At 35.2% G+C, this 125,777-nt stretch overlaps 7 protein-coding genes and 1 long non-coding RNA gene across 10 annotated transcripts in view; 6 read left to right on the forward strand and 2 right to left on the reverse strand.

Moving 5' to 3' along the window:
- LOC138309627 (uncharacterized) overlaps positions 1 to 4,675 on the forward strand; it is a 23,664-nt gene extending 18,989 nt beyond the window's left edge. For all 3 annotated transcript variants that reach the window (XM_069250850.1, XM_069250849.1, XM_069250851.1), the window contains one exon: positions 1 to 4,675. This exon is cut by the window's left edge and continues 52 nt beyond it. In XM_069250850.1, coding sequence (XP_069106951.1) covers positions 1 to 379 — 379 coding nt within the window. In that variant the 3' untranslated portion in view covers positions 380 to 4,675.
- A 9,065-nt stretch (positions 4,676 to 13,740) lies between these two features.
- On the forward strand, positions 13,741 to 47,359 carry LOC138308738 (protein mesh-like). The gene is made up of 19 exons (XM_069249763.1): positions 13,741 to 14,035; positions 17,854 to 18,182; positions 19,751 to 19,818; positions 23,123 to 23,191; positions 23,875 to 24,171; positions 24,452 to 24,594; positions 25,129 to 25,277; positions 26,243 to 26,521; positions 29,329 to 29,606; positions 30,822 to 30,962; positions 32,407 to 32,559; positions 33,499 to 33,654; positions 33,940 to 34,065; positions 34,457 to 34,705; positions 35,124 to 35,303; positions 35,793 to 38,421; positions 38,797 to 38,948; positions 39,893 to 40,114; positions 43,592 to 47,359. The coding sequence occupies exons 1-16, from the start codon at positions 13,844 to 13,846 to the stop codon at positions 35,870 to 35,872; spliced, it is 2,889 nt and encodes a 962-aa protein (XP_069105864.1). The 5' UTR covers positions 13,741 to 13,843; the 3' UTR covers positions 35,873 to 38,421; positions 38,797 to 38,948; positions 39,893 to 40,114; positions 43,592 to 47,359.
- Positions 47,360 to 59,694: 12,335 nt separating this feature from the next.
- LOC138309489 (uncharacterized) lies at positions 59,695 to 67,002 on the forward strand. Its single transcript, XM_069250698.1, has 5 exons — positions 59,695 to 59,840; positions 62,991 to 63,085; positions 63,629 to 63,716; positions 64,423 to 64,675; positions 65,837 to 67,002. Exons 1-5 carry the CDS (start codon positions 59,789 to 59,791, stop codon positions 65,856 to 65,858), a joined length of 510 nt encoding a protein of 169 aa, XP_069106799.1. The 5' UTR covers positions 59,695 to 59,788; the 3' UTR covers positions 65,859 to 67,002.
- A 1,171-nt stretch (positions 67,003 to 68,173) lies between these two features.
- On the forward strand, positions 68,174 to 76,729 carry LOC138308739 (sialin-like). Its single transcript, XM_069249764.1, has 9 exons — positions 68,174 to 68,272; positions 68,649 to 68,787; positions 72,729 to 72,922; positions 74,590 to 74,823; positions 75,264 to 75,351; positions 75,561 to 75,656; positions 75,957 to 76,083; positions 76,356 to 76,408; positions 76,590 to 76,729. Exons 1-9 carry the CDS (start codon positions 68,174 to 68,176, stop codon positions 76,727 to 76,729), a joined length of 1,170 nt encoding a protein of 389 aa, XP_069105865.1.
- A 1,206-nt stretch (positions 76,730 to 77,935) lies between these two features.
- LOC138309152 (uncharacterized) lies at positions 77,936 to 80,256 on the forward strand. Its single transcript, XR_011206204.1, has 3 exons — positions 77,936 to 78,090; positions 78,227 to 78,312; positions 78,825 to 80,256. It is a non-coding gene; the product is annotated as an uncharacterized lncRNA (long non-coding RNA).
- Positions 80,257 to 82,452: 2,196 nt separating this feature from the next.
- Positions 82,453 to 95,441, forward strand: LOC138308424 (sialin-like). Its single transcript, XM_069249400.1, has 11 exons — positions 82,453 to 82,718; positions 84,372 to 84,565; positions 85,279 to 85,512; positions 86,628 to 86,715; positions 87,002 to 87,097; positions 87,562 to 87,689; positions 87,818 to 87,967; positions 88,687 to 88,819; positions 92,139 to 92,294; positions 94,323 to 94,408; positions 94,926 to 95,441. The coding sequence occupies exons 1-11, from the start codon at positions 82,637 to 82,639 to the stop codon at positions 95,136 to 95,138; spliced, it is 1,560 nt and encodes a 519-aa protein (XP_069105501.1). The 5' UTR covers positions 82,453 to 82,636; the 3' UTR covers positions 95,139 to 95,441.
- Positions 95,440 to 101,141, reverse strand: LOC138308422 (uncharacterized). Its single transcript, XM_069249399.1, has 5 exons — positions 100,075 to 101,141; positions 99,109 to 99,708; positions 97,890 to 98,039; positions 97,278 to 97,418; positions 95,440 to 96,654 (listed from the first exon to the last, which is right to left on the reverse strand). Exons 1-5 carry the CDS (start codon positions 100,826 to 100,828, stop codon positions 96,203 to 96,205), a joined length of 2,097 nt encoding a protein of 698 aa, XP_069105500.1. The 5' UTR covers positions 100,829 to 101,141; the 3' UTR covers positions 95,440 to 96,202.
- A 4,559-nt stretch (positions 101,142 to 105,700) lies between these two features.
- Positions 105,701 to 119,904, reverse strand: LOC138308936 (uncharacterized). Its single transcript, XM_069249992.1, has 9 exons — positions 118,991 to 119,904; positions 117,994 to 118,312; positions 117,451 to 117,552; positions 115,206 to 115,403; positions 111,999 to 112,289; positions 111,228 to 111,469; positions 107,733 to 107,878; positions 107,201 to 107,261; positions 105,701 to 106,851 (listed from the first exon to the last, which is right to left on the reverse strand). Exons 1-9 carry the CDS (start codon positions 119,816 to 119,818, stop codon positions 106,750 to 106,752), a joined length of 2,289 nt encoding a protein of 762 aa, XP_069106093.1. The 5' UTR covers positions 119,819 to 119,904; the 3' UTR covers positions 105,701 to 106,749.
- Positions 119,905 to 125,777: the final 5,873 nt, after the last annotated feature.

The raw sequence follows: 125,777 nt of genomic DNA on the forward strand, positions 1-125,777 counted from the left end.
ACGATGTATTAACAAATGGGGATATCTAGAAGTGTATAAATTCGGGAGTACCACTGACGTCACAAAAGGGACGCTAGCTAAAACTGGCATTAGTGTAAGAACACCTCGCAAATTACAATTACCTAACAATGGAAAAAAGATAATAGTTCAAAATCAGTTTCAAGTGATTGGTTCCGATCCGACGTGGAAGTTTTTGGACTTAGGTGACTCTGGTTCGCCAGTATTTATGAAGTCGGACACCGGGGAGTTGATACTGATCGGAATGGGTATTGGAACTGCGTTTTTGGGTGCAGGTGTATATCCTGTGGCAGTTGTAACACCGATTGGTGATATAATGGATACACTTGGTGACGAGTACTCAATTGCTTCATTTCCATAGTAACTATGAAATGTGTTCGCCGAACAAATTGATATGCACTTTAAATCACTTATTATACGATAAAGATGTACATTTACAAACAATAGTAAGACTCATTAAAGTGTTCGGCGCCTTATATAATTATTACTCGACGGCATTTGCATATTACAAAGATATCTGCCCCTTAGGTACATGTAGGTATCAATTGTGACGTAGTTACAAGCGTAACGTCATACTTTTCAGAGAAAACGACGTGAAATTCTCTCACAAAATAATGAAGTCATAACGAATACCTATCTACAAGGGAAAACGATGGTCATTGCACATAATATGCACATACAGATAATTTTATAATATATCTTCAGGCAGTTGATTCAGGAACATCGTCTTAGAAGTCCATATAGGAAGTTATTTCAGATTTAGGAAGTTGTTTCTCAATCATTGCCCGATAAAAATGTATTTTTGTAGACGGAGAGGTTTGGTTTGGTTTGTTTATTTTTACATCCTCGAGGTATTAGTGTAATTCCCGTCAAGATATTTTGGGCTGAACAGTCCAACATACTAAGGATGCATATCTTAATTTATCCTGCAACTGTCCCACATACTGACAGATAACTACTGCCGGATAAACTTGTGCTTTATCCGTCAATACAAAATGCTTTGTCCGTCAATACGATCACGTGAATTTGTTCCATATCTGACAGAACCTTTACTAACTTGACCCAGAACTTGAACCTTCCGGTTAATAGAACGTCATTCAATCCCGCTAGAAAGTGACGTCACATTCACCGGAATGACGTCATTTTAACGATATCGAGACTTTCGTATAGCGGTGTCGTCGTTTTCTTGGCTCATGGCAAAGGTATGTATTGTAAAGTAATTCTTTAATGGGTATTTATTGTGTTTTGAGTATTTTCATTTTGTTTGAGTGATATATCACGCTGAAATGAATTACGGATACTGTTTGTAAATGCGCTTATTTATTTCCCACGGCAGTAAAAAGGAGTACACTCTCATTCGGTTTAGTGAATGAATCTTTACCTCCGCATCAAAGAAGCGTCTCGCTTCGAGCGAAACCAAGTAAATAACTGTCAATTTGCTCTCGGTTTGAATGACATAATGGTTGCAGGATAAACAGAATACACGGTTAGTATCTTACAATACAAGTTTTATTTTGGTGCTCGACACGGAAAGCCGAGATGACTCGCCAAAGCCTCGTCATCTCGGCTTTCCTAAGTCTCGCACCAAAATGAACCTTGTATTGTAAGATACTAACCATGTATTCTCTATTAAATAAAAACCATGAAATGAATACAACGCCTTCACCATCATTCAACGCACATCGACCCTCTCACTCAATACTTAACAACAAATAACCAACAATGAAACTTCAAAAGATCAACGAAACCTTAACTTTATTATAATATGCACAGGCCTAAAAGTAGCTAAAAGCAATAAATATTTCTGAACATGATACCTGTATTGATTGAAATTGAAACCATAGAACATATTATTTGTTGTTGTTAAAAATCGTTTCAAATATGGCAGAGTATGAAAAGAAAACTATTGTGGGAATTAAATGAGAAACAACACTTTTTGGTAATACTGATTTTGTTTCGATACCGCTCAATTATAACATGATTTATATGAAGTTATACCTATTTTTTGCATCGAGGAAAACGCAAATCATCAATATGGAAAGTTTGATTCCTTGTTTTGTCTACAAAATATTATGTTGAAAAAAGCTGTGAATTAACACTGTTGGTATTTCTGAGAAGTTATTGAAATAGGTCAACTGTAGGTATGTTGTGAATATTGAAATACGTAATATGTATGATTAGAGTCCTTTTGGTTAAGTTGATGTTTATGTCTACATTTTTTATGTGTGATTGTAAGTGTCTTTTTTGTGGTAGGTTTTGTTTGTTTACACGCACATTTCAAAAATATAATCCTGCAGTAAAATTGGCTTTATCTGTATTTTTTCGTTGCTTTTGTATGCAGAGCGAGAGCCCTCTTGTGTGAGTATAATATTATTTGGGGAGTTGACCCCAGGGCGCCCCAACCCTGACAGCTCCTAGTATAACACAGATGTGCATATGTAATAATGACCATGTTATTATCAATTATCTTTATGATAGTAATACTTAACGTCGTTATTAAAGATTAATTTTTACAAAATTATGATATAGACTGACTTTCAATCAGTTATTCACTTTATTCACTTTCATTATATTGATATCAGTGTAACAAACCATTCGACTATATATTGGATGAACAGAAGAGATGCCATGAATCAAGGGAGACTATAGGGACTAATCTATATTGTCATTCAGGTGTATCGTTCGAGTCAGCAACATTGCATACCGAAGCAAAATAAAATGTGTCATGCCCCTGTGTGACGTGTGGCGAAACTACGTTAGAACGTCGCAGTTACAAACAAATGACGAAGCCTAAACGGCGATAAGAAATACTATATGAAAGTGAATGAGTGTTGATTTACCTTTAATCAGTTGTTTATCTTGTATCAAGGCTTAGGACTGTATAAACCACTAGAACCCTTCCCTTCCCGTCACGTTACGGTGACTCCATTTTGAATCGAAGCGGGAGACAACCGTATCACACAGTGTAGACATTATCCTTCCGCATCTTCGACGGACGATTTGTGCAATCACTTCTAAATCTATTGTAAATGTTTTATGTTTCATCTGGAGTACATTGATAATAAAATTGCCCAGAAACTCGCAATTTTTTAACAAAAATCAACAAAAATATAATACGATGGAATTGAAATATAAGAATTGAATCTTGCTTTGGTCGATTTCATGGGGTGATGAATTCAGTTGTTCTTGAAACAAATTCAACATGAACTGCTTCGCAGTTCATTCAATTCTCCATAGGAAAACATTATAGACGAATGTAATTGAGGAATTTGAATTAAGGAACTCCTAGCCATAAAGAGATGCTCGTAAAGCTCGGCCCAGGAGATCTACAAATTGTTTGTTATATGTGTGCGATGTGATTTTCACAAATTCGTGATTTTTTTTTCACTGCATATGTATTGTGGTTTTGTTTTATCAATATTTCGTATTTTTGCCAAATAATTTTATTTTGGTACATTTTTCTGATATGAATAATAATGCAATAGTATATACCACTATCTTAAAAAATCATCCAACATAAAACGAAACTGAGAAAAATCAGTATAAAACTCATTTTCTAGAAATACTAAATGACTCGAAAAGGTACAAAGTCATGAATGGAGGCTTTCCCTTCATTATCGTTGGAATACTGACCAATATGTCCAAAAATGAAATCTGTCTTGATGTCAAACAAGAAATTTATTTCACTTTTATAGTATTTCGGACGTAGTTTTTTAAACACGTATTGACTTTATTGTTATGTTTATTGATGTTTTTGTTTAGATAATTAATTATGTAATTGCTGGTAAAATAAAAATGCTATTATTATTCATTAGTCATTATTTTAACCATTTTACTCATTATATATGTAGACTCCAGGATTATGAAACAAACAAGAATTTAATTTAAAATTCCTCAAAAAAAAAATTACGTTTATGTGACGCCATTTTTGATTGGATAAATTTCAGACTAGTTTGGACTTAAGTTTGTGTTATGATCCCCAGGTCAGGTCTCTACTTTATTACCGTATAACTACTAGTAATATCAAATGTATACTAAAGTATTCATAGACAGCAAATATAGATGAATGGGTATCGATATTCCGTCTTTGCATATTACAGAGTTACCTCCCTTACGGTTAGGTTGCCTCTGTGATGTCATTATTTTGTGTGCGGAATTCACGTCATTTTCTCCGAAATGTATGACATTACGCTTCCAAACACATGACGTCGCAATAAATACCTACCTGTAAGGACAGATAACTCTGTAATATGAAAATACAGAATACCATTTATACTATCAACACGCACCGCATGAGATAGGACAAATATATTATAAACTGTCGTGAACAGTTTTTCTTGTTTAAAAACGTTATCTGATTGACAGAGAGTTATTTTCTACTTGATTCTTCCTTCCTGCTATTATTTCTTTACATAAGTAACGGCTTTTTTAAAATGTAATAAATAAATGTCATAATGTAATAAATACTAATAATGCATTGATTTTAATTTGCATGTTATATGTGCCTGACTATTGTTCCCTATGAAGACACGGAAACAACGATCATGTAACCCATGCTCACATTCTGAAACATTGAGTGTTTCTTTTTCCTTTCAATGATGAAAAGTTCGCCTTAAAAAAGGTTCTTTTTGTAATATATATTAACATTATAATAATATTTTTGGTTTGTTTTGTTTGTTTGATATTTTAATTTTGATGATTTTAACAGTAGAATAGAAATATTTATTTCAGAAATAACATTAGGTCGGCTATAGTAGTGTTAATAGTTAGATACATGACGCAGATATATACATGTACGTTTACATTAAATACACTTATCCACGGATTCAGACAATCACAATCGATATATAATCTAATAATAATAGAAAATCTAACTTAGTGTTTGCTGACATTCTTTATGGAGAGACTATTCCGCTTTGCATACGTCTCCTTCGAATAGATATTGATTGTTACATCATTATCTTGTGAGCGCAATTAACGTCGTTTTCTCCGAAACGTATGACGTTACGCTCGCAAACATATGACGTTACAATCAAAACCTACCCACAATGGCAGAAAATTCTGTAATATACTGAACAATGTTTTATGTATCTGTTATTCTATCAAGTAACTTGGTTGCTATTGATCAGCGATTTTTGGACACGAATGGACGTGAATCGGTCGGGACATTTTTGACAAATTTGGTGATCAAATATGGCCATGTTTCCTATAAAAAACGACCCGTTGTTTTTGATATTGTCACTGTTTTTGCACGATAAAATATAAAATGAAATATTTCACTTTATGAAAAAATAACAGTTCATATCGATAGCAGATTTACACATTGGAAATATAAGTCGTATACCACAGGCTTTATAGGATAAGTGTGAATCATTTAAACGTCACATATCTGTCACCGTTATCTACTTAATGGCCAGGTTATCTGGCTAACCTTTATACGAGGAGTGTCTAGTGTAATACTGTGTAGCTGATTTACATATACTAAATTGTGGAGAGAGGTAATTAAGACTAAAATAATAATTATGTAAAATTTGTTGAAACCTAGGTATTAGTCACTAGATATTATATTTTACAGTAAAACATAAAAGTGCTCGATTACACTAAAATGTTAAAAAAAATACGACAAAGGTCTAGCATTAACCACGTCAATACTTAATACATCAGTAACTTTTTCAAATGGACCTAGTTAAGATTCAAAGCATAATTCAAGCACAGAATGGTGGAAATTCGAAGAAAGACATATTTTTGAATTAGGTAAAATGGGTCATTTCTTGAAATTCGTATATTAAACATTCTACAATATAAGTCTCAACGAGGAAAACATCTGCAAATGGCAACTACATATATTGATCAGTTTTAAAGGGACAATTCGGTCTAAGAGTACATTAAAAAACTTCCACATATTTCGGAAACCAAACCAGTTTCTAATGGAAATTAGATTAGTTGGTTTTACTGTGATATGCCAGAAAAGCCCACTGTAGTCAATTGTATGTGAAATGTTCAATCGCGATATTACAATAGTCTTGTATGCCGAACCCTGACCCTTGCCTGTGTAATACAGATTTTTTTGTCTAGAAGCTACTCAAATTGCTCTTACCGTTGTGTTTGACATTATATGATGCACGGCTCTTGTCTAAAAATAATTTTATCAACTCCTCAGTGCTTATGTATTGCATTTGTTATAACGTGCGTGACTTTGGCTCTGGTAAGGGTACAGCGTACATGTTGTACCTGCTTAATCGTATTGATCAACGATTTGGAATTTCAATGGTATTAATCAAAATACTTAACAATGTTGTGGAATTTGTCACTATTTCTTGTCATAAGTTTCATAAGGAACGTAGAACAATACATTTATGTCACATTTTGCTTCATGGTTATGTAACGAATTAGCCTCACTGAATTGTCCCTTTAAATGAAAATGCAAAACTTGTTTTTATTTAGTTCTACACGAGACGTGAACGAGATGTGCAAACTTAATATTCATTGCAAATAAAAATATTGTATTAAATAGATAAATTTAACAAAAAACAGTTTTGCCCCATCTTCCTATTGACTTACATGTGAACTTGAATCCTTAAAAAACAGTGCATACCATCTGAACCGAAACGTATTAAGCGGATAGAAAAAAAAAGCAAAAATGCATGAACCATTAATGAACAAAAGGAGAGTAAATATTTAAGTTTATATTCCTTACATAGAAAGTTTAAGTGAAAGAACATTTAAAACGTAGTAAAAAGTCTTTTTGCACTCATAGTGGTACATTGTACATTAATTGTTGTAGCGTTAGAGAATTGTGTCGGTTCTCGTATTTCTCCATTATTTTTAAATGTGAATGTCTCGTACGTTATTTTCCACGCAATCACTTTCACGTGTACCTATTGTTTCCAGTTCACCTCAAATCTGCGTGACTTTAATTTGACCGGTACAAAGAAGTGATTCGCAGGTGCAAATGTTCACGTGATATTCACATGAAGCAGTTCTACTGCGTAATAACAACGATTGGATAAGCAGTCTGTAAAATAGGCTTCACAATTTTGTTTTACTTAATTCGAATAGAAGAAATGTGCAAAACACTTTTATAATAAATTAATAGACAACATTTTTATTTTAATGGGACAACACATAAACAACTTGTATGAAATTACCCATATTGGTAAATCAAGGTCAAACAAGCAAAGGATTGGAAAACGTTGATAAGCGTGAATATTAAGTCACCCCCCTTGTACACCAGGGATCACGTATCGATCAGCTGTAATCACACCGCCCTAACCTCTGTCTACGGTACAAACAGATAAGGCTATAGAGTGATTTAGGTCTGATAGATCCCCCACATTATAGAATAGTCTAATTGACAGGTACTCTATACATTACCAATCCTCTGACGTCACAGATAAGATCACGGAGACTTCCCAGTTTGGTTGTAAATAAATTCAGTGTATTAGTCATAATAAACATCTTCTAATATTTCAAAGGAGATTCATTTGCAAGCGTATGTAAAAAACTGTAAAACAATTAAAAGTTATCAATTTAGTCATGTGATGTTTGTTGGATCAGTTTGGATTAGAATTAATTTTCACCACCATCGTATAGTCGGTTGTTTTATGCTAGGTTTACACTATGTTCCCGGCGGCCACGGCAGCCCCGTTTCAGACCACCGTGGGCAAAACGTGGTGACCGCGAGACAACGTGAGACAGCGCAGAAGGACGTGATAGACAAACGTGAGCGGTCGTGAATATCGTGGATGCCGTGCCAGATTTTTAAACTGTCAAAAAATTTGCCACGGCAGTCACGGTACAGATGGTGAACGCAACAGGACGTAATAAAACGGGATTGACGTAACAAAACGTAACAGTGCGTACGAGGCCGTAACAAAACTTCCAGACGGTCCGTGGTGGAACGGGCAGCAAGCACGTTCCCCGGAATCTCACGGTGATTTCAAGTTTTGTGACGTTCTGTTGAGTTTTTTCCACGTTTTCCCACGGTTGATGCAGATTGGCTGCACGTTTTGTCCAGGTTTGTCAAGGTTTTGGCGGCAAACCAAGGTGGATGATAGCCGTTTCGATGCGTACTGTCAAGGCACATCACGGTTAGTAGCGGTTGAAAGTCCGACGTGATACGGCGTGTTGCGTCTTATTACGGTCTTACGTTGCAAGCAATATATGATGGAGTATCATTGCCTGGCCTGGTACATATTTGCTACTTCATGGAGTTATTTGTATTAATAAATAGAAAAAGTCATTATCAAACACATTTAAACCATCAAATTACACCAAAGATATTATTGCAAAAGGCAGATTAAGTGAGAACCATTACAGAAAAAAAATATTTGCGAAGAAACACTTGGCTATAATAATTATAATTTTGTAATTAAAACGTGTTTGAAATGACATTTTCGGCAATAAATATTGTTTCATTTGCTCCAAAAAAGCCCGGCATCAGACTTTCATCCCTAGTAAGCCTTGGCGGACCGTGAAAAACGTATCGGAGCTTGATCAAAACGTGTAAAACGCAGCAAACCTCATCAGATCGTAACAGGCCTAGAGAGAACGTAGTGGTATCCTTGATAGACCGTGCTAAAGCCGGGAACAACACTTTCCCCTATATCCACGGTCCACCACGTAATCCGTAAAAGACCGTGGCAAAACTTCACAAGACCTAGCTCAACTTGAATACAGAGACAAAAATAGCCAAAATTCCACGGCGCACCACGTTTCGGGCAAACGGGGCTGTCGTGGTCGCCGGGAACATAGTGTAAACCTAGCATTAGCGGGACACCAAAGTCGTGATAATTAGTAAATTATAGTTATGCAAATCAATTTCTTAATTTTACTTGAATGGTATATATAAATCATCCGATTTTCAAGAATAAAACTTTCGCGATCACGTCGATGACACGCTAAATCACGAACAAAATCATCCCCGAGAAAATACCCAGCTATACGGTATTATAATGATGATATCGCTATATCACTTTATGGATTAAAATAAAGAGCTTGGACATTTAAATTTACAAATTTATAAATATCACAGGTGACATTAATGTATTCAACCTTTTGTAGCCGTTTTTTTTCTTCTAATTTCATTTAATTTCATTATCGACACGTATTCTTATTTGTATTTTATAGTAAATAAATGAGAATGCCACATTATTATAGATCGCGGTTATTGCTATTGCCACAGGGGATAAATGGTTGCTATCGCCGATATTTATGAACGTGTGTCTTGGCCGAAACAGACAAATTTATATCAAAACGTAGGAGAGAGACACTTATATGTAATTATTGAACAAGGACACAAAAACTATGTGGGAGTTGAGTAATTTTTGTTGACAATCATAAAGGAAAATACAAAGCAACAGTCAACTGTTTTACAGACGGTCCAAACAGCCGGTGTTTATTCTTCAGAATATAAAGTAGAACTTATATCAGTTGGGTCAACTGTTAAATGTTCAGTACACTTTAGTGAATTTATCATCCTTAGGTTTACAGATGTTAACAAGCCCAAAAACAGAATCTGACCTGGAAACACTCAAATAATGCACCTGATATCAAGTAACTATGCCCGTTTTGTTACATAAATCAGTAGCGTGTTATACCCTTGAGTGCTTTTGTTGGCTGTGTCATGGCAGAAAGAATGAAGTCATGTTAGAATAAAAAATTGGGATGTTTGCCACACAACGGTTAAATTCTTCTAAGTGTAAGATCATGCAGTTATTGTTTGAAAATAAACTAAAACTGGTTTTTATTCTATATAGAATGTTGTGACATTTTTTGTGATTTTTTTTTATTCAAAAATAACAGGGTTGAGAACGGCTGGACAAAGTCGCTAACGTATTCTTGTGTAATTTAAATAGAACGCTTTCTACTTGTAAATCATTGTTACGCCATAAAATGAAATATGTCTCAAAGTTTTTGTTACATAAAATCCAATACGATATGACCACTTATTGATTAAGGCGTAAGAGGATACATATCTGTATATATCATCATTTCTATACAATACTTACATCCCAATAAATCATTTTCATACAAATAACATTATAATCATGGTATAAAGCACCTATATAAAGTGTACCCCACAAATACAAATAAAATAATGTAATTCAGAATTATATAAATATCCGGCAAGAATAGGAGAGCATTGATCAATCTCTCCTGATATTTCACTTTACACATCTCTGGTGTCTGTAGATTGCAAAATATGGTTTTTTATGTTTGGAGATTTTAAGACACAATAATACATTTCTGACACATTTTCTACAAATGTATCTATTGCCCGGTATAAGGTACGTATTGGCACAACAAAAACAGTTCTAAAGGATTGGAGGATTGATAGTTAGCACTCCTCGGACGTGTAATGGCGATCACGAGTGTTATGTGTAATGTTTACCAGGAAGTGTCTCCTAAGTAACATGTAACAATCATCGATAAGTTAGAGACAAAAATATTAACGAAGCTACTTGACTTATTTAATACGACATTTGTTTTCAGATACCTCGTGCAATCAAAGATTAATGTACATTCTTAACACTAAGATTATGTGTCATTAGAGCAAACTTCATTCTTTTTAAAAGTCTTTTTTTTTCAAATACATTTCAAAATGGCGAAAAGTCGAAGTAGTATAATTTAACGTCGAAGTATAAGAGAAAAATATCATACGTGGATATGAAAGATAGGGATATTCTACCCTCGGGATCACAAAATGTTGAATATTCCTATCCTTCATATCCACATATTATTATCTAGGATAAGGGAAGAGTATTTGTGGCAGTTTGGGGATCTATATACAACTGACTATATAATAAATGTTGTAAAATGTAAATTACGTGATATTTTCAATGTAAAGAAAAAAAACCATTCATCTTCAAAGTGTTCATTGTACAAGTTTGCTGATCAAAATCTCTGCTTACAACCTTATTTAACAAAACTAATTGGTGTCATGAATTTAAAAGAAATAACAAAAATGCGATCGTCGTCTCACAAATTAAGTATTGAAACAGGGAGGTATAACAATTTAGAAAAAAAAATGAAAGAACTTGCATGTTCTGTAACAGTGAGGGCATTGAAGATGAATTTCATTTTATTTTAAATTGTGAATGTAACTTTAAGAAAGCGTTTTGTTAGAAAATATTACTTCATTAGACCGAGTATGTATAAATTAATTTAATTTTTAACATGTTATAAGCTGAAATTAACATTTATATTATATTGGAAACAAATCAGTTCTAATGGACATTCTATTAGTTGGTTTTACTGTGATATGTCAGAAAAGCCAACTGTAGTGAAATGTATGTGAAATGTTCGAACTCGCTTGCTGTCCGCCATTACACATTGTGGTCGGAAGTCTTGTATGCCGAACCCTGGCCATTGCCAGTGTAGTAAAGAATTGTTTATGTAGAACTACTTAAATCGCCCTTACGGTAGTGTGTTAACGTTATTAGGTGCAATTTTTTGTCTGAATATAACTTTACAAACTCCTCAGTGGTTATGTATTGCATTTGTTTACCATACGTGACTTTAGTTCGAGTATGGGTACAGCATACATGTTATACCTGCTTAATCGTATTGATCAACAATTTGAAATTTCAACGGTTTCAATCCAAATACTTAACAATTTCGTGGAATTTATCAATATTTCTTGTTAAATATTTGATAAGGAATGTAGAACAATACCTTTATGTCATATTTTGCTTCGTGGTTATGTAGCAGAATTAATATCATTGAATTGTCCCTTTAAAACTATTGAATTGAATTGACATATGAAAGAGTCTTATCATAATGCATCTACTAGATTTCTGATGTACAGTACATAAGTCGATCCGATTTGGTTTTGTATTTGTTTACCTTAATAAGCTAATTAAGAAGGACTCGCTTACCTTGCATTATTTCTATAACACATTTGTTCGAAAATAGTTTCATGTTTAACATAAATTCTATACCTATGTAAGTAAACAGAATTCATAGTATAATCGACTGAAATAAAATGGAAAACGTACTTTATTTATAAGTGTTTAGTTAAACGAAATGAAATGAAACATGCAGCACGATACAACATTTTTATCATTTTAATAAAAGATTAAACAAGATAAGTATAGTGTACTTAGCATATTGCATTAAATATTAAGTGCTGTGTTAATTAATAAAAAAACTGATAAGTTTCAAATGTGGGCTTTGGTTTTTGGTTTCACAATAAGTGGCGTAGGAGAAATCGAATTGATTCCTTCAAGCAGTTATGTCACCAAAAAAGCTATTTTGTCATTATAGGCATAGGGTAACTGATTTAAAACTAGTATGAATAACATACAGACAAATCCATATATTATCGAGTTAACGGAAAATGTAAAAACAAGAGATTATCGGTAATCGGTTAAGTACACATGCACCCGGTATGACGCGTGGTGAGGATTTTCAGAAAAAAAACCCACTCACAGACATACGCAATTTATAATGTAATTTTGAAGGTGACATTTCAAACATACATTGTTAAAGCATTTATATAGCAATAAATACCTTTGCATCTATATACAACTGCTGCCTTTATGAAGTGCTGTGACGTCTAAATGTAACTGTAACTTTATCAAATGATTCGAAATGACCACTCTTTTATTAAATCTTATCCACATTTTTATTTGTTTTTCAATATACCTAGATATACTTCTAGGAGTGTATATTGGCAATGGCAATGCTTTAAGACTTAAAATTTAATGATACAGTTATATTTTAAAATAATAGTATATTAGAAGGTGATATTAACACTTTGATGAGCATACTGGTTATAAAAATAGCCCCTCTCCTCTCTCTCTCTCTCTCTTTGTGTGTCTCAAATGCAACTTTATATATTATGTATTGCTTATATTGTAAATGCTATCATTTATAGGTTTTATTTTTTTTTGGAAACGGGCTTTATATAAGTTGTACAACTTGTACCCAATCCCATTGCACATTTGGTAATAAAATATGTTTAAATCAAAATTAAAATTTAAAGTTGAAATTAAACAAAAGATTTTCTAATCGTTAGCTTATCTTATCAAAACATTATTTCATGTTTGTGATTACACACTAATTTTGTTAAAACATTTCAGCACAAAGATAACGGTCGTTATGTACATGACTGACACCATGTATTATTCTATCGCTCAATGCGAAGATAAACACATTTGAAATGGCCGACATTTTATTTTAACATCTCCATGTAATAAAATTCTACAACTTATAGAAGTTATCAAGTTTTGTCAAAATTGGTCAACTTGCTACAGATATTTATCATTCTAATTTAAAAAATCTCAAAACTTCCTTGATCTCCATGCACGTTAAAACAAGATTTCTATCTGAAACCTAAGGAAAGTAATCTTGAGTGGGAAAATTAGAAACTTTTAAAGTGGTCATCAGCAGAAGTTCTACGTAAGTTATAGTATGTGCGATATGTTATCTTAAACTCTTAACAACTTCCGTAATCTACGTTAAAACAAGGTTTCAGCGAGACGGAAACCTCATAGGAAAGCATCCTTAGGTGTGAAAATAGATACTATTAAAGTGATCATAATACCTACTTAAGTTATATACTTAAGTAAGTGTTGTATTTTACCCCGAAGCAGCCAGTCGTATTATCGTTAAAGCAGCAGCTGATTGGTCTGAACAACTTGGAAAAAATCAAATAACCAGGAAGGAGGCCTTGTATTTGACCAATGTCTTAAATCATAGGTATATGCGCAACACCACACGGTGTACATTTGTACTCTCAGGGAATTCCTAACATCCCGGATATATAAACTGCATTGTGGGAGTAGCTTCACATTCAGGACTCCACTCCTGAGCAGCCAAGATGATTACACTACCCATCATTTTGATTTTTTCTCTGACCAAGTTGTCTGCCTCAATCCCTTTGGAAGATTTCTACCCGTACGGAGCTGCACAAGGAGACACAGACTTCCCTAAGAATGACGACGGCAGTTCACCTGTAGTAACTATCAGTACTAAATTTCCATTCTTCAACAGCCAACACGACAGTTTATATGTAAGTATTTTCCTCTTCTTTTCTCTTTGATTTTCTTTTATAATTACTTTTCCCTATTTTTCTATATGTTATTTTTTGTAAATTTCCTAATATGTCAATTGGTCTGGTTTTATTCATATTTGCAATTTAGTTCATATTTTTTTTTCTTTTGTTGAATTTTGTTCTATTATTTTACCACTGCTGTTGATATAACACTTGTATATATTGATAGATGAGTTTTTAACATTTTTAACATTATCTTCCTTTTATCTATACGAAAAGATATGGCTAATATTTTGTTACTTTGTATCTTGATCATCTGTGTATTATTCTCGCGACAACTTATGTTTTTATTTCTCATAAAGTTTTCCCGACGATTTATTTTCAAGATATTGGTTTACTGTGTTATGTTTTGTGGTGATTAATGCTCAAGAATTTTAGCCATCCTAATATCGGACAATTTTTGATACTGCTATCTTTCTTCTTTAATTTATTATAGCTAGCTACATTTATTTATATGTCTGGCTACTTTTGTCGATAATGTCTGGCTACTTTTGTCGATAATATCTGGCTACTTTTGTTGATAATATCTGGCTACTTTTGTCGATAATGTCTGGCTACTTTTGTCGATAATATCTGGCTACTTTTGTCGATAATGTCTGGCTACTTTTGTCGATAATATCTGGCTACTTTTGTCGATAATATCTGGCTACTTTTGTCGACAATATCTGGCTACTTTTGTCGATAATGTCTGGCTACTTTTTGTCGATAATATCTGGCTACTTTTTGTATTGGTATATAATGTCTGGCTTTTTTGTCGATAATGTCTGGCTACTTTTGTCAATAATATCTGGCTACTTTTGTCGATAATGTCTGGCTACTTTTGTCGATAATGTCTGGCTACTTTTGTCGATAATGTCTGGCTACTTTTGTCGATAATATCTGGCTACTTTTGTTGATAATATCTGGCTACTTTTGTCGATAATATCTGGCTACTTTTGTTGATAATATCTGGCTACTTTTGTTGATAATATCTGGTACTTTTGGATAATTCTGGCTACTTTTGTCGATAATTCTGGTACTTTGTGATAATATCTGGCTACTTTTGTTGATAATATCTGGCTTTTTACTAATTGTCTGATACTTTTGTATAATGTCTGGCTACTTTTGTCGATAATATCTGGCTACTTTTGTTGATAATATTGGCTACTTTTGTTATGTCTGGTACTTTTGTGATAATATCTGGCTACTTTTTGTGATAATATCTGGCTACTTTTGTCGATAATGTCTGGCTACTTTTGTCGATAATGTCTGGCTACTTTTGTCGATAATATCTGGCTACTTTTGTTGATATAATGTCTGGTTACTTTTTGTCATATATCTGGTACTTTTGTCGATAATATCTGGCTACTTTTGTCGATAATGTCTGGCTACTTTTGTCGATAATATCTGGCTACTTTTGTCGATAATATCTGGCTACTTTTGTCGATAATATCTGGCTACTTTTGTCGACAATATCTGGCTACTTTTGTCGATAATGTCTGGCTACTTTTGTCGATAATATCTGGCTACTTTTGTCGATAATATCTGGCTACTTTTGTCGATAATGTCTGGCTACTTTTGTTGATAAAATCTGGCTACTTTTGTTGATAATATCTGGCTACTTTTGTCGATAATGTCTGGCTACTTTTGTTGATAATGTCTGGCTACTTTTGTCGATAATATCTGGCTACTTTTGTCGATAATATCTGGCTACTTTTGTCGATAATGTCTGGCTACTTTTGTCGATAATGTCTGGCTACTTTTGTCGATAATGTCTGGCTACTTTTGTCGATAATGTCTGGCTACTTTTGTCAATAATATCTGGCTATTTTTGTTGATAATGTCTGGCTACTTTTGTTGATAATGTCTGGCTACTTTTGTCGATAATATCTGGCTATTTTTGTCGATAATGTCTGGCTACTTTTGTTGATAATACTGGCTCTTTGGATAATATCTGGTTTTTTGATCTGAATAATGTCTGGCTACTTTTGTCGATAATGTCTGGCTACTTTTGTCGATAATATCTGGCTACTTTTGTCGATAATATCTGGCTACTTTTGTCGATAATGTCTGGCTACTTTTGTCGATAATATCTGGCTACTTTTGTCGATAATGTCTGGCTACTTTTGTCGATAATATCTGGCTACTTTTGTCGATAATATCTGGCTACTTTTGTCGATAATATCTGGCTACTTTTGTCGATAATGTCTGGCTACTTTTGTCGATAATATCTGGCTACTTTTGTCGATAATGTCTGGCTACTTTTGTCGATAATGTCTGGCTACTTTTGTCGATAATATCTGGCTACTTTTGTCGATAATGTCTGGCTACTTTTGTCGATAATATCTGGCTACTTTTGTCGATAATGTCTGGCTACTTTTGTCGATAATGTCTTGCTACTTTTGTTGATCATATAAAACTACGTTTTTGATATTATTTAGTTTTTTTTTGATAATATTTGTCAATTGGCATCAATTTTCAATCCTTATACTATATTGACAATATCTGATGACCCTATTGATGTTTTTTTGTACTGATATCATGTTTTCTTTTATTTCATGTATATGGATACTATCATTGTCTTTTCCGTTTTTGGATATATTCCTCTATTTTCTTGACATCTCTCTTTGTTGATAACTCCTTACATTTTGTTTTACATGCATCAAACTTTGTTATGAGAGTCATTGGAGTCGTAAATATCCCACCTCTTTTGATTGATCAATATTCATTTGTTACTCTTTTATTTATTTACCGTATATTCTAAGTTCTACATGATGGAGCTTTTAAACATAACTATATTCTAAATTAAATGTATTATCTTTAAAGATTCCAAAGTGTTGCAGACAATCTTCACAATACGTGTTAGCGCAATATGAATTGATGATGTTTACCTTTTTTTACATTTACATTATTAACTCATTTCGGCGATCTCCATATTAAAATGAAATATATTATTCTTTTTTGTGGCCATACCTTATAACATGTTAACAGTAAACGACCAATATGATATCTACGTCCCTCTGTATCATCAACAAATATCTGATTATTTAAATTAATTAATTGCTTTTATCTTTGTTGAATGACTTCCTTATTTTATGCATATCTTATGTGTACATAGGCTTTCGTTCCATTTAGACATTTAAATATCAGATCCCAGTGTTGCCTTTATGTTAGGGACACATGTTTTAAATAGTATGATCTTTTCAAGCTTTTGCATGTTAAACTTCAATATAAGTTAAGTGAAAAGAAATTGTCTGACTAATATTGTTTTCATAAATAATTATCTCCCCTGTTATTTCTTTATTTCTTTATTTGCTTGTAAATAATGCGCCTGTTAGTTACATCAGGTAAGTTGGTTGTATGATTATTTATTTTGATTGTTTATATTAAGTAAATGTGGTTGTATGGTTTGTAATAAAAGAGAGAGAGAGAGAGAGAGAGAGAGAGAGAGAGATAGAGAGAGAGAGAAATAGTGCAGTTTTGAATTACAAAATGATGTTTTTAGTTACTTTGTTGTGGTCATACTTTTTATCTCTTTGCTAATGTTAAGCTGTACATATTTGGATTTGGGAAGGGGCGATGACCTAGTGGTTAAGATGTCTCGACATGTACCTTCTACCTCTGGGTCACGAGATCGATTCCATGTGAGATATTTACCAGGTAGTGATCGCTAATTGGTGGCTGTTTGTCTTCTACCACCTAAATTTGTCACGCCCTTAAATGATCCTGGATGTTATCACAAATAGTTATATAGCATAGTTAGAATATAAAAAGATCAGTGTTTCCTCCCCTTCTAGGTCAACACGAACGGCGCTATCAGTTTTCTTGGGACCTTGTCACAGTACACACCGGAATCGTTTCCACTCAGCAATTCACGGCGGATCATAGCTCCTTTCTGGGCGGACGTCGACATCAGAAATGGCGGAACTGTTTGGTATCGCGAAACAACGGACAGTTCCATCCTTCAGAGAGCTACAGACGAAGTCAGACTGTATTACCCGAGTCAGACCAGCTTTAGGGCGGACTGGGTATTTGTAGCCACATGGGACAACGTGGCTTTCTATGGAAGTGGAGGGACCTCGTTAAGTGTAAGTATTTTTGCGAAGTATCAAAGACTAATTAGTGGGTGACAGTAAACATGTGAATAGTTCATGTTCGGACACATATACAATATTGACATGATTCTTGCAAAATGTTACAAACTAATTTCTGAGTTGTGTGTTTGTTATTTATACACAACCCTTTTCCTGATTGATATAGTTGAACTTGTTCTAAACAAACCATCGTGTATATTGATATGGTGTTCAAGTTTAAAGAGCTTGGTTTCAAACTTTGTAAACAGACTGTAACAAAAGAAATGCAAATCATCGCCGCAGATCTAACAGTTTTATTAATATTAAACACTACATAAAAAAAACAATAATGTTTAACTATCTATAGGTTCAATCATGTGGTGTGAACTTCTCCTCTAATAGTCCGCTAAACCTGCCTATATTATTAGGCTTTTTTTAATTTTTTTTTGTTTGCCTAATATATATTAGGCAAAAAAAAAAAAATTTAAAAAAGCCTAATAATATAGGCAGGTTTAGCGGACTACTCCTCTAAGTGCGATATTAGGGCTAAGTAGCAAACATTGGAGCGTTATGGGAAGGAACATCTTCCCACAAAGGTCGATATATTGCTTGATAAAAATACATAAAGGTGTTCTGTAATTTACTTGTTTTGGGTGTTTTTGTTCCATTATTTTCATGTTAAGTGCTAATAAGTTATATAGAATAAGGAAAAATCAGCTTAGAGATTGATTTCGTCATCTCAAAGACAACAAGTCTTTTTTAAGTTCATCTTATTTTGTGTATTGCTTTGGATTTCAATGTCAGTTTTTTTGTGATTGCTTTGGATATTATATACTGAATAGACATTCTTCACTATTTTTCATTAGACACCGAGACTATTGAACAGGGAGGCTTGTAAACACGGGTAGTTAGTATTAGACACCGAGACTATTGAAACAGGGAGGCTGTAACACGGGAAGTTAGTATTACCGTATTTGACAGGGAGACTGTAACGGTTTTTTAGAACGAGACTATTGAACAGGGAGACTGTAACACGGGAAGTTTAGTATTAGACACCGAGACTATTGAACAGGGAGGCTGTAACACGAGGAGGTTAGTATTAGACACCGAGACTATTGAACAGGGAGGCTGTAACACGGAAAGTTAGTATTAGACACCGAGACTATTGAACAGGGAGGCTGTAACACGGGAGTTTAGTATTAGACACGAGACTATTGAACAGGGAGGCTGTAACACGGGAGTTAGTATTAGACACCGAGACTATTGAACAGGGAGGCTGTAACACGGGAATTAGTATTAGACACCGAGACTATTGAACAGGGAGACTGTAACACGGGAAGTTATTATTAGACACAGAGACTATTGAACAGGGAGGCTGTAACACGGAGGTTTATTAATCAGACACCGAGTATTTACAGGGAGGCTGTAACACGGGAAGTTAGTATTAGACACCGAGACTATTGAACAGGGAGGCTGTAACACGGGAGGTTAGTATTAGACACTGAGACTATTGAACAGGGAGGCTGTAACACGGGAGGTTAGTATTAGACACACCGAGACTTATTGAACAGGGAGGCTGTAACATTGAAAGTTAGTATTAGACACCGAGACTATTGAACAGGGAGGCTGTAACACGGGAGTTAGTATTAGACACCGAGACTATTGAACAGGGAGGCTGTAACACGGGAGGTTAGTATTAGACACCGAGACTATTGAACAGGGACAGCTGTAACACGGAGAAGTTTTAGTTTTTATTAGACACCGAGACTATTGAACAGGGAGGCTGTAACACGGGAGGTTAGTATTAGACACCGAGACTATTGAACAGGGAGGCTGTAACACGGGAAGTTATTATTAGACACCGAGACTATTGTACAGGGAGGCTGTAACACGGGAGTTAGTATTAGACACCGAGACTATTGAACAGGGAGGCTGTAACACGGGAAGTTAGTATTAGACACCGAGACTATTGAACAGGGAGGCTGTAACACGGGAAGTTAGTATTAGACACCGAGACTATTGAACAGGGAGGCTGTAACACGGGAGGTTAGTATTAGACACCGAGACTATTGAACAGGGAGGCTGTAACACGGGAGGTTAGTATTAGACACCGAGACTATTGAACAGGGAGGCTGTAACACGGGAAGTTAGTATTAGACACCGAGACTATTGAACAGGGAGGCTGTAACACGGGAAGTTAGTATTAGACACCGAAACTATTGAACAGGGAGGCTGTAACACGGGAGGTTAGTATTAGACACCGAGACTATTGAACAGGGAGGCTGTAACACGGAAAGTTAGTATAAGACACCGAGACTATTGAACAGGGAGGCTGTAACACGGGAGGTTAGTATTAGACACCGAGACTATAGAACAGGGAGGCTGTAACACGAGAGGTTAGTATTAGACACCGAGACTATAGAACAGGGAGGCTGTAACACGGGAGGTTAGTATTAGACACCGAGACTATTGAACAGGGAGGCTGTAACACGGGAAGTTAGTATTAGACACCGAGACTATTGAACAGGGAGGCTGTAACACGGGAGGTTAGTATTAGACACCGAGACTATTGAACAGGGAGGCTGTAACACGGGAGGTTAGTATTAGACACCGAGACTATTGAACAGGGAGGCTGTAACACGGGAGGTTAGTATTAGACACCGAGACTATTGAACAGGGAGGCTGTAACACGGGAGGTTAGTATTAGACACCGAGACTATTGAACAGGGAGGCTGTAACACGGGAGGTTAGTATTAGACACCGAGACTATTGAACAGGGAGGCTGTAACACGGGAGGTTAGTATTAGACACCGAGACTATTGAACAGGGAGGCTGTAACACGGGAAGTTAGTATTAGACACCGAAACTATTGAACAGGGAGGCTGTAACACGGGAAGTTATTATTAGACACCGAGACTATTGTACAGGGAGGCTGTAACAAGAGAGTTTAGTATTAGACACTGAAACTATTCAACAGGGAGTCTGTAACACGGGAGGTTAGTATTAGACACCGAGACTATTGAACAGGGAGGCTGTAACACGGAAAGTTAGTATTAGACACCGAGACTATTGAACAGGGAGACTGTAACACGGGAAGTTAGTATTAGACACCGAAACTATTGAACAGGGAGGCTGTAACACGGGAAGTTAGTATTAGACACCGAGACTATTGAACAGGGAGGCTGTAACACGAGAAGTTAGTATTAGACACCGAGACTATTGAACAGGGAGGCTGTAACACGGGAAGTTAGTATTAGACACCGAGACTATTGAACAGGGAGGCTGTAACACGGGAGGTTAGTATTAGACACCGAGACTATTGAACAGGGAGGCTGTAACACGGGAAGTTAGTATTAGACACTGAAACTATTCAACAGGGAGTCTGTAACACGGGAGGTTAGTATTAGACACCGAGACTATTGAACAGGGAGGCTGTAACACGGAAAGTTAGTATTAGACACCGAGACTATTGAACAGGGAGGCTGTAACACGGGAAGTTAGTATTAGACACCGAAACTATTGAACAGGGAGGCTGTAACACGGGAAGTTAGTATTAGACACCGGACTAGTAGTTAGTATTAGACACCGAGACTATTGAACAGGGAGGCTGTAACACGGGAGGTTAGTATTAGACACCGAGACTATTGAACAGGGAGGCTGTAACACGGGAGGTTAGTATTAGACACCGAGACTATTGAACAGGGAGGCTGTAACACGGGAAGTTATTATTAGACACCGAGACTATTGAACAGGGAGGCTGTAACACGGGAGGTTAGTATTAGACACCGAGACTATTGAACAGGGAGGCTGTAACACGGGAGGTTAGTATTAGACACCGAGACTATTGAACAGGGAGGCTGTAACACGGGAGGTTAGTATTAGACACCGAGACTATTGAACAGGGAGGCTGTAACACGGGAAGTTAGTATTAGACACCGAGACTATTGAACAGGGAGGCTGTAACACCGAGTACTATTGGGGAGTTAGTATTAGACACAGAGACTATTGAACAGGGAGGCTGTAACACGGGAGGTTAGTATTAGACACCGAGACTATTGAACAGGGAGGCTGTAACACGGGAAGTTAGTATTAGACACCGAGACTATTTGAACAGGGAGGCTGTAACACGGGCAGAGTTAGTATTAGTTACACGAGACTATTGAACAGGGAGGCTGTAACACAGGAGGTTAGTATTAGACACCGAGACTATTGAACAGGGAGGCTGTAACACGGGAAGTTATTATTAGACACCGAGACTATTGAACAGGGAGGCTGTAACACGGGAAGTTAGTATTAGACACTGAGACTATTGAACAGTTGGCTGTAACACGGGAAGTTAGTATTAGACACCGAGACTATTGAACAGGAGGCTGTAACACGGGAAGTTAGTATTAGACACAGAGACTATTGAACAGGGAGGCTGTAACACGGGAAGTTATTATTAGACACCGAGACTATTGTACAGGGAGGCTGTAACAAGAGAGTTTAGTATTAGACACTGAAACTATTGAACAGGGAGTCTGTAACACGGGAGGTTATTATTAGACACCGAGACTATTGAACAGTTAGTATTAGACACCGAGACTATTGAACAGGGAGGCTGTAACACGGGAGGTTAGTATTAGACACCGAGACTATTGAACAGGGAGGCTGTAACACGGGAAGTTAGTATTAGACACCGAGACTATTGAACAGGGAGGCTGTAACACGGGAGGTTAGTATTAGACACCGAGTATTACACGAGACACGAGACTATAGAACAGGGAGGCTGTTACACGGGAGGTTAGTATTAGACACCGAGACTATAGAAAAGGGAGGTTGTAACACGAGAGGTTAGTATTAGACACCAAGACTATAGAACAGGGAGGTTGTAACACGGGAGGTTAGTATTAGACACCGAGACTATAGAACAGGGTGGCTGTAACACGGGAGGTTAGTATTAGACACCGAGATTATTGAACAAGGAGTCTGTTACACGGGAGGTTATTATTAGACACCGAGACTATTGAACAGTTAGTATTAGACACCGAGACTATTGAACAGGGAGGCTGTAACACGGGAGGTTAGTATTAGACACCGAGACTATTGAACAGGGAGGCTGTAACACGGGAAGTTAGTATTAGACACCGAGACTATTGAACAGGGAGGCTGTAACACGGGAAGTTAGTATTAGACACCGAGACTATTGAACAGGGAGGCTGTAACACGGGAAGTTAGTATTAGACACCGAGACTATTGAACAGGGAGGCTGTAACACGGGAAGTTAGTATTAGACACAGAGACTATTGAACAGGGAGGCTGTAACACGGGAAGTTAGTATTAGACACAGAGACTATTGAACAGGGAGGCTGTAACACGGTAAGTTAGTATTAGACACTGAGACTATTGAACAGGGAGGCTATAACACGGGAATTTAGTATTAGACACCAAGACTATTGAACAGGGAGGCTATAATTCGGTAAGTTAGTATTAGACACACAGACTATTGAACAGTGAGGCTGTAACATTGGAAGTTAGTATCAAATACTGAGACAATGGCACACAAAAACTGGAACAGGGGAAGTATTTTGGAATATTCCATAAATCAATGTGTCGATAGCGTGGACAATACAAAAACGTGTTGTTGTTTTGTTTTATAATAGAAAACCATTTTGGAGAGCTGCCAGGGTTGAGATCTATTGCGTTAACCCTATCATAACATGTAACTTAAAACAGGAAGTCACTTCAAATATTGTTCTATTCCAGGAGCGTTGACTATATCACCACAGTATTCCAACATGTTTGGTGGAGAAAAGAAGGTGTTTTCTGGTCCGTGCATACAATCTGATGACGTCATTACTGCCAGATTTGGTTCGGGAGACGCCGTGGTACATTGTACCAGGGAGTCCATGTACAAAGTCGCCTGTGTGACGCCGTCGTTTTCCACCACTGGTGACGTCAGCGTTACGCTGAATGTGACGACGTTAGATCAGCGATGTAATGTGCATTCCAGCCGGCAGTTCTGTCCTCAAAATACCGAATATCTAGGCAAAATAACAATACGTAAGTAACAATGATAATAAACGTGTAAACCGTTAAAACAAAATAAGATCTAACTAGTTTCGTGAACAATAGTTGGTTTACGACAGAATACTACAAATTAATTTGAAATATTTAAATGTATTGGAATATGTGTTTGTACTTTGGTAGAGAAATTATACTTAAACCAATTTCTTTGTTTTTTATCCGTGTTTCACAGGGCTGTATTAATGTTGGACAGTGGGTATAAAGTAAAGATATGATAATTCCCATGAAATAATTTGATTATTACTGGTTGATACAGAGAATCCCCTGGATACGAAGCCTGTCCTCCAGCGGATGAACCCATCTACCTGGATACAGGGTGAATACGTTACAATGAGGTGGCAGACCGGAGAGATCCCCTTTGATATTGGAGGGTCAAGCTTAGAGATTTTCACCGTCAAGGTAACTATAGATATAGACATGTTGCCTCCATTGTAGGATATCTGAGATATTCCTTAGAAGTCAATATGATTTGATTAACCCCATAACAAAGTCTAATCTTCACTTTTCTTTCTTGCAATTTCGTGTGTTAGGCCTACAACATATTTTGCAATTAGAAGCAATGGGATAAAACACAAACCAAAATGAAAGAGGAACATAGAGATAAAGAAGCTAGCACAAATCGCCAATGAAAAAATCACTGTCCATTACAAAGTCGGTATTATGATAATGCTATTTCGTCTTTGCATATCTCAGAGTTACCTCCCTTGCGAGTAGGTGTCAATTGTGATGGCATTGTTTTGTGAGCGAACCTCGCGTCGTTTTATGAAAACCATTAGGTTACGCTCGCACACACATGACGTCACAATCAATACCTACCCGAGTGGACAGAGAGCTCTGTAACATGTTAAGACGGAATAATACCAACCCCTTGAGCTAAAACGTCCATTTATGAGTAAATACCACAAATATCGTCATTTGTTGGTGTTGTTTTAGCCTGATGTTGACCACAAACCAAAGATCCGTCACCAATCAACAGCTGTACAGCACATCAGTCCCAACCAATCACAAGTGTCGTTTCTACTTCAAACAACCGATGACGTCATCATTCTTAGCTTGGTGGAGGCAACAAACACAAGCAATGTGTACGTATATACGTCATCAGACGGACGTTAAGTAGATTAAATCCTCACCAACCAATCGTACTTGTTCTTAATAGATTGATTTGTATATAACTGTAAATAATTACACTAATTTCCATTTTGCTCTGCCTAAAAGAACCTGGTAAAGCATGATCAATTAATTTCTCATGCCCTATACACAAGGACTCTGTGTCATCATATGCTTACAATGTAGTTATCGATATTTAAATATCAGCTTCATACAATTACGTGACGAAAATACAACACTCAGTTACATTCTTAATCATTGAAATTAAGTCTTGAAAGGCTTAATTTTGTATATATAACCCAACTGTTTATCATGTTCATCAATCACCATTGTCTTCAAATCTGGACCTCTGCTAAACCACTTCCAGTACTGCACAGTTAAACATGTCATATTTGAAGCAAATCAAGATACTTTTTAAGCTATTACTTCCCGAAAATGTTACAATCGTAGCAACGTCCAAAGAATTAGGCTCTTTTCGGAATTATGTTTTATGTTGCCTTGGTGACGAGAAGAACTGACCGACGACTGTTTCGCTGTCGTATAACATGTGCGATAACTGGTGTTATGTTGCAAATATATATGATAATATTACACTGAAGACATTACGTTTTGTCAACTGCGTGAGTTTTAAATTGATTGACGTAAATATGAGGATTGACTGTTCATTTTATAGCTTGCATTGGTTGATAAAGAAAATGAATAACATTTTTTTCCATCAGCCAATGGAAGCAACAGAATTGACAATCAATCCTTAAATGACGAGAAAATGTTTGTATTTGTAAGATAAATAGCTGGTCATTTTAAGTTCAGCGTTGTTAGCGAAGGTAAGGTCATGCATCAACGTTACTATTCAGGTATTATCCTAAATGGTTACGAAGAGCTCCTGACACAAACTTAGTCGGGATGTAATTTATTTAATCATGCTTCTTCGTTTTCTCAGACATCCACAGCAAAGAGTATGGTCGGAGGCTATTGTAGTCACACCAAGAAATACCAATGAATCAAGGATGTCCTGTGGTCAATGGCAGACAATAGATGACGAATTGCCATCTTTGTCCGAAATACCCAGACAGGTTTGCCCTTGCCGTTTTGATCAAGCTAGCATTGACGCCATCCGATTCCGCCCGGATCCTCTTTGTCAGCAAGGCTCTACCAGACAGCAATCCAACTGTCTGTACCATCCTCTGGCCAAACAGTGCTTCAGACTCAACACGCCAGGGTAAGCATGGCAATAGTTTCTTTTGGTACCCTTTAAGGATGTCAATATACCGTATTTTTTATGTAAACGTGTTACTGATTTATATTGTAACGTCATTATTTTGTGAGCGAAACTCACGTCGTTTTATCTGAAAAAGTATTATGTTACACTCCGCATCACGTGACATCAAAATCAATACCTTCCTACAACGACAGATGACTTATACCCAAATTAAGAATAACAATGTGCTGCTATCTTTAGGATGGTGTAACGATCTTGATTTACATGTCATAAACAGGCAGGGATCAAGCTAATTCAGGCACATTAGGTGAGGAGATCAAATAGTGACATGCCTTTGCTGAATTTCATCGCCTGTATCGATGATGTGTTATTTACGTGGGCACGTCCAATTGATTATTTCACATATGTTATGTCCAATTAATTAGCCCACATAGGTTATGTCAAATTAGTAAGTTCACAGATAGCATGGTCGCAGTTGTGACCTGGGTCAGACTGACGCCATCATGACGTCACATATGACAGTCCGCTGTGTGGTATGTACCGGTCAAAACCATGCTTCCTCTTCTGTTATTGGTGGGAATACGTCAGAAATGTAACATGGTATAGTCAATGTAAGGTACGGTGTCAGTTTAAAAGGAAGTCTAATTTACCCAAATATGAGCTTAAACAAACCTTCATATCACACTGCCACCTGAGACATAAATTGTTTATTAAACTAAAGACAGAGAGCGGTTCACTGTGTTTTGGTTAATGTTTCTTAAAGTTGTCACTAGCAAAAATGCCGGTCGTCATCATTGTACTATTGAGAGGGGGATAATTCCCTGTGAAAAATGGGCGGTCACCATGCCTCAAGGAAAGGCAATGCATTATTTCCCCGAGGGAAATTCAATTTGTTATTTCCTTGCCATGCGATTTGCATAAACTAATTACAAACACTGTTGTAACCCGGAGGTATGATAATAGATTTATCTGTAAAATATTAGCCAATTAACAACTTTACCATCATTTCTTTTGGTTTTTCTTACTTTGATGTAAGGAAAGGTAAAAAAGGGCAAATAATATAAATTAAAATGATGAGAAAATAAGATTGTTTAGGATATAAGTTGAATATGAAATGCGACTGACAAAAATGGGTAACACCGTATATCACCCATTTTATGGCTGGAGTATTTAAAACAGAGAAAAAATACATAATTATTTTTTTTGTTTTTACTATATTTATTTTCAAATTCTGACTTATTATTTCCTTCTATCAATTACCATTTGGAAATCAAATTGGCCCTACAGGTAGGGCGTTAGAATTGAAACAGTTGCCACCCTTCTTGATCGTAAAAGGCGACTAGATTTAGGATCGTATCTTGTCTTTCTTCCTAATTCACTTTCTTCTTTCTAACGTCTCACTTAACACCGCCTCACTTTTGGTCTTTGGTTGACCGCTCGCCGCTGTGAGGTAGGCTCTGTCTCCTAGCCGAGACACACCAAAGTCTAAAAAATTAGAAAATTCTGCTCCTACTTAACGCTCAGCATACAGGGAGTGGGACGACTGGTTGGCCCGTTGTCAGTATAATGTGACCGGGTGGGGTGTGTTGCTTGGTGTCTTCGGTGGCACGCTTCAGTGATATAGCACTATAAAAAGGGCAACAGTTCCACTATACAAGAAAACACAACATAAATATACCGCAGTCTCCCACGCACCTCACACCACATACACAATGGATTTTATTTCAAGTCTGCATTATAACAAGAATGGACTCATCACTTAATGTTGTTGGACTAAGACTGGAATACCATAAACAACCAGGACACCAGACAGGACAGTCAAAATCGCATTATAAAAAAATATATATTTTTTCAAAGTAAACTATCCTGTCAAGGTAAAATTACTGGTACATTTGCTACAAGAATTTTGGTCATATTATTACTACAAATTGCAATGAATATGTTATCATTATGAATAATAAACAAATATTTAGCAAAATGTGCAGCAAGAATAGAACCAGACTGCGGGTCGCAAATTCACTTAGTAATTTTACTTTGCCATGATCATTTACATGCTTATAAAATTGTCGGTATTATCATCGGGTACAAAGCTATGGATTTACATTTAAATATTTACATTTCCGTTTTCTCTTTGCTATATAACCTTACCAACTGCGAAATCGTTTACACTTGCGTAAACGCAGTGGTTGCCGCGCAAGAATACACACACCGGAACACTGACTTCCGCAAGTAGTGTGAATGCGCATCCGGTTAGGCCTATTGTTTCTGTATGAAACATCTTCAATAGATTGCATGTATGAATGTTATGTAAATCTTAAATTATATGTCAGCAAATAAAAAAATAACAAATATTGTGTAAATGGGATGAAAAAAGATAAAGTCAATGTGGAACTATATTTTGTGTACTCTCTAAATTTGACAACATTTCCCGCCAAATTGAAGCCAGCTGTTCCGGGATTCCATCAATGGACCGGCTGTTCCAACGATCGTACAACATTGGAAAAACAGAGTTTTATTTTATTTAAACACTTGATTTGAATGAAATGATCAATCGAAATGTAAATATAAGAAATAATTTTTATTGTTTGTTGTTTACTGGTGTGTAAACTGCATTTTTTGTACATATATTTAACATGACGCGCTGACGCGCGTCATTTAAAATATCTGTACAAAAAATGCAGTTTACACACCAGTAAACAACAAACAATAAAAATCATTCCTTAAATGAATCGGTTAATTTTATATAGATAATGCTTTGCGTGTTTCTTGCTCTATTATCAAACAGACATTTTGGTTGTTTTAACCAGACCACTAGGAACAGGACAACTGTGTTGCTATGACAACAACGGAAACATCATGGATATGCTGACGTCATCAGGTGGTGGATCACTACAGCGCTTTCACTACTTTGGGGACGGCGAAGCCGTAGTTCCGTATTTGTCCAATATTGTTTTTGATACAGCCCCCTACTACCATTGTTGTATGTATCCTAACTCCTTTCAATCGGAGGTGGCCAGTGAATGTTACGAGTTTTATCAGAGACGAACACCTGGAAACTGTCACGAATACGTCTCAAACACCCCAGGTCAGTGTCTGTCAATGTCACATATCTAGGGTACCTTTCAATATAATTAAGATACAGATCATTAGAGGATTTGACAACATCCAATAAGAATCATGTTCAGATGACCGTTATACAAGCTGTATTTCAGATCAAATGCATTTTTCTACATCAATTAAAACACCATTTTGTCTCATACATACATATTGAGCTTTGTTGTGCTCTTTGGACAATATGACTACGTACACAAAAATAATTCTAAATAACCCTAATGAGATGTTGTCAGACCCAATTATCAAACGTAGACAATCTAAGTTTAGGCAAAGCAGAAATTAATCCATTTTTCTGTTTGTTGTTTTTGAACTGTTACCAAATAAAAATAAGTAATTGTGAATGCAGTTAAGATGCCAGGTAACTAAAGGATTTCTAACGGCTAAAGCATTATCTCCCCTGACCCATCAGGCGATTGAACTCTTATTGATTTCATGTGTTTTGTTTTTATTGCTTATTGTGTGCAATGACTAACTATAGTGCTAGAAACGATTTCCATATTGGAATCTTAGCCTTGGTGAATTACTGGCATCAAGTTTAAAGCAAGAAAATAATATTTAGCGGCAGCAAAATATATCTCAACGTCCTTCACCGTTGCAAAGCGGAAATTTTCGAAGCAAATAGCCATGTAAAACGGCTTTTAAATTATGATTCAGGACAAAATCTGAATCAAATTGGAAAATTCATCTTTCGCTGATGTTTATTTTGATTTTGTAAAAAAAATATATTGTTTGATATCACGCGGGAGTGTGACTTTGGATACTGTCACAACACTGGATCTTGTTTTGACTTTCCTTTTCATGAGAACGTTTTCAAACTCTACATATATGGATGAGTTACCGAGACACCTTTATCACAAGAGTTCGCTTCGCGAACCCGTTCGAGCTGCGCGCTCTGTAGTAAAGGATCAGTATTTCAATTAAACGTTATGCTTTTCGATTTTACAATTTTGTTTAAAATTTACACAATTGCTTTGTGACATATCTCTAATTTGAATCATAATATTTACAAAGTCTGTTATTTTGTACCATTGACATTAGTTTTGCAGTGTTCGTTTATTAAATACATTGAATTTTTCAGTTTTCAGTTTTATTCAGATGATAAATATGTAAGCATTGCTATGGAACCATTTTTACGACAATTTTCTGATTTCAGAGTTCATCAAAATATAATTCTTTCATTTTTTAGCTCAGAGCACTGGTGTGTCTCATTTTGTGACCCCAGATGGTTTGCCATATACCTTTAATGGAGTGGGCGAATTTACCCTGTTTCGAACCATAATGAACAGCTTCATAGCTCAAGTCAGGCTGGAGGCATTCACTAACAACGGTAAACGTATTATACATCAATATATATTATATGATACATCACATTATATGTTATGTAATGATATTGTTATACAAACTGTGAAACTTCTATGTTAAACATTCATTACAAATAGAAGGAGATTCCCCAACAAGTGACTGTGTTTTATAATACTTATCAAAATAGAGTTCATTTTAAAATTTTGAAAAACTAGGATTTTAGGAAAGCTAACGATCACATATCTCTCCGTCATTAAATTATTTATTATAGATACGTGTACTTTAGATAAAGAACTACCTGTTTTAAATGCAATTTAAAACAAAATGAGTTTGTAAACAGTCGGTGAATATAGAATATGTCACGTTTCACTGGTTGTGTAACACCATTATATAAAGCATAATTTCCAACCCCAAGAAAATGTTGCATGCTATAGTTTATGATAGTCAGCTTTACGGTTTAATGTGCCCATTGTGGTTAATCTTGATGATTTTCAAATTAACACGTAGCCATGCTGTCTGCGTGAAATTAGATATCGGCAACTGCGCTGTTAGAGGCAGTTAATAACTAATAACTAATAAAACAAGCACAAACCTGTTTAAGAGGCCAACTTAGAACATAGACTACCTATTTATATACACTGCCCTCCAAAAGTTCTGTTACACATGCATTTTTTATCAATAGATTTAAAAATAATAAAAAAATATCAATATTCTTTTAGTTATCACGTGAATATTTTATTGTCCAAATACTTTTACAATTTTGCATGATAATGCAATGGCCCTGAGTTCATGTATTGTAATGAAATTGGAATATTTGTTAAAAATCAAAAATATTGTTATTCTGTTAATAAAATATTTGGTATATCCTCCACGTGCTCTAAGTACTGCCAAAGTAGTATTACCCCCCTTTACTTCATTTAAAACAAAAGACAAAAAAATTATATCCCCAATAATTTTGTCAAAAATAATTTTATACAGAATTAAGAGAGTTGTAACAGAACTTTTGGAGGGCAGTGTATATATACACTACGTAAAAACATCCCATGACTAAAAACACCATTTTGCTTTGTACATTGGGTATTTTTTTAAAGAAAGGTAAGAAAACAAAATTGTATGAACGAAATGAAACAAACAGTTGTAATCGAATATTTATCTAACACTGCCCACAGAACACGTCTACATCCTTTAAAAACATATTGAAATGAAAAAATACAGTGGACCCCGATGCTCTGGACGACGATATTCCGGAAAATTCGCAATCCGGTTGGAAATCTCAGGGTTACGGATTACCGTAAAGCAACACATTGACCAAATCCGGAAAATTCGTAATTCGGACGATTTAGGATAGAAATGAAGGTGCTCAGGTAACCGGGAGTTATAGTAATAAAGTTTTAATCCAAATATCCCGCTTCATTGATTATGTTCCATTCAATACTCACCTTACCAATTACTTGTATATTTTGATCAAGGTCGTCGAGGTGCTTTGATTACATCACTTGCTGTCTCAGCGGCAAATGCTTCGGATACCGTGGAAATCAGACTCAACTCCATCCGGGGATTTGACATTTTAATAAATGGAGTCGTACAGGATATCACAGGGATCTCTTTCCTTCGATACAAAGGTAAAATGTCAAATATGTATGTATGATGTATCATTGTTTACTGTGGCATATGTGTTGTTGTTTGTAGTTTCCTGCACAGAGACAATCGTTCGTTCCAATTAATTAGTAACAAATATATCTTATTTATATCTTGAAATGGTTCGATATATGTTCTTTCCAAAGAATTGTATTTGTATTTTGTAAATTCTCCTACGTATTAGCTTAATTGGCTGTAATAATTGACCAGCACCAATTATACATACCGTATTTTACAAGGACCACTACCCGTGCATTATGTAATGATTGTCTGCAAAGCTCTGGCATCTATTTAGATAATAAATTCCGTAAGAATATAGTTAAAAGCTATATTTAGTTCATTTACTTCTTTTGGTTAGATCAGGAAATAGCTTTATCAACAACGATATACTCCATTTGATGGAACGAACATTATAGCGGGTGATCAGTTTACGTTGATATGTCAACATGAGTGACGTCACAATGGTGACGTTTTGGTTGCCATTTATACTCACATAGCTTGGCAAAGTGATGTTGTTAAAATGACAGGGGGAGTCAAACAAGGTCAATGTGATACATTACACATCCTCGATACTCCAGGGGTTCAGATCACTTACTATCTCCACACCCTAAAGGAACATAATCAATGAAGCGTGATATTGAGTGAAATTGAAGGCAGCTCAGCAAAACAACATTTGACCAATCACAGGCAAGCAAAGATTTCCTTTGAAGACTAGAGAGAGCAACGCATCAAATGACTAAATTACCTATTCTATTACTATGAAATAGTTCTGGGGTGCAGAGATCGTAAGTGATCGGAACCCCTGGAATATTGAGGATCTACATTACATAGCAGAACATGAATCTGTAACAATCTTACTTTATTGAGATATCAATTACACATTTTAATTGTTGTTACTCTTAAATATTTTTTTTTCATTTTAGGAGCAACAGTAACTGTTGTCCATAACAATTCGACGAGTGATGGTCCTAAAAATGAGGTCAACCTTGCCTTTCCTGAGTTTGGTATCTCATTCCAGGCCCTGGTGTTCGATACACACATGAACTTAGGCATCAGCTTTGATCCTCACTTCCAGTTGGGTAAGCACAGCGTATGAGTGGAGTTATATTGGTGTTATCATAGCTTTAGACTTTTTCAGTGACTGCGCCTGAGATATTACATAGAACGAATCTAAAATCGTTCAAATGTTCTTTGCTGATGCTATTGATAGTTATCCAATCAGCGATAGTTATTTACTTTCTATATGTTTATAATAACCTTCTGGAAATCCCAACATTTAGTTAAAACCTTTGGTCTTAATAAAAACGATTATCGTGCTAGTGCCTACACGCCGAACACTAATCTATTGTATGTGGTGTTTACAGGAAGTATCGAAGGACTTCTGGGAAATTTTAACCATAACGCTAGTGACGACCTGACCCCTCAGCACGGTCAGACTTTACCGGCAAATTCCTCTACTGAAGACATACACCACAACATGGGTTTGTCATGTAAGTCAATATACGGCGATATGGTATCATAGTCATAAAAGCATTTAACTTGTATTTGTATAGACTACAATATAGACCATACATCCAGTATAGTCTTTCTTCTTTCAATACTGACTATACCTAAATTTCTCACTTTTTTTCTGTCAATATACACTATATCTGTATTATAAACTTTCTTCTTTCCATACAGACTATACCAATGTCATATATTTCATTCTTTAGAATTTAAAGCTAACATTGTTAAATAATTAAGTGAATCTTATAAAAAAAATAAAATATGAATTAATAATCATGAAGTGTTTTGATAATAATGTTTCCAGAAGTGTTTTGATAATAATGTTTCCATGATCTGTTTCTATTTTTATTTTTATTTTAATATTTATCAATACAGGGCGAGTGAAGGAAGAAGAGTCGCTATTTACATATGCAGTAGGAACATCCCACTCGTCTATACAGGATAGTACCTTTGTACCGACGTTCGAGGTTCCACCGTCGGCTGTTGACGGGAGTATGAGGGCGATTTGTGGAAATGACACGTTCTGTTACTATGACTACTACGTCACACATGACAAAACGTTGGCCCTCTCCACTCAAACCTCATCCGAAACATTATCAACTATTCAGCGGATTTCCCGACAAAGTAAGACACTAACAGCAGAAATGGGAGGTTTGCTTAGTAGTTACCGTCTGTCATTTTGCTTTTGAGAGCAACAAAAAATGATGTTGAAAAAAAATGAAATGTGTCTTCCTAAGTATATGATTGTATGTATATTGTAAACCGAATTTCCTTTGCGTACGATTTACTTTCGCAAAATTCGCGATCACAGGAAATTCCTGAGTGTTTATCTCCGCGAATGCATGTGAACCTCGCTTATATTGATATACATGTATTGATATATTTACATTTGATTTTCAAATTCACTAACATTAATCTTCGAAAACTAGTTTTAAAAAAGAAATTGTGAAATTTAGTTACTTCAATCGTTTTTCCAGGTATATATCTCTGCAACATTTATCTAGATTCCCTCATATAGAAACATGTTTTTTTAACTTTCTAGTTGTGACGTGTGGGATACCACCAGCAGTACAGTACGGACAGTGGAATACTAGTGGTATGGAGGTAGGAGACACGGGCGAACTTGTGTGTAACTCTGAAACAAATCTCCAGGGATCGGGATACATCACATGTAACGCGTCCGGTGATTGGACGGATAGCCAAAGCTCGTGTGTAATACCAGGTATTATTTTAATTCATGCTTACATGTTTCCATGACTTTAAAATTAATCTTATCATGTCATAACAGAAGGGAATGTAAGTATATAACGTCAACTTTCACTGGCGTATCCAACATGTTAACGATTACCAAAATAAGAGAATTCCTTCAATACGTAGCAATTTGATAGGGTTGGATGGAATCAAATGATTGATTTGAATGTAGATATGTATCGAATGTATATTATTCTATTGTCTACATAACATATTTAGCATGGTGTTTTAGTTAAACTTTCAAAACACAAAAATATGTATTCGAGAGTCTTCATTATTGATGTTGATATTTAGATTTCGGTTACAATTTGCATTGTTTATATACTCGTGTTTATGTTATTAATGCAAATCAATGATGATAATTATGATATTATGATGAATATCATACATCAAGTTAAATTTAATAATGTCACCGATGATTCTATATAACGCCTAAATATGTATATTTTCTACTTCCAAGTTGTCACTGAGCTTCCAACAGATGGGACTACTTTTTGTAAGTATATTTGTACTATCTTAATATCGTGTCTGTTTTTGTAGAATTTTACATAGTGTGAGATTGAATTTCAATTAAAGTTTAACCTCGTTTACCCGAAGTATGTTGGAGCACGATATTACTTTGAATTATTTAATATTTCGCTTTGCTGGGGAATGACGACCAGTGATCAAATAATCACATTCGTACCTTTCAAAGTTCCACCAATTCCTCCAACAATACTGAAGTCAATCGAGAATCTTCGGCACTTTCCGTAAACTGGAAAGTGCCGAAGGTTTCCGATTGTACTGAAGAACCTCGACGGAGTGACACGATGATGAATAACTCTGGTTTTACCGGAATGATCTAATCAGTGTACTCATGTTATGTTACTTTGAGTGATCGTGGTTACACTGTGTGTATTGATTATTCTAGATAGGAAAATCATGTATAACATTATTATATATAATATGTCTTGTAGTTCGTCCTGTTGAATATTTATTCCACGAATTTATAAATAAATCTAGAATATGATAAATTGATTTAAAATATCATAGTGATTGAAATAATCATACATTGTATTAATTATTAATTAACATTTTTTTATATTCCATATCATCATATTTCTAATGAATTCCATATGGATATTTTATATGAACTTTAAACATGTTTTATGTTAATATTACGTTACTACATTGCAGTATATTATTGTGTTTTGCCTGTAGTTGTATTATTATTCATGCATCTATTTGTAAGTTTTACCTTTTATGAACTTACATAATTAGTAAGTTTACATACGGCTTTTTGTACGCGTGTTCAAACCCCCTGCACGCAGAATCCAAAAACGAACTACATGGGTAAGTCAGTGCAAAGGTAAGTGTTTAAACTATAGGATTTAGTGACGATTCTATAATAGTTAGATTCACTCATTCCGCTAAATATTTTCTGTTGGTTTGTATCCCACATGTGTGATACAAGATTTTGCATCACCCTACTAGCCGGAACTACTTCCAAGGAAATTCCATTTTTACATAACATATGCATTTTAGGGAAATCCCCTCTGCAGTAGAAGCATGAAATAAAAAATCAAGAACACAACACATGTATTTAAATGCATTCCTAACATAGCATGCAAATATTTTACAAGTGGGTTGCATATGTATTTATCAATTTAGTCAATACAATTTAAGAAACAAACTGTAGATTTATCTAGTCTCCTTATAGGAAACGAATTTATCCAATTTCTTTAAACTGTTCCTATGCATGCGTCCAACTGAACAATAATCTAGACTAGGAACATTTAATGACGAAAACTACAACTAGCATGAACCGGCCACGATGACGAGGTTATCCTAGCGACTAAAATGATAGCCACTGAGATGTTTTAGTAGATATTGCAACGTTTCGTAGTCCCTTGTTATATACTTTCACATCTTACTTCTCATAGCACAAAAGAAACACAGTAAAATCCAATATGACACATGATTTTGTCAGAGTGACCTCCATCATTGTGTTTTCATTTGTTTGAATGAATTGTGAGGCGTTTTGACGAGAAATGACGTGGTGACTATGTTGGGAGATTTTTTTTATAAATGAGAAAACGTTTGTTTAAGGAATTTTTATGTATGCATTCCTTAGATTATAGTTTGACCAGCATCATGTTAACGTGAAATTGATGTTTAGTTACTCAGATTATATTTGCACAATATAGACTAAATGAATTTTTGCGTGAATGGCAAATAGTAAGGAGAATTAACGTTCTCGGAAAACTTTGTTACGATACTGACAAGTAAACCTAACCAAAGCGAATCGGTTATCACTGAAACTTACAAAAATCTAAAATTCATCAAAACATCATTATTATAACGGTACCCGGTATAGGATAAATGCAAAACCACCCATACACCTGTATGTGTTGATCTGACGAGTCGGATCGCATTTGTTTGTTGCACGGATGGAAAATATCACTCGTGTGTTACGCACACTCGTGATAAATTCCTCAACACAACAAACTCATGTGATCAGACTCGTCGGATCAACACATATGGGTGGTATTGCATATTTACTACTTACTTCCTTACTTACTCGTGAAACATTGAACGAGATAAAAGAGAGTATGCCTGTACAAAATAGTTGCATAATGATACAAAATTGAATTAATGGATGATACGTAAAAGTAAATATATCAAAATATATATATTAAGCTTCATTGATATTTTCCAAATTCCAATTAAAATATTTTTCCATTGCGTAAACATTTATTCATATCAAAAATCATTTTTTATATTACTCTGGTTCTTTGAGGAAATTGTTAAAATGAAAACATTCCCGTAAAATCGTAATATTTCAAATTACCGAATTAGAATAGCTCAAAAACGAGCATACGCACATAGCAATCCTGTCATATATTCTGCTTATTGTTCTTTTGCACAAATACATTGTTTGAAAAATAGGATTTACACCATGTTTTTTTTAATTTCCAAATAACTTTACAATGGCTTGACCCTCATATGCATTGTATCTGACAAAATTGACCACCTTCTCAATTCATGCATTTCAGATTGTGTGCCTTAGACATTTGATTCGGTGTAGTATCCACCAAGATCATACAAAAGTAAATTGCATTTTCTTCTTTTCTGTAAATATTTATGAAATAAAAAAGTAATTTTATATTTTTTATTATAGTTCACTAAATATTTTCGAAAATTTTAGACTACTATTTTTTTTTTTATTATCATTTTTTTTCGTCAGGGGTCTGGTAGATTAAATATGTATGGGAATCTGAAAATGATTAGCCGTAGCTTTTTAAGTATTATTTGAAATACAATTTTGCTTTAATTCATGTTTTTACTGAAAGGAAATTACATTGAACTTTTCGTTATACCAATTATCCTTATATGTCACCCGCAAATTATCTGCAATTACCATAATCCATGTAGAATATGGTCAGTACTTTAACCTAATACCAGTTTCTTTTCGGATTTTACAGATAGTACCAACGTACTTTATATATGAAGTTTTAACCACAACCCCAACTGGTGACCTACCAATACGCCAATGATGACCTTATGACCTAGTGACCTTGTTCTCCTTCACGGACATACATTACCGGCGAATTCATCCACGATATGGATTAACTTTGTGAGATGTTATGTGATTTTTACTTTAACTCCATGATGTGTTAAATATCATAAACATTTTATTTCTTTTGAAATGGTCTATCTAAATTATTTTGTTGTAAAATAGATCATTAATATATGAAACGTGAATATATTTACCGGAAATGGTATGGAGCATATCATTTTATAATGATAAAAATGAATTTATTATAGATAAACATGAATATCTAATAGCACGTTTAACATTGAATTAATTTTGACTAATTCCAGATTTTAAATTCATTACAAAGGAGCGTCAGTTTTAGCCGAGTTTACTAGTTTTTAAATCGCTGTCCGAAACGTCTTTCCATAACACCCAAAGTTCGTCAATTTATTTTGTACAAAACGGCGCTGATAAAAAGATTCAAATTTTACTTAAAAGGACTTTGAATGGTTTGAGCCCTTTTGGCCCCGAAGTCCATTTTCCAAAAGTGTTGTTTAGTATTTAAGTTGTTTTATTCAAACTATGAAGTTTATCCATGATTTAATTGTAATGACATTTTCTGACTGTTCGGCTTAAGTTGCTATGGTTATCACTCAAAATATATGTAAATTACGAGACAATCTGTATATTGATCCTCAATTGTTTAAATATATTTCAACATGATAAAATTTGCATGAATACTACTAGTAAACATTTTTTTCATTTGATTAAAATATTCTCAATATGCATATGATATAGACTGTTGATCTATTATATATAAGGTATGTTTATAAAGTAAATACATAAATAATAATTAATATTCGCTATCTAAATAACTAAGTGTAACGTTAGATATTCCTACCTAGGTTTTGATACCGTCGTGTTGTTGTTTAGGTTCCTCTCTGACTCATTAAACACCAGACAGGTTACTCTAATTAAATCCTCAGTTTAACATGACACTGGGATAGATTAAATATCATATGGATGTGTGTTATTGATTGTAGTACACCAGTTCTTGACGTTCCCATTGACGACTCGTCATGACAACATTCACAAGGGGGCTGCGATCTGCGTATGTTTATAATGAATATTACAAAATTGATGGTGAAGGTTAAGAAGTCCAATGCTTTCACGGAATGTAGCTATTCGAGACTCATTTATACAAATATACTGGTTTACATGAGCGGTTAAGAGGACGCTATTAGGAGTGAGGCGAACAATTCAAGGTAAGATAGTATTGTAAGATAGTATTGTAAGATAGTATTGTAAGATAGTATTGTAAGATAGTATTGTACAGGTAGATTAAAGTATAAAAGGGGGATCTAACAAATAGAAATCAACTACGTGTATTATCGTAAATGTTCAGAAGTTACGTTATCACAAAATGGATAAAAACTAATTAAGTATTTCAATTCATTAACGCAAACGTATGCGTAACAATGGAATTCTGATTGTACCAATTCATTGAATAACATTTTTTTTTTCATTTTGATAAGTAAATGACACATTTCATGTTTTTAACTCAATTCATCAAAATAGACACGGGTTCTAAACTAACGCAAGCTTGGTTAACATGGTCGAATAAACTGCTTTTTATGTTAAGAAAACTGCTTTTATTATTATAGCTATCACATCTAATACTCAAATCCCATTTTCAAAATTAACCTTCACTCACATTCAACAGGGGTATTCTGTGCTTGATCGTATTACTTATCAACGAGATACATATATACATAAGTGATTATCGATAGAGAGATTCAGGTATGATATTTAAAATAATAAGTTATATTACAATGACTATATGATGTAAATTGTTATTAATTTGTTATCATGAAAATAACCTTATCTCGATAATATATATGGATATTACATGACATTTTACAGGACTATATAAATGATTTTTTGCCGTTTCTGGGTTTTACATCAATGACAATATACAGCCAGTTATCTCGTTATTAAAATTTATATCTCTGATGCATTTGACAAAATTGCACGGTATCATTTTAACGGCAGTAATTATGATAACGCTTTGAAAGTGTAAAGTGCACATATGTGTTAAGGCAGGTCCATACTTTTGAAAACCGCACAATTCATATGACGCTATACCGAAGGCTGTGGAGGTTGTTTTGAATTCTAGAATGGTTTCCGATACGCTACGACATTCCACTTGGATATTTGTTCAATAGGTAAAAATTGTCTACATATAATATTGAATGTTTCAATTCATTAAATAAATCAAATAAAAACAATGAAGTGAAAATTTGATGATATCTCTGAGGTTTTCGCGGTCCCTGTCGTAATATGGGAATGAATTTTCAAACACCAGAAGTAAAGTTCGTCGCAATAAATGATAAGAGGGGACCCGTCCGGACCAAAATTCCGGAATTCTAAAAAAACATGGAATTAGCCTAATTGACCCCTTTTGACCCCAGTCCCATCCTTTGTACAATTTTGAACCCCTACCTTATAAGGATGCTACCATTGCTACCAAATGATTTTGAAAAGGGAGGATATTGAAGGGATTAAAATACCTATGTCTGGCAGAGAAGCTAAGGATTTTCAGCATGCGGATGACACAACGTTAACTCTATCAAATAAATCTTCTATTAATGGGGTATTTGATGTATTAGAAAAATATGGTAAAGTTTCCGGGGCCAAAGTTAATATTGAAAAGTCAGAGGTGATGTGTATTGGGTGTGGCATTTTATCAGCAGAAGAGGCAAAGAGTTTCCAAGTCAAAATCCTGAATAAAACAATACTTATACTTGGTGTATATCTGGGTCCAGATTGTAAAATTTGTGAATCACTGAACTGGGAAGGTAAAATTAATTCTATGCGTAGGATTTTGACGTCGTGGTCTCAGAGATATTTAACAATCCAGAGCCGGGCTACAGTTATTTCCTCCTTGTTACTTTCAAAATGTTGGCATGTATTGTCTGCTGCTACTATATCCGAATTACATAAAGTTCAGATAAAAGAAATGTGCTTGGAATTTCTCTGGAACAATGGTAAACATTTTGTTTCGTATAAAACGATCATAGGCCTGAAAGGTAAAGGTGGTTTGCAGTTTCCCGACATTGATTTGAAATTGAAATCTTTCAGAATTAAATTTGCATTTAGATTTTTGAACAATGACAATATATTATGGAAAAATACCGGAAAATATTTCCTATCTTTAGTTGGAAAATGAAATTAGGTTTATCTTGTTTTAACTGCAATTTCAAGCGTTCGCAGTTAAATAATATACCGATTTTTATCAAGAAATGATGCTTGCTTGAGTGGATATATTTAATTTTCTTAAATTTGAGGAGAAAAGTGATTATATGTATAGCCAGCCTGTTATTTTTAACCCGCTGTTTCAATATTGTGGAAAAGAACTGAACAGTAGTGTGTTTATTCAAGCGGGTCTTGTCTATGTGTACTTCCAAGTTTACTTCCAATAGAATCCATTGTTGAATTCGTCCATGAATATAATCCAGATATCCCAAGAAAGAATATAATCACTGAGTATGTAAAGGTAATCCATAGTTTTTCTGATAAAGTCCTCACAAGTATTCTCAATTACTGTTATGACAAAAACATGTGCCGTAGATCCCGTTGTTACGCTACAAAGGCCTGACGGCACGTGCGTGTCACCACGATCCACACGTGATATTTATGCGGTACTGTTGAGTGGGACATTCGTTGCACCTGTTGCCCTACAGTTTTGGGGAAGTAGGTTTCCGGATGATCAGGTCGAGCGCGTATTTAGTATAATCCATGCCCCAAATTATCCAGTCGAAGTAGCGGAAGTGCATTTTAAGGTTGCTCATAATTCTATATCCACGCACGACAAATTATTTAGATGTGGAATTTCGGATACGAATGTATGTCCTGTCTGTAAACAGGCAACGGAAACGTTATGGCACTTTTTATGTGTTTTTTAATGATTTTGTCAAAAAGTTTTTTTCTGGTACTAGTGATGAAAACAGAAATGGTATAGACTGGCATCGTTTGATATATGAGAAGTGGAAGAATGTAAATCATCATGTAGTTAACTTTACCTTAAGTGTTGCCCGATTTTGTGTTTTTAAAAGAAGGAATATTGTCATGTGCAATGAAGGAAATGTGGATATTATCATTTTTTTTTCAAATACACGTTCAAACGTTTTGTTCGATATATTTTTCATTATTTTATAAGTACGCATAAAAGAGCTTTTTTCATAAAGTATTTCATCTCTTCAAATGATATTATCGTACTAGACGACTGTGATATTCAAATTATTTTCTAAAACTATTTACGAAGTTGTGAGTCCTATGATTATGTATTGCCTGTATTTACAGTATTAAAGCAGATGTTTCTATGATTATTTCTATTTCTTTGTTTTGTGAGGAACCTCGGGGGACCCAACCCCCGGGGCCCTATTGACGGGAAAAATAAAATTATTTTTATCCTTGAAAAAAAAATCGTCAGACTAGTAATCCAGAGGTCCCGAGTTCGAATCCTGGCAAAGGCAGATATTTAATTTATTTTAAATCCTGCATCCTGTTAGATTTGCGCCCATGTAGGGACTCGGTAATGATATTTATTTTTCTAATTGTGTCATAAACTTTTTGAATCTCGCTTGTTTGTTTTACTGATAATCATTGAAATTGACTATTTATCGTGAACTTTAACATACATTACCACTTACACTTTATTGACTTCTCATCGTTCTTTACAGGTTTCTGTCTGTGTACACATGGCCAACAACACTACCATACCGCTCGTGGATGGCAACTCAAAATCACAAATCTTATTTGGGTCCTTTGTCACATTATGTATAATTTCCACGATTGCATTAGCTGAGCACATCGCCGTGATGTTCATTGTATTTTCCAACAAAACATTAAGAACGAAGCCGGTCACGATGTCGGTCCTCCTTCTCAGTTGCAATGACATCCTGCTGAGTCTCGCCTACTTTGTGATGTCGCTGAATGGCTTAGTGCCGATACGACAGACCTGGATCTGCGCTCTCACATATTATCTTATCCAAGTCGGATGCGTCACCTCACTTATCAGTACGTTCACTATCTGTATTGAGAGATACCTATGCTTAAGACCTACTCCGTTTCAACCATTCTCACTTCAGCAGCGTCTGAAAGTCACATTCATTAGTATGGGGATTTGTACTTGTATATTCGGAATACCTTATATATTTGCAGTTAAAACACCAACGATACACGTATGTGGCATGCGTCCCCTCTTTCAGGAAAATCTACCCTATGTTAGAGCTCCCATAAGATCCATTATGTTTCTGTTGTGGATATCTACGGTAGTTGTGTATGTCGTAACTACGAAGAATTTCCGAAATTTTATGAAAATGAAAAATAATATGAGATCTAGACAGTTAACGACATATAACGACATTCCAAAGCCTTCGAAAACCGGGCATATCGACAACACTGATTTACAAGCTGTTTCGCAGTCTTGCTCTCGTACAGAATTACTAGTGGTTAGAGAGACGGACATCCAATCTATGACTTTAAAGTCTGCAATACTAATAAGGGGCGGTAATCAGAATAAATCTGATACTGTGATTAATGGGGACCTACCGACTGAAACTAACCAAGAAATAACTACATTGGATAGGACAGTCGATGGAGGTTTCCATACTACAATAGAAGACGCCTCAGGCAAACAAAACGTTGATAGACCAATGACCAATAACAAATCATCCGGCCGCTCGGGTTCCACCAAATTAGAACGCCATACACAAACTAAGTCACATTCACAACTTAAGGCAGTAAAGGCTTTTCGGATTGTTTCTGTCGTGTTCGTAGTGTTCCTGCTATCGATGACCGGACAATGTTTTCTAGGACTTGTGATGGTGTTCTCGCCAATGCCTGTTGTCGTTGAGGCGGTTTGTGGGCTTTTAGCAACATCAACAGTTCTGTCACACCCAATTATATATGTGTTTCTATTGAAAGATTTTAGGAAAGGCATGGGCTTTACATGTAGATAAATCCAATAGAAATGTTAAAAATATTTTTTTTTCTGTTTTATATGTAATTTCTGATTGAATGTTATGAAACATTAATGATCCCGTACAGGGGTAACTATATTCTTTTTAAAGTTTGTCCTTTGTTTTGGATGTTGAATGGAAATATCATCGTTGTACAAGTTTCATTGTCTGTGTTAGTTGTTTTAATATCTTTAATTTATTTCTGAAATCGGAGGAACATAACTCACTGGTAAAAGTTGACATTCATTTTTATTACACATCCAGTGGTTTCGCCTGTGTCCTGTTCATATGCCGCTAGTGTAATATACCCTGGAGCAGTAATCATCATATCCATTGTTATAAACACAATAAAATTTCGAGGACTGCGGGACAAATGCCTGCCTCCACTTGATTCAGCCAGGACGAATTTTGAAATTGAATGTTTTGAAGGTTGTTGCGAAAAGTGATAACAATTATTGTAAATTGGACTAACTCATGTAGCACGTGGTATATACCTCATACCGGTTTTAATACGCTTTGTACTTTTCCCGCTGAAATGTCATTAACGCGGATAACATCTTTTAACTTCATTCCATCACTAATAGAAACAAAAGTCCCGCACTATCAGGTACACGCGTTACGTGAATTAGTCTCATTTGTATTAATTACATATGCGATTTTGTGAATGTCGTCTCGAAGTTTGAATTTGTGCTTCCCCAAGGCTCATAAAAATAGATCTTCTCGACAAGTTGCATCAAATACCATATGAAATGCATAATCATGTAGGATCCAATACAGATGTTGATTTCATCACACACTGTGTCCCTCATACGGGTTGATTTTATCAGCAAGATGACCTCAAACACTGGACAATGTGTATGAATTCTCTTTGAGCTATAAAGAACGGAAACACACCGTAATATTTCTGAATTATTTTTCATAAATGAGACTTACGGTCGCTGTAAATAAATGCTGTATGATGACTTACATATTATCTAATTATATATATCAGTAAGTTCTTCTGCTTGGCCTGGCCTATCTTGTCGATTGGTTATATAGAGAACAACCAACTAAATAATTTTACATAGACCGCAGTGTTAAAGTTTGTTAAAGTTTTGGAATGTATTATTAAAACAAAGGGATATGAGTTAGCTATTGTGTTCTATAATTTAAGTCTAAGTTCTCATATAGCACTAGATGGGAAAAAAAGGTTGGGTCTTTCAGCTCAAACTCCAAACACGGTAGCCATGTTGAAATCATGTACATTTTGCACTAAAAATCCTGAAATTCTAGTGTTTTGTGACCTATTCATTATCAAAATTGATATTTTGAATCTAAATCTCAATCTCGATTTCCAAATTCATATCATGGTTATCTAGGAATAATTATCTGTCAGGAAACATTTTTACTTTTTAAAATTCATAATTAGCCAGCCAATCAACGGACGGGTTAAAATTTTATCATGGGCTCAATCTTGTATACACAGGGACCATTTCGAAGGTCTTTTTTCATATAGTTGGTTAGTTGTTCCCTAAAGAGACTCCTCGTAAACACGACACTGTTACCATGGAAACAGACACTACATCGAATCTGAAGAAGGAAATAACCTGTATTAAATAAAGAATATCAATGTTATATATGCCGTAATATTCATTCCTACGAATCAAGAAGAGCTTTCAATATTTTATTCACCACCAAAAAATACCAACATTTTGATAATTTCAATACTTACAATACAAAGATTTTAATTTTACAAGTACATATAAAAGCTGAAAATGTCAAAAAATCCTTATATTTACATCTACAGTGAAATGAGTATAGATAGATCAGACTATGAAGCCTACTTGTATTATACAATTTCATTTCACATGTTTACTGCTTAGTGCTCAGCATACAGGGAGTGGGACGACTGGTTCGCCCGTTGTCAATATATTTTTGTTGTCCATTTGCTGCATATAACATGTTTACAAATTCATGATACATTGATAAATATAACAAGAGATGGAGATTGCATTGCTATCACGTATAATCACGTATTAAACATCAAATATATAACATAACATAGCTGAGTCAGTATGAAAAAAAAAACAATGAAAAATATTTTGATATTATAGTACGATAAATTGATATATTTGATGAATTTTTGGAAAATATTTTTGTTATTCTTATATACAGCATAATAATTCTGATCGGGAAGGCGTGTTTGCATGGCAGATTGAAGTTTAAGAATTAATTGGTGTAAATAGAGGCTAATAAGTAATGGACTATGTACAGTTTGAACCCTTTTTGGTTTTCAAATCCTTGAAATAGTGAAACCTACCATTTAGTGATTAAATCAATGGCTTTCAAATATTGAGTACATTCATGATTTAATAAGCATGATGGTTGTTTATCATTACAGCTACAGTTGCTATCGTAACCATACTTAAAATGCAAAGTTATGACAGAAACAGAGAGCATTTCCTAATTATGATGTATCAAAAGTGCCTACAAATTATCAATTAATATGAAAGTTGTTTACAATTGTGATTTTTGGTGTTTTTTTGGCTAGCTCGATGACATAGACACAAACTCTATGACATAGGCGCAACATCTATGACATAGACACAAACTCTATGACATAGGCGCAACATCTATGACATAGACACAAACTCTATGACATAGACACAACATCTATGACATAGATACAACCTTTATGACATAGGCGCAACATCTATGACATAGACACAAACCCTATGACATAGACACAACCTCTATGACATAGGCGCAAGCTCGATGACATAGACACAACCTCTATGACATAGGCACAACATCTATGACATAGACACAACATCTATGACATAGACACAACCTCTATGACATAGACACAACATCTATGACATAGACACAAACTATATGACATAGATACAACCTTTATGACATAGACACAACCTCTATGACATAGACACAACCTTTATGACATAGACACAACATCTATGACATAGACACAAACTATATGACATAGATACAACCTTTATGACATAGACACAACCTCTATGACATAGACACAACCTCTATGACATAGGCGCAAGCTCGATGACATAGACACAACCTCTATGACATAGACACAACCTCTATGACATAGGCGCAAGCTCGATGACATAGACACAACCTCTATGACATAGACACAACCTTTATGACATAGACACAACCTCTATGACATAGACACAAACTCTATGACATAGACACAATCTCTATGACATAGACACAACCTCTATGACATAGACACAAACTCTATGACATAGACACAAAATCTATGACATAGACACAACCTCTATGACATAGACACAACCTCTATGACATAGACACAAACTCTATGACATAGACACAAACTCTATGACATAGACACAACCTCTATGACATAGACACAACCTCTATGACATAGACACAAACTCTATGACATGGACACAAACTATATGACATAGACACAAACTATATGACATAGACACAACATCTATGACATAGACACAAACTCTATGACATAGACACAAACTCTATGACATAGACACAAACTATATGACATAGACACAACCTCTATGACATAGGCGCAACATCTATGACATAGACACAAACTCTATGAAATATACATAACTTCTATGACATAGGCGCAAATGACAATGTTTTCAAATTCGCTTATGTATGCATTATGCGGATAATGGAAACCTCCAAGATGGATTTGAGGGCCAAAAATGCCCTAACCATACAGAGTCAATTGAATATTAATGCAGTACTGATATTCTATGGGTACAAACCGGCGCTCCCTGCCGTGTCATTTTATTGAACACAGCCCAGACACACGTGTCGTTCCTTTGTCATGAGGTTGCTAGACATCGAACAGTGCTAAACCCTGGGAATCAACAACACTGACATGTTTTATTATGACACCATTGTCTGCCAGTGACACCATTTCACCATTATATGCTGTAAAATACACCAATATATACTGGTAATATGTTTATCAGGTCGTGTTAATGGATCTCGATTATGCGAAAAGTTATGTCAAATCCGAATCGTGACTTTCTTGAACGTAATAAAGAAATGTATACGATATATTTAAATACCAGATCACGTCTAATTATATCATATTGTTAAGATATAGGAAATTGTTATGCTTCATCCATAAATTGTAATTCCAAAGATGACCGACAATTTTTAATAAAGAGAATACCATTTGCTACTCAATATATAATAAGTAGATGCCATACATAGCGCTGTATTTGGCAACGGAAAGAAAGAGTTACTGTTTTTGTTTGTCCTTAGCCGAAAATATTTATTAACAATTAAAGGATTGTTAGATTGCATTTATTGGAGATATGAATGCAATTTTGGTGGCAAATAATTAGAATAGTATCCGTTAGGGCCCTACGAAATCACTGGCAGGCGGGTTATGTAAAAAAAATCTTTAATTATTTCTTGTCTGTTTCATCAGGAGAAAAAGATAAGGAGTGTAACTAATTTAGAAAAAAAAACTGATGATTAAATTGTTACGGAATTCAAATTCAGGTTCCTATCAAAACATTAAAATTAAACATAAAAATTCACTTGTGTATGAGATGATTTTCAATGGACCAGACATGAAAACTCCTGGACAGAGGCAATGTTATCATTATTATCTATCGAAATCTGTTGGGTTCTACGGTCTCTGTAACATTAATTACTTATATTTAGAAGACTATTTAGAATTATATATCTAGTAGTGATACAAAATACTGTTATTTTACAAATTCGTAAACTAAACAACATAACACTTACAAAATACCTTGATATATAACTTGTGTTTTGTTAAAATTACCAGTGCATGGAGATTTACTGGTCCTATTATCTGTGTCAAACTTTGTTATAAAACAGTAGGTAGTATCGGCTTATTTATTACGAACAATGGGACTAATTCACGTACCACGTGATACCCGATAACGTTTGTGCGGGACTATTATCTCCAGTGGTGATGGAATGTAACTCTTTGTAATCTTCCCGCTGAAATGATGTTATCCCGCGATAACGTCATTTGACGTCATTCCATCACCAATAGAAACAATAGTCCCGCACAAACGTTATCGGTTATCACGTGGTACGTGAATGAGTCCCATTTCGTGACGTTTAACATTATCAATGTTATTGAATAAGCAAAACGTTCTGAAGATTACAGCGAGAGATCGGTAAAGCACTCATACTCTCCCTTAGATATAATAACCTGTTCTGAAGATTACAGCGAGAGATCGGTAAAGCACTCATACTCTCCCTTAGATATAATAACCTGTTCTGAAGATTACAGCGAGAGATCGGTAAAGCACTCATACTCTCCCTTAGATATAATAACCTGTTCTGAAGATTACAGCGAGAGATCGGTAAAGCACTCATACTCTCCCTTAGATATAATAACCTGTTCTGAAGATTACAGCGAGAGATCGGTAAAGCACTCACACTCTCCCTTAGATATAATAACCTGTTCTGAAGATTACAGCGAGAGATCGGTAAAGCACTCACACTCTCCCTTAGATATAACAACCAAGTATTTCATTTTCCAAAATATACAACATATGAATCTTTTCTAGCATGATGTTTATATCAGATTCTGAGTAGCATCCTCTGACATCAATTTTGCATGCTGTTACTGGTTCATGTTGGAATCACGACTGCAGGATAAATGAAAGGTGTCTGTCATAATATCTGCAATACATGACTAATCTATGCTTGACTTTGACATATTCAGTTTTATTTTTACTGGAGCGTTTTAGCAAATAGAAATAGGTCATTAAATAATGATTTAACCCAAATAAGTCGACTTATGGCATTACAATTCACTCATTTTTTTCACACATAACCAAGAAGTAAAATATGGCATAAATGTATTGTTCTACATTTCTTATGAATTATATAACATAAAATATTGACATATTCCACGTCATTATTTAATATTTTCATTAATACCGTAGTAATTACAAATCGTTGATCAATACGATTAAGCAGGTACAATATGTACGCTGAGCCAAAGTCACACATGTTAAACAAATAAACAACATAACCACTGTGGAGGTGCTAAAATGATTTTTAGGCAGGACAATTCACCTAATAAGGTAACACACTACTGTCAGAGCGATTTGAGCAGTTCTAGACAAAAGTAGCATTACTCTACGAGCAAGGGACAGGGTTCGGCATACAAGATGTTCGACCACAATGTGTATGGCGGACAGCAAGCAAGTTTGAACATTTCACACGTATTTCACCACCATGGGCTTTTCTGGCATATCACAGTAAAACCGACTGATCTAATTTCCATTAGAACTGGGTTTTTTCTGTTATATGTACAAATTTTATTAATGTTCTCTTAGAACACAATCAAAAATAAAATCTGTCTTATTGTATGCCTCCGATTGTCTCGTACACGTGTTATTTGTAAACATTAACACGTGATTTTTTGGAATGTCAAAGGAAGTCCGCCAATGTTTACATGTATCTATAGGTACCGAATCGGGTCACGTTCTGCACTCAAGTTATTGGGAAATAAACGGATCTCCAACTTACTTTATCGATACAGAAACAGTGGCAATTGTAAACATAGATCAAGGAAGTAATATCAATAGTTATTTTCCATATAACACTGGATCCTTATAAACATACGTCTGTAGGATACAAATTACTTAAAGTAGTAAATATAGGGCAAAGAAGTAATTCTAACAGTGTGGACAAAAGAATGACGAATTTTCGAGGCGATCTGCCCCTTTGTCAAAAGTTTTAAAAGACGTTGTGCATTAGTAGATTTTTAAAATAAAAATATTCCAACGACATTCCTTTTTCCTTTCCGCTAACGTTTATATATATAGCTCATTTCTAAGTTTTCTATTTATCTATATTGTTTGAGTACCTTTAACTTATATTTTGAGGTCTGACCTTGTAAGTATCTGCATAATAAAGTGAACACGGATGATGGTACAAATTTATAAATATCTGAGAATGGTTATTTATAAATGTAGCTTCTCATTTGTTTTGTATTTCTGTATAAAGGTATGACTTATTGCTTAATTGACACTCTGGGGCCGCGGTGGCCGAGTGGTTAAGATGTCCCGACATATTACCACAAGCCCTCCACCTCTGGGATGCGGGTTCGAATCCCATGTGGGGCAGTTGCCAGGTACTGACCGCTGACCGGTGGTTTTTCTCCGGGTACTCCGGCTTTCCTCCACCAACAAACCTGGCACGTCCTTACATGACCCTGGCTGTTAATAGGACGTAAAACTAAACAAACAAACAAACAAATGAATCGACACTCGACACCTACATTTAGTCTTTTATCCACCAGAGTACAATAATGTCACACGGCGTTCTCTACTATAACAAAACAGTCGTTTTGTAATGTATATATCCTGATCAATCGACACTAATTGTCAGTGCGGCTATACGATCGGTATATTAACATAATGCATGTCCTCAAAACATCATAGATCATTCATTGTCTTCTGCACACCGGATAGAGAGCAATCGTTAACAAACTCAATAGTTACAGAGAATATATAGCAGAAAAGAATTTCTAGGATGTCATATATGATTTATAGATAAAACGCTTAGTAAACAAGTCAAAATTTACAAAATTTCCACATTTTTATAATCGATGCATGTTTGCGATGGTACCCATAGCAACTACACAATCATCATACCCATTGTGCCAATGATGTACTCGATATATGACCTATATGGCTAGCCAATCAGCGAGTAGCGTATGGACTCTTCAGTGTGGTTGATTCTCTAGGAAGTATAAACGACTACGAAATATAGTATATCCCGAGATGTTCCGCTTCCAGGTTAGGGGGTCATTATGAGGTGGCCCCAATTCTGTATTGGCGCATACCGTAGGGCGTCGTATTGGTGGTGCAGACCACAGGGATCTGAGAATTAGTTACAGAGATTATATAATCATGGACCCACCAGAGTGCCCTAAGACCATTTTAGACGTTAAAGAGGTCTAGATAAAAAGCGATAAAAATCATACTCTGCATGGTACTATATACGAGAAGGGTGGCAAGACCTAGGCTACCTTTAACGGCTATAAAAATACATTTTTAGTATATCGTCATTAAAACGGTTACTATCGTTGGAAAGAGCGATAATTTTCCTTTCAAAATCATCCTATACATCTATACAAAGTGCCGTCATTAAGACGATATAAGCCCCATTATGACAAACATCTTGAAGCCATCTAATTAAAAATGCATACTGGTTTTGTGGCTGATATGATATGCATGAGCGAGTGTAACTATATAACTATTTAATATTCCATGGTTCGTGTGTAACTATATAACTATGTAATATTCCATGGTTCGTATGTAACTATATAACTATGTAATATTCCATGGTTCGTGTGTAACTATATAACTATGTAATATTCCATGGTTCGTGTGTAACTATATAACTATGTAATATTCCATGGTTCGTGTGTAACTATATAACTATGTAATATTCCATGGTTCGTGTGTAACTATATAACTATGTAATATTCCATGGTTCGTATGTAACTATATAACTATGTAATATTCCATGGTTCGTATGTAACTTTATAACTATTTAATATTCCATGGTTAGTGTGTATCTATATTCAATTTTTAATATGACATGGTTCTTGTGTAACTATATAACTATTTAATATGCCAAGGTTCGTATGTAACTATATAACTATGTAATTTTCCACGGTTAGTGTGTAATTATATTATACAGGTATTTAATGGGTTTTAAGGGAAATAACACTTTATTGTCCCCGAGACATAAACTATTTTCCGAGAGGAAGCCGAAGTTCTATTTCCCGAATAAACCCATTAGTGATTTATTATACCATTGAGAAAAAAATGGAAGATATTGAAGGGGTTCTCGACGTATTTATAGAAGGTTTAACATAGCTTGGGCCCCAGGGGCTGTTGAATTAAACATTAGATAGTATTGACTTTTCTTCGCGGGTGTTTTTTACCGTTCACTATTAATAATACATCGTTTTATACGCCTTGTATTTACCAAAGCTATTAATAAAATGCTTTTTTTTCTAAAGTTCAACCAGTTCTGTGTTCAATCTATCTACCACAGGTGTTAAATCAGGCTCACGAGACACTTTTTAAATGACTTACCAAGTATAACAATGCGTACAGAACAGATATTGACCGGTACAACATCGTATATTTATGGACCACTATACACAGCCTAATGGATAATGTATACGATAATAGAATGTTAACGGATAGGTAAAAGCATGTAAAAAACACAAAAAGAAAAAATGACATCGTACAGACGAGAGACTTAATTACTTGTCACTGCCAACGTTTTTCTGACGTCGTTAAGCCAAGAGAGTTAAGTACTCGTCGCTGTCACCGTTTACCTGATATCTTAAAGTCAAGAGAGTTAAGTACTCGTCGCTGTCATCGTTAACCTGACATCGTAAAGTCAAAAGAGTTAATTTCTCGTCGCTGTCATAGTTATATAGTTACACACGAACCATGGAATATTACATAGTTATATAGTTACACACGAACCATGGAATATTAAATAGTTATATAGTTACACACGAACCATGGAATATTACATAGTATTAATAGTTACACACGAACCATGGCATATTACATAGTTATATAGTTACACACGAACCATGGAATATTAGATAGTTATATATTTACACTTGCTAGGCTTGGTCACTATACGCTAATACTAGCCGATTTTGTTTACCATAACTGCATGGTAACATTGAACTTTGAACTTGCGTAAGGAAATGTTCTGTGCAACGTAAAAGGACTACTTTTTTTTAAAAGAAACACATGGCTTTGTTTACATTTTGACGCAACATTACGTGTATATTGTTGTTTTTCATAGAATTTTGGAAAAATGTAAACAATATATACATGTTTTATATTTATATATGATTCAAACAATTTTTAAATTAACAATTGTATAAAGAAACGGAAAAATATCCCGACCGGGGCGACGTGCTTTCATTTTTGTTAAAAATGATGGGTGTCAAATGTAAACATTACCTCTGTGCCTATGTTCGTCCTACGATCGAGCCTTTGGGGTGGACGGGTGTGAGACCCTCTGATAGAGGTCAGTTATAAACATATCCTCTTGTCTTTGTTCTTTGAGTATTTAATCATGTGTATTATAAAACATGCACCGCTAATAATCCACGTGTTGACAGTTCCGCGTCACCACAAATACATTGTATCCATCGAACACAAGTGAATTTGTTTCATCTATCGATGGCGATATGGATCTAAGCGTAGATTATATAATCACATGGCTCCCAAGGATGTAATATCGTCAAGTCAGACGACATCTCAAACACATTGAGCTACTTGAAAATCGGTGTTTTCACAACTTCGGCAAACTAAAGTGTGTAAGCGTGCGTCAGCTTCGCCTCGCTGCACAATAACGGTCACCGAGTTCACACATGTGGCCGTGTACAAATTCTTTATGTTATTACGCTATATATTAACTTTTAGCAAAATTGAATATATATTTAAAGTTCTGATCTGATTAAATAAAATTATCTCTGAAATTTACTTTGTTTGTCATGTTTATTTTACACTAAAATATTGAACTTTTTTGTCGTCGCGGATGAATAATTCTACCTTACGTGAAGCGTCATCATTCGCTGTTCAATTGAGTAAGCTCCTCCCACTTTTGACCGACTTTTATTGAATAATTACGTCACTTTCAAATGACGATTTTATTGCATAAAATATAAATAAAAAAGTCGTGTGAGTGTAAATATAGGGATTGGATTTCGTTTTTATGTTAACCATGCTTGTATGGCGCCCCATAGAATATATTCTTAGAGGAATTGCTCCATACAAGCATGGTTAACATAAAAACGAAATCCAATCCCTATATAGTTACACACGAACCATGGAATATTAGAAAGTATTAATAGTTACACACGAACCATGGCATATTACATAGTTATAAAGTTACACACGAACCATGGAATATTAGAAAGTATTAATAGTTACACACGAACCATGGAATATTACATAGTTATATAGTTACACACGAACCATGAATATTAGAAAGTAATAATAGTTACACACGAACCATGGCAAATTACATAGTTATAAAGTTACACACGAACCGTGGAATATTACATAGTTATATAGTTACACACGAACCGTGGAACATTACATAGTTATATAGTTACACACGAACCATGGAATATTAAATAGTTATATAGTTACATACGAACCATGGAATATTACATAGTTATATAGTCACATACGAACCATGGAATATAACATAGTTATATAGTTACACACGAACCATGGAATATTACATAGTTATATAGTCACATAAGAACCATGGAATATTAAATAGTTATATAGTTACATACGAACCATGGAATATTACATAGTTATATAGTTACACACGAACCATGGAATATTACATAGTTATATAGTTACACACGAACCATGGAATATTACATAGTTATATAGTACATACGAACCATGGAATATTACATTGTTATATAGTTACACACGAACCATGGCATATTACATAGTTATATAGATACACACGAACCTTGGAATATTACATAGTTATATAGTTACACACGAACCATGGAATATTACATAGTTATATAGTTACACACGAACCATGGAATATTACATAGTTATATAGTTACACACGAACCATGGAATATTACATAGATATAAAGTTACATACGAACCATGGAATATTACATAGTTATATAATTACATACGAACCATGGAATATTACATAGTTATATAGTTACATACGAACCATGGAATATTACATAGTTATATAGTTACATACGAACCATGGAATATTACATAGTTATATAGTTACACACGAACCATGGAATATTACATATAAGTTATATAGTTACACACGAACCAAGGAATATTACATAGTTATATAGTTACACACGAACCATGGAATATTACATAGATATAAAGTTACACACGAACCATGGAATATTACATAGTTATATAGTTACACACGAACCATGGAATATTACATAGTTATATAGTTACATACGAACCATGGAATATTACATAGTTATATAGTTACACACGAACCATGGAATATTACATAGTTATATAGTTACACACGAACCATGGAATATTACATAGATATAAAGTTACACACGAACCTTGGCATATTACATAGTTATATAGTTACACACGAACCATGGAATATTACATAGTTATATAGATACACATTAACCGTGGAATATTAAATAGTTATATAGTTACACACGTACCTTGACATATTAAATTGTGATATAGTTACACACGAACTTTGGCATATCAAATAGTTATATAGTTACACACGAACCATGGAATATTACATAGTTATATCGTTACACACGAACCTTGGCATATTACATAGTTATATAGTTACACACTAACCGTGGCATATCCTCGGGTTTTACACATTTTCTGACCCCTCGGGTGGAATACCCCTATCCTACATGCATACATATGAAAGAGTCTTATAATATCAATAAATGCACTAATCACCACATCCCATCCGTTCACATTATACTGACAACGGAAGAACTAGTAATTTAACTTTCTTAATGCTCAGCGCTAAGCGGGAGCAGAAACCACTTTTATAGACTATGGAGTATTCCGGCATAAGGGACAGGACCTAGAGCCTTCCTCATAGGGACGCGCGCACATTAAAAGGCCTAACGTAAAGCGGTGTCAAGGGAGACGTTAGAAAGAACAGCGATAGAAAGATAACATCCTAAATTTAGTCGTCTTTTACGATCATGCAATAGGGGCAACAGATACAATTTTAACGCCCTACCTTTACCCAAAAACCACTTCCTGCTTCATTTTTTGCCGAACACAGAACCATTAGTATTTTCACTATTCTTTACCATGAAACTGATCCACTTTAACCATGAAATCTGAAAGAATTGATTATTAATATAATGTACGATCAGAGCGGGACGGCTTCATAACTGGTTTTACATTATAGTCTCAATAAATAAATAATGATAAAATTGACTACAGAGTCTATTTAAGTCGATAGGAGAGCACTCGATATATATATTGACAGTATGTATTTCTCACGGACATGCTGGTCAACTCGGCTTGTAGTTTTTGTAGCATTGATGCTATCATTGATAAATGTTGCTATGCAACAGCTGCTTCAGGAAGTGTCCCTTGATCTAAGGAATCCCCCTCCGTACAAAACCTTCCTAGGTTTGACAGGCGTCACAACGATCTACCAGTGTATGGAGGTCTGCTGGGCATACAAATTGTGCAAATCATTGTACTACAAGAAGCAGACGAGGGAGTGTAAACTGCTGACCGTTACTCAGTATGACCCGGGGGTGTACAGACAGCCCTCGAGTTCAGTTGTACTACTAAGGACAATGCTACCACAGGTAAAACCACATTTCAATGCTACCACAGGTAAAACCACATTTCAATCTTACCACAGGTAAAACCACATTTCAATCTTACATGTGTCTATCTGTTACATCAGTAAATCTTAATCTTTTATTAACATTCATATTGGCTTTAAATCATATTTATCATCAGTTGTAAACGTACTATGTTCTTGTTTGCTACGTCATATCTGATTGGCTAATTCAAAGGCTTAATGATTGCATTAAAAAAGTCCCACAAAACCTCAAACTTTACGTTTCAATTGAATTAGTAGAATTTATATATGGGATATTTGAAGGCGTTTTAAATGGTACCAATGTATATAGTGGGAATACTGTCTTTAAGAACCAATATTAAATTTAGGAGTTTTATGCAATTCACCAAATCATGTTTTGTCCCAAATTGAACCTTTTTTTCGCAAAACTGATCTTTGTTTCGTGGTAAGTGTTTCTAAAAGTATATGATATGAGTGTTTGTAATAATGCCACATTTTCAGGATTTAATTTACAATAGCCATCTGGATGACAAGGTAAAAAAAGGATTCGATGAATATGTTTTTATAAAGTGGAATCCCGCACAAACAAGTGTTCCGTGTATATGATATAGACAATAGTTAACAGGATGGCATGGTTATTTGGTGACAGAGATATAAACCGAACCTTGTTGACTTGCTAAAGAGAAATGTACAATATTTTGCATATTTCACCAAAAATAACAACACAACAATCTTAGAGTTAACAGTAATATTCAGGCCTGATGCATACACACTTTTTGTTTATCACCTTAATTGTGTCCAAGCACACTAAAGTTTTTAAAGTTGTACATTTCAGTTTAGCAAGTCAACATGGTTCGGTACACATTTCTGAATACATATCAAAGACTGAAACTGTTGTAATATATTTTGCATTAAGTTGTATTTCCACATAAGGATCTTTAAATAGATTGTCACATTTTTGAAATAGTTTTTCCTTAAAAAGTAAATTGTTCCAATTTTTGTTTTAGTTTGTCAACGATGACAAGAATACAAACTTTACAAACAGCACATATTCAAGATTAGTATACCTAAAAGTGATATACATCATCATATCTCACCTAGGGAGAGCCTATTTATCGACAAAAAATTTAGATCAAGATACTTACGATAATGCACTATTGAAATTTCTTAAGACGAACCTGTATGGTACGAAGTTCTGTTTATTATGAAGTAGATCCATATCCCTGGTTTTGCCTCCACTTTATGAATTATCGTTCGATACGAAGTGACTTCGTGAACCGCCAAGTCAATATGTGCTTTATAAAAAAAAATTCTGGTATTATTTTCTGAAAGTGCTAGGTGTTTTAAAATGAAAGATAAGGCCGAAAATGATAATCAAATGATAGAAAATGAAAACATATCAAAAAGTGTATCCAGGAGAGTGTTACCGACTTTATAATATCAGATTCTGAGTAGCATTCTCTGGCATCAATATTGCAGGCTGTTACTGGTTCATGTTGGAATCACGACTGCGGGATGAATGAAAGGTGTCTTTCGAGGGAGAATGGGTACACATGTGTCCAGCATGGTAAGTTTACTCAAATATATTTCTTTCCGAAATTATTTTTTTAACTATGTGAGTTTGACTTATTTAATAGTTATAATATGAGACAGGCTTCTGAACACAATTGTCTTTCACTTCACATGGATTGAAAATCCATTTTTTATTCTATTTGGTCATTTGAGTTTCATGTCTTAGCTGATCTACATACTTTTATCTTTTGATAGTTATTTTTTTAATAATGTACAGATGTAACATCATTCGTGTTTCAAAATGCATAACGAATGATTTTTTTTAAATCTATATTACAATTTTTGCGTCTTGAAAAGCTCAAGCAAAAATTTTTTTTGAAATACTCAATATCATAATTAGATAGTTGGGCTTAGTCGCGATCTAGATATTTGGTAACGATTTCTTTAACAAGCTTTTAATAAAAACAACATACTGCTAGGAAGTGAAGCTTAACCCTAAATCTAGCAGCCACTGACACTAAAGTATCAAACGGGGATATACGTGTCTGCTTCTATCTGGGGAGTAAGACAAAGGTTCTGTAAACCACCTTTCTTTCGTGTGTGATTTATTTTCGCGAGGTTCATGATCAAGGTAAATTCACGAAAGTCTTGACCATTAAATTCAATTGAATTATTAATTCGCGAAACTGAATAGCCGCGAAAATGTTTCAAATGGGAATCGCGAAATTAAGATGCCGCGAAAGAAAGTTGGTTTACAGTAATCTTAGATGGGTCTGTCATGTAGATAGAAATATCTCAACTCTCGTGTGAGATAATGTCTGACCACCAACGAATATATTCTCCCACAGTTAAAAGACAATTAACGAAATTCCATTTGAATTCACATGAAGCTAAACTTAAATTGAATTCACACAGAGCTGACTTTAAATTGTATTCACATGAAACTGACAGAAAATTAAATTCCAATGAAGCTGACCTAATTTTAATTCACATGAGGCTGACCTTAACTTGAATTCACACGAAACTGACCTTAACTTGAATTCACACGAAACTGACCTTAACTTGAATTCACATGAAACTGACAGAAAATTAAAATCCACATGAAACTGACAGAAAATTAAAATCCACATGAAACTGACAGAAAATTAAAATCCACATGAAACTGACAGAAAATTAAAATCCACATGAAACTGACAGAAAATTAAATTTACATTACGCTGACCTTAATTCACATGAAACCGATTAACCCACATAATGGTGACCTAAAATTGAGTTCACATGACTCTGAACTAATATTGAATTCGAATGAAGCTGTCTTAAATTGAATTCATATGAAGCTGACCTTATAGCAAATTCATACAAGGCTGACCTTTTATTGAATTCACACGAAGCAGATCTTAAATTGAATACATAATTATGAAGTTAACCTTAAATCGAATGTTTCAGCATATGTTTTTTGTGTGAAATATGCTGATATCTTGAGTTCGTAAAGGTTACGGCTGACCTTCTGCGTATGTGCATGATTAAGTGAACCCGGATGATGGTAGAAATAGACAGCCGTACAATTTTAATGAAGCACAAGATCATAATTTATAAATGAAGCGTCACTAATGCCTTTTATCACGGTCATTATAGTCTTGTTAATGTAGAGGAGTGTCCTTTTATTCTGTATTGCTTTATTGCACAGGGATCTGTCATTTTAAGACGTTGTATTGCTTTATTGCACAGGGATCTGTCATTTTAAGACGTTTCATGGGTCTAGATAAAAAATAGGTCAAAATTCTACTCTGCATTGTACTACTATACGCTTATAGGGTGGAGAGCTCCCCGAAACAAAACTTCTACCCACCTAGCTTCAGCGGCTAAAAGTCACGTTTCTACCAAGCCTTTACAAAAAACGGTTTTTGTTCCTGGTTAGTGGGGTAAAACTTCAATGGTAGCCGTAACAGATCGCTTAATTAAAGCTGACAATGCAAGTTAAAAACATGCATTTGAAATTTAAAGGAAAATATATTAGCGAAATATTTTTTAAAAATTGTTTCTGAGACATCCCCTAGTTATGACAGTGTGGTATCTAAGGAAGTGACAGCCATTTTTCTTTTGCTCTGCTTAGTAACCTTCACTGGCCAACCCCCTATATAAAGCACGGGACACTTGACACACGTGTGTCATTCTAAACATGTCTTGTCTCAGATACACATGCCCCGATATTGCAAATAACAATGTCAAATTGAAAATAAACACTGCACTCACCTGAAAATATTTCATTGATGTAATAGATGAATGTGTTGTCAGCTATATCCCAACATATGTCCAATACGAACTAATAAAACACTTCAATATACACCAAGTTTTACACGTACATGTACATCGACACGTGTGTGTCCTTGATAGTTGTCGCTCGTTCGGGTCAGGTACGTAGTCACGTGTACATGGTCAAGTTGAGTGCATCGAGTACGATGATATACGTGGAGATATGTGGACGGATTATTGTTTGGATTTCTATTTACTTGCGTTGGAATTTTATTTTGAGAAACATCTAAACGACAGCTTAGAGGGGTTGACATGTTTTCTTGCTTAAAAAAGTCCCATATAGTTTTACAGATGAGGGTTTTGTTTACCTATTTGTAGGTGACATATACTGTGGACTACTAGGTGTATGGGTACACGAATGAGCGCACGTGTTTCGATTCACGCGCTTTATATAGGGGTCGGTGAGTCGTCGGAATGTAAAACAAAAATGGCTGTCCTCAACCGGGGAATGTCTCATAAACGATTCTTGAACAACGAGTATACTTATTTTTAAAAAAAAATCATTTTAATAATTTTTGACTTGCATTGTCAGCTTTTTAATATTTACTGACCATAACACAATGCAATCCTTTATCCTGCAACCAGAATTCGCATAGTCGAAATACACCAACCTCGAACATTTTTGCTGTGTTCGGCACTGACGGAAAAAGGCTGTATTTTGCCTCGTGCTCCGATTCCATCGACCTCCTATTGGTTGATCAATTGTTTAAAAGTCGAACATTTTTGTTCATAAAAAGAATACATGACCATTATCTTAAAATATGTGCTGTTTTTTTACTCGGGACAGGAAAACAAAAGTTGCTCCGTGGAGGCATGGTGTCTATCTTAACTTTCGTCAAAATACAGGTTATATGTTACGACACTGACCATGTATTCTCTATTTATATCCCAGGGTTAAGTACGGTCCGGTGTCCACCTACGTCCGGACGAGAAGGCGACACGTGTGTCTGGCTAGTCTTCAGCAACACTACACGAAATCAAGCAAAGGTCTGTATGTAAGATTTTTTTTAATTTTCTCGTTCACAATAAGAAAAAACATAGTTCCTGTCGGTTTTCCATCTCTAGTACGCATACGTTGTTGCTGCGATAATGTTAATTCATCAATTAATTTACGATATACAATATTATGTGAGCGTCGTTGCTTACCTTCCACAATATAATATGTTTTCTTGTTGGTGTCTTACGAAAAAAATCGGTATGATATCGAAATGACAGTGAAAAATTACTATCGTAAATAACTCTTTCTGAAAGAAAATCTGAAATTTTCCAGTAACTTTGCATTATAGAAATCTAGTAGAAATGTATTTTTATTTAAATAAGGATTTTTGTGACAATGTAAACTTTTAATGTTGTAGAATGTGTTTGACAATATAAATCTTTAATGTTTCAAGATGTGTTTGATAATATAACTGTTTAATGTTTCATGATGTGTTTGATAATATAACTGTTTAATGTGACAGGATTTGTGTGACAATATAACTGTTTGATGTTTCAAGATGTGTTTGATAATATAACTGTTTAATGTGACAGGATGTGTGTGACCACGGAGGATCTCTACTAGAAATCAACAACCCAGACTTTGATGACTTTGTAAGAAGAGTTGTATATTTCTTATGTGGTAAGATATTTTCACGTTATTGTGACTCGGATACAATATTCCCCAAACTTTCTGTGCATTTAGGGACTATGGTAGAGTGGTTAATGTGTCTAGTATTCTACTGCTAAGTGAGCGTAATGATAGTCAACTACTGAGGCGTAATTAGAACGACACCGGGAAACATAAAACGACCCGCGTTATGAAAATTAACATCGCATTACTATATTCAAATTTTTCATGAAGTGTAGCATTATCTGTAAGCTATTCACTTTTGAAGCTCTGCTAAACAAATAAACCAGTTTCACAGTTTCATTAAAAAAATGAAAGCCGGTTCGGTAAAGGTATGCACTTTTGAATAAGGTTTTCATGCATTGTCGAAGTTATTACGTGTAATTACTTTTTTATCATTATGTATATATTATACCTTGATATTTTCTGAATATAACATTCTCATGAAAATATTTATGGAATAGTTTTATGTGTATAAATATTCCTTATTATACCTTAATATCGACCAATACATAGAAAATATTGATCAATATTGTCTCATAAATCAATTATATGTAAGAAACAATAAATGCATTATAAATGGAAAAGCAAAAACATTCAATTCAACAGCCAATGGTTGATTAGATGCCATCTCACGATTAAACTGAACCAGCACGAGACGATCGTAATAGTGTATTATGAATATTGATTTCAGATTATCCTTATTTGTAAATTACAGGTAGTTTAAGAGACATATGTTACCCTATCAAGTTCTGGTTTGGTCTGGAATACTCGGACGATATGGCCGCTTTAGTCTGGAGTTCGTCTGGAACCAAATTGTTGTCGACTGACTTCCACAAATTCCAGTCGTTCCCTTCAAGCATTGCCAATGGACAGTGTGTAGGGATGGAGAGGGTGGTCGAGGGAGGCTCACCTCTCCAGTGGACTCTGATGGACTGTGAGGATAAAAACCTGGTCCTCTGTTACTCTGTGTAAGTATATTGTGTCGTGTATTTACATGGTGTTAAAGGAAAGGGTCGTTGTTGTGGCTTGTAAATTGCGTGACAGGAGAGGGTCGTCGGTGTGATTTGTGCATAGTGTTCATTACGATTTATGGCATTTAGTTGAAGGAACATACTTCTGTGGTTAAGTTGATAAATCTAGAGCAGTAGATATCTACGACCGGGACCGGGGTACAAGGCTTTAGTTAATATGTCAAGAACACATGATATCCACGACCCTGGGTACACGGCTTTAGTTGATATATCTAGAACAGTGGATATCCACGACCGAGACCTGGGTACACGGCGGGAATGGTTGTTTACTCCGTTCGTGTCCATTGGCTATAACTCAGAAGGACAATTTACTTTAATTGCCAACAGGTCATTGACATGTTATTCAGTAGAAGCAGTAGATATTCAAATAAAAATCAACATAATTATCGCTGCACACTTGAAAGGATTGTTCATTAATGGATTTTTTTTTATTTTGTACACGCTTATTTTTTACAGTTAATTAATTACAAACAACTCAACTAACACAATCCAGATTTGTAGATTTTTAACCTCAATTTTATAACCATGGAGGTAGCCATTTTGTCCAAGCAACATCGAGTCTTCACGTCACGTCATTGTTTTATGACCTCACTCTGACCACTCCGTTCAATATAGGATCATTCATTTTCTACGCCTTACTATATCAATTGAAAACATTATTTCGTCTCAGGGTATATATATACTTAGCTTTGTTTTGCTCTTTGGGCTTTTTCATACTTCGTCCACAGTCAAGATTCTGGCAGCAGAAATATTTTTGCCCATTTCCAAAGATCACCAGAACGTGGCCCCTACTGGGATACTGTCGGACCCTCTTATCAGATTGGTGCTTATAATTATTTTTAAACTATTCGATAAACTACCTTTTAATCTAAGTTTTCGTCGGTTGTTCAAGATATTCTTTTCAAAATCAATACGCAACGTCAACAAAAATAATTGGCCAATCAGAAAGCCAGATTTAGTATGAAAACAAAGAAGACATGGTTATAATCATGTAACAAAAACTAATTTGACGTGCATTGCTGTGTGATATCCATTGGGCTACCCTTCACCATCACGTACTGTATTAATCATATTAATTCATTCTCTATTATTTTTCAGAAATGCTATACACTGGACATGAGCTTAGAAAGCTTAAGATAAAGACTCGGCGGCTGTCAAACCTCTGAACAGAAAAAACTAGCGTTACACTGAAACTAAACCTTCAACGGGTATAAAAGTGACAGAACAGTGAAACAAAATAAAGTTTCAATAATTCTAGAAGGATCTATGTTGATAGAATTCTCGTATGTTATGTGTTGTTAGCATAGTCCAATTTGATAAGTATCGTGTCTTGTGTATTTTTTGTATACCCCCAATATGATTAGACTCTTGGGATATTGGTAGGAACGTTTTGGTCTTTTAAAATGTGTGTAAACCTGATGTCAGCGAGACCAGACTATTTGGCCGATATTGGCAGGTTTCTTGATTATAAAGGTTTTAATAACAAAGCACCAAGAAGAAAATGCCCTACATTTAAAGTTATATGTGCCGTAACTGGCCGAAAATTTTGACATGTTATTTTTTCTTCAATTATCTATTTAAAACCATAAGTTTTAATGAATAAAGCTGTGAAAATCATTCAAATGGACAGACAAACATATATGATGTCTTATAAACATTAGTTAGAACACACAGGTTATGCACTGTGAAATTCTTGTTTTTAAGCCTTATACATGTTTTGATGAAAACATACCTTCTGAAATCACTTTTCAATTATTAAGAATACTGTACAAATGTGAAATGAAATTGTAGACAACAATATGGCTTCATGGTCTGACCGTATGTACTCATTTCACTACACTGAAGATGTTAATATAATGATTTTTGGCAGTACTGCCAAAAATCATTTTCAGCCCTTATTTGTACATGTAAATTAAAACCTCTGAATCGAAAGTATTGTAATTCTCAAAATGTTGGTAACTTCTGGTGTTGAATAACATATTTAAAGCTCGTCTTGATTCGTGAGTATGAAAAATACGGCACATATAACTTTAAGCCCAAATAAAGAGGGATGCAGATTAGACAAGGACCGGTTATGTCAGGTTACATTATAATATTATACAGTTGTTGACTTGGGTTGAGTGAGGACAACATATGATTTGATGGACCCGAAGACAAACTGTTGCCCTAGGCCGGAGGCCGAGGGCAACAGTTTATGTGGGGGTCCAACAAATCATTTATTGGCAGAAAACCCAGTCGACAACTGTTTTGTTATACCCATTGACTCCAAAACAAATCAAGAATGCATTGACGTCACGAAATTGCAGGTATGACGTCACTCAGGTCCAACATTTTAACAATCGATTTTAACAGTTCGTTGAACCGCTCGACGGAACAGTTCATTTATTGGCATTTTTGTCAATAGAGTTCATATAGAAACTATTTTATAGGGGTATAACAAATTATATATATATTATGCATGAGATAGTTGTATTAGATTTGTTTTAGGTTTTTGGTATTTTGACAAGAAGAAAACTATTAAAATGATTTCCATAGTATGGAATGCTAATCATCATTAGAAGTAATCATTGCATTCATTATTTTAATTCATCTTCATCATTTCTGGAATTCAAATTCGGCCATCATTTAGTATCTTATAACCTTTGTAATGTCTTCATCAGTCCTAAGTTACATCATATTGATCATGGAATTCCTCATTTATTTCAATCACTTTTTCATCAAATATTCATAAATTCATCAACGACTGCATTCATGATTAAATTAATCATTTCTGGATGCAAAATTGAGTCATCGTTTAGCATCTCATTAAACATTGCATCATTTTCATCAACATTTTTGCATCCATATATCTGATATTGCTAACCTGAAGAGGCAACAGTAAGAATTGCCACTCGCCGCTAAGAAGATGCAAAGTTAGAAACCACAAAAACCATGCCGATGCTAGAAACATGCATTTAAATGACAAGTGAAATTGTTGTGACCTGAAGAAGCAACAGCAAGTCATATCTTCTATAACACAATCATCTCTCCGTAGAGTTAAATAACTACGATAAGGAGGTTCCACTTCTTGATCCGACGTCATTTCACCTTAATCGAAAAAAATATTGGTTCTTGACATCAAAGTTCAAACATTATTTTTGATAGGAATACGACAAAGTCAACATATATCATGGCTGATAATAGACGCGACGACCTTAATGTCGACATTTGGATGGAGACGTCAGAGACATTAGCCTAAGTTACGGCTGGTTTTAGGGCAGTAAAACCTGTATTTCTCATAGAAAGGGAAACAACAGCCAAAACTCAAGTAACACTAGTGTCTCTCCATAGGTATTTATAAATCAATTACCAGCATTATAGAACCCCAAATGTCCCAAGGGCACACAAAGGACACAGTGAGGGATATGGCGGATATACGTCGACAATCACGAAGACATGTCAACTCTGCTTGTAACTGGCATAGACTTGAGAAAGCGGCACATATCACTGAAAAGTCCTAACCCACGAACTAGTTTTACGAGCGACACAGTTAGAGTACAAAATGACCCCCTTCCTGCCGACGATGTTCAGATCCATAGGGATCTTACGATTAGAGGATATAATATGATGAATCTATACAGATAAAGGCTTAGAGTGGACGGTCTCATCACCAACTGCCAGACGGGGATCGTCTTGTGATCGTTGACAAAAAGCCAGAACACATACCCAAATCAATCACAGTTGGTGAATACCGTGCTATCGTCACTTACATGTATAAAAGAGACATACACAGATAAAAACAAAATGCAAAACTGCACTAACTGCCTACGCGAGGAACATACTTTTCGTCAATGCCCTATTGGTTGGCTCTGTAGAGTTTGTGGAGTATCTGGGTATAAGATTTCTGACTGCCCAAAACCTATTCTATCAGACCCAGAAGATCGGGAAAAAAGCAGCGGTAGACATTGAAGATGATGACACACAGGAACTTAGCGACGACGACGACGTTGACGACGTAAAACAGCAGAGACGAGACGATACTGAACATGAGTCATACTCCAGTATGGAGAGTAGAACAGACCAGCCCAAACAGTCTAGACATACTGTGCCTACCCAAATGTTTATTTATGCTAAAAAAAATCGGTTTTAACAATTAGATGGGTTATAACTCTTTAAAATCATATCCGATTTGATTTAAAATAATGGGTTGTTATCAAATGGATTTGAAATTAGCCGAGGTATACGTCAAGGTTGCCCATTGTCTACTCTGATCTTTGTGATAGCGGTAGAAATAATGGCAGCTAGATTAAGATAAAAAAAAAGATTAAAGGAATGCCGATAAAATTTAAAAAGAATGTGAAAGCTCATATCCCAGTTCGCAGACCACAAAACAATATTTCTAAAATCAAATTTCGAGACAAAACTGGCCCTAAATTTCCATATCGGAATATGGAAAATATTCAGGACTAATGCAAAATGAAAAAAAAACCACTGAATGTCAATGGTTAGGTACATGTACTTGGAAAAATAGAGAGAAGATGTATGAGAAGACTAATTTTCAAGTGAACCCATAAAGTGCTTTGGCATATATTTTGGTCATAATGAAAAAGCTTTGTGAGGAATTAAAAATTGGGGAAAATGGTTTACAGGATAAAAGAAAGGCTGAAATAATGGAAGAAAAGGAAACTATTCATAGGTGGAAGAATAAAAATAATTTAAGCTCTAATCATTCCAATAATTTCATACAAACTAACAAACATATAATTAACCAAAAGGAATAGTAAAAAGTATTCAGTTACTTCTATATGATTCCATATGGGAAAAAGCCAATAAGCCAAGGACGTCTGAAAACGTGTGACATTGAGTCGCATAGTAATGTGTTGAGAATTTTGTGGTAAAACGGCTTATTGATGAGAGTAAGGCTAACTGGAAAATTATTCCAAAAAATATGTTCAGTATATATGGCAAAGACTTTTGGACTCAGAGAAATTATTTTTAGTAAAATAAAAGAAATAACATAATTCTACTGTGATTTTAAAAACATTTACCAACCAGAAGAAAACACAAGAAGTGTCAAAACCAAACTTTACGACATCAGAAACCTTATGCATATGTTATCAATAACAAAGACAAATATCAGCAACACGCTCATATTTATTCATTATAATCTCAATGACAACAGGCTAAAATAATTTAGATGGAAACTGTTACACCTTATAGTACCATGTAAACAAACTCTCCATAAATGGAAACCAACAGAGAATTCCCTTTATAATTACAGGAAAGTTAATGAAGATTTGCATCAAATGTTTATAAGAATCATCAAGCCCTTTTTGTTAAAAATCAACAGTCTGCTAAAACTGCTTTACATCACGAATGACACAATTTTTTCTTCGAAAAGCATGACACTGGGTTACAAATCCTCAAACCTTTCCACAATCAACATCCGTTTAACAATCATAGCTTACGTAATTTATAATAATATTATTTTGTTTAGATTATTGTTAAAGATCGCAATTGCTGTCATTATTGATAAAGATATATAATTGTACATCATTATATTTTTGGTATGTTTATTTTTTATCTAACGGTCAATCGACAGCCACAGTCATTAGGACAAAACTAACATTAGCAATGGTACAGCTGTTATGCGATGCTTTGAAGTCAGCTCATTATATAATCAAGCGATTAAAACGCTTTCATGATCTAACGAACGTAATCTTCATGCGGCTGAAGATCACTGCTGTTGCTCTCTATTTGCAAGCGTTCAAGTGATAGACCACCTTCTAATATAATCATCTGACCACAAACGGAATATCTGTTACGGAAATAAAAAAATATCCCTTCTGTTGTGTGGGTTTTCTTCTCAAATGGGAGGTTTGGGGACAAGGATAGATTGTGAATAAAAATAAACAGAAAATTCGGCTCCGTTATTTCCATAAATTGAACTTTTTAACATTGCATAGATAATTGTTACTGAAAAATAAGGCCTTGCCTTCAGTCATATTATTCTATAAACTGGTGGCCGGTCATGTGTTATCCCCTGTAGTAATATTGTGGCGGGAAACATTATGTACCTACATATTGTTGCTTATATGGCGGTAGGGAATATTGATAGGTAAAACTGGTGACTGGTCTAGATTCACGTTTGGTGGTTCAGACGCTGCTAGATAAGTTATCGCTATACACGTCAGATAACACATCGTATTTACATTGTCCTATAATAACTTAACAACAACACCAGTTTATATCAAAGATGTGAGTAAAATTACACACTATTTTTCTATGGAAGTTTAACTGCCTGCTATCGGGTGATATATATCACAATGTCGTCTATAAAAAGAAACGACGACGAGAAAAAAAGTTTAATACAGAAGGGAACACGAAACAGAACAGATACACTACACACAGGTAAATATTATACCAATATTGACTTTTAGAGAGGTTGAAATGAATTTTTAACAACCTGCGCTAATAAAGCGTTCTAAGGTTGACACACATTTTTAAACAATAACAATATTGATAGTCTAAGACGGATCATTATAATTATAAAGCCTTAAACATCTGACGTGATTTAGATATAGACTCTGATAACATATGGTACCAAGGACCTTTACCAACACAATGGTATTGATTTATGTATTGACATCTACTGTACTGCTCTGTAAATTATAGTTTAATATTAATTCCCTTACCTTTCTTTATTTAGCTGTTAATATTATCTTAATTTTGTCCAGTGTTTTAACAACGAGGATGGATAATGTTCAATGATTGAGAATAAAGAACATACAATGTATTCTTTATCAGCATGATATTTTGAGTCATACTTTTAACTTTCAAATTTTCTGCGGTTTGAATTTCCCACTTCTATAGACGACATTGATATTTTTATCATAACAGTTCAGTTTCAGTCACGTACGTATCAGTATGTATAGTGTTGTCTAAGTGTGTAGGACAGTGTGACGGTTTGTGCACACTAACTATCATATTGACCTAGTTTTAAGCGTTAACATGTCAATAGGACGAAAACAGTGACGATATTTCATCGATATTCGTTAAGCATTTGATTTATGCTTGTGATATTTCCTCATGGACATTACTATTTTATCAATTTACTAATTGATTTCTGAATAGAGGTAAAATATCAGTTATATTATTAAGAATCTTTCATATGTGAATATGACAAACAGAAATATTCTACCCGAGAATCACAACATGTTCTAAAACCTTGGGCTTGTGATGGTTTTTACAGCATTTTGTGATTCCAAGGCTGGAATATCCCTATCCTTAATATCTATATATGCATGAGCATTTTTCTCTCATACCACGACATTTTACTCATTCTATTACTATGATTATCAACCTCATCTGCAAGTCAATTCATTTTCAATACAAATCCCATTGTATCTTTCAAAGTAAACCCAGAATAGTTTTTTTTAATAAAAAGGTTAAAACTGTTCCTAGAAAATAGAAATTTTGCTGACGATGTGACGTCGTGAGGCTGTTTTGCATGGGTAGCCATGTTAACCTAAGGCAACAGGAGCGTATTGCTCGAGACCAGCCAGTATTACACTTATAGGTATGAGAGAAAAAAGAGCGGTCATGCAGTGTGAGGGTTCTATAGTTAGGATCTGGATACGTGTAGGCAGTACCGGTACTCCACGCTCCTGGAGTACCAGTGGCTGTGCATATTTCGTCAGGCTGAACTACTGACCGAACTATGATGCCAAAGTATTTCCTATTTTATTTGATTCACTACTGCTAGATTTCGATTATATGAAAAATCCGGTGGTACATTTACAGTGCCAGTGAATGTCGCTCTAATCGGCATTTGATAATATGGAAGTCGTGTTAACTTATGCCAACCTCGCCGTAAATCTTATGCAGATTAGCTCATGGAAAGAATTCGATCGTAGCAGACGTGGTGTCGAAATTATTTTAAAATAGTAATCTGATATAAGGAATACATTTTATTTGTGGTGTTTATCATTATTTTTGTGTTTGTTTACAGGCTATGGCACGCGCCATACGTTTACGATTCTGTCCTTCCTTGGGTACTTCAATCTCTACACCATGCGATTTAACATAAGTGTAGCCATAGTTTCCATGGCGAATCATACAGATCCCAAGTCCGACCTAAACACTACAGTAAACGATGTGTGTCCGGGACCGAATTTAAATAAAACGACATCGACAACGTACCAGGTAAAGTGTTAATAGATATTCTGTATTTGCATATTACAATTTGTACATAGTTATCTGCCCTTTTGGGTAACGTCAATTTTTTCTGAGAAAACGACGTAAATTGAGGTCACAAAATATTAAAGTAACAATCGATACCTACCAGCAAGGGAACTAACTCCGTAAAAGATGCAAAGACGGAATACAGTTACTGAGGTAAGGCTATACTACTGGACTTCCACTAAAACATGTATAATGTGTAACACGTTTTTACAACCGTTCATGGTTATAACATAGTAATAGCCATTGGCCGTCAAGGTTCCTATTCCGTCTTTGCATATTACAGAGTTAGCTCCCCTGCGGGTAGGTATCGATTGTTACGTCATTATTTTATGAGCGCTATTCACGCCGTTTTCTCCGAAAAATATGACGTTACGCTCGCAAACACATGACGTCACAATCAATACCTACCCACAAGGGCAGATAACTCTGCAATATGCAAATTCACAATAGGATGTCTGTAGTATTTGTGTAACAAACTCTGAACATAACGAAGTAATTTTATTTGTCCCCAGGGGTTTTTACAAGATGTGCGATGAAAAACACTGAAAGTAAGATATTGGCGAGTCCAAATTTGACCATTTCATTTCTAATTTTTGTGATTTCTGCCTTGATGTGTTAAAATTCCGATTATATTTATGATGACGTTTGGTAGTGCAAGACTAAAAATAACATAAATATCGCCATGACGTCACAATTATCGTGCTATCATTGGCCAGTTGGTTGATTAGGACGTTCGTCTTTTTCACATCCAAGGTCACGTAGTAACTGCCAAGGTCATGTAGTAACTGCCTCCTGTTGTATGTGTGAAGTACGTCATTCTAACAGCCAAGGTCATGTAGTAACTGCCTCCTGTTGTATGTGTGAAGTACGTCATTCTAACAGCCAAGGTCATGTAGTAACTGCCTCCTGTTGTATGTGTGAAGTACGTCATTCTAACAGCCAAGGTCACGTAGAAACTGCCTCCTGTAGAAACTGCCTCCTGTTGTATGTGTGAAGTACGTCATTCTAACAGCCAAGGTCACGTAGAAACTGCCTCCTGTTGTTTGTGTAATGCGTTTTTAGGAGCATGTGGAATATCTGTGTTGAAGCTCCTTGTTATAGTGAAACTCCCATTTATAGTGCTATTTCACATAAACATGCTACCAGAGACACAGACCAATGACATCCCACCTGGTCACATTTTACTGACGATTGGTAGGCGCCATACTGAACGCTAAGCAGGAGTTTGTTTCTTTTAATAGACTGTGGGGAAAACCTCAGGGTCTTCCTCGGTCGGATATAAGCGTTCATCATATACAGATAAGACGGATGACCATGGAAATGACTATTGTTGATGACATATGTTTATTCAATATACGAGCAAATCATCTTTATATATTCTTAAAAGACCATTGTGCAATATATAGTTAAACATTGAACTGCTCTCAGTTAGCAAGAACTGTACAGCTCTCCAGTTGGCATTCATCCTCGCAGTTATTGTATAATTATTTAACAAACAAAACATTTGAAACACGGAAATTATCGAACGAGAAGTCCAGGTGTCGGTTTTAATACTATAATTTTACTGACAAGTCTACACATTTATTTTCCGATTATAATTCTTCCGTACTTTATTTGATGATATCCAGGCTGCCGCGTTCGATTGGGATGAAAGTACACAAGGGCTGATACTTAGTTCGTTTTCGTACGGCTACGTCGCCACACAGATACTGGGAGGGTTCCTGGCCACAAAAATTGGAGGAAAGCATATATTCGGCTACGGTGTCCTGGTAACTGCCATTCTTTCCCTAGTTACGCCAGTGGTTGCCGGGGTCGGGACTTGGGCTCTGATTGCTCTTCGGGTGATTGAAGGCTTAGCTGAAGTAGGTATAATTACGTTCCATTTCATCGCATGGTTCTGCAAAACAGGATTGAAACTCATATGACACTTCTTTGACTTGTAGACATATATCTATATTTAATATGGGTAATTTTACGATTCGAGTAATCGTCAAGTTTTAACTCTATTATTACTTAAATGAGATCAAAGAACGTTTTCGGGAGCGCTGTTTGTGATCGTGTTGCTATTTAAAGAACTCCTGTCAAGAACACTAATCTAAAAAATAGAACATTACTATTGCCTATACCTATTGTCTGAAAGATCGGTCTTAGGAACATATCTAAGCTCAGTACCCTCGATATATCATTGATGTTTTTTGGTGATATTATAGAAAACTGATGATTATGTATCCGCACATATAGAAATACGCAATCCACAGATTGTTTGGGATTTGACGAAAACTAAAATGTTATTTGATTTTAGGGAATGACATTTCCGGCTATATTTGCAATGCAAGGCAAATGGACCCCTGAGATGGAACGCAGTTTTCTACCGATTATCTCAAGCTCTGGTTAGCGTCAGTGTACTTTTTAGGTTTATGTCCTTATTTTTATAGTATAAGTAACATATTTACTAATTCATGAGGTAATTAACCAATCGCAAGATAGTATATAGCCATGTCCATTAAACAATGTTTGTATTGTTTGTTGTTTTTGGTTATACGGGTGACTCATGGTGGATGAACAGAGACTTAAAAATGAAACAACCCCACTTTTCCAGGTGCTACAATTGGCAGTGTGGTTGTTTTACCGGTAACTGGTATCCTATGTGACAGCAGTTTCCTGGGAGGATGGCCCTCTGCTTTCTATGTCTTTGGTATTACTTAATTATTATGTATTGTATATCAAATAAAAATGTTGAGTATTCCCTCTGATTAAAAAAAAATGGAACAAAATATTTCCGTCATTTGATTTTTTTTAAACGCCAAGTAAAAATAATTATTATTTTACAAATGACATCGATATCGAGATACAAATTACCAATAACTCAAATTATAAAGAAACACATTGTCTTTTCTTTGTCTAATATATTGTATTTCCTTAACATTCAGTGAACTTTAACATGAGTAACATGACAAGTGACGATGTATTTATTACACAACCTATTTGTTATAAGGTGGCGTATCAGTTTTGTGGTTTATATTCTGGCACTTTTTGATTTATGAGACCCCTTCCGATCATCCGAGGATAACAGCAGCCGAGGAAATTTACATTGAAAGTACAGCGTCTGAAAAGAAAGCAAGGTAATTTCAAAATACAAAATTAAAAACATTCCTCGACAGTTTCTGAAAAAAATGAATACTAACAAACCTGAAACAACAAAAGTTAGTTTAATCAATAATAAGATGTAATCATAATCGGAGCTTTCTGCTACATCTATAAAAATCCTTCCGATATTTACTTGCTAATTTTGCTCACATTCAAACTACTTACCTTGGTGTACTTTCAATTAGAAAATTGATATAAAATGACCTAAATTGTAGTCTGTAGATTGGATGGATATTTCACATCATAGCTTCATAGAATCTTACTCTGAACTTGATCGTGTGCTCTTGTTGTTTTACATAGGTAAGTCTTGTTTTTTTTTTTTGTTTTTTTTTGTCCGTCAAATGCAAAACGCGCATATGAAGTATTTATTGAAATAAGTAAATAAAATGATATGATTTATTAACCTCTTTTCTCACTATTGTGTATGATTTCGTTGCCCTGTCAGTATTCGCCATGTTTCAATTTTTTTTTTACATTTAAGAAATACCCAACTCCCTGGAAAGCGATATTTACATCTTCTGCAATGTGGGCGATCCTTCTCCTGAACTTGCTACAGGGCTGGGGCAGATATATCACGAACATGTCGCTCCCGCTGTACATGAACAAAATACAGAAGTTTGATATTACACAGGTAAAATATTATACATGTTATATTCATATGTACATTAACAAAATACAGAAGTTTGATATATTACACAGGTAAAATATTATACATATTATATTCATATACATGAACAAAATACAGAAGTTTGATATATTACACAGGTAAAATATTATACATATCATATCTATATACATGAACAAAATGCAGAAGTTTGATATAACACAAGTAAATTATTATTTAATGATGCGATTAAATACCATCATCCAATTATATTTTGTACAATATCATAAAGCTTGCAATACCTTTAAAAGTCACCAGTATTAAAAGGACAACATTTACGTAATTAAGACAAGCACAGAAAACCGATGTATGCTCTTGTTACTCCTATATTTTGTTCCAATTTATATATTAATCCTAGCCTGACTATAATTACTCTATAAAATATCATTTGTCGTTAATATGTTCGTAGGACGGACTACTGATGGCTATCCCCAATGTCCTGGCGTGGATAACAAGTGTATTTGGGAGTCGCCTAGCAGACACTATCAGGAATAGACAGTATTTATCAACAACAGTCGTACGAAAGCTGTTCACCGCTTTAGGTAGTTCAATTCCTGTCAACCTTTCTTTAGAAATATAATGATATAATCTGGTTAATGTACGATGTACTGTCAACAGAACTTATACAGATAGAACAGAGAAAACCTTCGGTCATCAATATTTTACTCTATAGCATAACTAGGCCTCTTCATACCAGACAGGTGGTGTTAAGTAAATACATGGTATATTGACAAGGAAATGGTATATACGCAGATATTCTTTTACGTTTGTGTTTGAATTTTACGTGCGTTGGCCAGCAAGTGTCATTACACTTCTGTAATTACATTATTTATCCACATACTATATAAGAATCCTAAATTTACTGAACGATAATGAATCTGCATCCTAATGTAATTCATATAAATTGTCCTTTGGGTACATATACATTGTATACATAATGTATAACAGTTTTTTAACGGTGTCGTTATATATCAATAGTTTATTTATCACGATGACAATATCATTTAATTTTATAATAGTCCAGTGCTGCTGTCTGTAGAGTGTTTAAACGATACATGATCTACTAATAAGTGTATAGAAATTTTTATCCTTAAACAGAAATTTCGAAAGGGGCGGTAATACTTATAAGTACAGATTATTTTTATTTGCTCGTGATTTTTAGGAGTTGTACCCGCTGCGTTGTGTTTGTCATTGATACAACTAGCTGGATGTGAACATCTGTATGTGGTTGCGTTGATCGTCATCGGAAATGGGATGGCAGGATTCTATCAAGTGGGATTAGCCGTCAACATATTAGATATTGGTTTTAACTTCTCAGGTAGGGATTTCATCACCTAAAATAATATTACTGGTTTAATCGCAATTAACATGCGGTACGTGTTTAAAGTCATAGTATCATAAATTTATCTTATTTAGAAGGATAGTTAAATTAGTGTTATATTAAATATTTACAGGTATACTGATGGGCTTAGCTAACTTTGCAAGTAATGTCCCTGGAATTATCTCCCCTTACTTTGTTGGATTAATGACAAACAACAATGTAAGTAATGTTTTTCTCAGGTGATCACAACTGTATAACCATTTAATGTTAAACCCCTTTTTATATAAATGCCTACTTTCAAATACATGTATTTAGCTGTATCTATAATTTTAACTAATACGCCTAAAATCTTTTAGAAATGTATGTAATAATTCATATTAAGTCTTGGATATTCAATACTCACCAATGAAAATGTTGTATATCATAAGCCTCAAACTACGCTCAACAGAACAGGTTTATTGTTCTTTGTAATTTGTTTTGCAAATATTGTTTGCTTGTTATTCCACATTGTTGTTTTTTTTTCAAAAAGACGTTTAAATTTAGGTTATTGACGTTTTTAAAATATTTTTTTTTAAATAGTTAAAGTAATTTCTTATTTTTGTGTTCTCGGTCTTAAACAAACACATCATTTACAACTGTATTTCTGCAAAGAAAATTACATACAAAAAAGAATGATTCTACCATTAAACCATACAGTCAACACACCTTTAATAGTTTTGTTTTCTGACCAGGACACTATGTCGCAGTGGACGACGATATTCTATGTGTCTATGGCAGCCTATGCATTAGGTTTGGTGATATTCCTGTTGTTCGCCAAAGGGGAGGAGGAACCATGGAACAGACCGCCTGAAGACAACAGTGATAATTTTATAACTATACAAAAGTCACCTGTCACTGGTGATACATCGACGCAAGTAAAATACGCTGACTAGTACGGATTTTAACATAAACATCGTCTAAAGTAAAATACACGGACTCGTACAGATTTTAACGTAGACATCGACTAACTTAAAATACACGGACTCGTACGGATTTTAACATAAACATCGTCTAACTTAAAATTCACGGACTCGTGCGGATTTTAGCATTTACTAAAGTAAAATACGCTGACTCGTACGGATTTTAACATAAATATCGTCTAAAATAAAATACACGGACTCGTACAGATTTTAACATAAACATCGACTAACTTAAAATACACGGACTCGTACGGATTTTAACATAAACATCGACTAACTTAAAATACAGGGACTCGTGCGGATTTTAACATAGACATCGTCTAACTTGAAATACACGGACTCGTACGAATTTTAACATAGACATTTACTAAAGTAAAAAACGCTGACTCGTACAGATTTTTTACATAGACATCGTCTAAAATAAAATACACGGACTCAGACAGATTTTAACATAAAAATCGTCTAAAGTAACATATACGCACTCGTACGGATTTTAACATAGACATCGACTAACTTAAAATACACGGACTCGTACGGATTTTAACATAAACATCGTCTAACTTAAAATACACGGACTCGTACGGATTTTAACATAAACATCGACTAACTTAAAATACACGGACTCGTACGGATTTTAACATAAACATCGTCTAACTTAAAATACACGGACTCGTACGGATTTTAACATAAACATCGTCTAACTTGAAATACACGGACTCGTACGGATTTTAACATAAACATCGTCTAAAGTAAAATACACGGACTCGTACAGATTTTAACATAGACATCGACTAACTTAAAATACACGGACTTGTACGGATTTTAACATAAACATCGTCTGAAGTAAAATACACGGACTCATACGGATTTTAACATAGACATCGACTAAAGTGAAATACGCGGACTCGTACGGAATTAACATAGACATATATTAAAGTAAGCTACTGTTGACGAATGTGGCCAATGAGGGCAAAGCTTTAGATTTCAGCAATGGATGAGTAATCAACGTGTGTATTGATCCAGGCTTTTAAAGAGATTTTTTTTCAGGTTGATTGTTTATGGAATAGTCACTAACATGAAGATATTTTAGAACAACATTATCAAATACCACGTGTACGTCATTATTTCCATGACCAACGTTCGTTACTTAATTATAATAAAACAAACGCACAACTTTGACCTTTTAAAACTTCTTTGTAGTATTATTACCTAATAAACTTGGAATTTGTTTGATGCTATTGTTATGGGATTTATTCCTTATCCGTTTAGTCTAGTCCCAAGTACTGTCTTTTCAGTAACATTAATTATATTCTTAGCATTCTCGTATGAACTAATTGTTATTACACTTCGATGTATGACATCATTTCTCCTCATATTGACTTTTACCTCATTTCCTATGATATATTCCTGTATGGTCTTGTCAGATTATAAAATAACAATGGTTTAAACTTGAGACTTTACCTAAATAATGAAAATATTCAAGTTTTATAAGATGAAATGAGACATTATAACGTTTAGATACTGCAAATATCATGTTCTTGTTATGGTTGAAAAAATCCATTCAAAAAGTTATGTACCACATTACCAATTGCCATATAACTCAAACTCACGTTCCTGGGATACCTTCCCCTGCGAGATGTTGTTGAATAATTCATGAACATTCATGAATAAAATTCATGAATATTCCTCAATTATTCATAAATATTTTCATGCAATTCATGAACTTAAAAGTTCATGAATAATTTAGGGGAAAATATTCCATGAACATTCATTAATCCTTTCATTCATAAATTCATGAACGTTCATGAATAATATAACAACCCATTCATGAAAATTCATAAAAAGATCTAGAATATTTAAGGAATATTCATGAACTAAAAACCATCATGAATGATTATGAATGTTTATTCATGACAATTCATGAGTTATTCATGAACTACAACTCGCAGCAGTATGCACAAACAATTCCTGAATATTCATGAAACTTCATGAACTGAAAAAATTCATGAATATTCATGAACTTCAGTCGTGTTCATGAAGTTTATGAATGCAAGTTGAAGTAAGTGGAGTCTGAATTTCATGAACTCTATATTGGGGATCCAAAATTGAAATTTTCTATCAAGCCAATGACAATACTATTGGGATCAATTCAATATTGACGAAACAAATTCTTATGCTAATAGGTATAATATACATAATATATAACATCAGAAGAGTTTAACATGAAACCATCAACAGTTTACTGTGTTCATAAAATGTTCATACTCTCACAGATAAGTGCTATTAAAATTTGTTTTCAGTGATACGCAGCAATCAATTTCATAATACATTCGAAGTTATGACCAAAATAAACCTATAGTTGTAAAGCATGATAGTTAATATGGCCAATTTGATTAAATAGCAATTGACAAAATTCCAGAAACAAATATATATGCATATTTGCTATAGCAATATCAGTGTGTAACAATTTCATGTTAAAAAAGAACTGCAGATAAATCAAAACTTACTGAAAAGTGTTCATCTGTGCTTACAGAAATTCAGAAATGGAATAATTTGCTCACTAATGTGTCAAATCTTCCATTTTAAGATGAATAATGTTTCCCCTTCCACACGCCAGCAGATACAGCAGCCATTTTGGATTGCGACTGTTTTGGCGGGAAATGCATATATAAGTCGTGTGATTTTGAATGTGGTCATGTGACAGGTCATGTGACTTCAGTGGATATTCATTAAGTTTCATCAAAATGAATGTAATAGCAAGAATAATTCATGGAGTTTTATACATAACTGATATTCATTAAAATTCTCAAAAATGAATGAAACATTTTCTTTTATTTTCAGGAATTTTAATGAATATCAGTCAGGCATAAAAGTCATGCATAATTTTTGACACAATCATTATGAACAATCATGAATGTTTATGGATTCTAAAAACTTTAGAAGAGTTCATGAGAGTCATTTGATGAATATTCATGAACTTTTTTTTCATGAACCACAATCTGCTGATATTCTTAAAAGTAAAGTTCATGAATCATTCATGAATATTCATGATGTCATGAATACCATCTCGCAGGGGTGCTATTGTTCTAGTTCAAACAATGCTACTGTCGTTATGCTATAAAACATAACATCCTCTGGAATCGCAAACACAGCAAATACGAGGTACACAATATACATTTTGTTATTCTCCTAAATCCTAGGTTACTTTCCTTCCTACTTCTGTTCTTCCTGGCCTCAAACTGTCCATTATCATGACTTATCTACAGTTTTTGGTATTTCTCCTATAATAAAATATAACATTCTCTTAGATAGCAAACAGAGCAATTTCGAGATATACATTATATATATTGCTAATCTCCTATTCTCTAGGTTATTCCCCTTACTTCTTTTATCTGTATGCATATTCACACATTGAGATGTACATACCAGCTATGGATTATGTATATTAGATAACATTACGTGTTTGTATAAGATATACATAACACAACAGACAATTTTGTTGTCAAACATGTAACCTGTATTTGAGTGCGAGGAGTAAAGAGGATTGGTCTAAGGATGCAAAACGTTGTCAATTAATTATAACAATGTCATCCATAAATAGAAAGGACGAGAAAGAAAATCTAATACAGAGCAGAACAGCGCACAGAACAGATAAACAACATCAAGGTAAATATATATATATATATATTTATAGTATTTAGTGAATGTTTATACACATTGTTTATCTACTCGAGATAGGCGGTAAGATGAAGATCTATATATGTTCCTAAACGCAGTAAAATTTCATTGAATTCTTATATGAGTTGATGGGGTTGACAATTTGTTTTAAAAAGTAAGGATTGCAATTATAATTGTACGGTTTCATATTGTTACTAGGTAGTTTACTGTTGTGCTTATTGTGAGCCATTGAAGCATTCCTGTTTGTTCACAATATATTTATTCCATGGATGCATCTTCAACACAATACAAAGTAATATGAATATGATGATGAGGAAAGTAGTGTACTTATACAACGTTCTTTTCATCATCTAATCCAACTAGCTGATACTACATAGCCTATATATAGAGATATCAGAGATAAACTGGAGGTCAAAGTGTTAGGTCCCATGATTATAGACGTAACAGTGTATAAAAACGGAAGTGGAGAATGTAGAAGGTAGAGAGTGAAAAATAAACATAAACATACTTATGTTTTTAATACAGAATTTATATCATCGTTCAATATATACCCTGTGATTAATTGATATTAAAACAATGTCGAAATCATCATAAAGTACGAGTATACAGTCAATGAAACAGTCAAACACACCAGCAATTGAGTTTTATTTCTTAAAATGTGAGATTTATATATAAAGCAAACAAAATTTCAAATATTTTGCAATATTTGTATCACACGTTATTCTTTAAATTGCCTTTGGATCCTTAGCAAAATGCTATTGTAGAGAAAATATGAACAAATAAATTGGCTTTGATTATCTATAGTAATGACGAAAGCAATGATGTACCGAATAAACACAGTATAGTGGTGGAAATACGGAATCATTAATTATCATTTTTAACAATTATCAAGCTTATATAGAAATCAAAAAGAATATGAAAAAAATTATTGCTTAAAATTATCATTACATGTAATGAGAAAAAAATGATACGTTTAATATCCACAGTATACATGTAGTTGTATTGTTATGTGTATGAAATATAGAGTAATGTCATTATCTAGCCCCTGTAGTATTAGCTTAGTCCTTTAATCATAACAGTTCAATGTCGTCCCTATCTATTAATACTAGTTCATATTTGTATAATAGTCTTTATGATATGTAGGGCAATAAATATGACAGGTTATACTGATTGTATTCAGCTTTTGTTACAACTGTTCTTGTAAGATGTGGTTGAGTGGTTAAGATGGTCCGAAATATTACCGCGACCTCTCCACATCTGGGTCGCAAGTTCTAATCCAATGTGGGGCAGATGTCTGGTACTGACCGCTGGTCGGTAATTTTTCCCTGTGTACTCCGGTTTTCCTCTCTCATAGAACCTGGCACGTCCTTACATGACCCTTTCTGTTAATAGGACGTAAAAGTAAACTAAACAAACCAAACAAAGTTTTGGTACGAAGCGTCACACTTTCTAATCTAGATGATATATATACAATGGTCTATGAACTTCACTAAATAATAATGTATTTCATTGATGAATATATTGCAGGTCTTCATCTATAATCTGTGAATTCAGAATATATTTATTTATCTGAATGATAACCACCTTATCAAAACACTTACTTACGATCATTTGTTTATCCTTTAGTAATTGTATCTACAGGCTATGGTACACGTCATACGTTTACGATTCTGTCCTTCATTGGATACTTCAATCTCTACACCATGCGATTTAACATGAGTGTCGCCATAGTTTCCATGGCGAATCATACAGATCCCAAGTCCGATGATAACAGTACAGATAATGATGTATGCCCTGGGCCTAGTTTAAATAGCACAAAAACACCAACCAACAAGGTAATATGTATGTCAAGCTTTATAAAGTTAATCAAATGAGAAAAAATGATTTTAAAAGTCAAAACCTATCCATTCGATATACAGTAAATCATGGTTAAAGTTAACATGTGGGAACCGATGAAATCAATTTGTTATAAGCATAATTAGTTATATACAAATTATGTCGACATCATTTAGTCGTAAGTCGAGGGCGAACTCGATGGCAGTGCATGATACATTATAACCATGTATTCGTCGTAAGCGAGTTTTACTACAGACTATCGTGGTGTGATGTGTAGCATTTAAAACCTTGATTTTCTATATGAAAGTCCGGATTTCGTTCTGTTTTACGATGAAAACGGTATCAATGTTTTAGTGTTTTACTTGAACTAGTATATGCGAGTAGTTTTGTAAGGCAAATTATGAATATAAATCTATTAAGTTATCATTTATTTATTTCCTTTATCTTCTTGTATTTTTTAGTGTTAATTCCATATCATATGCTTACATTCTGTTTGTCAACAATTCTTGTGTTCACATCATTGCCTAATATCTATTATACACTGTAATCCATATTGTACGGACTTACGTTTGAAACGATCCAATCGTATCTGAAATAAAACAGTTGATATCAATTCTAAAAACCGTTATCATACATACAGGACATGTAGGATAACAGGGAAGTATGTCATGAATTGAAAATATAGTGATTTATTGAATTTGGTAATACACAGGCTGCCCCATTCGATTGGGATGAAAGTACACAGGGATTGGTCCTCAGTTCCTTTTTCTATGGTTACCTCGCCACACAGATACTGGGAGGGTTCTTGGCCACAAAGTTTGGAGGAAAACGTATATTCGGCTACGGTATACTAGTAACCGCCATTCTTTCCCTAGTTACACCAGAGGCTGCCAGGGTCGGGACTTGGGCGCTGATTGTCGTTCGGGTGATCGAAGGCTTAGCTGAAGTAGGTATGATTTTATTATTGCTTTTCTGCGAATAGTTAAACAAACTGTGTGTTATATGATTTCATGCAATCGAATATTTAATTTTGTGACTAATGTTTAAGATATTCGTATTCTAATATTATGTGGAAAATTAGTAGTAAATTAAATGTCAATAATAATAGTGTGAGAAACGTTTTATTGGATTAGTACTTCATTCAATGGAGAGATAAGTGTGAACAATGAGCTAAACTTTTACTTGGTTTTTTTCACAGTAGAAACAGTCAAATTCTTTCCTACATGTGTGTCAGGTGTACGGACTATGTTCACGGGATCATGTGTATCTCCTTAATTTATCATTTACTTGGGCAGACCGAGAAATATGTTTTACGTTATGCACAGAAAAATTCACATCGTGTCAAGCATTTTATTATTTTATAGCCTGTGTTCTTTCAAAGTATGGCATATTAACAGATATGATACTCAATAAATGTTCATTCATAATTTGCATTTTCTAACGTAAATAACACATATCAAGGTGTCTAATTGGGGCTCGCACCAATGAAACGAGTGTTAATGAGATAACCTGCCTTGTTCTGTGACAAAGAGCTTCAAATAACTTTTGACAGAAACGAATTGTGCTGTGATTAAAGTAGGGTAAACTATTCTGTGTATAGATTTATTGTTTTTCTAAGGGGAAATACATCTACACATCTACCTATATGACATCGTCGTCATCAAAAACATATGTTGATAGAGATTTATGTACTGGAAGACTGTCCATAAACACAATGAAATGACAGTATTTGTTATACAAACTAGGTGATTGCTTTTGAACTTTCAATATTTGTGTTTTGGTTATATTTATGTTTTACTCTATTTAACAACATTGTTTTTATATTGGAACATAGTTTTTGAGACTTCCCAAAATTATACACGCTCCATGGCCACTGCTTCAACGATATTTCAGAAAACTGTGTATGTGCTCATGCAATCATACATGACCATCGACACTTGTCGCAATTGAGAAAAAAATTCAGCTTTGATTAAACATTGTTCATCGATAGCTAAGTAATTATTAATCGGAATATGTGTATTTTCTCTTTTTTTTCAAAATTGTCATTTTATGGTGATGTAGGGGATGACGTTTCCCGCTATGTCCTCTATGCAAGGGAAGTGGACTCCCGAAATGGAGCGAAGTTTTCTTCCAGTTATTGCAAATTCTGGTAAATAGACATTGGCGAAGCAATATATTATAAATGATACAGATAACACCAAAGTAATTAAAGAATATCCTCCAAAGTTTCATATGATGTCGAGACATTTTATCTCCTTTCATAAAACAAATTTTGATATTTTTGTCAAATATTTCAAGGAGGAAACATTACTGGAGAGATATTTTTACATACATGATTTGTACTAATTTGTTATTATTTACTTCTCCCGGTGCTATTATATTTTTATATATTTATTTATGATTACGATGTATAATTTATATGAATGATGTTTCAGGGGCTACATTTGGTAGTGTGATAGTTTTACCAGTAACTGGTTTCCTTTGTGACAGTAATTTCCTGGGAGGATGGCCCTCTGCCTTCTATGTCTTTGGTAATAAAACAGTTTTATTATTATTATTTTTTTGCGATTTCATTACTGGCATGGACCAGAAATATAATTTGTATGCCAAATATCTGATGCATAATATCAAATATAGGATTTCTTACATATTATAATCCTGAGTTGGTATATATCAAGTATATTTTAGTTAAAGTTTCACATATATGTGCATTTATATCACGTAAGCTGTTAGTAACTAAACAAACTATTCAATTTATGTAAGCATGAAACTACGTTCTTTGGAGATTTATGGTCTTTTTATTCTCCAATGATTGCACATAAATTTGATGACGCGCGTTAGCACACAATGATTATTTAAAGATAATTTGATATATTTTATGATAATTAAGCGTTTAAATTTTCTTGTCAGAAATGTAGGACCATGTTTAATGCTTATATCTCTGTTTTCTCATATTTTGCTATCCAACTAGTAATATTCATTGTTTGTTGTCTAGGTGCTGTGAGCATAGTGTGGTTTATATTCTGGCACTTTTTGATTTATGAGACCCCTTCTGATCATCCGAGGATTACAGCAGCCGAGAAAATTTACATTGAAAGTACAGCGTCTGAAAAGAGAGCACAGGTAATTTGAAATACATTGAAAGGTCTTGTTTTGTTACACTATTTTTTCCATTGTATCATTTTTTTTATATTGTAATTTGTATCATAGTGTTTTATTATTCCATTTTTTATGATTCCTTTCTTTTTTAGAACTACCCAACTCCCTGGAGGGCGATACTTACATCCTCTGCCATGTGGGCGATCATACTACTGGGCATATTAAACTCCTGGGGAGGCTATATTACGAACACCTCACTGCCTATATACATGAACAAAATACAGAAGTTTGATATCACACAGGTAATATCTTTAATTTCATTATCTGAATTATTTCATATTGTCTATAATACCACTATAAATATCCCACATGTAAAAGTAATAGTTATTACCATGTTGTCCAGGTATCACCACATATATTGCGTAAAACTTTGCGTTGTAATGGCTCTTTGGTGGGGTTTAATATTATATAATATATAATTTTAAAATGGACCAAGACATAATGCTTCTATATGCATGACATAAATAAAACCTATAATATCAATTAGTAAATTAGTATACCGAACTGTTGAGGACACTGGCAGTACGTCAGATATTGTGAAAGTAGTAGAAAAATGCACATTACGTTTCAATCAGTTAAGTTGAATGTTTTTTCATAATATTATAAAAAAAATATAATTCTACTTCCAATATATATGTATGTAAGCATAAAAAAGGGAGATAAATAGTATGTGTAATATACCTTAAAAACACATTGTCGCAATAATAGCTCTACAAAGCTAATATTGTAATGTTATTCAATATGCGAGCGTATTTTAAAAATGCTGGGAGTATAATGTTTTCTAAATTATAACTTTTTTCTACCTCAATACGTCGTGTTATTCCACTGTCAGGCCATTGTTTAAATGTGCTGGGTGTTGGATAAATATATTGTGGAATTATTACACACTTTTAAGTTGAATTTAAAATAACTTACTCGTGTGAAATACATTCCATATTCAATCCCTATTTTATGCCATTAGGATGGCCTACTGATGGCCCTCCCCAATATCCTGGTATGGATCACCAGCGTCACTGGGAGTTACGTGGCCGATATCATCAGAAAGAAACGATGTCTGTCAACCACAGCTGTCAGGAAAATGTTCACCACTATAGGTAAAATATAGGGAAAATACACTGTAACACGTCAACCACAGCTGTCAGAGAGATGTTCACCACTATAGGTAAATACACTGTAACACGTCAACCACAGCTATCAGGAAGATGTTCACCACTATAGGTAAAATACACTGTAACACGTCAACCACAGGTGTCAGAGAGATGTTCACCACTATAGGTAAAATACACTGTAACACGTCAACAGCTGTCAGGAAGATGTTCACCACTATAGGTAAAATACACTGTAACACGTCAACCACAGCTGTCAGAGAGATGTTCACCACTATAGGTAAAATACATTGTAACACGTCAACCACAGCTATCAGGAAGATGTTCTATATGTAAAATACACTGTAACACGACAACCACAGCTATCACTATCAGGAAGATTCACCACTATAGGTAAAATACACTGTAACACGTCAACCACAGCTGTCAGGAAGATGTTCACCACTATAGGTAAAATACACTGTAACACGTCAACCACAGTTGTCAGAGAGATGTTCACCACTATAGGTAAAATACACTGTAACACGTCAACCACAGTTTTCAGAGAGATGTTCACCACTATAGTTAAAATACACTGTAACACGACAACCACAGCTATCACTATCAGGAAGATGTTCAACACTATATGTTAAATACACTGTAACACGACAACCACAGCTATCACTATCAGGAAGATGTTCACCACTATAGGTAAAATACACTGTAACACGTCAACCACAGTTGTCAGAGAGATGTTCACCACTATAGGTAAAATACACTGTAACACGTCAACCACAGCTATCACTATCAGGAAGATGTTCACCACTATATGTAAAATACACTGTAACACGACAACCACAGCTATCACTATCAGGAAGATGTTCAACACTATAGGTAAAATACACTGTAACACGTCAACCACAGCTATCAGGAAGATGTTCACCACTATAGGTAAAATACACTGTAACACGTCAACCACAGCTATCAGGAAGATGTTCACCACTATAGGTAAAATACACTGTAACACGTCAACCACAGTTGTCAGAGAGATGTTCACCACTATAGGTGAAATACACTGTAACACGTCAACCACATTTGTCAGAGAGATGTTCACCACTATAGGTAAATACAACACAGTCAAACACAGCTATCAGGAAGATGTTCACCACTATAGGTAAAATACACTGTAACACGTCAACCACAGTTGTCAGAGAGATGTTCACCACTATAGGTAAAATACACTGTAACACGTCAACCACATTTGTCAGAGAGATGTTCACCACTATAGGTAAAATACACTGTAACACGTCAACCACAGTCACCACTATAGGTAAAATACACTGTAACCGTCAACCACAGTAGAGATGTTCACCACTATAGGTAAAATACACTGTAACACGTCAACCACAATCAGAGAGATGTTCACCACTATAGGTAAAATACACTGTAACACGTCAACCACAGCTTCAGAAGATGTTCACCACTATAGGTAAAATACACTGTAACACGTCAACCACAGTTTCAGAGAGATGTTCACCACTATAGGTAAAAAAGTAACGTCAACACATTCAAGAGTGTTCAATGTAAATACACTGTCTCAACCACAGTTGTCGAGAGAGATGTTCACCACTATAGGTAAAACAACTGTACACGTAACCACATTGTCAGAGAGATGTTCACCATATAGGTAAATACACTGTAAACGTCAACCACATGTCAGATGATGTTCACCACTATAGGTAAAATACACTGTAACACGTCAACCACATTTGTCAGAGAGATGTTCACCACTATAGGTAAAATACACTGTAACACGTCAACCACAGTTGTCAGAGAGATGTTCACCCTATTCACATGAACGTATATGTAATTAATAGTAAAATACACTGTAACTCGTCAACCACAGTTGTCAGAGAGATGTTCACCACTATAGGTAAATACACTGTAACGCGTCAGCCACAGCTGTCAGAGAGATGTTCACTTATAGGTAAAATACACGTAACACGTCAACCACAGTATCAGAAGATGTTCACCACTATAGGTAAAATACACTGTAACACATCAACCACAGCTATCACTATCAGGAAGATGTTCAACACTATATGTAAAATACACTGTAACACGTCAACCACAGTTGTCAGAGATGTTCACCACTATAGGTAAAATACACTGTACCACGTCAACCACAGCTGTCAGAGGGATGTTCACCACTATAGGTGAAATACACTGTAACGCGTCAGCCACAGTTGTCAGAGGGATGTTCACCACTATAGGTAAAATACACTGTAACACATCAACCACAGTTGTCAGAGAGATATTCACCGCTATATGTAAAATACACTGTAACTCGTAAACCACAGTTGTCATAGAGATGTTCACTACTATAGGTAAAATACACTGTAACACGTCAACCACAGCTATCAGGAAGATGTTCACCACTATAGAAAAAATACTCTGTAACACGTCAACCACAGCTATCAGGAAGATGTTCACCACTATAGGTAAAATACACTGTAACACGTCAACCACAGCTATCAGAAAAATGTTCACCGCTATAGGTAAAATACACTATAACACGTCAACCACAGTTGTCAGAGAGATGTTCACCACTATAGGTGAAATACACTGTAACGCGTCAACCACATTTGTCAGAGAGATGTTCACCACTATAGGTAAAATACACTATAACACGTCAACCACAGTTGTCAGAGAGATGTTCAACACTATAGGTGAAATACACTGTAACACGTCAACCACAGCTATCAGGAAGATGTTCACCACTATAGATAAAATACACTGTAACACGTCAACCACAGCTATCAGGAAGATGTTCACCACTATAGGTAAAATACACTGTAACACGTCAACCACAGTTGTCAGAGAGATGTTCACCACTATAGGTAAAATACACTGTAACACGTCAACCACAGTTGTCAGAGAGATGTTCACCACTATAGGTAAAATACACTGTAACACGTCAACCACATTTGTCAGAGAGATGTTCACCACTATAGGTAAAATACACTGTAACACGTCAACCACAGTTGTCAGAGAGATGTTCACCACTATAGGTAAAATACACTGTAACACGTCAACCACAGTTGTCAGAGAGATGTTCACCACTATAGGTAAAATACACTGTAACACGTCAACCACAGTTGTCAGAGAGATGTTCACCACTATAGGTAAAATACACTGTAACACGTCAACCACAGCTATCAGAGAGATGTTCACCACTATAGGTAAAATACACTGTAACACGTCAACCACAGCTATCAGGAAGATGTTCACCACTATAAATTACTATATATCATGTTTTGGTGTTTAGCTTTGGTACCAACCGTGCTTTGCCTACCTCTGATCAAATTGGCCGGATGTGATCACTTCTACGTTGTGCTATTGATCGTATTAGGAAATGGAATGGGAGGATTCCTTATTGTCGGACTGACCGTTAATATACTGGACATAGGCTTTAACTATTCCGGTAAGTATCATTAATATACTGGACATAGGCTTTAACTATTCCGGTAAGTATCATTAATATACTGGACATAGGTAGGTATCATTAATATAGTGGACATAGGTAAGTATCATTAATATAGTGGACAAAGGTAAGTATCATTAATATAGTGGACATAGGTAAGTATCATTAATATACTGGACATAGGTAAGTATCATTAATATAGTGGACATAGGTAAGTATCATTAATATAGTGGACATAGGTAAGTATCATTAATATAGTGGACATAGGTAAGTATCATTTATATAGTGGACATAGGTAAGTATCATTAATATAGTGGACATAGGTAAGTATCATTAATATACTGGACATAGGTAAGTATCATTAATATACTGGACATAGGTAAGTATCATTAATATAGTGGACATAGGTAAGTATCATTAATATACTGGACATAGGTAAGTATCATTAATATACTGGACGTAGGTAAGTATCATTAATATAGTGGACAAAGGTGAGTATCATTAATATAGTGCACAAAGGTAAGTATCATTAATATACTGGACATAGGTAAGTATCATTAATATACTGGACATAGGTAAGTATCATTAATGTAGTGGACATAGGTAAGTATCATTAATATACTGGACATAGGTAAGTATCATTAATATAGTGGACATAGGTAAGTATCATTAATATACTGGACATAGGTAAGTATCATTAATATACTGGACATAGGTAAGTATCATTAATATACTGGACATAGGTAAGTATCATTAATATACTGGACATAGGCAAGTATCATTAATATATTGGACAAAGGTAAGTATCATTAATATACTGGACATAGGCAAGTATCATTGATATAGTGGACAAAGGTAAGTATCATTAATATAGTGGACATAGGTAAGTATCATTTATATAGTGGACATAGGTAAGTATCATTTATATAGTGGACATAGGTAAGTATCATTAATATAGTGGACATAGGTAAGTATCATTAATATAGTGGACGTAGGTAAGTATCATTGATATAGTGGACAAAGGTAAGTATCATTAATATACTGGACATAGGTAAGTATCATTAATATACTGGACGTAGGTAAGTATCATTGATATACTGGACGTAGGTAAGTATCATTTATATAGTGGACATAGGTAAGTATCATTTATATAGTGGACATAGGTAAGTATCATTAATATAGTGGACATAGGTAAGTATCATTAATATACTGGACATAGGTAAGTATCATTAATATACTGGACGTAGGTAAGTATCATTAATGTAGTGGACATAGGTAAGTATCATTAATATACTGGACATAGGCAAGTATCATTAATATATTGGACAAAGGCTTTAACTATTCCAGTAAGTATAATTAGTATGCTGAAAAAAGGTTTTTGCTATTCCGGTAAGTATCATTAATATTTAACCATTCCATTAAGTATAATTAGTATGCTGAAAAAAGGTTTTAGCTATTCCGGTAAGTATCATTAATATTTAAATTCATTAAGTATTAAGTATGCTGAACAAAGGTTTTAGCTATTCCGGTAAGTATCATTAATATTTAACTATTCCATTAAGCATCTTTACATCATTAGTAAACAATATACAGGATGAGGGTTTTGTAAAATTGTTGTACGAATGCTGTCTACTGTAAGTTGGTTGCCAGTGACATTTGATAAATACGGAACTGAACGTGTTTAAGTCAACGATTTTTTTATATTGCCTGGTTTTATTTTCAGATTACATTTCATTTAGTACAATTGTATGTTCTTATTTACATTGATATGCTTCATCTAGCACATTTGCAATATACGTGGTTATCTGCCACGAAGCAAACTCTCTGCCTTAATTTTCAATAGTAACAATAGCATTTTTTCTTTATTATAAGCACGCTTAGTTTACTTACATTTTCTTGATGGATCGACCTCCTCCGTTATATTGTTGCGTACGGTACTGCAGACGGGCGTTCCGAATTCAGTAAATGTTCTATCTATGGTTATCTTTATGTTAGCTTTTTTTCTGATATCGGTGACTTCTTTTACAGGCATATTAATGGGTTTAGCTAACTTTGGCAATAATATACCTGGAGTTATCTCCCCTTACTTTGTGGGATTAATGACAAACAACAACGTAAGTACTTAATTTTGTATCAGATTAAATACACTATATATTTTAAATTTAAGTCTTATTGTCAAATATTCGTACAACAAGGTCCATGAGAAATGGTTTTGTATTAAACCAGTTATCTAGATCCCTTAAATTCTCACTGATATCATTTAAATTGATAAGGTATTATGCTATTGTAAGAGTGATTCGAAAAGCTCTAGAGAAAAGGTAATTTGTTCCACTGGTGCGGGTTCGAATTCGGCCTACAAGACTTAGCTACTACAAATTTATAATGGCGGCGAGCGAGCTATCCATCACTATGTGGCTAGTAACCACAGTAGAAAAATATAGGCAGGTCATAGTGATACCAACTAGAACCAACTTTCATTTGAACCAGTGTATTGCCGATATAAACGCAACTTCCATTGCATTCTTAGACTAATTGTACAAACATTACAGTTAATTTTAACCTTACATCATTTCAGTTCATTTTTCAACAAACAGCGATTTTAAAGTCTCCTCTCGTATTCTTTCTGAGCAGGACACTATGTCGCAGTGGACGACGATATTTTATGTGTCCATGGGAGCCAATATAGCAGGACTGATGATATTTCTGTTGTTCGCTAAAGGGGAGGAAGAACCTTGGAATAGACCGCCTGAAGACAACAGCGATAATTACATAACTATACAACAGTCATCTGTCACTGGTGATACACCGACGCAAGTAAAATACGCAGATACGTTCGGATTTTAACAAAGACATTATGTGTATTAACACTCAACTAAAGTGAAATACACAGAATATATGAGAAATGGTTATCATCTAAACGAGAGTTTGGTTAAACACTGTTTATGTGATGCCAATAACGAGTATGGCATATTATGGGAGTAAAAAAACATCATGTGTGGTTGATTCAAAAATGTTTCTACGAAAGGAAGGGAAATGGATGAATTAATTAAGTAAGTAATGATTATGGACGAATATATATGAATGAATGAATTACAGTGTTTAAATATGTGTTGCATTTCGTCTTTGTGTGTGACAAACAATCGAATAAAGTACACATTTATTAACATTATATGGTTTTGTCACGACGTATATGCCAGTAGCAATACCCCTCTTAACGAATTGCAGTCATATTTTCATAACAATCTTATCACTTCAGTACCCAGAATGCTGACTGACGACCAATTACAATCGGCTGAAAAACTACTTCATTATGTCACCTCCTTTGTGAGACGAACCGGAACAATAACGTACGGTAATTAACAGGGTGTCGATGTCTCATGCACAATGTATGAGCGAGCATTTCGCAGCAAACCCATTGATTGAATGAAATGGTAATCGTTATACTCCTTTACAGACATCGTCGTTTTTCTTTGGTGTAACCCAAAACCCAGACACCTGGAAACAGTTCAAACATAATGTATGCGAAAGAGGCACCGAGAATTTTCAAACCTTAATGAGGACATTTTTGTGTCATTTTTGTTGAAACGAGACTGCTATCTTCTTAGTGACGGTACTTGGTAAAGGTATGTAGGATGATTTAGAAATAAAATTTTCTGCTCTTTCAAACGATTTTTAGCCGCTTTTAGCCGCTAAAGCTAGGCGGGGTATATCTTCTTGTACAATGTAGAATATGATGTTAACGATTTCTGATCTAGACTCCAAAAGCGTCTAAAATGGTCTTTGTGCACTTTTGTAGGTCCAAATTAATATACACTGTTAATTCTCAGATCCCTGTGGTATTAGTGTGAATAACTAGAGAAACGACTGAGTGTTAATATATTTTTGTACAGCAATTAATCTATAGTTTATTATAAAGCCGTCACATTAACATTGCCCATGCCCGCGCCATCCTCGTTGATATTTTCTTCCCTCACTTCCACACTTCCCTTCTCTTTGATATCAATTACAACATCGTTTTCGTTCGGTGGCTTCTCCTTGTTGTCGACGATTCGTTTCTTCGGCATGGCTAACGAAAGTTTTTTCCAGAAGCGATTTATGTTCTTGTTGCTGCCGCCTTTGCCGGGATACTCCAGGTAAGTGACGCACCTGAGGATCTGTTTAAGGTTGGGGTCCATGGTGTCGTTCACGGTTGATATGTCCTCTAGTAACACAGGGATGATCCGATGCTTCCGTTTTAACATCTCGTGCTGTGCTACCTGGTACTCCAGTCTAGTAAACTCACTGTTCACATACCGGGGCGTAAGTATCAGGATGGTTCTTCTGCTCTTGGCAATTGCGTTGATGATGTTATTGGCAATGGCTGCAATTATTAGAAAATGAAAATAAGATTTAAGAAATTACATAGCCATCCAGGATAACAATCAAATTTATTGTTATATCCTTAATTCGCAATTTACTTTCGTGTAAGCATTTGTTTAATATGTTTTAAGTGAAATTGCTATTATTTAAAATTTGATTTTGATGAGCCTACTACGCATGAAACACTATCTGAAAGCCGAACAACTTTGTATTGACTCGATTGAACTGAACAGCAAAAGATTATAGGTCACTTATTTTCAACATTTCAGATTTGAAAACTTTATTTGAGGCATGCACTTTAAAATGCAAATTAAAACAAAATTAAAAGATGTCAAGTTACCTATTTAAGATCCACAAAGAGTTAACTTTGTGATAATACTTAACATTAGTTTTAAAGTACAATTAACCATACATGATGTAGTATTATAAACAGTCTGAAGTTTTAAACAAGTTTAGATCTAGCCAATCACAAATGACGTCACAAAATATTACGCCATTATTGATTGGCTTAGTGTAAACTTTAGCCTAATTTTTTTTTCTGTGCTACTGAAGACAGTTTCGCATAAGATGATCATATACAAACATTTACATTAGAGCCCAACATCTCAATGTGGCAGTACTCACTCTCTCCTGGCACGAAATCCCGGCAATGTAAACAGACAGTGAAGCCGAGTTCCTCCAGTTTCGGTAACAATACATGTAACACGAAGTGCTGGTCCATGTCGGAAGACTTGTAGGATATGAACGAGTCCCATGTCTTCTCGTCTGTAAAACATGACGTAACGATATCTCATCAAACTTAAACTGCCTCATACTTCATAGAGGAAAACACAGCGCAAGTATTAGTGGATTATTATGAAATGAACTGCTTAATGATATAAAAATACAAATAAAACATTATGTGAACTGAATATTTATCATACAATTGCATAACATAAAGACTAAATGATATTAACGTCTGACACATTAAGGTTCGGGATACCATATTTATTTATTTTTCCGAGCAATTGCTTGACATTGTAATGTTGACTTCAAATAACTTAATTTCACCAAATATCAGTGCATTGCAACAGGGCGAGAGTAGTGTGTCGTCACCGGGACTAACCCGCGCCTCCAGACTTACTGGTCCGCGGCTCTACCGACTGATCTAAATTCTGCCTAGCACGATGCTTGAAGGCGAACTATCAGTATTTACAATTAAAACCTATTAGATATGTTAAACCTACTGATACCGACCGTCCTCCTCATACGCCTGGAAGTAGTGGACGATCTTCATCACTATGGTAACCCTGTTTCTCCACATCCAGAAGAATATGATAACTCCCGCCAGAATCAAACTTACTCCCACGATACCAACAGTGATCCACAGTTTCTGCTGGTCTGGTTCTAAAATCAGAATAATTCCTTAATTATAACTTAAAACAAAATCGCCACTCAGTACACGGATACATGGATATTTCGGTACATGACTACACGTATGTATCCCGTCTTTGCAATATTACAGAGTTATCTGCCTTACTATCAATACCTACTCACAAGGGCATATAACTCTAAATATGTACAGACGGAAGAGTACACAAAGCGTTTTGTAATGATAACAACAGTGATTAGGTTTGTGTTCTGTAGCGGGACTGGTCCTGATTTCTCGAAACTAACTTAAGTCAAAAACCGACTTCAGTCATAAATTGAAATATAAGTTACATAAGGAGAAAAATTTAAGTTTTGACTTAAGTCTACACTTTTGTTTCGAGAAATCGGGGCCTGGACTGGGGCGAACATCAGCGTCCAGGTAGCTCAATTGACAGGGCATTTGACTAGTTTTCGGCGGTCCCAGGTTCGAACAACAGTCTGATCGTGACGTTTCTCCTCTTCTGTTACAAACTTGGCGTCATACAAAAAACCCACGGAGGTGGTATCAAGATCTCGTGTGTCTTAAATGCAGATACTTTGAGAAACGAGGGAGACGTGTAGCACCAGGCTAGTGTTCGGAGGTCACGAGTTAGAATCCAAGTCTGAGCGCTACATTTCACCTCTCCTGTTAGAGCTTATCTACATATGATGGGTATGTTGGTACTTAAGTTAGCTTACGCTACAATGTATGTACACGTGGTTTGATATCATCCGCGGTCTAATTTAAAGGTAAATGTATCGCATTGTTATCACCGGAGGAAAACCCTCAAAAACTAGACATTTCACAACACAGAATTAGTATTGCATAGTATTGTGCATGGCCAGACCGGGCTTCCGAACGACTTATATCAGTTATGCATCCTAGTCAAAGACGATGGACCCGATCCAGAACCGTTACACTGCCGCCCCCAAACCCCCAAACCCCCCTGATATAATACATACAATGTAACCAAGGTCTGATTTCTCCTTCTCCTTAAGTTAGACGTACCACCAACGACAAAAATAAACATCCATGCAGATATTGACAGCTATTATTATACAATACCTGGTTCCTGGGTGGGAAAAGTCACCTTGCTCTCACAAAGGTCTCCTTCGTAGTTTGTGTCACAATGGCAGAATTCGATACCGTCGTCCAGCTCACATCGGCCATGTTCAGAACACTGAAGACAACATTTATAATTACAGAATGGACCACTGCCACCGGGATCACAATTACAACTATACAGCGAGTCTTCGACACTGCAGTAACCGTACTTACAAACGAAATAACTGCAGTTTCTCTCTTCCTGTGGACGCATGTGGTAATTCGTGGCACAAACGTCTGATACGGGAGGAGGAAGATGGTCTGTGGGCATCGTTCTGGTAGATACATTGGTTACCATCTGAGTTGTTATAGCTCGTTTGGTTGTTGAATTCACTGTTTCTCTCGTGGTAATAGAATAAGCAGTTGTTGATGTAAACCTTCCGATTGGTGTTTTGGAGTTAACGTCTGATGGAATATTACTTGGTGTCGTAAGATTGTCGTCTAACTCAGCTCCCAGAGTAGAACGAGTAAGGTTAACACTTGGAGTGACATAATTGTCAAGAGTTGATGTGATCATCTCATTTCGAAGTGTAGGCCCATTTCCTGCTGTCGTGGCCGTTTCTAAAAAAATGCGATCAGCCAACATGACATAACAAGAAATCTAAAATAAAAAATGGTTTCTAATATCGAATAGTTATAATTATATGTAGGAAAAGTTGGATGCGAAATTATAAGCTTTCTGTCTGATCAGAATTCTGATTGTTTTTTTAAAAAAAACTTCAATTTTTGCATGTACTGACATTCAGATGCTCTGATGATAAATACGTGGTAACTAATTGCCAAGAGTAATGTTGTTATTTATAGTTTTCTTTATCGGCTGGACCTGAAAGCTGAACCTAGTGTATACATTTTGTATATTGTTTTGTAATACGGCTCTTCAAGTTCTAGATATGTCAGTGGATAAAACGATTAAATATTTATGCGTACCCGTTGTTGTTGTCATGGAATCCATGTGAAATTCGCAGAGTGTTCCGCCGTAGTTAGTGTCGCAGTGACAGAGCTCCTTGCCCCCGTACACCTCACAGCGTCCGTGTTCTGAGCACTGTAGGCAGCACCTGTCCTTACATAATGGTCCATCTCCTCCCGGATCACACACACAGTCATAGGCATTGTCTTTGACATTACAATACCCATAGCCACACGTGAAAAATAGACACTCCCTTTCTTTTAATGAATGGTATGTGTAATTTGGCGAACACGCATGATCTTCATTGTATGTAAACGATACTGGTTTTTTGGACACATCTCTTTGTGATCGTCCAATCAGCGCTGTAGGTTTAGTTGGCGATGCATTACCATGTACGGATGAGGCCTTGGGAACAGTCCTGTCATAGTAACCATTGACGCGGAACGTTGCCTTAGTGATAGCCCTGTTGGAGTGACCAGTGACGCTGAACGTTGCCTGGGGGATAGTTCTGTTGGGGTGACCAGTGACATTGATCGTTGACTTGTCAGTCTGTATGACATCATTCCGTTGACTACATCTTGGACCGGTGAATAGTGTGGAACATTTACACTGGTAAAGACAGTTTGTCGAGTTTAAGAAGCATGTCCCTCCATTGTGACAGAAGTCTTCGTGACATGGACGTGACGAACTACACACTGATCCATAGGAACAGCCCCACCACAACACACTCGCGACACTGAGTAGCGACAGAACACGTGACATGATGACGAGCATACAAAACTACGTAGGAATTTCAGCTATTTTAAGATTTTTTGAGAAGAAATGGAAATCCGAAATTGTTATTTTTACATCATGATTACAATATTGGCAGTAATAAAACCCGTATCCAATACACAAATGTTGCCATATATACGAACGTGCAAATCCCGTCAAAATAAATACATCTAGTCCACTGTTCTTATAGCGTTACACCCCGACACACTGTCCTTTACAGCGCCGCCAGATACGAGTCCGGCATTAAACCCCGACACACACTGTCCTTTATCTCGCCACAAACGTTATATATCTAAGGAGTTGATACTAATTGTCACATGTATAATGACACATAAGCATATAAACGTGTTGTTTCTATGCACAGGGACACGACCTTTTATATAATAAACTTTATATGTTTTACATGCATGTAAAAAAGCGTATGATTATGGTTCCCTGTGGTTTTGTGGTTTAATTTCGCGACAGGAACCTGCGATTAAGTACTTTTCTATTTGTTGCCGGATGTATAGTACTCAAATAATTGTTTCCTGTTAAAAGTTAAATGTCATGTCGACGAGGTGGTTTCAACTCTTCAGGAAGAAGCACTAAGTGTAAATAAGAACAGCTCGTGCTATTTATCATGATGTTTAAGACGTATTGCACAAGTAACAGTAAAATTAGTCAGGAATGAAAAGACACAATTCTCTTTTATAATAACTTTAAATTCGTTGTGCTATCCTTAATTCACGCTTTCCATTCCTAAACAAATTCGCGAAGATAAACTTTTCCTACATTAAAAGTTGAAAATCCATATCAGTACAAGTTACGTATATTTAATAATTTATATCAAGACTTTCGGGAAATTAAATTGCCCGCAAAACTAATTTGGTTCACAGTATACTGTAGGTCAACATTTTTTCGCAGATACTTAATTTCGCGTTTTCCAGCCTGAAACATTCGTTGGTTTACACTGGGTTACACGTACTGTATAACTTCTCCAAATAAAGGCCTTCCATGCTAATCAGTTAGGAGGTTTCCGTTTCTTATAAGTTACACGGAAAACCGGTCATGCCGGGAACAAGACATACATATGTTAATTATACAGGAGTGTCCATTTCATATGAGATTTCATGTAATGAGCCTTAAACGCTTTTATGTTTGCGAGTAGTGGCGAAACCTCAAGTTTCATAAAACTTCATATGAAATTGATACAAATTTCAGATACATTTTATCACATTACCACATATACATTATTATTACTATGTAGAACAACCTGCATTTCCTAGAATTGCAAACTCCAAAATGTGCTGCAAGAATGCAAGAGGCAGCCATTTTTTCCCGCCGTCTTCGAAATCCTGACGTCACGTATTTTTTCCAACGTTACGTTATTGTTACTGTCCTGACCTCACAATAGAATTTCTCGGCATAACCAAATAAAATCGTTCTGGGTTATTTAAGCATTGTTCTCAATACGGACGGCATTCTTTTTCATAGACGCTTCGCGTTTATGAAGAATATCCTTCCGTTTTTGTCTATGACTTCATAACCCCAAAAGATATTGAGAATGCTTATAATTTAACTTAGATAACTCACTAATGTACTAATTAGGCATAAATTTCCGTGATTTTACGTATTTTTTAAAATATAACAAACCGAGTTGTGGCGCAGTGATATCTCATCCAATAGTTTAGTTTGGCCAACACTACACTACGTTATCTGTGTAGCGTCGTGTAGTGCAATCAACCGTAGGTCACCGAGGATGTTCTACCTACTTCATGAAATAAACAATCTACTAGAGCGAGGCTAGATGGTGACTGTATCATTATTTACAATTAAAATCGGCTACAAAACAATTCTCAACATAGTCTACTAATCAAAGTAAGTCCAAACTATTGAAGTATCCGTCATGTATGTTTATCATCCATACCTACATTGTAATACAAGGTTATATGGTTTATCGCACACACTGCAATCGTGTTGTCTATCCGTGCAATGTATCAACATGACGTCACAGCGTCACGTGAACATCATTTTCAGAAGCCAGACTGGTATTACACACTGCCAACAAGGACAAAAATACCAGACTTTCCAACAAAACTAATTTATTATCTATTCATATTTTATTTTCGGTCCCATTTTCTTTTTGCACTGCAGAATTTACAAAATTGTGTGATGTATCTAATGATAACGTCAGGGTATGTCAGAAAACATTATTTTATTTGTCCGTGTAGGGAGAATGTGGATATCCTACCCTCTTGATCACAAAACGTAGCAAACCCTTCAACAAGGATAGAATTTTACAATACTATATTCTGCAATGGCAGATTACTCATTCATATATGAAAGAGTCTTATAATAGAGAATCATGATAAAGAACACCGTGCCGAACAGCAATTGGTAAGATCAGGTCCTTGGATAATCTTCTCATGAACTAATAGAATCTTCCGTCCCCTTTGGGGTGTGACCAGAGAATCTCAACCCTTGGGATAAGATTCTTAAGTTGTCAAACACGAGGCTTACCGAGAAAAATCTCACACCGATAAATTGCGGATTTCTCTGTCCGGCGTAAGAGAAAACATTAATCATTGCAATGATATTAGCAACAGACTAATCCAAAACTTCCGATTTACTTGTCTAAAACTACGCTCTACAATTGTATATTCAAATGACGAAACCAATCGCTGGAAAAATGTTGATCATGTCATTACAATTTACTCGTTACATCGGATATATAACAAACATGATTTGATACAGTGGTAAAGCTTTTAATAAAACTATCATAATTAAAACAGAATCAAGAAATCAATTAACAGTGATAAATGTAATTTAAAACATTAGAAAGTATAGAAAATATTATTTAGTACAGATCTAATTGTCCAATTAATGCCACATGACGGTAGTAAATGATGATGAGATACGATCGTTGGGTTGGGAGACGATGTATAAAAATGTTAACGGGGCCTTCATATAATCAGTCAATGTATGTAAAATCACTAATGCCACAAGACGGTAGTAAATGATGTACTGGTTATTGGGTTGAGAGATGATGGTTTACAAATGTCAATTGGACTTTCATCTCGGTGAGGTTTAATTGACACTACGATTAATTATTACAATGGAGATCAATTAAAATGATATGAATAGTTCAACTTATAAAATAGGCTTATTACAGAATTTCAAGACAGGTGACAGTATAAAATACACAAAATAGAAAGGCTGCAAAAAAGATCAGCGAACATGATAAGAAAAGATCAACTAAAAATCACAAATATGTGAATTCATAGAAAATAGGAAAACTGTATCACAGGTAGAAAACAAGCATGTAAACATTTGTTATCTTTAAAATTGGATAAATAATTTTATAAAACTAAATAAGTTAAGCACCTTTTAATGTTATATAGCAGAATGGTCTCTGATGAATGGTATATAAATATGATGATTGTTAAGAAATGAGAGATAAAATTTAGAAACTTTTGAATTGATGGAAATAGATGTAGAACTTGCATTTCCAGTTTGCAAACGATCATCGATGTTGAGGTTGCTATGGAAAAGGAATCGGTTAACAGTCTATCTGACTAATTATATATAAAAATCGGCAATTTGGACATTTACTAACTACGAACGAGTATTCAACGATAATCTGAAAATAAATACCCATTTCGGAATAATGAAATGCATGCATGTATTATCTTTCCACAAGAAAAATAGACTTATTATCTATTCATCTATGCACAACTATGTACATGTAATTAGAATATACAAATACATGTAAAGTTCTATAATGAATATCAATATCAGTAAAGTGAGCATTATATCTATGTACAGTGTATAGATACCATAAACAAATATCTGTTGGACAAAGTCTGATACTTACAAAACGTTATTTGCATATTGGTTGGGGTACATTATATAGGTTCCAGGTTAAAGAACCAATATACGTAACTCTGTTTTTTGTTATCACAAATATTCATCAAGAAAATTACCACGTTCTCTGCATAAAATGTTGGCTAAATCCTAGAACGAATATACGTACCCGGCCTACTATAACTTCTAAAGACGACACCATTATCTGTCTAAACGTCTTATCAGCTACAAGATTGCAGCTAGCTAAACCCAGGTAAGTTGTTACTGAGACCAACTGTGAAGTTTCGCAAACAAATATAAACACAAAATAAAAGTAAATAATGAAGCTCACAATAAAACAAACCGAAAAGATACGAAGAACTTCACGGAAAGTCTCGATTTGCAGAAAATATCACGTGACGTGATCGACTTCGCATGGGAAAAACAGAAACAAACATGTTATCGGCCGCAGAAAATGTGTAGGCCGATATACGAAACGCTGAGGCAATTGTCAGTTATGCAATGCCGGTATCAAGATGGCAGGTATGTTTACAAGTGGATATATGATACTTCGATATCATAGATTTATCTGCATGAAATAATGTCATAAGACTTGTCTTCAATCGGTATTCTAGGTCATTAGTACAATATTCGATCATTGTATATGTTTGTGATTACAAAAAATATGAAATGAAAAGTTACGTAGAGTGGGCTTTAAGGCTGAAAACGAACATTTGTTTCATAAAAGAATAAGAGAAGAGGGAAATCTGAAATATATAAACAACAACATATCAAAAGCTTCACAGTTTTCCCTCAATGTATGATATTTAAAAATAAATTAACAAATGCATATGCGTCGCTGTATTAACATAGTATTATCAAGTTTAGTAAGGCTTATTAAATTCACATTATAAATAGGTACCATGGGTATACAGGTATTAATACATATTACATATGTACTCTGCCCTTAATTACATGCTAGAAATTTTTGATATTGAATTGTATAATAATGAACAATGTAAAAGTACGGAAAAAACGAATAACTATAACTACGGAAAAAATCGTGAATAACTATAATTTCTATCCGTTCCAAAAAAAATGCAAATAAGTGGAACTTGTGGAAAATGTACAATGGTACTACACTACAAATATCGATATTTGATTGAATCACGGTACTTCAGCGAACGGTGATATTTGTACGCCAAACGCAAATGCATGCAGACACTACGAAACATAAATTAATTTCAATCGGGTAAAAATGTGCGGTTTTTTGTGTGTCTTACGTGGCGATTCCACAACTATCCATTTTATCATAGCTTTTAATAGCATGAATATTACCAATCTAGATGTAACATATATAGTGTATGTATGTATAAAACAACCCACCATTAACAAAGGTATAATATTGTGTAATATAAGATATCAAGAAATGTCCATATCAAAATTCCACATTTTCATCATTGAATACAATTATTATCAATAATATATTACAATGCAATAGATGAATACCCTCATCTCAAATCTCATATTTCTACCGAACAATATCTCAATATCAATGTTATAATGCCATTATAAAATCATATAATGTCAAACTAAGATCAATATAACATGAAATAAACCTTATTAACCCATCTCCTCAAATGTATTGTAATAAAATTATAAGACTTTTCATTTACTAACTCTTGTAAAACTAATTTACTCATTCAGAATTCCCCAAATGAAATGAAAACATATTGAAAAGTATATTTTGAAACAAAGAGGCTTATTTGCCTTCAAGACAAAACCATGTACGGCCTGCTGTAAGTTTCAGTTCTCAAAGACGTTATCAAAAACCATTTTAGCGTCATTGAGTCTTTGTATGGTGACATGCTTAGGTTTTGACCTTTGTGGTTATTTATTTTTCAAATTTCAGTTTGAAATCATATCTTACGTTTCTGGTGTCGTTTATTTGTTATTCTTCTATTGATCTTTTTTAATTTCAATTTTACAACATATTTTCCCTTTCTGGCAAAGTTTATTTTCATCTTCTTTTGACTTTTTTTTCTTAATTTCAATTTTACACCATATTTTCCCTTTTTGGTATAGTTCATTTTCATCTGCTATAGACTTGTGTCGTCCAGAGCAAACCTGAACTGTGCAATCGTCAGGAGGTTAGTGATTCTCAAGGTGTCTGTAATGACCTTGTAGAAAAAGTCAGGTGACTGAAAATTGAAAAAAGTCCATAGTATTATAATCATTCTTTCCCTTTAATCATTTTCCAAACAAATCATCTCCACGGTTAACATGGGGAAAAATGAATCATTCAATTATCGAAGTGACGTTTACGAGTGAAAAATCGTGAACACATTTTCGAGAACAAACAAAACATTTCTGGTATGAGTTGCAACTACTGGATCTTGTCCAAAAAGAAAATCAAAATGGTTGCTTCAGATCATAACCGAGATTATTAACATTTCTTATAATAATGTAACTCAAATGAAGTCCAGATATCAGATGTTCAAGTCTTATAGACTTGTATAGAGGTTTTAAATACTCTGTACCCACGCTTACCTCTGTTTTCAGTAACATCAGGAATGCAATTTCTGTTCCTGTCATCTTCTTCACTAGTTGCCTATCAACACCAAAACACGAACAAAATATTATTACACAGTCAGAAGATTTATTCCGGTTAAAAACTTTAACATTATGCTTCCATACCTATAAGTACCGATATTCTGCACTGTTAAGTATGCATGTGATCAATACACCAAAAATGATTTCATTATTTCGATAAATAGATACATTTCTAGTATGAACAACTTTCAGGAAAATGAATAATAAAATGTTATTATTGTTTCGTGCCAATTAACGTCCTACAAAATTACAAATCCTAAATTTAGACTGAAAGTTACGTGAAGGCAGTTGTATTACCATTTTGTGTCTATTACTAAGTAAATGTGGCAGATTTGGAGTTACCTGTGTGGTTTAAATTCATTTTAGAAAGGGTGTTCAACACCAGTAATGAAGATAAGTCATATTTCCTCAGTAACCAAAGACTTGTGCTTGGCAATAATTTAGAATCAATTACAGATCTTATACTTACGGAGACAAACTATGTTTTGTCATCCACTTATCAACATCTCGGTCTTTCCATTTCTTCACCATCTCTACAGTTGCCATAGAGACGTGACTGCCACCAGATGGCGGTGGTGCGCTATATACAGGATTAACCACCTCGTCCCTGACGACCTGAAGGGGTCAAAGGTTAAATAATATAATGTCATAATTAATGACGAGTGTGGTTAAAGGTTTCTTATATGGGCTGGTTTTAATCTAAGATAAGACAGGTGCAATTATCACTTGAATAACATAACGCTGATTATGATTTATAACGATGACAGAAACTGAAACTGATCGGATTCTTTCACAATTCAGTATTTTGCCAAAAACATATTTTCATTTTCTGCAAAATCATATTAATATGAGAACAATCTGAACAAGCAACATTCTTACTACACCTGACTATGATTTATTTTGTTCAAATTCCAAACATACAGCGATCAATTTAACAGTAAAAAGTATTTGTCTTGAATATACAAATACATTCCAAAATCCCTCCAAACATTCATATCATCTAACATACTGACTTTTCATGCTTTCAAGAATAAAATTCATCATCAAAGTATTACAATTTCTGGATAGTGTGTTTACACAATTTTATTTAATATGTCTTTGCCATTATCGCATAAATAACAAAAGTGTGCTTATAATTCCACGCCCCTTACTGGCATTAACAACAGAAGAGGTAAAAAGGAATGTTTAGGTTTGGAAAGGATATTGGAGAATTACTGCCACCATAAATACTACTGATCATCATAATTATTATAATTATATATCGTGTACTGAAGTGACATACATGTAGATATGTGATCTACCAACACAGACTGGGATTGACATACAGTAGGACTTGTCTAAACCAGACGTCACAGTATCTAACAGCTATTTGACATACAGTAGGAATTGCCTAAACCAGACGTCACAGGAACTAACAGCGTATTTGGCCAACACAGAATGGGATTGACATACAGTAGGAATTGCCTAAACCAGACGTCACAGGAACTAACAACGTACTTGACATACAGTAGGAATTGCCTAAACAAGACGTCACAGTAACTAACAGCTATTTGACATACAGTAGGACTTGTCTAAACCAGACGTCACAGGAACTAACAGCGTATTTGACATACAGTAGGACTTGTCTAAACCAGATACAGACTAGATTGACACAGTAGGACTTGTATAAACCAGACATCACAAGAACTAACAGACTTGTACTTGAATAACAGCATGCAACATAGACTGGGATTGACATACAGTAGGACTTGTCTAAATCAGACGTCACAGTAACTAACAGCGTACTTGGCCAACATAGACTGGGATTGACATACAGTAGGACTTGTATAAACCAGACATCACAGGAATTAACAGCGTATCTGGCCAACATAGACTGGGATTGACATACAGTAGGACTTGTCTAAATCAGACGTCACAGTAACTAACAGCGTACTTGGCCAACATAGACTGGGATTGACATACAGTAGGACTTGTATAAACCAGACATCACAGGAATTAACAGCGTATCTGGCCAACATAGACTGGGATTGACATACAGTAGGACTTGTATAAACCAGACATCACAAGAACTAACAGCGTACTTGGCCAACATAGACTGGGATTGACATACAGTAGGACTTGTATAAACCAGACATCACAGGAATTAACAGCGTATCTGGCCAACATAGACTGGGATTGACATACAGTAGGACTTGTATAAACCAGACATCACAGGAACTAACAGCGTACTTGGCCAACATAGACTGGGATTGACATACAGTAGGACTTGTATAAACCAGACATCACAGGAATTAACAGCGTATCTGGCCAACACAGACTGGGATTGACATACAGTAGGACTTGTCTAAACCAGACATCACAGGAAATAACGGCGTACTTGGCCAGGTTTCCGGGTTATACAATTTTTATTTCCTTTAAAATTAAGTAAAAATGTCAAAGAATTACATGCATATGGATCCGATTAGACATGGGTCAGTTTTGACAAATTATGCAGTATTAATACAGGATAAAAATACAATTAAATCAAGAAATCTGCATTCTCAAACACAATATGTTTTCAGAATAAATTATCCTGTCAAAAAGAAACTGAGTGAATTTGCATGTGACCCGAATTTTGATACAATTTTTGCTGAAGATTTTGCTGAATATCTTTTCATTTTGCATAATGAGTAAAGAAGATATTCTGTACAATTCGTAGTAAGAATAGGACCAAAATGTGAGTCACAAATTCACTCAGCAATTTTACTGGGCAGGATAGTTTACTTCGAAAAAAAATAATGTTTACTTTGGAAAAAAAATAATGTGTTTAAAATACAAATGATAATTTTTTGAAGGGGAGTTCTAACGGGATGTGAAAAGGTGTATGGCTCCATGTGATCTGGTAACAGATACACTATTCTCACCCTGCCTCCAGTTGATACTGAGGCTCCGGGCCCACTGTTTTGATTATACTAATAAAGCAGGTGGCATGTATAGTAATAGTCCGCTAAACCTGCCTATATTATTAGGCTTTTTTATTTTTTTGGGTTTTTTTTTCCTAATATATATATTAGGCAAAAAAAAATCAAAAAGCCTAATAATATACAGGCAGGTTTAGCGGACTAGTATAGTAACTGATATAAACTAACAGAAATGAACTAACATCCAATATCCTATTTTTGTGGCAACTTCATATAGTTTTTGTGTATATCCAAACTGATATAAAAATATCCAACTGTTACACGACATCAATAACATGAAATGTTAATATTTGTGTATAATGTTTCATCGTTTCTGTGGTTGCAGTGAATTCTGTGAATACGACAATAATTCCACGGAAATACAATGTAGATGTGTCGCCTGCACAGCAGTTTAAAACATAACAAAAATACTTATTTACAGTTGAAAATATTGTTAATAACTAAATGAAGTTACCAAGTCCCGTAACTTGACCAGTATCAAACCCGTCCTAGATCCCATTGATAGCAAGCAATACACAAATTTGGTTAAAATCAGACAATAAATACTAAAGTTATCAAGTGGAAATCATGGATTTATCTATTTTGACGATTTCAAAGTCCCATAACTCTTGTAAATAAATGTATTGATGAATTTTGACCAGTATCGAACTCATCCGAGATCTCATTGATATAAAGCAATAAACCAAGTTTGGTTGAAATCGGACAATAAATACTTCAGTTATATTGCACATGAACTGTTTTCAGGACGCTGCCGCTGACGTCAACACCGACGAGGACATAGTTATACCTACATGTGTCACATTTCATCGCAGGCAACACCAAAACAACTAAGTCATAAATTCTGTTTATATGATATTTTGTCAATATTGCTTCATTGGCTAACCATGAAAATTCAAAACAACATCAAATCTCCTAACCGGGAGATAAAGGACACAAGAATATTATTTATTAATTAATATTCCGAATATTTCATGTTATACTGTACTCTACTTCATCACACTTACCGGAGCAATGTCAACATTAGAGGCAGATTCTGGAATAATTACACTGTCCACCATGTCCCTGCTAATCTTAGAGGATATTTCCTTCACTAGACCCTCCATGCGGGACTCAAATGAATATTTTCCTCCAAAGTCGAAGAACAGCTTAGCACCACAGATAAACCCGAGCCAACCATCAGGGTGATAGTTCATCTCCATTTTCAGTGGAATTATCTTTTTCTTCTTTTGGAAGGCGTATTCTGCCTCTGGAAAGTATCATGAACAAATATTGTTAGAACATTGATAGAAACAGCAAATGGTGAGCTGTACATAGCCTGGTGACAATTAATTGTAACATAGCACATATCTGTTTTAATCTCCCTATCAAAAAAATAAAAAAAAAAATATACACGTCAATTCTGATTTTGATAATTACCTGATTTAATTATTTGAAAATTGAGGTATTTTTATGATGAAGTCAGGTCAAAATTACTTTCAAAACAGCAACATCCCTATGTAAGACTAGAACATACATCATCATCATCCTTCTATAAACATAGGTTTTGACAGAAGAGACAAAATTAAGTAAAAGGTGCAAAAGATACCCGAAAAAGAATGTTCAAGTGGTTATCAAATTAGTGAGTAATTTTGTGTCGTTCTATTATTTATTTCCCTGCTAAAATCTTGAACATCACAAATATCAACTTCGAGAGTTATTTTAATATGGAGGGGAATTAGACGGGAAATGTGACATGATGGTTCAAATCAATCTATGTACACTGGGCATTGACTCACCAGCTCTACAGTTGTCGCTATCTTTGTATTTCTGTGAGAAGCAGACCAGAATGACCTCAGCGTTTTCCACAGCACGTGCCATGGCGTCTAATGTGGATCCCTCCATGTCATCGATGTCCATCCACACTTTGAACCCGTTTGCACGGAGACCGTCTCGGATCTTTTTTAACATCTCCTGGTGTCCCCACTGGTAGCTGATCATGATGTGACCCTTCGACTTCTCCAATTCATAGCTGACACCCTTTTTGGAGAAGTGTTCTGGGCTAGACTTGGGTGTCGAGAACTTTAAACCTGGTGACAAGAAATTCAACCTGATATACAATGTCAATTTTAGTAAATTTGGAAATAAGTTAACATTTATTATTAACTATTATAATACAAACAAGAGGCCCAAGGGCCTTAACGGTCATCTGATTACCTTGGCAATAATCATATAGGAAATTAATTAGATATCGTGTAATGGTAGCCGTCTTCGATTTGGGATCAACCAGAGATGTAACAACATTTTGTCAGGACCATGTCAGGATCATTTCATGCAAGTTTCAGCCAAATCGTACCGATAGATCTTGAAAAGAAGTTCAAAATGTGTTTTCAAGATGGCGGCTGTGGCGGCCATTTTGGATTTTAGATCAACCCGAAAAATAACAACACTTTGTCCGGACCATGTCAGGATCATTTCATGCAAGTTTCAGCCAAATCGCATGGGTAGAACTTGAGAAGAAGTTCAAAATGTGTTTTCAAGATGGCGGCTGTGGCGGCCATCTTGGATTTTGGATTGACCCGAAAAATAACAACACTTTGTCGGGACCATGTCAGGATCATTTCATGCAAGTTTCAGCTAAATCGCATCGGTAGAACTTGAGAAGAAGTTCAAAATGTGTTTTCAAGATGGCGGCTGTGGCGGCCATCTTGGATTTCGGATCGACCCGAAAAATAAGAACACTTGGTCAGGACCATCTCAGGATCATTTCAGGTAAGTTTCAGCTCAATCCCACTGGTCAAACCTGAGAAGAAGATTGAAATGTGAAAAGTTTACGGACGGCGCACGGCGCACGACGACGGACGAAGCATGATGGCTATAGGTCATCCTGACCCTTCGGGTCAGATGACCTAAAAATATATATAATTGATTTTGTTTGTTTTTCATTCTGGCTTTTGGATTGGCCTCTATGGGTTTTTTTTTGGGTTTTTTTTTTTGCATACTACTATGAAAACAAATATGAGAATGGCGCGACGTCACAATAGAAACAATGACGTTGCATATTGATTTGGAAAAAGAATCCCTTGGAAAATCACTAGAACTCTACTTTTAAACTTACTTTATTTTACCAAATGGATTATAAAATTAATCATAAGCACTGATTTCACTGGTTTTTATTTATTTTGGTTTATGATGAAATTAAAAAATAGTGATTTTAATGCTTAAGTGAAGAAAAGATGACTAATAGCAAACAATAGTCAATTGACATTTTATGTTGCACAACTTATGTATACATATATAGATAGCGTTTCAGGTTTCTTTGTTATGAATAAATTGTATATAAATTCCATTTATTTTTTTTAAATGATTGTAAATTGTATTTAATGCCTAACTTGATACCATAGTCTATCAGCGATAAGCCTCCACCCCAGATTTGATAGATGGTGGATTTAATGGGGAGAGGTCTTATTACTGAATGTAGTCCTAAGATTATTTACACCCAGCAAACAGAAATAAAGTGATACTGCATATTGCCTGTAATCCATTGTTATTTTACAAGTTTAAAAAAGACAGATAAGAATGTTATAACACACATACTCTTGAATGATCACTTAAACATGACATATTTCAAATAGCAATATTACATGGTTTGAGAAGGAATTGTCCCAACTTCTGGTCTCAGCGACATTGAAAAGTCACCTCAATAATATAAACTACAGTCACAGACGATGGGACTACTAATGCTAGGAGGAGTTGTACTCAAACCATGTTGTACACCATTTGACTGCAGTCAAATTTGTCTATAAAGACCTCCCAAGCAACAATGGTATCTATTTAAGCATTGAACGTCTTCCAGTTGCCATTCATAGCCAACTGGACAGAGGCATAAAACTTCATGTAGAATTTGACTCTGTACAGCTGGCATTCATATTGGAAATGAATGCCAACTGAAAGAAGTTCATTGTTTATATCTATATCTGATAGTAATTTTATGATAAAATCCTAAGAGATTTTGCATCTATACTGAATAAATAATCCATTATCGTCAAAGACGGAACAGCCATATCAATGTGTTTTAAATGAAAATATTTTTTTGCAAATATACCACCAACGTATTAATGATGTTTTTGTTCAAGAATTATATAGTGCGTTTGATGTATCTCCTAAATGTTATTTGTATAAACATATTGTTGATAAATTTTGTACACAGTTCTATTTAATTAAGCCTGTAAATCATAAATTCAAGAAGTTTTTAGCCAATTCCGTATGCAATGTCATAGTCTTAATATCGAATCCGGACGTTATAATAATATATCTAGAAATCAAAGGACTAGTTCATTATGTGGTAAAAATGACATCGAAGATGAAGTACATTTTGTTCTTCTCTGTCCGGCATATTCTGAATTAAGAGAAAATTACATTAACAGATATTTTTATCATAGACCAAGCGTGCATAAGTTTATAGAATTAATCTCTAGTAAAGATGTTAAAATTTTGAATATGTTGGGTAACTTTTTGTTTCATGCAACAGAGAAAAGAAAAACTCTGCTCACAATTAATTAAATGATAAAATTGCTTTTTATTTGCCGTCAGCATCAATGTGGGTTCTGTTGTGATCACGTCTTTTATACATATGTAGCTTATTAGTATATTGAAATACTGAAATATTGTCCTCCACCATCTTATACTTGTATACATTGTATGTCATATTATGATGATAATAATTGTATTGTTCCCTATATGCTTGTTATGCATTTGGATGAAATAAAAACTTGTAAAACTTGAACAGACATATTCATTGAATGCTGGCACGACAATTATGACGTCACAATGATAATGATGTCTATGGCAGTTTATAAACTGATGAGTGCCAACTGGCAGGTCGCATTTGTATTAATGGTCATTTCAGGAAGTGAAATTTCAAGAGAGTGGTCTTTTACAGACGTGATTGCTGATCTGGCAACCTCCATATTGGAATGCAATGTATAAATAGAAAATCAACTTACCTACGTCTTTGTAGCGCTCTGACTGTGCCAATTTTTCTCTCATCGTCCACAGTGCGCCATTGCAGATTTTTCTCACTTCCTTGTCCGGTGAATGCTGCAGTCGTATAAAGGTATCTATAGCTGTACAATCATTATCCAGAATCATATCTTCCTGGTTCTGCTTGTCAAAGGACAGCGTCCACAGCGCACCAACAGCCTCTAAGGGAAGAAATCATTGGTTAATGTTGTCAAAGGACAGCGTCCACAGCGCACCAACAGCCTCTAAGGAAAGAAATCATTGGTTAATGTTGTCAAAGGACAGCGTCCACAGAGCACCAACAGCCTCTAAGGAAAGAAATCATTGGTTAATGTTGTCAAAGGACAGCGTCCACAGGGCACCAACAGCCTCTAAGGAAAGAAATCATTGGTTAATGTTGTCAAAGGACAGCGTCCACAGGGCACCAACAGCCTCTAAAGAAAGAAATCATTGGTTAATGTTGTCAAAGGACAGCGTCCACAGGGCACCAACAGTCTCTAAAGAAAGAAAACATTGGTTAATGTTGTCAAAGGACAGCGTCCACAGGGCACCAACAGCCTCTAAAGAAAGAAATCATTGGTTAATGTTGTCAAAGGACAGCGTCCACAGGGCACCAACAGTCTCTAAAGAAAGAAATCATTGGTTAATGTTGTCAAAGGACAGCGTCCACAGGGCACCAACAGTCTCTAAAGAAAGAAAACATTGGTTAATGTTGTCAAATGAAAGTTCACAGGCACCAACAATGGACAAACATTTGAATCAGGATTAATTTCTGAAGGCAATGTTTTTTATCCTAAACGATGTGCCAGTATTGTTCATGAAATGTATGATTATAAAAACAACTCCCCTGTGTGGTATTTAATTGAACAGACCAGACATGTCACAAAAAAAGAGTAAAGTAGGATCCACTATAAAGTAAGGATGTCAGAAGTATGTATGACACCTACTCATATTAACCTTCCCTATCACACACACACTCACTCTCTCACACTCACACACCTTCTCACACTCACACATTTACCTTCTTACACTCACTCAACCTCTCACACTCACCTACTCTCTCACACTTACTCACCCTCTAACACTCACTCACCCTAACTCACTCTCTCATACTCACACACCTTCTCACACTCACACATATTTACCTTCTCACACTCACTCATCCCCTCACACTCACCCTTTCACACTCACTTACCCTCTCACACTCACTCACCCTTTCACTTTCACTTACCCTTCACACTTACTCACCCTCTCACACTCACTCACCCTAACTCACTCTCTCACACTCACACACCTTCTCACACTCACACATTTACCTTCTCACACTCACTCACACTCACTCAACCTCTCACACTCACCCACTCTCTCACACTTACTCACTCTCTCACACTCACTCACCCTAACTCACTCTCACACACCTTCTCACACTCACACATATTTACCTTCTCACACTCACTCATCCCCTCACACTCACCCTTTCACACTCACTTACCCTTTCACACTCACTCACCCTTTCACTTTCACTTACCCTTCACACTCACTCACCCTCTCACGCTTACTCACCCTCTCACACTCACTCATCCTCTCACACTTACTCACCCTCTCACACTCACTCACCCTCTCACACACTCTCTCTCACTAACCCCCTCACATCCACACTTAATTTCCCTCTCTAACTCACCCACCATCTAACACTCATTCTCCCACTTTCACTCACCTTCTCACATGCACTCACCCTCTCACACTCACTTACCCTCTAACAATCACTCACCCTCTCACACTCATTCAACATCTAACAATCACTCACCTTCTCACACTCACTCACCCTCTCACACTTACTCACCCCTCTCACCCTCTCACACTCACTTACCCTCTCACATTCACTCACCTTCTCACACTTACTCACCCTCTCACAATCACTAACCCTGTCACATGCACTCACCCTCTCACACTCACTCACCCTCTCACACGCATTCACCTTCTCACATGCATTCATCCTCTCACACACACTCACCTTCTCACATGCACTCACCCTCTCACATGCACTTACCTTATCACCCTCACTCACCTTCTCCCAATCTCTCTCTCTCTCACTCACTAAAACTCTCACTCTCACATACTCCATTAAAGCGGACAAATGTATACAAGTCCTACTATTCGGTTACAGATTTTCCTAACCAGGATGTTAGCCAATTTCCGTCTGATATAATACATATGTATAATACATACCTCGCTGTTCTTCGACATCCTCACCATCGGCCAGCTGCACCAATGGAACAGTTACTCCTTGTTCAAATAGAACTCGTTTGTTGTTATCATTCCTCGCAATCCGTTTTTACCGCTAGAAAAAATAAATAAAAGTTTTAGTTAGTAATTTAGTACATTATTCTGCATATATATGATAAAATACCTAATAAATAATCATAAATTATCCCCCTTTAATTTGTTTGTACATGAGGTGAGTGGGTGAATGGTTTGGGATACTGTGTTTTTTTCTTGTGAGAACAGGATTTTCTATAGTGCAATTCCACTGAAACATACTTCCAGATAATAGCCTTTTCAGGCAAACAGACAAATTATAATGAAATGGACAAATATAAAGCAAATAAATAATATAAATGATTTGCATAAGTCTGATACCAAATGACAATAAACAACACTTGATTCATCCCTTTTACCTTCACACCCTTCATGCCTTAGAAAGATATTTTCATGGAAAATTTAAAACACGTGAAAATACTGAAATCTAGTCATGGTTCATAAGTGTTAAATTAGACATACTTCTAGCTAGTTCTTGCGGACTCCAGCCAAATATTCTTCTATTTTTCTCCTCCATTACTTTTGTCAGACTGTTCTTTAGGAACTTCATCACCCCCACGTCCGCCCGCAGGATCTCGCTCTCCTCTTCATTGACAATGTCGGCCAACGTGGCAAGAGCGAAAAGTCGATATGTCTCTTTTGATGAATTAAGGTAGGGTTTCACAACCTCCACAAAGCCTTTCCTATGTAGCTTTTCAGTGTTTTGGTCTTGCATGGCGATGTTGTGCAGGATAGCCAATGGGCTTCCAATGACAATTTTACTATGATTCGCCTTGAAAAACAAAGAATAAAAGGATTTAGTTTATCAAAGTAAGAAGATCAGTGAATATGATACACATTCCTGTCATGACATTGCTGCGACCTGAGGAATCGAACATGGGTCTCTGGCATGATAATCGCTAGCTTAGACTGGCCCAATGATGTATGTTACATTAGAAGAGTGACAGAGACCGTATTTAGCAATGTTGTGTATATATATGTACAAGGTACACAGATCCACCCCATTTACAAAAGTATATATATATGACCAATGTGTTTAACAGTAAATAAATCATTAGCCGTCACTCAAAATGTGGTTTGATCATTATAAATATCAAACAGATCGAGCCTTTTATTTATCAGCATTAATGTGTATTGCAGCAAGATAGGCCCTTAAGTCTATTATTCTGTCTTCGCATATTACAGAGTTAGCTCCCTTGCAGGTAGGTATCAATTGTTACGTCATTATTTTGTGAGCACAATTCACATTGATTTCTCTGAAACATATGACGTTACGCTCGTAAAACACATGACGTCACAATCAATATCTACCCGAAAGGGCAGATAACTCTGCAATATACAAATACCGAAAATAAACTTACACCTATCATTTGTCTTTTTGCCACAATTACCTAGATACTCCAACTAGAATATTAAATCTAAATTAATTATCAATGTTTTAGATACTTACACTTAACTTTTCTCCACTGATGTGTGGCTCTGCCCATTTATTCAAGCCATCTGCTAGACAATCAAGAAAATCAGGATGATCCACAAGTATGTCGGCCCTTGCTATCTGATTGTCCGAAAAATTTGTCAATACCCCGAATGTATTCATCAGTGGAGTGCACATCTCCATATCCAAGGTGCCATCCTCATTTTCGTAACCCTGCTTCAGTATATGCACCACCATATCACAAAACTTGGACACAGCATTTTCTGCCACCATCAGGCTATAATAGTCACTTTTAAATTGTGCCTGTACTTTCACCGGACAGCCTCTTAACCGGAAGTGATACAGGAATGTGTTATTTGATATCCGTCGGTATGTTGGATTCACCTTGCCTGTTTCAGCGTGCACCAAAAGACTCTTGTCACAAAGCGGACCCCAGGTCCGTTTACCATCCTCAAACGTCTTTTGAATCAATGCATTCGTTTCTTCTTCTGTAAGTTTTTCTTTTTTCTTTTTTTCTTTTTCAGCTGAATCATCTTGATTTTTCTCATCATCTGCTCCAATTTTATCTGCCATTTTCTCTTTATCTTGATTTTCTTGTTGAATATCATTGTTTACTCCCTGATACATGGCTAGTTTTTTATCAATTTGGTCACTATCCTTATTTGTTAGATGTAAATTTTGACCAGAACTCACACCTTCGGCTTCCACTTTACTTGGCACAGAATTATCATTTCCCTCCTGCTTTAATTTTGTCTCAGGCTTTGTGTCACTTATGACTGCAGTATCGTTAATTGCCGGATCTACACTTTTTGTTGGATTAACTTTTTTCTGTAATTTGACCATTCACTTTTAAGTTAGAACTTGATGCGGCTACCACAGCAGTGTTGGCGGACGATGACCCACACCCCATATGTTTTCATTTCAATGTTATCAACTGTAAAATAACAAATAATTGAAAATGAATTATTTCATTACATTTTTCGTTATAGACGCATACCTAGACAAAATATTAATATTTCTTAAACTGATGTTTTCTCTTAAAATTAATATTACATTTTTACCTGATGCAAACTCAATACAAATATGAATATACACAAAAATGTAAAATAAATCATAATATAATTAGTAAATATCTTAATGGATCACTACAAGCTGGCTTATTATTAACACAGAGAAAACATCGTCCAATGAGACTCACATGAACGGTACACATCTGCCTATATATAATAGCTACTGTATATATAGGTACAGCGTAGGTCAATGTATAGGTAATGGTAGTGAGGGGTTTTTTTGCGGGACAAAATAAAGATCCCTTCTCCTGGAGAAATTTGTTGAATTTTCCCAATTTTATGTAAATATTATTCCCAAGTGAAGAAAACTCTCTAAAATAAACATTATTAAAGAAAGAATGAAATGTCAAACTATATAGTGTTTTCCCCTAATTTATTCAAAAGGTAAATTTATTTGAAATTATTTAGTAAGAAAATCACTAGAATGGGTAACTGTTACTCAAATGCTGGATTGTGACCAAGTACAGTGACAAGACAGTTATGCAGCATACACAACCTGTCACAGGCTGATGAATCATATAATTATATTCATAGTCACTGAATATATAATTATTTATACAGGTATTTGCATAGTCTACATTGAACGAGTAATAATTTGTTTCATATGAAACTAGACAATCATGTAAACACTTTGGCATGTATGTCCGAAGCCTTAATTGTGATAAATATATGTAGGTGTGTGGTCTAGTATGTCAACGTGTCGATGTAAACATAAACATTAAAATATTATTACACGTTTACAAGTAGGTGAGATCAGCTGGTAAACGTTAACGTCTCGGTCATATACTTAACACACACGCACAGGTATTTTACATGAAGTGCCTATAAAGTGTAACTTGGTTTATATAAACATAAAATTACGATAAGTATGAATTTAAAAGTGCATGCCTTACCTGGCTCGAATGCCCGGTTAGAATATATTTATATAAATACCATGACTACCCTCTGTTGTAGCTCGTACATTACAAGCGGTTCCATAGATTACGGTTTAAATGGCGCGTTCGGATTAAAAACAGGTGAGAAAATAAAGTTATCGTTCCTGTAATTATGGTGTTAGCTGTTTTGTTTGTTTGTTTTGTTTTGTCAAGGCATGAAAACAAAACGAATTGAATAGAACAAAGAGATTTCAAATAACCTAGAGTTTACTTTTTTAGTCTTTTTAACATTCGATTCTGAAACCTACATTTTTTGGTGATGTGTACTGCGCAAGGACGTATATGAGACGTGGTACTGTGTAAATCACACAAATAAAGATAAAAAAGAATTAGCTTCCGCAAAAACCTAAGTGGGCTACGCGGAAGCTTAACCTTTTGATTGGGCAGAGAATATGGAAATTAAACAATGATATGATGATATTGTTTTGCAATTTGAACTTTTCTTTTATGACATTTAAATAAGAGTTGAAAGGTTACTGCATGGATGTAATCCCTTGGACTGAAACCGTGCGAAGTACGGCTACGTAAAAAAATGTTTGATTTTATCAAGAGATCATTCAAAGAATTTGTTTAAATTTTACATCTTTGATGACAGTATTATATCTGTATATGACTACGAGTATGACTACGAGTCCCCACTTACCTTTTATTTGTGTTATTATTCAATATTTAAAACACTTAACATAACGGGAAAAATTGAATAGGAAATGAGAGTTCTGCGTTACCCCAGTCCCTCCCTCTCTCTCTATATATATATATAGTAAATCCCTACTTGACGGGATGAATTGGTGAGGGACCAGTGAGAGATGAGGGACTGACCCCTTGACCTTTCATAGGATCGAATTTCCAGAGAGGGGATTACCTTTATTGAGATGTCATTTACATATGCGGAGGGACCTGTGCTATTTTTATGTGCATTGCGTCAGCCCTATTGTAATCCTCCTAACAAGTCGAGACCTGCCTGCTTTCATCATGGTTATTTTTAGTCGCTCTTGGTGTTTGCGTTGCCTTTATGTAAGTAATAAAAGATATTGTATACCTATCAGTTGGATTTTAAAACTCAAAGCGTACGGGCGTATGCAAATACACAGCGAATTATACACAATAATGGGCGACCAATATAACGGCCTTTCTATGGACACAGATTAAGTCTCCGACGTCTCGCCCTCCTTGCTGGCAATATAACTTCCCCATCGAGTAATACAAAATCGGATGAAAACAAATGTGATGTATGCGATACGGTGTTCAAACAAAAGTCGCATTTATTAAAACGCACAAGGATATTTCACGGCGATTCACCAACATATACATGCCTGCCTGTCGGGATGGATTGATGAGTGACCAGTGCGGGATGAGGGACTGACCGCTTACGTATACCCTTTCATAGAAATTTCCTGAGGGAGGATGACCTTTATTGAGATCATCTTATTTACATATGTGGAGGGACCGGTCTTAGTTTTATGTGCATTGCGTCAACCTTATTGTAATCCTTCTTGGCTGCGATTTCATCATGGTTATTTTTTTTTTCATGGCACAAAAAGTACTATGTCATGTAATATAAAACCTTTCATTTACTCTATTTTTCTTTCTCAATCATGAGTTGGAAGGATCACTTGAAAGGCATCTACTTTGACTTAAATAACCCAATTAGTTATGCAGGACCAGAATAGATATACAAGTATCTAAGAAAGAAGAGAAAATACAATGTTGGTCTTCATGCCATTCGTCACTTCCTTCAGGACATCGACGCCTATAGCTTACAGCGTCCACTGCGATACAAGTTTAAGGACTAGGAAAGTAATATCTCAAGGTGTTGATGTCTTATGGGACGTAGACCTTGTCGATGTGTCCAACCCTTGCAAAGAAAACGATGGATCGCGATATTTATTTGTTGCCATTGGCGTGTTTTCACGTCAATTTATGAGTGGTTCCATTGAAAAATAAACATTCACGAGTCCATCATAGACATCATTAAAAACAATATTCAGTCAATGAAGAAAACCAGAAGAGGCGAGATCAGACCCAGGTAGCGAATGGCAAAATAGATGGGTCAAACAGTTTCCAGACAAACAAGGAGTTCAACATTATGTCACCCATACGCCATAAACCCTACACCAGACGCAAACTATGCCGAAAGAGTAATCAGAACATTGAAAACGCTAATGTACGCTTATTTCACTCACAATCGGACTCAACCACTACTTGGACGTTTTACAGCACATTGTCAGGAAATACAATGACCGACCTACACAGCGCTTTAGATGGGAAATCTCCTGATGATATCGTAAAGTCGAACGCAGCACTCCTATGTGAAACAACTTATATGCCAAGAACGGGTGAGCAAGAAGACAATTACAAAGCCTTTCAAGTACAAAGTAGGTGATGTGGTGCAGTATTTTCGAGCACAAGACGAACTTTTCAAGGAGATTACAAGCAAAATGAACAGAGGAAGTGTTGTGTTAGCTATTAAAACACGATACTAACGTCAATGTATACCTATCTACACTATGATGGAGATCCAATAACAGGAACATTCTACAATAGCGAGCTACAAAAAGGTTAGTAAAGGGAGAGACGATCTGTTTAAGGTGGAGAACAAAATTTTGAAACGACGTAAGAGAAATGGAATAAAAGAAGTTTACGTGAAATGGGCTCGGCTAGCCTAAGAAATTTATTAGTTGGATTAAATGATAGCGACTTGCAAAGCCTATAAAATACAGAGCATTACGACTCTGTCTTCAGTTTTTATTCATCGGCGCACGCAGTCCATATCGTGCTCAGAGTGTAACAAAAGTTTTCTCACGCAGAGATGCTTTCTCTCCAGACACATGACAACCATTCACGGAGGCAGTCGATCGCGACCAATGTCCCACAAATCACTCATGCGTACCACCACCACCACGCACCAAATATCTTTCCACCAAACACCACCAACATGGCCACCACTACCACCACAAATCACTCCACCACCACCACACTCCACCAAAACAACTGTCTCAAAATGATCATCGTTTGACATCAAGAATGATTATATTTCTCATGTTCGGATCGATGAACGAAATATTGATCTAAATCAAGAGGTATACCCTCGAACAAATCCATGTGGGATTACCGGACATCAGAGGAATGTGTTCCATTAAGGAATTTTCCGATATCAGAGGAAAGTTCCACCTATGGGATTCCTGAATATAAGAGAGGGGTTCCCCAAGATCAAATTTGAACTAAATTACGTTGATATATTGGGTTAAAATATTCTACCCAGAAATCAATTATCTATATAAAACAGTTCAAAGATTTTTTTTTTAATTTTAAATGTTTAGGTCACAGTGACCTTTTTAATATTTTTTTCAAATTCCAATCTGATTAAAAACACATATTGATATAACCAGGGTCCATGCAATAGAGGATGATCTGACAACAATCCTATCCACCTGTACTCAGATTAAAATGCATTTTAACAGTTTTTGTCCCCTTTCAGAATTCTAGGCAGCAGCAATTTGATTTGGCCATTTCCTAAGGTCATCTGGATGTGACCACCTAAAGGGATGTTGCCAGGATCCTCTTATCTATTGATCATTGTGCTAATTAATAAACGATCTGTATTTTAATCAGATTGGCAAAATTCACAATTTACAAATGAATATCCATTACTCTGCCCTGATAAATATCCATTTCCACTGTCCTAAGACAACTTTATTCAAAAAGTAGGTAATCAGAGATATTAGTATAGTATTCAAATTCCAAGTTCAACGAGAATCGCATGAATTGATGTACCACTACCATAGTCAGACAAATTTAATTGTTCTACCAGAATTTCTGAGAAAGATGACAAGCCCCACATGACACAGTGACCAAACTTGTGCAATTACAAGTATTAAAGTTTAGCTTATATTGTTATTGTTAAAGAGGGGTGGGGGGGGGGGGTGGGGGTGGGGGGGAAGGGGGGACAATTCAGTTGGGGGGTCTAAGGGAGTGGGGGTGGGTGGGGGGGGGGGGGGGACAGTGGTGAAAGGGGTTGCACATATTTTGATACATCAAATATGTGCACATATTATAGTGAAACAAACCAGTTTCTTATAGAAATTCATTTTTAGTTGGTGTTTACTGTAATATGCAGAGAAAAGCCAACAAGTAGTTGAAATGTATGTGAAATGTTCAAAACTCCGCTATACTGTACGCCATTACAAATAGTGGTCGGATGTCTGTATGCCGAACCCTGGACCCTTGCCTATGTGAAGTTATAGAAATTTTTTGTCTAGAACTACTCAAATCACTCCTATACAGTTAGTGTGTTTACCTTATATATATATATTATTAGATGCTTTTTTTTTGTCTAAAAATAATTTCACATTAACTCCTAAGAGGTTATGTATTGCATTTGTTTAACGTGCTTGACTTTTGCTTGGATATGGGCTTACAGCGTACATGTTTGTACCTGCTCACATCGTATTGATCAACGATTTGGAATTTCAATGATATCAATCAAAATAACCTAGCAATGCAAGGAATTTAGAACAATCAACACTTAGTATATTTTCTTTTCAGGTTATGTAACAGAATTCGCTTAGTGAATTGTTCCTTCTTTATTTAAATTTCTGTAAATTTTTTACTTCATGCATAGCACCTTTTTTTAAGAAAACATATAGGTCACTGTGGACAACAGTTGCAAGTTTTCAAGTTCAGCTTGAATTATGAGCAGACTGGTACTGGGATTAGAAATTTAAGTAGCTCTAGAGATTCAAAACTAACTTGCCTACAAATCTTTATTCCAAATCTTTAAACAATAGACTAAATAAC

Source organism: Argopecten irradians, chromosome 15 (genome assembly GCF_041381155.1).
Source record: "Argopecten irradians isolate NY chromosome 15, Ai_NY, whole genome shotgun sequence".
Classification (NCBI taxonomy): Eukaryota; Metazoa; Mollusca; class Bivalvia; order Pectinida; family Pectinidae; genus Argopecten; species Argopecten irradians.

Bases quoted from the DNA above. Each gene is read 5' to 3' on its own strand.
- LOC138309489 (XM_069250698.1), top strand. From the start codon at position 59,789: ATGAATGAAAGGTGTCTTTCGAGGGAGAATGGGTACACATGTGTCCAG. The intron at 59,841-62,990 runs GTAAGTTTACTC...TTTATATCCCAG, and splicing joins GTACACATGTGTCCAGCATG to GGTTAAGTACGGTCCGGTGT. The intron at 63,086-63,628 runs GTCTGTATGTAA...TTAATGTGACAG, and splicing joins CTACACGAAATCAAGCAAAG to GATGTGTGTGACCACGGAGG.
- LOC138308936 (XM_069249992.1), bottom strand. From the start codon at position 119,818: ATGGTCAAATTACAGAAAAAAGTTAATCCAACAAAAAGTGTAGATCCG. The intron at 117,553-117,993 runs ATTTAACACTTA...AGCGGTAAAAAC, and splicing joins ACTAGCTAGAAGTATGTCTA to GGATTGCGAGGAATGATAAC. The intron at 107,262-107,732 runs GTAAGTATAAGA...TGGTGTTGATAG, and splicing joins ACAAAACATAGTTTGTCTCC to GCAACTAGTGAAGAAGATGA.
- LOC138308424 (XM_069249400.1), top strand. From the start codon at position 82,637: ATGTCATCCATAAATAGAAAGGACGAGAAAGAAAATCTAATACAGAGC. The intron at 84,566-85,278 runs GTAATATGTATG...GGTAATACACAG, and splicing joins CAAAAACACCAACCAACAAG to GCTGCCCCATTCGATTGGGA. The intron at 92,295-94,322 runs GTAAGTATCATT...CTTCTTTTACAG, and splicing joins CATAGGCTTTAACTATTCCG to GCATATTAATGGGTTTAGCT.
- LOC138308739 (XM_069249764.1), top strand. From the start codon at position 68,174: ATGTCAACTCTGCTTGTAACTGGCATAGACTTGAGAAAGCGGCACATA. The intron at 74,824-75,263 runs GTAGGTATAATT...ATTTGATTTTAG, and splicing joins TGATTGAAGGCTTAGCTGAA to GGAATGACATTTCCGGCTAT. The intron at 76,084-76,355 runs GTAATTTCAAAA...TTCACATCATAG, and splicing joins GCGTCTGAAAAGAAAGCAAG to CTTCATAGAATCTTACTCTG.
- LOC138308738 (XM_069249763.1), top strand. From the start codon at position 13,844: ATGATTACACTACCCATCATTTTGATTTTTTCTCTGACCAAGTTGTCT. The intron at 33,655-33,939 runs GTAAGCACAGCG...TGGTGTTTACAG, and splicing joins TGATCCTCACTTCCAGTTGG to GAAGTATCGAAGGACTTCTG. The intron at 35,304-35,792 runs GTATTATTTTAA...TCTACTTCCAAG, and splicing joins AAGCTCGTGTGTAATACCAG to TTGTCACTGAGCTTCCAACA.
- LOC138308422 (XM_069249399.1), bottom strand. From the start codon at position 100,828: ATGCTCGTCATCATGTCACGTGTTCTGTCGCTACTCAGTGTCGCGAGT. The intron at 98,040-99,108 runs GTATTGTATAAT...TTCTGATTTTAG, and splicing joins TTTTCCCACCCAGGAACCAG to AACCAGACCAGCAGAAACTG. The intron at 97,419-97,889 runs GTCGGTATCAGT...CATGTTTTACAG, and splicing joins CCAGGCGTATGAGGAGGACG to ACGAGAAGACATGGGACTCG.